Source organism: Chlorocebus sabaeus, chromosome 16 (assembly GCF_047675955.1).
Source record: "Chlorocebus sabaeus isolate Y175 chromosome 16, mChlSab1.0.hap1, whole genome shotgun sequence".
Lineage (NCBI taxonomy): Eukaryota > Metazoa > Chordata > Mammalia > Primates > Cercopithecidae > Chlorocebus > Chlorocebus sabaeus.
In genome coordinates, this window is record NC_132919.1 from 12,503,025 (window position 1) to 12,633,467 (window position 130,443).

General features: G+C 42.9%; 1 protein-coding gene and 1 long non-coding RNA gene across 3 annotated transcripts; one reads left to right on the plus strand and one right to left on the minus strand.

The window, feature by feature from the left end:
* The first annotated feature begins 20,052 nt into the window (after positions 1 to 20,052).
* Positions 20,053 to 120,986, plus strand: MYOCD (myocardin). 2 transcript variants are annotated; one of them, XM_008010416.3, is made up of 15 exons: positions 20,053 to 20,401; positions 58,862 to 58,927; positions 64,242 to 64,285; positions 69,290 to 69,345; positions 71,384 to 71,459; positions 75,028 to 75,189; positions 88,411 to 88,586; positions 91,437 to 91,562; positions 96,462 to 96,718; positions 97,859 to 98,012; positions 104,366 to 105,295; positions 108,338 to 108,481; positions 110,015 to 110,143; positions 112,606 to 112,663; positions 115,069 to 120,986. In XM_008010416.3, the coding sequence occupies exons 5-15, from the start codon at positions 71,444 to 71,446 to the stop codon at positions 115,638 to 115,640; spliced, it is 2,724 nt and encodes a 907-aa protein (XP_008008607.3). In that variant the 5' UTR covers positions 20,053 to 20,401; positions 58,862 to 58,927; positions 64,242 to 64,285; positions 69,290 to 69,345; positions 71,384 to 71,443; the 3' UTR covers positions 115,641 to 120,986. The 2 variants fall into 2 exon arrangements, with proteins under 2 accessions (XP_008008607.3, XP_008008603.3); XM_008010412.3 differs by lacking the exon at positions 64,242 to 64,285.
* LOC119620239 (uncharacterized) lies at positions 25,718 to 59,870 on the minus strand. Its single transcript, XR_005236712.2, has 3 exons — positions 59,107 to 59,870; positions 58,667 to 58,716; positions 25,718 to 26,044 (listed from the first exon to the last, which is right to left on the minus strand). It is a non-coding gene; the product is annotated as an uncharacterized lncRNA (long non-coding RNA).
* Positions 120,987 to 130,443: the final 9,457 nt, after the last annotated feature.

Consider the following 130,443-nt stretch of genomic DNA (forward strand, 5'->3'; position numbering starts at 1 on the left):
TCTTTGAGCACACTCCTTGGAGAACTGGGTGAAAGGAGAATCTCTTAGGCTGCTGTTGGTGCTCATTCCTTAAAGGGCTAATATCCAGAATCTACAAAGAACTTAAACAAATTTACGAGAAAAAAATCAAACAACCCCATCAAAAAGTGGGCAAAGGATATGAACAGACACTTCTCAAAAGAAGATATTTATGCAGCCAACAGACACATGAAAAAATGCTCATCATCACTGACCATCAGAGAAATGCAAATCAACACCACAATGAGATACCATCTCGCACCAGTTAGAATGGCGATCATTAAAAAGTCAGGAAACAACAGGTGCTGGAGAGGATGTGGAGAAATCAGAACGCTTTTACACTGTTGGTGGGACTGTAAACTAGTTCAACCATTGTGGAAGACAGTGTGGCGATTCCTCAAGGATCTAGAACTAGAAATACCATTTGACCCAGCAATCCCATTACTGGGTATATACCCGAAGGATTACAAATCATGCTGCTATAAAGACACATGCACACGTATGTTTATTGTGGTACTATTCACAATAGCAAATACTTGGAACAAACCCAAATATCCATCAGTGATAGACTGGATTAAGAAAATGTGGCATATATACACCATGGAATACTATGTAGTCATAAAAAAAGGATGAGTTTGTGTCCTTTGTAGCGACATGGATGAAGCCGGAAACCATCATTCTGAGCAAACTATCACAAGGACAGAAAACCAAACAACACATGTTCTCACTCATAGGTGGGAACTGAATAATGAGAACACTTGGACACAGAGTGGGGAACATCACACACTGGGGCCCGTCGTGGGGTTGGGGGAAGGGGGAGGGATTGCATTGGGAGATATACCTAATGTAAATGATGAGATAATGGGTGCAGCACACCAACATGGCACATATATACATATGTAACAAACCTGCACATTGTGCACATGTACCCTAGAATTTAAAGTATAATAATAATAATAATAAAAAAGAGATTTGCAGTGTGCTAGGCTCAGTGTTAAATATTGGAGTACATACAAAAAGAGGCAAACTCTTTTCAATACTCTCTTAAATTAGGATTTTTATGCTTTTAATTGTTCTATCTGGTTTTTGGTTTTCATAGTCACAACCATCTAGTGTAATAGCTAGGGGATATCTTTGTGTGTGTGTGTGTATGTGTGTGTGTATAAATATTTTTGTTTTGCCATTTTTAAAGATCACCAGAGTTTACAGATTATTTCTATGTTATACATCTTTTTAATGGACTTTTAATTGCATGCAATAGGGAAATAAATATTGCACTTGCCTCATGTCTTCCCACAATTTAAAATGAGTCTTGTGATGTGAGCCCAAAGTGTTAAAACCATCTTCCTCATAGTGCCTTGTGGACTGATTTGTAGATTGCTGGATGTGGCTAAATCGAAAACCGCCCTAATGGGTCAGGGACTGTGTTAACTATGTTACAATGTCTTTACCGTTAATCCTCACCAGAGTCAACTCTAGAGGCTGGGAAGTCCAAGATCAAGGTGCCAGCAGATTCAGGGTCTGGTGAGGGCTTGTTCCTCATAGATGGCACGTTATATGTATCCTCACACAGAGAAAGGGTAGGGTGCATCTTACTAGGCTCATTTAACAGATGATAAAAGTGAGGCCCAAAGAGATGAGGCAAATTGCCAAAATTCAAATAGGAAAACAGGTCTCTCAAACTCAGGCCTCTTAACTGCAAATCCAACACTCTTTGAAAGACAATGCCTGTGAAGAGACAGGGATATGGTGAGCTGGAGGGAATTTTAAAGTGAATCCACAGAAATTATGCATATTATTCCAGAAACATCATTCATACCTTTCATCCCAAACACAAAAATGAAAGAATCATTTCAAAGAGTACCAAAAGAATGGAGCATCAAAAGGATCACACATAAATGATATGTAGAGACTTCTGTGCAAACCCAATTAGCCAGAGAAAGTGACAGGAAAATTTTAAATGTTCCCAAAGTGTCCTATTTAATCCTCTGCCCTGGTCTATGGCTTGATCCGGACCAAAGAGCTCCAGATGGAATGGATAGAGAGTCTGGGGTCGGCATGGTGTTGTATTATGACTGGAAGTTGGCATCTCGCCAGGCTGGGCCTTCAGTCTGTCCTCCTGCATGACCTTAGCCCACTTTGGCTTGCTGAATTATTTAAATGTTGTACATTACTAGTTAATAGACACAACATATTGAAAGTTTTACAATCAAATATTTATGTGGCTAGAAAACATTTTACGTTATCTTTAAACAGCCATGTCATCTATTTATTTTCATTCTCTGATCTTTCTGTTTTGTATCAGAATCAGAGAATTTAGCCTATTTACCCAGAAGTAAATATTATGATGAAAACACAGGGCGGCTCAAAAGTAGACTTTAGTAAAATGCAGAAGTATTTTTTGCCAGTATCAATTGCACAACAGCCGCTGCATGGTAATAAATTAAGAAATGTCTATGGGATGCCTGAAGTATGGTGGTTAAATCCTTGATGGCTAGACGCTGTCTCTGCCTGCCTGATCCCTGATGGCAGGATGTACCTGGATACATCTAGCAATTCTTTCTGGCCATTCATTCTTTTCTGCAATAGAGAGAAACTCTCCTGGGGCAATGAGGCAGCATTTGCAGGTGACTCCAATCAGGGAAATATATTTAATACTGAACCTTGGGTCGCAAGTAAGAGTTGACAGCCTATGGTCTGAAGTGTCCTGTTGGTAGTTAATGGTCACTAAGTTTTCAACTTGGTCTCCTCCTTTCTTGCCAGATATTTCTGACTTCTGAGTGCTTCCCCCTAATTCTGTCCTGTATGGTTGCTGTACTAGATTTCAAGAGCTAGTCCCGTGCACTTATCTCTTCCCCGGAGAGAGTATCTCCTCTTATCACTGAGTATCTCCAACCAGTATCTCCTCTTATCACTGAGTTAGAGAGAAAGACCCTCATTCTTCCTTTTTTTTTTTTTTTTTTTTTTTTTTTGAGACGAAGTCTCACTCTGTCGCCCAGGCTGGTTGCAGTGGTACAATCTCAGCTCACTGCAACCTCCACCTCCTGGGTTCAAGTGATTCTCCTCCTCAGCTGCCCAGGTAGCTGGGACTACAGGTGCCCACCACGCCTGGCTAATTTTTTGTGTTTTTAGTAGAGACGGGGTTTCACTGTGTTAGCCAGGATTGTCTTGATCTCCTGATCTCGTGATCTGCCCGCTTCGGCCTCCCAAAGTGCTGGGATTACAGGCGTGAGCCACTGCAAGAGCCCCTCCTTCTTCTTTTACATACCACTTCCAAAGACCACAAACATAAGGAAGGGGTCAGAACTTCAGAGGGCCGGAAAGCACCATCCTCCGATGGGCCTTGGTCCCCAGCCTCTGACCTGAGGTGCTGAAGACCTAATTTCTGCCCCTTACCCTTAACCTGGTTCTTCTGGGCTATTTCTTGGGCGTTCTTGCCTTCACCCAATTTCCTAACCTTTAATTCGACTACCAGTCAGTCTTACATCTGTCTTACCCTAAGGGTGAAGGCTGATAACCTTCTGCCCCCTGGGGGTTTGTTCCTTACCAGGAGCTTCCTTAGAAGGTGGTGTCTGGATTTAGGGCCAGTAACACCTGTGTCGGAATGCATGCTCTTGTCAGTAGCCTTAGGCAAACTCCTAACCTCCCTGAGCATCAGCTTTTTCCCCTACTATAGAAGAATGAAGCGTGAATAGTAGGATTGATGTAAGGAATAAATGTGGTTTATGTGTAAAGAACCTCATACTGTGTTTGGTCCAGAGTGAAGACTCATCAGCCAAGTAGTGGTAACTATTACTCCTACTGTTTGTGGTACAAATGCCCTGATTTCCATCAAGCTTCCCCCAGGCTTGATTTCCTCAATTTCTTCCTGATACTGACATGGTTTCTCTAAGTCATTACCTAAACATTAACTCTTAATCAGTGATTCATAACTACAAGATGATGTGGAAGATAGATGGGTGAAAGAAAATAAAAGAAAGTGAGAAAGAATGAGAAAAGACTGGCGGAAAATGCAGGTTAGAAAATCCATGCTTTAGAATAAAGTATTCACATATGTATGTATTTATACACATATAAATATATATATATAAATATATATATATATATATATATATATATATATATATTTTTAGACGGAGTTTTGCTCTTTTTGCCCAGGCTGGAGTGCACTGGTGCTACCTCCGCCTCCCGGGTTCATGCAATTTTCCTGCCTGAGCCTCCTGAGTAGGTGAGATTACAGGCATGCGCCACCACGCCCGGCTAATTTTGTATTTTTAGTAGAGACAGGGTTTCACCATGTTGGTCACGCTGGTCTCGAACTTCTGACCTCAGACGATCCACCTGCCACAGCCTCCCAAAGTGCTGGGATTACAGGCGTGAGCCACCGCACCCAGCCAAGTATTCATAATTTTAGGAATACATATTCAGTAAAGCACAAATTTTTACTGAATATAAACTCAGAAAGTAAAGAATAAAGGTCCCTTTTCTACAAGAGAAATGAGACATAAATGGGATAGGAACCCAAAAACAGGGAAGAGCCCCTGGGTCACAGAAACCCTGGTTCGAGTCCCCGAGTGAGTACCTGAGCAAATGGGTCCAGGGTCCATTTGCACGGACCTCAGCTTCCTCATCTCTGAAATGAGATGATATAACCAGATTCATTGGACAAATGCCTAGCAACTACTCACTGATCGCCTACTCTGGACAAGTTCTAGGCACTGAGGTTTCCAAGGAGCACAAGAGAATTAAGCTTCCTGCCCATATTCCAGTAGTAGAGACAGAAAAAAGCAGATAACTAAATGGAATAATTTGAATAATCAGGAACTTATAGAAAATTAATTGGATTGTAATTATTTGGGAGGAGTGGACTGCTTCAGATAGAAAAGTCAGAAAACTCGTTTCTGTGAGGCTTCTGTGAATGGAGTCCAGGCATGCAAAGATCTGGGGGCTGGACGTTCCAGGCAGTGTAGACTGCAAATGGCCATGGGGTGTGTGCAGAAGGAGAGGGGGCTGGTGTGGCCAGAGACCAGCAGAGAAGGAGAGCCTGGAGTGAGGTTAGCAGGGCAGGCCGGTGCCAGGCTTGCGGGGATTCTAAGTCAGCAAGGGGCAGAGGGCATGTAAAAATCGGGCAAATGGAGGTGATTCTGACAGAAAGGGATATTCACAAAGTTGCGGGTGGGATAGGAAAATCACCAAACGTAGTAGGTAGGACAGCAGACCCCTGACCACTCTTAGCACCGAACAAATAGGAGAGAGTGGTCACTGGGACCACAGGGAGGGAGTCAAATAGAGAGAACTTCTTGATTGGAGTGCTGGCGGGGACCCTGGGAAATAAATGCCCTGACCTCACCCTTTGTCTCCCTCTAATCCCCAGTAGAACTCCCCATGAGCTGAACACACCCAGAAGCCAAAGGGCAAGGGAGTCTACTAATGCAGGTCCTATTGACCAGCCTCCCTGGGGACCCCCCAGGGTGAAGAGTGGGACTAGAGGAGAAGGAGGAAGATGCAGAGGGGCAAAGCAAAGCTGTCAGGAGATACAGCAGCCGTGATAAAGTGTTCACTTTATGCTAATGGCACTGGCAAAGCTGCGGGAGAGTTTTAAGCAAGGGAATACTTGGACATGATTTATGTTAAAAGATCTTTCTGGGCCGGGCGCGGTGGCTCAAGCCTGTAATCCCAGCACTTTGGGAGGCCGAGACGGGCGGATCACAAGGTCAGGAGATCGAGACCATCCTGGCGAACACGGTGAAACCCTGTCTCTACTAAAAAATACAAAAAACTAGCCGGGCATAGTCGTGGGCGCCTGTAGTCCCAGCTACTCGGGGGGCTGAGGCAGGAGAATGGCGTAAACCCGGGAGGCGGAGCTTGCAGTGAGCTGAGATCCGGCCACTGCACTCCAGCCTGGGCGACAGAGTGAGACTCCGTCTCAAAAAAAAAAAAAAAAAAAAAAAAATCTTTCTAACTGCTGTGTGGAGCCAGACTTAGAGAGGCTAGATCAGAAGTTGGGAGAATATTTAGGAGGCGATTACACCATCTGAGTAAGAAATGCATGCTAATATGGTTCAGCATGATGGCTGAACATAAAGAGAAAGAAATGGATTGATAACACACATTGGTATAAAAATTTAAAAAAAAAAAAAAAAAAAAAAAAAAACCCAAGTTCTACCATTGCCGTGAGCTAAAGTGAAGCTTTCGTGCAGCCCTAATGGAAAATAAGAACATATGTGCACCGTGCCTGCTGCAAACCCTGGAACTTCTGGCCAATACCAACTCATGTTGCTTTTACGGTGCAAAGAGCATTGAGATAAATTTATCAGCTCTATGCCATTTTTATTTATAATAAGGAGAAAGAAAATAAAAGAATTTTCCAAGCCCGGCATGTAGAAAAATGATTTGTTCAGTCGACCCGACAAATAACAAATAGTAAAATCTTCCAGTTTTATTGTTGGCGTTATCATAAAGAACAGGCTGTGCTTATTATCTGGTTAAAGGGGGTTCTTTCTGTGTGATGTTGAAGTGAGTTATAATCTTTAATAAACAAATAACATCTTTTTTTTTTTTCATTTCGTAGTCATGGATGTTTGTAGAATTGTCTTCTCTCTCTCTCTCTGGTGATGCTTTTGTCAGACATCAGAAATGCTTTTGCTGTGTCCCCATACGTGGGGTGTCATTTCCCACTATAGAGTCGTGAGGCTGTTTCGAAATTTCATCAATGCTTCTTCAGGACCAGGCTATACCAATGATGGCAGCTTAATGGCTCCTGTCCCAATCCCGAGACATTAATCCACTCCTGGGAAGTTCCAATGTCCCGTAATAAACCTGTGTAGACTATTAAAGTTATATTCTTAGGTGAGGTAAGCCTAGCATAGAACGAGGTCACAGAGCAAAGGGAACCGTGGAAAGGTGGTTTGGTCACTCTGCACATAAAAGATGTAATAAATATTGTTTAGAGAAACTGATCGGTTTTTGCAAAATTTACGTATAAGGATCAAAACTCCTAGTATTTTTTAAAACAAAGAACAAATACGTGAGTACTTCAGACACATCTGAGGTCAAATGTCAACCCCTATGCTCACCAAATTGCTTCACTTCTGTACGCAGGGCTACCCCTAGAAGATACAAGGGCTTTGCATATATATATGTGTCTGTGTGTGTGTGTAGTGTGTATGTGTATATATATATATAAATGTATATAGCAGGGATCCCATCTGTATAAATAATTTGAGTCACAGAAAATCAGCATATCAGCTCCATCCTCAAGGCCCAGTCTTGTGCCGATTCCACAGAAGAAATAATGCACAAGCCAAAGGAAGTTATCAGCTCACTAGGCTACCCTCCCAAAACCAGGTGTGATCATGGGGACCCAGGACAGTTCAGGAGGCTCAAGTTTCAGAGCTCGTTCGGGCATCTGGTTGATCCCATCACAAGACAGAGGGTTGGAGAGTACCCTGAGGGAAAGCAACAGGAACTAGGGAGAGGGTCCTACCTTATGTGACATGGGGTCAGAACACCTAGCCGAGATGCTGCCTCTCGCCTCCACAGTTCCCAGGTACCACAGGAAGACTTAAAAGATTTCAAGAGAGGCACTCCAAAGTACAGGAGGATCCCTGAGATGTGGCATCTGGGATGGAGGCCCTGCTCGCATTGATCTAAGGATGGTACTCTCTCTGAACCTCAGTTTCCCTATCCGTAGGATGGGAATAAAAATTGTACCTACTTGCCAAGGTTATCGTTAAGTATTAAGTGAGTTAATACCACCATTCAGATTCCTAGCACATAGTAAGCATTCACTCAATATTGGCTAATGTTGTACTCATGTGTATATATAAATACATACACGCAAATAAGGGTATGTAGCCTAATTTCAGAAAACGGATGTGTTCATCAGCATTTAACATCGGACTCTATTCCCCAGCAGGTGTGGTGATATGCCTGTCTTCAAAAACCACTGGGGAACGAGCTCAAATACAGCCAAAGGAAAGAAAGAGAGGACACAAAAATCTTTAGAACGATTAGCTTTAGTTTCACAGAGTTCTGCCCAAGCAGATATTCGTCTGCAGGGTTTATTTTTTTTCCTTTCAAATAGGGCAGAAACAACACTTCCAAAATGAAATGCCTCAAAACTGAATATAATTGTTTCCATTGTTATAATTAATTTAAGCATGAAGCATTCCTCATTTGTATTTTGAGTGAAGCCTTCAGAAAACTCAGAAGTCCGCCAACCCAGGCCAACATCTCAGGGGGTCTGATGGCAGCATCCCTGGAGATTGTCCCACCCCCCTCGCAGGGGCACCACAGCAGCCACGAGGCACTGATTTCATGCAATGCCAGCCTGGTCTGATGGAACTGGATGCCGTTTAAATGATATTGAACTTTCCCCTGGTTTGTAATTGGTCTGACTGTTTTACCACAAAAAATAGTTATTTCCCAAAGGATCACCATTACAGAGTCTGAATATGTGGCATTTGTAGAGTACTTTAGAATAGATGAGGTGTTTCTTTGCACTTTAGCTTTGCCTGTAAATGGATTGATTGGTGCGTAGGGATTCTAGCATTATCATCACCATTGCCATCACCACCACCATCATCATCACCATCGTCAACATCATCATCATGGCTCTCATTTGTAGGAAATCTATCATGTACCAGGCTCTGTCCTGAGTGTTTCCTTTATATCCGTTTACCCACTAAATTCTCTCCATAACCTATGAGCTAGATATCCTTGCTTACAGATGAAGAAACCAAGGCACAAAGAACAGAGAGGTTAAGTTAGTTGCCCAAGGTCACACAGGTAACAAAAGGTGGAGTTACGGAACTGCATTCTGGTGCCAGGCTCCAGAACCCGTATGCTTTGCCTTAACTAGCCTCTGTGCTGCTATAGCCAAAGATGAAGACATACAAAGCTACCAATGACTAGGTGTTTCCTTAATCTTCTCTCCAAACCGAAACCATCTACAGCCACATAAATTTTATCGGATCTTCTAGGATTCTTATTTGGTCATTTTGAACAAATTTTCTGTCAAACACACTGGAAGATATCCTAGACGCGTGTCTTGAAAGCCATAGACGCAGTTACTGTTCTTTAGTTTTAAATGATAATGTAACAAAATCCTGGTTTTATTAATGGAATGGGTCAGTACCAAGGTCAGTTCGTAATAAAGAATTTTCCAGAAAAAAAAAAAAAAGAAAGAAAGAATAAAAGGAATTGGCAACGTACTGTAAGAAAAGACTGCATGAGCCAGGAAGCAACTTAAGAGATGTTTAAATTTTCCCTGACATGAATGCTGGCCACCCAGGGGAGTGAAAAAAAAACACCTGTCCCAGGCAGCCAGGGATTCAGGCAGGGTATGTAGATACTCAGAGAGGGAAACCTGGGCAGGCTTCTGAGTCATCTGTCACATTAGAGGCCCCATGTGTCCATGAGTCACACAGAAGCCTTGCGACCAGGACCTGGTCTTAGGTCTGTCTCCAGCTAGAGAGGCCACTGTTGGTGAATCAGTGACTCTTTGTCCTGTGTCCATTTTTTCAATGGTACAAAAGTTTCTTAAATCTCTCAAAGGATTGTGATGAAAAATCACAAAGGAAAATACACACAAACGGGCTTTAAAAAGTTAAAATGACATATGACGTTGGAGAAAAGAAGCATAAAAACAGTGTAACTGTGAAACAGGAAGGTCCTTGTCAAGACAGGCATATGACAGCTAAGGGCTGTGAACTGCTGCTGGGATATTGGGCAGGTTAAAGTCTGAGGACCGCTTGAGTCAGTTTCTATAAAACTAGCATATCTTCTCAAATCTTAGGCGCAAAAAGGAATTTTGCTCCAAAAGCCTTCAGTGGATCTGAATGTCCCTTGGCCATTTGCTGGATTGAATGATTAAGTTTTCTTTGAGTGAACACCGGGTTCCTGAGACCGGCTTCCTGAGAGTATCGCTGGTGGACAAGCCTCCCACCGTGAATTTTCTTTACTGTTATTATAGCTGGTTTTAATAGCATCTGGAATTTTTCCTTTTCAGACATTCTCACTTGGAATGTACTAATTTTCATAGTCAGATGTTGGTTTTAGCTAATTTGTTGTAACTCTTTGAATGGGCCATGCTATTATCAGAGAGAGAAAAATATCTTTCCCAGCGTCCCCTAAAATGAAAAGCCCCCCTTCCTGATGTACAGCCCTGGAGATGCTGGGGGAGGTGAAGAGACTTAGAAAGCTCTTGAGGAGGGCTGGGCACAGTGGCTCATGCCTGTAATCCTGGCACTTTGGGAGGCCGAGATGGGTGGATCATGAGGTCAGGAGTTCAAGACCAAGCTGGCCAAGATGGTGAAACCCCGCGTCTACTAAAAATACAGAAATTAGCCAGACGTGGTGGCAGGCACCTGTAATCCCAGCTACTCGGGAGGCTGAGGCAGAGAATTGCCTGAACCTGGGAGGCGGAGGCTGCAGTGAGCCGAGATCGTGCTACTGCACTCCAGCCTGGGCGACAGAGCAAGACTCCATCTACCAAAAAAAAAAAAAAAAAAAAAAAAGACATGCCTTAGGGGAGTGGGGAGGGATAGCATTAGGAGATATACCTAATGTAAATGATGAGTTAATGGGTACAGCACACCAACATGGCACATGTATACATATGTAACAAACCTGCACGTTGTACACATGTACTATAGAGCTTAAAGTATAATTAAAAAGAAAAAAAAGGAAAGCTCTTGAAGAATTTCTGTCCACTAAATAGTACTGCCGGACTTCCTCCGCCCCCTCCTCAGTCCCGTTGCGTACAGGGTGGTGCTTCACCATTCCTTAGCCATAATAGGCATCCTGAGTTAATGAGATGAGGCATGCATGATTTGTAAGGTCACCTGAAGCAGGTCAGGGATTTATGGGCCTCCATTCTGTTTTCTGCAAAGCGGGGGAGATAGTAAGCAAACTGAGAGAAGGGAGGAGTTAGGAAACAGAATGCAACCAGTTGCAAAAAAAGAAAGAAAGAAAAGAAAAACATTTAGAAGAGAAAGTAAACTCCCAGATCACACTTTACGAACCAGAAGAGGTTGAAGTGTATAGCATTGTATTAGGCCCTGAACAGAGTGAATCAGAACAAAACGGTTGCTATACCCGAGCATCACACAACAAACCCCTGTTGGGCAGCTGCTTTTTGAAAGCCTCAATATATCATGCCTTGGTAGAATCAAAGGATATAGGACCAGCCAAAGCTCTCAAAAAGTGTGTAATCTATTCGCGGAAGAAAAGACAAAAGACAACAAACACTATTCTGTATATAATAATTCAAATACAAATTATGTCAAAGGGCAGTTTATTATGGAAAGAATAATAGAAAATTAGCAAAATAGTAATAAAAGGAAAAATAGATAATGGGTTATAAACATAAATGAAAACTATATTCCTACACTCCAGGAGGCTTCAAACTAGTGGAGGAATTTTTATGCTAAAAAATAATAGATGTCCCAGGCACGTGGCTCATGACTACAATCCCAACACTTTGGGAAGCCAAGGCACTCAGATTGCTTGAGCCCAAGAGTTTGAGACCAGCTTGGGCAACATGGCAAAATCCCTTCTCTACAAAAAATACAAAAATTAGCAGGGTATGGGGATGAGGTGGGAGGATCCCTTGAGCCTAGGAGGTGGAAGCTACAGTGAGCCAAGATCACACCATTGCACTCCAACCTGGGCAACAGAGTAAGACCCTATCTCAAATAAAATAAAATAATAAAATAAAATAAAAAGTAAAGTTAAAAATAAAAATAATTGATGATACTTTGAAAATGCAATAACAGGCTGGGCACGGTGGCTCACACCTGTAATCCCAGCACTTTGGGAGGCCAAGGCAGGTGGAGTTCAGGAGCTCACTTGAGTTCAGGAGTTCAAGACCAGCCTGGCCAACATGGTGAAAGCCCATCTCTACTAAAAATAAAAAACATTAGCTGGCATGCTGGCAGGTGCCTGTAATCCCAGCTGCTCAGGAGGCTGAGGCAGGAGAATCACTTGAACCTGGGAGATGGAGGTTCCAATGAGCCGAGATCGCACCACTGCACTGCAGCCTGGGTGACAAAAGCAAAACTTCATAGAAGGAAGGAAGGAAGGAAGGGAGGGAGGGAGGGAGGGAGGGAGGAAGGAAGGAAGGAAGGAAGGAAGGAAGGAAGGAAGGAAGGAAGGAAGGAAAGAAGGAAGGGAGGGAACAAGGTTGGGAAGAAAGGGGAGGAAATAAAGTAAGAGAAATTGACAAAGGCCATAGTACGTGGGGCTTTCTATGTCACTCTTAGGAGCATGGACATAATTCTTTGGCACAAGAGAGCCAAAAAGGAGTTTAGGCAGGAAGCAACATATCCGCCTTATGAGTTAGGATTATCCCTTTGGTGACAATGTGGAAGATGGACTGGAGCAGGGAAAGCCTAAGAGGAAGAAGACCACTCAAGAGACATATGTAATAAACCAGGGGAAAAATCAACAAGAGCTTGAAATAAGGAAGAGGCATTAGCGATAAAGGAGGTACATTCCATAGATATTTTGGGAGGAGAATGGATATGGCATGGTGATCGATTGAGGATAGAGAGAATGCAGAAACACAGATTGTGGCCATTGTCCCCAAACTAGTAATTATGTGGACACTTTTTCCGATTCATTGGAATGAGCAGGAAAGTTCAAGAAAGAAAGTGTGGGGAAAAGGATTAGGTCTGAAGGGAAGCTTGATGAGAGGAAATGGTTGAACTTGGTTTGGCACCTGTTATTGTCAAAGAGATTTTGGGAAATCAAGTGGAGAAAGTATTGGATATATGGGTCTAGAGCAAAAGAGAAGAATTTCAGAAAGATATACAGCTTTGGAAGGAGTTCTAAGAGGAAGAAAAGAAGCAGCAATGATCAATTTCAATAGAACCTGGAAAAACAAAGATGGATAAGTGTCTACTGGAAGACTGGGTGGTCATTACTCACATTGACACTGTTAAAATAGAGGGAAAAAAAAAAAAACAAGTAAAGTTGAAGAATTTGCACCCTGAAAATTGCACCTACCCAGTAATGAGTGACAACTATGAGTTCATCTCCATGCAACACACTTCTCCATTGTCCCTATTCTCTATGGCAAGCAAGTCACAACAGTGAGACAGTCCTCTCAGATATAACTTGGACCCCAGGGACACTATCATTACATGGGTCCAATGCAAACAAGCTTGGGCAATATCTCTGTGTCATATAATCTAAAGGCAAGAACGGAGCTGGAATCACGAATGGTTTGCGTTTACACACTGCCAGAACGCTCACCGTTTCTATTCTACACTCCTCTTCACCCCTCTTAAAGTGAGAGTAGCAAGGAACCAGGAAGACGAAGAAGAGGCCACACGGGGTGCATGACTTTCAGCACGGTGACCCTGCTATCTAGTAAATGTGGCCCAACCCAGTGGCTCCAAATTGGGATGAACAAATTGTATTCCCTTTTCTTGGGCAGGGACTAGGATGGAGAAGTGCAAAGAGAGAGAGGAAGGGTGAAAAGCATTGCTGACTGTCAGGCAGACTCAGAAGGGGCTGTGACCGATCCTGCAACGGAGACTGCTTTCTTTACATTGTTTAAATCTTTGTTTAAATTAGGCAAAAATCCTTTTACATTCACTTTTATGAAAGAAAGCAGGTTATGTTAATAGTGTGGCTGACACGAGTTCCGTCTGTGCTTTTGTGACATTAACTCATAGAATAATGACACCGGATTTCTAGTTTGTTGAGAGTTTGTGGATGACCCCTACCATGATATTCTTAGCCCCTAGAGGTTCCGGACCATATCTGCTTTATCTTTATATTCCTTAGAGTGCTAGAATACAGTCCGTGCTTAATAAATATTTCTGGAATGGAAAGAAATTGAAAGGCTGAGGCTGCATTTCTTAAATAGGTAATTCTTCAAGTAGGTAACTTGATGGTACATACTTCATCCTCCCTACTGCAGTCAAGCTCTTGGAAAGCAGAGGATAAATTTCAGAACAGAGTTCACCAAGAAGGTTCATAAGGGTCTGACTCAGTGTGCAGACCTGCCCTATTGGCTCCAGAGCTGGACTGACCCTTCCTCCCCACCGCTCCCCCCACACACACACACACTCTCTTGCATGGGCCTTGTGGGTGCTGGGAGTAACTGGGAGTTTTAGAGAGTTCAAGGTGGAAAGGAGAGAAAGCAGGATGCAATTAGAAAGCATCTCTACATTACCATTTCTGGTCAAATTGACTAAAGAATCTTAGAAATAAAAAAATACTAAATCTTCCATGCTACTGTTAGGCTGTGATTTCATTTCTCATTCTATGTAAAAAGTCAACCTTGCACTTAAAATCACATTTATAATTTTGCATTCACTTTTTAAAGAACCCTCAAATTTTATGAGACTCAGATCATACAATTTGGATCTGCTCCTGGCTGACCTATAGTGTTTTCATACATTTTTTAAAATTACAGATAGTTCTTTTTTTTTTTTTTTTCAGAGACAGAGTCTGGCTTTGTCATCCAGGCTGGAGTGCAGTGGCGTGATCTCGGCTCACTGCAACCTCTCCCTCCCAGGTTCAAACAATTCTGCCTCAGCCTCCCAAGTGATTTTTGTATTTTTAGTAGAGAAGGGGTTTCGCCATATTGGTCAGGCTGGTCTCGAACTCCTGACCTTGTGATCCACCCCCCTCAGCCTCCCAAAGTGCTGGAATTACAGGCGTGAGCCACCGCGCCCGGCCTAGTTGTTCGTATTTTTAAAAGCCAATACCTTTAACATTACAACCTGGATTTCCAGTGTCTTTGAACAGTAAAGGAGTATAGCAGTGACGGCCTGTGTTCCTTCCCTCATGGTTACCTAGAGCTGGATCATGGCTGCCCTCCTTGGACGAGCCATCTGCTGCCCAGTTGGTTTCAGGAAACCCCCTTCTGCCTACATTTTCTCTTACCTCTGGGTCACTCAACTCATTTGAGTTTGCAAACCTGTCTCTCTATGCATGCCTGCCAGGCACTTGCCACAGTGACTGGCTCACAACCCTAAATGCATTTCCTTTTATTTTTTCTTTTTTTGAGACAAGGTCTCACTCTGTCACCCAGGCTGGAGTGCAGTGACACAATCATGGCTCACTGCAGCCTCAACTTCCTGGGCTCGGGTGATTATGTGATTCTCCCACCTCAGCTTCCCATGTAGCTGGGACTACAGGCATGTGCCACCACGCCTGACTTGTGTGTGTGTGTGTGTGTGTGTGTGTTTAGTAGAGATGGGGTTTCGTCATGTTTCCCAGGCTGCTCTCAAACTCCTGGGCTCCAGTGATCCTCCTGCCTTGATCTCCCAAAGTGCTGGGATTACAGGTGTGAGCCACCATGCCTGGCCCCCTAAATGCATCTTAAATGAACTAATGAAAGATGAACAAATGCTTCCCTGAAGTTACTTATTCACCGATGTGTGAGAGAATAAAAGAGAAAATAGACAAGAGGTGATACTGGAGAGAGGTCCTAAGAACTGTTCATGAGATCCATTCACACAATAATGACCTTGGTGGGGGAAGGGGATTTGCTAAGAGAGGACCATAGGGAGAATTCGAGGTCCTGAGGCCAACATAGGTGAGCTGTCCCTCTGCTCACCACATTGTCCCCTGTCTGTGACCCAGCTGCTGACCTCATGGTGCTCCTAGGAAAGGAGATGTGTAAGGGGTCAAGATTTAAGCTGGTGACTCTGCACTGTACTTTGGACTCACACCAATGGACATAATCACTTCCATTGTGGCTGAAGGCTGAGGACCACAGCTTCGGAAGGCAGAATTGAAAGGTGACCTCTCAATGAGCTATCCCCTTGGATAATCTTCTCCTCTTCAATATGGGAGAGACCAGTGACTGTGATGGAGGCACTGTTATGATTAGTTACATTATTTGGCAAAGATGATGAAGTTTTTCAGACATAATTAAAGTTCCTAATTACTATGACTTTGAATTAAAAGAAAGATTATCCTGGGTGAGCCTGAACTAATCAGGTGAACCCTTTAAAAGAGGACATTCTCAACCAGGCGTGGTGGCTAACGCGTGTAATCCCAACACTCTGGGAGGCCAAGGAGGGCAGATCACCTGAGGTCGGGAGTTCGAGACCAGCCTGACCAACATGGAGAAACCCCTTCTCTACTAAAAAGGCAAAAATTAGCCAGGGGTGGTGGTGCATGCCTGTAATCTCAGCTACTCAGGAGGCTGAGGCAGGAGAATCACTTGAACTAGGATGGCGGAGGTTGCGGTGAGCCGAGATTGCTCCATTACACTCCAGCCTGGGCAACAAGAGTGAAACTCCGGCTCAGAAAAGAAAATAAAAAAAGACATTCTCCTGCTGGCCTTGGGCAAAAAGCCAGCCGTTGTGAGTTCTGACACTGCAAAGACCTGAATTCTATCAACAACCAGTAAGCTTGGAGGGGGACACGGAGCTTCTCGTGGGACTACCACCCCAGCCAGCGCCTTGAGTGCAACATTGTTAGACCCTAAGCAGAGGTCCCAGATAATCCATGCCTGGACTCCTGACCATGAAAACTGTGAGACAGTAAATATGTACATTGTTTTAAGCTGCTGAATGTCTAGCAACTTATTACATAGGTAACTAAAAGCAAAGGAGAGAAAGATAAAATGAAGGGGAAGGAGATAGAATTGCTTGGAATCTTCATGAGTGATCGGAGGTGGTTGGGGCAACGGAAGTAAAAAGAAGGGTCCAAAACACACCAGGTCTGGGCACGGTGCCTTATACCTGTAATCCCAGTGCTTTGGGAGGCCAAGGCAGGCGGATCACCTGAGCTCAGGAGTTCAAGACCAGCTTGGTTGGTCTTGATGGAGTGAAGCCCCATCTCTACTAAATATACAAAATTATCTGGGCTCAGTGGCACGCATCTGTAATCCCAGCTACTTGGGAGGCTGAGGCAGGGAGAATCTCTTGAACCCGGGAGGCAAGGTTGCAGTGAGCCCAGATCACACCACTGTACTCCAGCCTCTGTAACAGAGCAAGACTCTGTCTCAAAATAATAAAAAAATAAAATAAAACACACCAAGAAGAATTGTTCTGGGCACTCCACATGTGTTGTTTCATTTAAACATCCCAACTCTTCCCGGAAGTCAATATTTCTAACTCCATTTTATAGATAAGACGTTGAGCATCCCAGAGAACCCCAATACTTCACTCCAAAGTACAGGGTTATCCTGATTCAAAGATCTTTCTCACACTGGAGGCTCATGTCTTGCCTCTGCGTCACACCACGGGCTTACTCCAGGCCCCAGGAAAGAAGGCGTGGAGTAGCCTGGCAAGGGGAACACACTCCAAGGTGGTGACATTGCAGGACAGAGCCTGGCGGCATGCCGCTGCTGCATTAGCCCTGCTGCTTCTGAGCACAGCAGCTTAGGAGTTTCATTTTCCTTGGGAACATCTTCTCCAAATTCCATCCCTCTCCATTTTTTTTTTTTAACCAAAAGTGCTTGGCTAGAGAGGAGAAATGATGAACTTCTATATGAGCATATTTATAACCATAGATGTTCCAAGCCATAGGGGGTGTAAATTTCAGGACCTATGTCAGTAACTCCACACTGTGGTGGGAAAATTGAAGGGATTTGTGGTTACTGGCATTTCCCAAACTCACTGAAAAAAAGAAACTGTGCTTCCCTACACACGCACATACACGTGCACACACACACACACTCCACACATACACACGCACACTCCCAGGCCTGCAGAGAGAAAAAACAACCTACTCCTGGCCAACTCATCTAGGTCATGCAGACCCTACATTCAATGCTGGCTTCAGCTAATTTCACCCCAACTTGCACTGAAAAAATAATTCTCTGCCAAGTTGCCATGTATCTCTTCTCAGCCCCAAAGCCTTCGGGATAAAAATCTGTTTGGCGTTTTCTTTTTTCTTTTTTTAATGTTGCTCAAAATAGTTTTCTCTGCTCAGATAATTTTGCAATATTCCTTATCCCACCAATCTCTTCCCTGCAGACCTGCCACACACATCTCAAAGCCGGTTCGGAGCCCTTCCAGACTCCTGTGTGCACCCGTTCCCAAACCTCCCTCCACTTTTCTTCTCATTGAAGACCAGGGGTCTAGGGGTTGACTGAAGACCAGGAGAGGTAGAAGAGAAAGAAAGAGCTCAGGCGGAATCATGCCCTCTCCCCCAATGTTCATGTCCTAATCCCAGGAATCTGTGAATAGGTTTCATTATACGGCAAAGGGAATCCAGGCAGTAGATGAGATTAGGGAGGATAATAAACTGACTTTATGATAGAATTTATTTTTGCGGTAAGGTGAATGTAGAAGAGGGAAGCAGAAGGTGGGGAAGGGAGCGTTCAAGCGGTAAGATGCAGTAAGAACTTGACCCATGATTGCTGGCTTCGAAAATGGAGGAAGGGGCCACGAGCCAAGAACTCGGGCAGCCTCTAGAAGCTGGAAAAAGTGAGGAAATCGATTTTCCCCTAGAGCCTCCAGAAATGGACGCAGCCCTGCCGACACCTTGATTTTGACCCACTGAGACCCACTTTGGACTTCTGACCTCCATAACGGCAAGATAATAAATGTGTGTTGTTTTAAGCCACTAAATTCGTGGTAATTTGTTATAGCAGGAATGGGAAAATGATGTTACATAACCGCTGAGATGCTCCTGCACCCCAAATCAGCCTAGAGTCAGGCGCCCAGGCCAGGACTAGATCCCCAAAGGGAACATGGATGGATTGTTCTTCCTCGTCTCTGACACGTCAGCAAGGTGTCTATCCCTGAAGACCTTATTTACGAAAACGACCCACTCAGATCCAGAGAGTAAGCTCAAGGGTTAACCCCTCTAATGTGTTTTCAGCAACAGGGCATGGGGCAGAGGCCGGGACTCAGGACATTAGAGGTTGTCCCCATGAGCTATTGTCACCTCGGGTCTCCATCTGTCACCGACTGATTTTTTAAGGACTCACAGTAGAGACATAGGCAGGCTTGTGTGTAATAGACGACGCCCGGGGCCCACGTGCATGTGAAGTTGCAAATAAACCCTAATTATATACGTATATAGAGCGGTTTTTATGTTCTGAGCCACCAACTATTAAACCAGCTTCTTGAGAGATGGGTCTTTGTTTTATTTCATTGATCATGTGCCTATAACACCTCGGCCAGATGCACAAGTAACTCTGGGTGGGTTACGGAATTGGATGGATTTTCCCCTAAGGACAGATTCATTCGTAGGCAGAGTTTTTGAGCCTTCCTAAGCTAAGCCCAACCCGAGGTCTGACTTGCACCCTGCTCCGGAGCCCCTCCCTATTTAGAGCCCGGTAAGTTTTTCACTCCGACCCAGGTATCTTTTCCCATTCCCTCGGGGTTGTGAGGTGTGAGCGCTGTGTCGCAGCTGGATCTCCAGATGCACCGAGTCACATTTGTCTCCCAAAAAAGCATATCTTAGAAAAATGAAAGTCTTTCCATTTTCCCCATGGAAAGGCATCTAAGTCCCGTATTGGAGCTGCGAGATACAGAATCGTCTCTGCCAGTGCCCTGAGCCCCCTCCAACCCAGGGGAATGCGTGGGCTCCGGTCCGTCGGAAGCTTTTCTTCTCAGGGGTCCAGCTTATTTCCAAATTGCCCCGCGCGAGCCGTCCCGCGGGCGCGCACGCCCTTTCGCGCAGCCTTTGAAGCCGGCTGGCGGGAGATCCCGGCCGCTTCCCTGGCGCAGGCAGAAGCCCGGCCGGGGAAGCCCCGACTGCGCACGCCCATCCCCAGGCCCTCGGAGCTCCCAGCGGCCGCCGCAGCCCCGCGCGCCACCTGCAAGCCCCGCGGCGTCGCAGCCCTTCCGTCTTTCCTCTGGGCATCGCTGCTTAGCTCGCGCCCTTCTCCCAGATTCCCGACCCCCGGGCCTGCTCCCGCCCTCTGCGCCTCGCCGGCTGCTGGGCCCGCTGCAAAGAGTTAAGAGCCGGCTCCCGAGACGGTCCGGCGGCTCCAGGTCCCCAGGCCCCGCTCGCCGCTCCTGATTGGCTGAGCGCCTGTCAGTAGTAAAGAGTATCAGATGGCAAAGTTGGGACCTTCATAAAGGCGTGGTGGCGATTCTCCGCAATCGCCGGCAGCCTATGACATCAGCCAGGAACGCCTGGGATGCCGCTGCTCCTGGCCAACCTCCGAGGAGGAGGGTCCCGCCGGCTAAGAGTTAATTAGCCCCGCACTGCGAGGGGGGAGGCGCCAGTTTTCTGGGGACACTGGCTGCCACTGTACTCCTACCCAGGGGAGCTCACGGAGAGTTGGATGCATTCTGGGTTGTTAGCTGCGGTCAGCTGGGCTCCCGGGAGCCTGTTGCTGGTGGAGAACAGGGGGCGCCTGGCCAAGGGACCAGCGGCTTGCTGAGACTCAACATGACACTCCTGGGGTCTGAGCATTCCTTGCTGATTAGGAGCAAGTTCAGATCAGGTAGGGCGAAGGCATTTAGCATTCCTTCTTAAACTTTCCTCTTCTGCAATTCTCCACTCTAGAACTGCTTTCCAATAAATGTTTCAAAGTCTGCCAGGTCTCCCGCAACTTTGTTCCCCAAAAGCACATTGTGGAAGCGAAGAATTTTATTTGACTTTGGGGGCCTTTCGTGTCTTCCGTTGTAAGTGCTTTGGGTGGTTGAGTGTGGTTGTTCATCTGTGAGAAGGCCAATCCTTTTATTTCATTTTATCTTATTCTCTCTGCATCTATGAATAGAAATTTTGGAGGGGTACATTCGGAGGGAGCAACTTTGGAAATGAACAAATAAGGGATTTCAAGTTTGGAAGCTGCGTAGTATCAGTTATAATCGCTGAGAAGATGAACCTGATGTTGTGTGTTAGGTACAGGGGTCACTTAAAATGTAGCTAATCCAAACAAATGTATTTCCCAAAAAAAGTCACTTGGGGGAAGTAAAAATAGCAAATTTGGAGCACACCAAGTATTTAAAATGACATCACTGTAGAAAAAAAAAAAGAAAGCCCAGTGCCACAAATATTTTTTCCCAAACCATCTGATATTTATAAATAGAGAATTTCCCCTAAAATTTCTGTGTTAGTGGCACATGGAGAAACTTCTCAAAGGACGCTGAGTGGAGGTGAGTGGAAGGGAGAGACGGGAGCTCTGACCGCTTCTCCAGAGGGCTGGTACACGCGCCCATGGAAGGTGTCTGTGTGGGTCTCCACGTTTGGACAAAGCAACACTTGACTTCTGAAGTTATTTTTCAGTAGCTCTGTGTATGATGTTGATTTTAGAAAACTGGTTAACAACACACTCAATAATGTAGGACTTCTACTTAGATTGATTACTTTTATGAGAACTCCGATGTGAGCGTTAGACATAACAGGTGTCAGAAAGATGCTGGCATAGTTTGCTAAGCTAAGTTTTCCTCAGCCCTTCTACATTGGGGCCAACTCAATTGTTTCACTTGGGATGGATGGTTCAAAAAGGAAAAATGTAGATGCTGGGAGGTAAGGTTCATCTATGACTTTCTTAGATGCCCTTGGTTTTTAGATGCCTGTGGGGTCAGCTGGAGATTTTCTTAGGATCTTCACTGTTGATGCAAGTTGAAAACTCAAGAGCTTAGGCGGTCACAAGCCTCACTGCCCCTGAAGCTCTGGGATGAGTCTGCCAGCCACCGGGGTCGGCAGTGGATTAAGTCCTTCCTTTCCTTTTCATGGTGAGGTGAGGCAGTTGATCTGTTAATTAGCTAGAGACCTCACCGCTGCTTTGTATTTGGTCAAAACTGTAAGGCAACACTGCCACCTTTCTGAAGAAGAGAGGATGTAGATTTGTTTTGTATGAAGCTGCATTCATTTCACATGCTTACTGGCCAGTTTAAATGTGGAGGGTCTGGTGGTGCTGGTTTTTCTCTAACAGGATTTGGTGATATACTTGATAGTAGACTCGCAAAATGCTCATCAATCCCTCCTTCAGCTAAAGTGGGAAGGCAATTTTTGCAGCACTCCCAACTTCCATCTCAGTGGATTTGTGGAGTCCTGGTGTCTCCTAAGTAGACCCTGAAGACCCTGATCCTGGAGTTTCAGAGAATTCCAGCCTCACTTTTTTTAAAGTTGTGCAGGCCTTTGTGTCATAAGGAAAGGTAACTTCGGGAAAACATGATATCAAAGCAGAGGTGGGCATCCTTAATCCTCCCGTCGTTGATAAACAGGGAATCTGGAGTCTGAGATGCAAGCATTGATAGTCTCTTGACAGACAGGAGAAAAAAAAACAAGTGGAATGTAAAACTTAGAAAACGGAATGTTTGAATGGTGGTTATTCTTTCCGGAGGTAATTACTCCTACAGCTGTGCCAGCACTGAGGTGGAGGCATGCTAACGAGAGGGTCTCTCCTTAAGAGAACGCCTTTTATTTTGTCACCAACAATGAAAAAGGGCCTTGACTTTATTTTGATTTCTCTCTCTCTTTTGCTGTTTTCCCTTTTCCTTTATCATCTTCTCCTCCTCCTCCTCTTTCAAAAACAGCTCAAACTGTAAACTCATAAAACTGTTTCTATCTCACTGTGAATATTTGCTCTGATAGTAGATCGTGGTATTATGTATTCCGTTAAACATATTTCAAAAAATAAATGCAACAGAATTGTTCTGTGATTACAGCAAGAGACTCGCTGTGACAGGGTTTGTTTATAAGTGAGGAGATAACTGCTTTTACTCTCAAATCATCATCGATGTCAACCATGACCGACCAACTTTCTCTAAGCTGTATTTGAGTGACCCCGTGATTAAGGATGAAATTATGCTACAGCAGCAGTAAGCTCTGAAAGTTTACATGTATGAACATGTTTAGTGACATAAACTCATTTGAGAAGCCAAAGGGTGTCCTGGTTGAGTGGGTGGGTCTTGGGGGCCAGACTAGCTGGATTTTTAATAGTTGTCTCTACTTATTAGCTACATGATCCTGAATGTTAGGTAAATTACCTAATTCTCTGTGCCTCAACTCGCCTCACCTGAATAATGAGGATGACTATAGGGTCATTGTGAGAATTAAATGTGAAGTAGAGAACTTCAAAAATGCCCAGCCCTCAGAAGGCTCCTACAAAATATTTTTCTATTATTTAATATTGAAGTGCAGTTGGACCCCCAGTTGGTCACTTTCTCTAAGTCTCAGTTATTTAATCGGTAAATGCTAAGGTTGGATTATGCAATGTCTTAGACCCCTTTGGTAACATTTTATCATTCTCTGAAAACATGTAAAAATTGGCTGGGAACAAGTATAACTGTGACTACGCTGTGTGGCAATTGTGCATGAAGGAGAGGCAGTTTACATGAATGGAGTCATTTGTGCTGATTTTAAACTACGTTTTTACAGTTTTTAATCTTCTCATGTTGTTTATTCAATATCTAATCAGTGTCACTATCAGCAGTGATCCTCAATATCAATCCTCGTGTCCTACAAAACACACAAGGAGGTACGTATGTGTGCCACACACAGACACACACAGCCCTCGGACACAAAGGATTGAAAGTGGAGAGAGAGGTCCGTGAATGGATGTTGCTTCTAAAGAATCGTTGCGTTTCTTTTGCGTCTCTCTCTCTCTTTCCCACTTCCCCATCTTAAACCGCCCAAACAGAGGCAAAGTCTGGCAACTGCCATGACCTTGACCCCACTCCCACAAATATAAACTTGTTCAGTTTAGCAAATAAAAATACAGAATGCCCAGTTCAGTGTGAATTTCCAAGCAATAATGATTAATTTTTACTATATAGCAGTACTTGGGACATACTTTTCTCTGAAATCCAAATTTCACTGGGCCCTCTGTATTCTTTTTGGCAACCCTACCTACAGTCTGAGTGGTTTTTGATAAACACTTTCTGCTATCCCATCCAATATCCTATCAAGCTCTTGAGATTCTCTGGATTCCCAATGACTCCTCAAAATGCAAAACTTGTGTTTTAGGCATGAAAGGAGAGAACTCCAAGTGGGGAGGGGGTACCATGAGAATGAACCCTAGGTCCTCCGGAGTACAGCCAGCTTATGGGTGAGGAAGAACGTGGGAGCTTCACCTCCGGTCTCTGGTCGTCTGGGAAGGTGGAAGGTAAGCTCAGCAGGCAGGCCGGTGCACAGGCAGCAGAGTATCCAGGGGTTGTAACTGTAGTTAAAAGAAGGCAAGGAACACGCAAAGCAGGCACTCGTGAGGCTGTGGCTGAACTCAGGTAGTGCGACCCACCCCACTGTGTTCTACTCCAATAGACCCAGGAGCAGGCCTCTGGTGCCTATAACTGGTTGCTTGTCCTTTCAGAGAGGGACATCTCAGCAGGACCCTGCAGTCATCTCTCTCTGTCGTTACTCTATTCTCCATGCTTCAGACAACCTAAAATGACGACTGATTCCTACTTTAAGCTAAATCCTCAATACCTCTGGCACTGAATTTTCTCTCTCGGGACTTGAAGTTAGCCTAAGAGGTCAGCCCCCGAGATTTTTATCATTATGGACACTATTGAAGACATTTTCACCATAAGCTTGAGAGAAGCCCAGACTATCTACCTTCATTAGCAATTAGTTTTCTAGTTTAGAACAAATAATTTAACCTACAAGAGTGCCTTTCCCATGATCTGTAATATTTATGTATGTATATATAATTTAATTCACCTTTTTAGATCTCATTTTTACCTTCTACAAAATGGAGGGTTTTGACTGGTTCATATTTCAAGTTGCTTTTAGCCGTAAGATTCAATACTTTTCCAAGGGAATGGCCCTAAATATTTTTGTAAATGCTTGATCAAAGCACTACATATGAGAATACAATTTAATGCACCTTTAAAAATGAACATATTTTAATTTCTACATGGAATTTAAAAGTTAAAGGAACATTTGGGGTCTGGCTAAAGCCACCTGCTTGAGACCATTCCTGTCTCCCCAAGTTCAGCTGTGTTCAATTCACTCACAGCCCTCACGCCCTTCCCTCACCATCTTAATCACTATAGCAAGAACCGCAACCCCCACCTTCCCTGCCCTAGTTTTATTCATAGCTCTTATCACCATTGGACAGACTAAACCGTTTTACTTGCTTATTTGTTTATTACTTGTCCATAACGGCAGAAATTATTACTTGTTTGTTTGTGTTTGTTTTTTATTTTTTATTCTCTAGCACCTAACACTGCTGGGCACAGAGAAGGTACCCATTAAATATATGTTGAATAAATATGTTTTATTCTTCCTCCAAAGTCTATTCAAAAACATTCAAAGCAAACAATATAGGTTTACTGTTAGGTGTGTGTTTGTGTGTACTGAAACTAGAACAAAAAGAGAGGAGTGAATATAAATACAAAAGTCAAAGTCATAGCACAGTGGAAGATGCTAAATGAGGAGGTAGGGGTGCAGCCCAAAGGTAAGAACCAGGTTATCCCTATTGTTCTTAGGTTAGTCAGTAGTTGTGTCCATGTGTTGTTAAGCAAATTAATTAAACAAAGGCTCAATGACAATGGTGTGACAGTGTGTCATGAACCAAGGGTTGTGATTAATTCAATTCTGTGTACTCAAGGTACTTTCTAAAAAACATATAAATTATTTAAGACCAGGAAGCGTGGCATTTGTCTTTTATCTGCTACAGCGTACGACAGAAACAGTTAGCAAGATTGTGTCAACTTGACTTGAACCAGATTGAATGTGCTCTACTCTAATTGGATTAAATTGAAGAATAACAGAAGCGCAGGGCAGAAGCAAAATGCTCCACCCAGGGTTAGAATTTTACATGCTTCAAAAAAGCCAAACCTGAATAGGAGATGTTGGAACAGACTGTTTTTCGTTTCCTTTATTTTCATCTAATTAGCAAGGCTTCCAGAGCATCTAATGAATGGTGAACAGGTATCCCACATCTCTGTCCAGATCAAGGGGGAGGAGCTAGCAGGTGCATTTCACAGGTCTCTGCTTTCCTGGTTCCATTCCTTCTGTCCTGTGGGCCAAGTCACAGTGGGAGCTCATCTGGGACTCTGTGATCTTGGGAACATGTTTATATTCCCAGGGCTCTCTGGGCCTCTTTTTCCATGTTGGTAAGATGACTCATGGTCTTCACGTCCTCATACCTCTATGAGGGAAAGATCTTTGTAGAACTATTAAGAGCTTCTTTCTGAAAAGAAAGAAATGAGTGAACCTTTATTCACTATGTGGAAATGGATTACTACTGGATCTGGTGGCATGTGAGTTGCATGAGGGTTCTCGCTTGTGTGTGGAGTAGTTAAAAGTTTTCGATAAACACAAATAGGATTAATAACAACAACAACAACCATTAGCCCAATAATAGTTTTGCAGCCTTATGATTTTAGCACTTTGAATTTCTATTTTATTAGGCCAATAATGCTTATATGTTTCAGAATAGCTAGTAAGTCAAGCTTTACTGAACGAGATTTGGATCATTATTCTTAGATGAAACAGAAAGAGGTGTCCAATTTTTGTTAAAATGAAATGTATCATTTATCCCCAGAAATGTAGAATAAATAAAACTGTTTTGTGACTTTTATTTTTCCAGAGCATAGCAAAAGGTTCTCTGGAACCAATGAAGGGAGAATAATGTCCTTCTTTTCTCCTGCTGGTGAGGGAAGATAAGTTCTTTCGTTTCATTATTGGAGTACTTCTCTTATGAGTACAGTCCCTCTGACTGATTGATGTTTGCCGTATTCAGCTACCTGAGATCACTAGAGAAGAAGTTGAATTCAAAGTGAATTAAGCCACTGTAATATTGTAAAATGTATGTATTGGGTCCTCCTAGCTCTCACTTAGTTTGTGCAGCAATAATTAATGGATACACAGACCCTCAAAATACGTAGTATATGTCTTTATCAGCAATCCCTTCTGACACCTCAGTTTGAACTACTGCATTGAGTATCCTCAACTTGTATCTCCTTCCCCTTGGCCTCTTAAGTGGTATAAAAGCATCAGTCAATCAGTTGATTCTCATAAGATGTGGTCAAGTAACCCCAGGCAATATCCCCATGTCACAGATGATGTGAAATGACTGGAAAATACTCCATAAACTATTCTGCCTTTTGTATTTCCGGAGACACTCTCTTTAGGAAGCCAATCTTGTTTCCTCCTGACTGCTTGGGCTGGTTTTTCAGTCCTAGGTAAAGTTCCACAAGGAACTTTTTGTTATTTATTTGAGACTTACTGCTCTGTCTGGAGCTTCTAAAAAATGATTCCGAAAAAGTTAAATCCAGAAAATGCTGTTCAACATTAATTGAATGATAGTTCAATTGTTCTCCTCCATACATTTGTTTTTATGATTTGTGTTCTCTTACCATCCTTGTCCAGGTGCATAAAGATTTTTACAACGTGATAATCAGAATATATACATAAGTTTATACTCAGCCTTTTTATCAGTTAGTGTAATAGCATAAATATTTTTCAAGCGGCTACATAGCAGCATAGTTTTTGCTTTAAAGACTGTATAATATTCCCCCAAGTGAGTGTATAGTAATTTACTATACTATATAGTATAGTAATATAAACCTTTTCCACTTGTATTGGAAAATTAAGCCAGTTATACTCTTTATATTATAAATAACATGACTATGAAAATCTGTATGCATAATACTACTGTGAAATCCTTCATGTAAAGAAAGAAAATATTTTCCTTCCTTTGGATTGTTCTGGAAGCTACTCATTATTTAGAGTAAATGCCTAAGTGTGGGAATAATGGATTTGAATATTTATAAGCTGTAATGATGGCTAGTGTTTTTGGAGCACTTACAATGTAACAAACTTAACTTTAGGCCTATTTCTATTTGGCGATGAATGCTTGTCCCTACTGTACAACTAACTCAGAGTAACCTTGGGTACTTACCCACTGTTAGCTGGTATCTGATGAGCCTTTCGTACCTTTTCAGTAGAGATTGAACAGGAAAATGAGTAACAGTTGCCTAATGGCTTTGGAAACTTCCATGTGGTCTGCTATTTAGGGACCACCTGTTACCAAATATGACTCATGCCTCATCAAAAGGGAAGAGGACTAGGAGTTACTGAACCTATTATCTGTGGGCATGTTTATTATCTCATTTAAACCTTACAGGCCGGGCGCGGTGGCTCAAGCCTATAATCCCAGCACTTTGGGAGGCCGAGACGGGCGGATCACGAGGTCAGGAGATGGAGACCATCCTGGCTAACCCGGTGAAACCCCGTCTCTACTAAAAAATACAAAAAAAACTAGCCGGGCGAGGCTGCGGGCGCCTGTAGTCCCAGCTACTCGGGAGGCTGAGGCAGGAGAATGGCGTGAACCCGGGAGGCGGAGCTTGCAGTGAGCTGAGATCTGGCCACTGCACTCCCGCCTGGGCGACAGAGTCAGACTCCGTCTCAAAAAAAAAAAACCTTACAAAAATGTGATTATTCCTATCTTAGAGATGAAGAAGCTGAGGCTCAAAGATGTTAGATAACTTGGAAGCCAGGTATAAACATGTTTGTTCCACTGTCCCATGAAGATTATCTTTATTATAACCTACAGCTCCTTTCTTTCTTGCCCGGCCCCACCCCATAACCATACACACGTACTTGTCCCAGTAGATTTCATATGCCTCTTTCTGGGCTACAACTCCAGGCATATACCCAATTACTGCTATCGTCTTTGATTTCCTAAATAGTGATTTATCAAGCTAGTTGTTTCTAATACTTAACCTATAAATTACACATGCCATTCCTACAAAGTCCCAGGGGTTTTAATAAAACTTGACTTTTTAAACCTCAGTTTATTTGAGAAAAAACATTAAGAAATTTTTGAAAGGCAACAGCAAGAAGAGATTTGCTCTAAGACATCAAACATAGTTATAAAAGAAATAGCTAACAGTTAATACCAGAAGTAAAACAATTATCATCAGTGGATCAGAATTGTGTGTATGTGCATGCATATACATATATACCTTTATGGATATATGCATAGATTTAACCTCTGATAACAGTGACTGTTCAAATCTACAACAAAATAGGTAATGGATTTGTTGAGAAAATTGACTATCTCTTTGGAAATAAATACTTTGAGATATTTTATAACATACCTTAAAATAAACTCCATATGGATTAAAGAGCTAAGGAAACCTATAAAATATTTAAAGAAAACAGAGGAGAATAATCTTATCATCTCAGAGCAGGACAAGCCTTCCCAAACTTGTGGCCACGGCCAGGTTAGAAATAAAAATGGACATATTTGGTCACTTAAACATTTTAAAACTTCACAGTAAAATATCAAATTAAATTTTAAGTCAAACTGTAAATTGAAAAAAAAACTTGAAAATATACATGAGACAAAATTATTCAAAGGACTTATATGAACAATAAGATTTAAAGCAAACAACCTAAGGCAATGACAATTCAAGGGGAAAAATAATCAGTCAGCACATGAAATATACTCAACTCACTAGCATTCAAGAAAATGCAAAGTGAAAGATCTAGATACTATCTTTTTTTTTTTTTTTGAGACGGAGTCTCACTCTGTTGCCCAGGCAGTGGTGCAGAGGTGCGATCTGGGCTCACTGCAAGCTCCGCCTCCCGGGTTCACGCCATTCTCCTGCCTCAACCTCCCAAGTAGCTGGGACTACCGGCGCCCGCCACCATGCCCGGCTAATTTTTTGTGTTTTTAGTAGAGACGGAGTCACTATGTTAGCCAGATGGTCTCGATCTCCTGACCTCATGATCTGCTGGCCTCAGCCTCCCGAAGTGCTGGGATTACAGGCATCAGTCACCGTGCCTGGACTACTATTTTTTAGAAACTTCAAATTAACAAAATTTTAAAAGGTTTATAATATCGAGTATTGAATAAGCATGAAGACATAGATACACCTATCATGTTAGTGAGCAATCCATACTGTAAAGTCTTAACAGATACAATTTTATTACAGTTTATAATGCCTAACCTAAAAAAGATGGAAACAGCATAAACGTCATCTGTAAGGGAATGAGTCATTAAATTACAATATATTCACAGTGTAGAATACAATAAAACACAATGCAAGGCAAAAATAAATGATAAAATTCTATATGAACTGATGTGAAAAGATCTCCAAAACATATACTTAATTTTTTAAAATTCAGGTTATCAAACAATCTGGCAACATATTTTCATTTATGTTTTTTAAAAAGTATTGGCTGGGCGTGGTGGCTCACACCTGTAATCGCAGCACTTTGGGAGGCCAAGGCAGGCGGATCATGAGGTCAGGGGATTGAGACCATCCTGGCTAACACGGTGAAACCCCGTCTCTACTAAAAGTACAAAAAATTAGCCTGACATTGGTGGTGCCAGCCTGTAGTCCCAGCTACTTGGAAGGCTGAGGCAGGAGAATTAGTTGAACCCAGGAGGCGGAGGTTGCAGTGAGCCGAGATCGCACCACTGCACTCCAGCCTGGGTGACAGAGCAAGTCTCCATCTCAAAAAATAAATAAATAAATAAATAGTATTTATATATAAGTACACAGAAAAAAAGTTTCAAAGATATAAGTAGAACTGTTCATTATGATATCCACAGATACAGACAGCAAGACCTTATCTTTCCTTTGCCATTTGCATCTTTTAAAATAAAACTGTATTCGTCTCTACCTAATTTTTAAATATGCCTAAAACATAAGAAGAAATTGACATCCTAATAGCGGTGGGGGAAAAAAAAAGCATATCTGTAAGTCTTTAATAAAGTAGGCAAAGATTTAAGTGAAGATTTAGAGGATGTGAACACTAAATAATATTTGATGACATATTTTAATCCTCTTACTTGATATAGAATACAATTTTAGACTTAGCACCCTCCCCCTGCACATACACACATGCACACACAGAAAGAAGACCATAAGACAGTAAAAAAAGAAATTTCTTTTAAAAGTTAAAAAACTTTAATCCCAACAAGTTGCGAATTAAAATATACCGAAGGTGCTAAAGCACATGCATGGAAAAAAAAAGCCTGGAAAGACTCATTCTCAAAATGATTAGCTCTGGGTGGTGAGATTATGAGTAATTTTAAAATTTTCTTACGTTCTTTCTTATATTCTTGATTATGATTATCCAGTATCTCCTATACAGAGTATTATTTGTTTTTTAAGATATGGAGTGATGGGGAGCGGGTTAAGGATACCATATTTGCGTAGCAGCTCAATCAGGAGTTGGCTGAGTCCCTGAGAGGTTTAAGTTGTTCTCCAGTTCTCATTAATCCTGGATCATGCTCACAACTCAAACTGCAACAAACTACAACAAATGAAACTTGCTTCTCAACTAAGGGACTGAAAACCCACAACTCTGCTATTAATTTTTGTTGGAAAATCTTAATGTATATATGTGGTGTAGATATGCCATCTGGCTGTCGGATTTCAAATCCTGGCCTCCATCCTTCTTGGTCGTATGATATGAACTCGAGTGCATGCCTTCAAGCTGTCAATCTTCTACCTTTCTATGTGTAAATGTGGAAATAAGAATGCCTCCTTCATTGGAAATTTTGGAGGCTTTAGTGGAAAAGTATATAAAAAGTGCTTGACATAGTGCAGGGATGTGCTGATGTACTCGATAAATGGTAGCAATTTTATCCACACATGAATATTAATTATATTTTAATTCACACTATGCGGCCATAAAAAAGAACCAGATCATGTTCTTTGCAGGCACATGAATGGAGCTGGAGGCCATTATCTTTAGCAAACTAATGCAAGAACAGAAAACCAGATACCACATGTTCTCACTTAGAAGTGGGAGCTCAATGATGAGAACACACGGACCCACAGAGGGGAACGACACATACTGGGGCCTGTTGGAGGGTGGACGGTGGGAGGAGGGAGAGGATCAGAAAAAATAACTAATGGGTACTAGGCTTAATACCTCGGTGATGAAATAATCTGTACAACGAACCCCCATGACACACGTTTACCTATGTAACAAACCTGCACATCCTGCACATGTGCCCCTAAACTTAAAAGTTAAAAAAAGTGTATATTATCATATCAATGTTTATATCAATATGCTATGATATGTTAATTTACAATGTTTTAAAGTGATTTGTTATAATAAGATATCATATTGATTCTAAATTAACAATGACCAGCCTCTCATGAATTTCTCTTAAGATTCGCTGCCCGGCCGGGCACGGTGGCTCAAGCCTGTGATCCCAGCACTTTGGGAGGCCGAGACAGGCGGATCACGAGGTCAGGAGATCGAAACCATCCTGGCTAACCCGGTGAAACCCCGTCTCTACTAAAAAATACAAAAAACTAGCTGGGCGAGGTGGCGGGCGCCTGTAGTCCCAGCTACTCGGGAGGCTGAGGCAGGAGAATGGCGTGAACCTGGGAGGCGGAGCTTGCAGTGAGATCCAGCCACTGCACTCCAGCCTGGGAGACAGAGCCAGACTCCATCTCAAAAAAGAAAAAAAAAAAGAAAAAAAGATTCGCTGCCCAGTTATTATCATTTCTCTTTCTTTCTTTCTTTTTTTTTTTTTTTTTTTTTTTTTGAGATGGAGTCTCACTCTGTCCCCAGGCTGGAGTGCAGTGGCACTATCTCGGCTCACTGCAACCTCTGCCTCCCAGGTTCCAGCGATTCTCCTGCCTCAGCCTCCCGAGTAGCTGGGACTACAGGTGCGCACCACCATGTCCGGCTGATTTTTGTATTTTTAGTAGATACGGGGTTTCACCGTGTTGGCCAGGATGGTCTCGATCTCCTGACCTCGTGATTTGCCTGCCTCAGCCTCCCAAACTGCTGATATTACAGGCATGTGCCACCGTGCCCAGCCTATTATTTCTTTTTACCCCAGATTGTGCTTGATAGTTATAAAGGTAATTATTGTCGTTATATAACTTATATTGTATTTTGCAAAGTGTTTTATGTATCTATCATCACTTATTTTTTTCCTTTCAAAAAAAAAAAAATGAAAAGGCATAATAATTATACTTATTCTCCAGTGAGGTGTGGTTTTTATTCTGGATCTGGTCCTTTGATGCCTCTGAAGACAGTGCCAAGCCTTGTCTGGGTCTCAGCAAGATCACTACATGCTATGAGGACCAGCAAAGGCTCATGGCTGAGCCCAGATCCTCTTCTCTGATAATTGAGAATGCTGTTCTGTCTAAATATAAAACCAAAGAGAGAGCTGGAGAGAGCTCTAGAGAACAAAGTTTTGAGGATAGACAGCTGGGGGCAGGCTTCCAAATTATAGCACCTCATATTTCTTTGATGTATTCCAAAAAAGATCATATTCATTAATATTTTTATTTATTTATTATTATTATTGTTGTTATTATTATTATTATTTGAGACTGAGTCTCACTCTGTCGCCCAGGCTGGAGTGCACTGGCGCGATCTCGGCTCACTGCAAGCTCTGCCTCCCGAATTCACGCCATTCTCCTGCCTCAGCCTCCCGAGTAGCTGGGATTACAGGCATGCGTCGCCATGCCTAGCTAATGTTTGGTTTGTTGTTGTTGTTGTTGTTGTTGTTTGAGACGGAGTCTTGCTCTGTCGCCCAGGCTGGAGTGCAGTGGTGCGATCTCGGCTCACTGCAAGCTCCGCCTCCCGGGTTCACGCCATTCTCCTGCCTCAGCCTCCCGAGTAGCTGGGACTATAGGCGCCCGCCACCACGCCCCGCTAATTTTTTGTATTTTTTTAGTAGAGACGGGGTTTCACCGGGTTAGCCAGGATGGTTTCGATCTCCTGACCTCGTGATATTTTTCTACCAATTCTGTAAGATTACAAATTTGATTGTACACATGACGTTACTGAGTTTCCAGAGACATTAAGAAATTGGCCCAAGGTCACCCAGTAGATTCAGACCTAGAACTCTCATTTCAGGGCTTACAAAATCAAATTTACCACATGGTCCCCCAGAGAAATGGGCAGCCCAGGGGAACGCAGGTTTTTCAGATAGGCAGATACCTGGCATTTAACCCATTTCCTCTCTCAACCTAACAGTCCATCTGTTTAAAGCTTTATTTTATTTTATTTTTTATTTTTTTAAAACATGGTAGCCATCTGCACTGGCTTCAAGATTGAAAGAATGAGATGAGGAGAGATGGAAATTCAGCAAGTGTAACTCAGGGTTGGCTGGGAGAGGAGGACAGAATGAGGCATAGGGATAGCAAAGGAATCCTTGGCTTAGTAGAAATGCAGCCTTCACAAAGGATTGTGTTCTTAACACATAGATTAGAACCTGGCACTAGAGAACGTCCCAGAGACAGAAAGTATTCTCAAGCGTCATGTTTCGTTGTTTCAAAACCTTGTGTCTAACAGTAGAGCCAGGATTATTTTTCTAACATTTAAAGAATGGTTCATAGACCTATATTTAGATAGATGTATAAGCATATGTTTGTATATGATATATAACATATAGATAGTATGAGAGAGTTAAAGATTTATCTTTGAAGATGCTCTTTGCAATGATATATATGCTACAGTAAAACTGAAGGAAAACTGGAGATGCTTAACAAAAAGAAAATATTTAAATACATCAAAAATGGGATTTACCATGCGCGTTAAATATGGTGTTTTCAAAGGATCGTGAGATGCAAAGCTGTTTACAATGCAAGAAGGAGGTTTCAGAGTTGCATGTGATACAATCCCAATTCTTGAGAACTTGTAGGGTAGGTGCCTTTTTATATCCATGTTCAGGCATATGAATCAGAAGAGAAAAGGCAAAGTATTAGCAGATGCTGCTTATTGCTGCAGACTTGAATTCCTATTAATTTTGCCTTTCATCTTGAAACTTTTATACATTTTTCAAATTTTCTATAATGAACATGCACTTGTTTTATAGTCAGAAAAGGTAATATATGCTTTAAACGCTATAATAGAATAGTATATATCACAAGCTTAACTTAGGCTCTCGAGAGAACTTAAACCTATATTCAAGAACCACAGCCCCATGGAATGAAGACTCTTAATTTTAGAAGAACTGCTTTGCCTTATAAAATACACCCTTTCTTCCAAACTCTAATTCCCCTAACTCTTATTCAGCTACTTAGTGGATACCCACGGTTAACCTCGTTAATCTTCATGTGGTAATTTACTAGGGCTAAAGGGCTCTTAATTTGACCACTATAATTACCCTAGAGGTGAGTATAATGATGTCCCTCTTACAGGGATGGGAAACTAAGGTACAGAAAGGGGAATGACCTGCCCAAATTTATACATACAGTATGGTGAAGCAGCACTTGAACTCACATCTCCTGGCACTAAATCTTGTGGCCTCTCTCGATGAACAAGCGAACACCGGAAGGCGTAAATCTGAGTCCCTTTGTCTCAGGCATCTCTGCAGCAATAGCTTTCAAGGAACGCGGGTCAAATGGCAGGTCCTTTTCCCGGAGGCCCCTCCCGCCGGCCCCGGGCGTGTGTGCACGCTGTCTGCTTAATTCGCTCATGGCTGTGTGCCACAGAATACATAAACAAGTGGGGAAAGCCTCAGAGAGGAATCTTGGTGCCCAAATGGAGCAATTTGTCTTCTGCAATTATTGTTTGAAATTGTTTATGTCAGTTGCCGAGTTCCTGTTCTGTACTTCAGGGACCTGTTTGTGATGGAAGGAAAATTTCCCCGCCACGGAACAGCCATGCTAGCTGGACACTTGCAGTGACAGTGTTGTCAGCTGCTTGCCAGTCCTCCCTGACTTAGAGAGGGGTTTGATGAGGTTCCCTACACCCCAACAGAGCACCCCAGGAACTCTCTGATGCTCACATGCTTGCTGCATGTGCTAACTTATTTAATCCTCACAACAATCCTGTAAGGAGGTACTGTTGTTCCAGTCCTCCCATCCATAGAAGAAGAAACCAAGCCCCCAGCACTGAAGGAACTGTCACAAAATCCCATGCCTTGTAAATGGAAAAGCTGGGGCTTGGTCTCACGCACCTTTGGTTTGTAAGTCCATGCTTGTGACTGCTACCCTGTACTGCTTCTCACAAGCACCCGAACCAGTCAGCTGGCTTGAGCCATCTGACTTTGCCATCCCATCCTCCCGGTGAGCGTGTGAACTGTGAATTCTGCCCTCTAAGTGACATCGTAAGCCCCAAGGCATTTCCACTCGAGGTTTTTGTTCCCTATTCCTCTAGTGTCTTGAGTTATTTTAACATGAAAGCCTCAAGCTCACAAACCTGGCAGCTTTGTGAGTGAGAGAGAATTCCTTTTGAGGCATGAATTAGTCTTCTTCAAATGTTTTGACAAGCTGAGAGTGTGGTGCTTAGGGAAAGAATAGCTTCGCAGTGTTCGTGTGAACAGACACCTTGCTAAAACAACTTGAGCCCATGCATGAGGCTCAATCATTGAAATCACAAATCACTGCATGGTAATTCTGAGACCAAGCGTTTTGGCTTTCAGTGTTCTCTTGGTTTTGACTCGCCAAATGCCCAGCACTAGATGCTGGCCTGAATTCACGTCTCTTAATCTCCCTAAAGGAAGCAGAGCCAGGACATCCCTTAGGATAAAGAAAGAACAGTGTGTGCCTGGTCTCAGCCCCCCCTGCTTGAGTGCTGTCCCGTAAGGGTCACTGAGGCCAGCCCAGCACCCGCCAGAGCACACCTTGTTCCTTGAGACCATCAAGGGCTACCTCAGTGACCTGATCATCATTTTCACCTCCTCCTCTCTGGGTACTCCCTGCAGTAGATGAGCAGACAGTCGGGCCTATGTTATTCTTGGTCAGTGAATACAACAAACAACAGCACACAGGGCAACATTTGGCTAGGGAACAGTTATCGGTACCTGGAATCAGAAGGCAAGGAGCAGAGTGTACTCAGGCATTAGCACTCCACACGAAAATAATCCCTGGCTCTCAGCCTTGTTTGGGAAACATGGCCAGAATTGGGGCAAGACCGATGCGGATAACCGGGTCTCTCATTTCACCTCCCAGCATTCTGTCAGCCACCCTCTTCATTTTACCAGGAAATTTGATGCTTCTGTATGCCAAGGAGGAACATGTTGGACCCACAGGTGACACGGGCCACTGGTGAGGAAGAGTGGCTTTGTCCTAGAGTCAGATAATGCCAGGCAAAGAAAAGAATTTGGTGGTGAACCACACATAGGAAGAGAAGAGGAGAGTTGTATCTATGATACGTGCCACACAGTATCAGCTTCCAGCTCTGGAGGAGACCAGAAGCCTCTGATGGTGGTCCTGCTTGTTACTTTCCAGGAAGTCATCCATTCATCAGCCAACAGCTTTCCCAAAGACCTATGCCTGGTAGTGTCCTTGAAGGCAATAATGTCAAGGTCAAAGATTACATATAAAGATGCGTCCAACTAAACCTGGGGTAGGATTCAACAGAAAAGGGAAGGTAAAAGACTAAATTATAAACAGGTACCACTGTCCTTTTCACAGAGAGAGTTTTCAGTGGGCTCAGGCTCTGTTGTATCCAGGGTTTGTGATCTTGACCGGGTATATTATGGAGAGGATGCAACATAAATAGCCATTCAAGCTACTGTTCACCACCTGCTTAACTGAGATCCTAAGTATGATAACTGCCATGTGCATTCTGTCAGGAGTGTACATTCTGCTCACTTTTACAAACACCTGCACCCATATACCCAGAAGTCTTTGATTGGTAGAACAGGATTTATTTATTTTTTATTTTTTTTTGAGATGGAGTCTCGCTCTGTCACCCAGGCTGGAGTGCAGTGGCCGGATCTCAGCTCACTGCAAGCTCTGCCTCCTGGGTTCATGCCATTCTCCTGCCTCAGCCTCCTGAGTAGCTGGGACTACAGGCATCTGCCACCTCGCCCGGCTAGTGTTTTGTATTTTTTAGTAGAGACGGGGTTTCACCGTGTTCGCCAGGATGGTCTCGATCTCCTGACCTCGTGATCCGCCTGTCTCAGCCTCCCAAAGTGCTGGGATTACAGGCTTGAGCCCCCGCGCCCGGCCTGTAGAACAGGATTTAGAAGTAGATCTCAAAGCTTTACCTGGTTGTGCTGATAGCTTTCTGCCACCACAGGTTGCCCCTCTTCAACAGTGATCATATGGAACCTCTTTGTCTGCAAATAATGGAGAATCAAACACTAGAAACCCTGAACAAGCTTAAGCAAAAAGGAACACTTATTATAAACAAACCGGTGTGTCTCATCAAACTGAACGACAGGAATGTATTTGCGACTTGGGTGGAAATAAGCTGCAATTGGGGATTTGAACACTTTCAGGCCACTTTCTTGGCTGTCTTCTATGCTCCGTCTTCTCTCGCAATATAGGCTGGCTTTGTTTCTCAATTCACATGGGTGAAAATGGCCACCTCTGACTGCTATTGAATGTTCTCTTTCAGTCCCATTTCCAAAATTCCTAGGGAGAAGCTCAGTCTGGCTGGGGGGATGCCCATCCTCAGAACAAAAACTGGAACTAGGAAGAGAGACAAAAACTGTGTGGATGGCAGAGGAGAAAAGCATTTCCTATTAAACGCAGTGGAAAACCATTTCAGACGAGAATGAGAGAGAGGCACCGGCTTCCCCTCCTTTCTTTCTTTTGTCACTGCCACCAACAACTTTACCGTCAGTACCTGTCTCTCCTTGTCTTCCTCTGTCACTTTCTCTCTCTCTCTCCCCCTTTCTCTCCCCCACCCCGCCCTGATCCTTCTCTCTCTCTCTCTCTCTCTCATTCTTTCTCTCTTTCTTATCAGGCCTGTCAAGTCTTTCGGGAATGAAAATTACTCACACATACACAGACACACACACATACACACACAAGCTGTTGTTAGGTAGAACTGGAAGGAGGCAAATTAAATGCGATGGGCCTGACAACTCCATTTATTTATTTGTTTAAGTTTTCTGAGAGAAAAGGCCAGAAAAGCCTTCCCTAATTCCCAAACTACATGAAGCTCCTGGCGTGACACTCCCCAAATTGTAATTATTTAACATCTTTCTACCTCCCTAGGCTGTAGTCTCTCCATGGGCAAAACTTGTGACAGTGTTATTCACAGCTGGATCCCTCATGTCTAAGAGAGTGTTTGGACATACAGTACGTGATCAGTAAATATTGAATGAATGAAATAAATGAATGGAGAAATGAAGGATGTCACCATGTTCACCTTACTGGCAAATTCCCAGATGAAGACATTACTTCAAAGGCTCCTGGCAGCCCTACCAATTTGGCTACCAATAATCATAGTAATAGTGCTTTTGTTTTTTTTTTCAAAAGTCTGATCAAAGAGTGTGTCATATAAGTGAGTTTAATTCGCATCTCTCTCTTTCTCTCATCCTCTCTCTCTCTCTCTCCATTTTTCATTAATTTATTATTAAGACATAGCAATTCTTTTTTCCCACTTGTTTCTCAAAGTTGCCCTCTTTGTTTTATTCCCAAGTGGACTTTCTTGCCTTATCCGTGGATCATAATGAGAGTCTCTAAACCAACCCTGTCTCTTCCCATCATCCTCGCATCAGATGAGTCCTCCTAAAATGTCAACCTTACTGAATTACTCTGCTGCTCAAAAAAAAAAAATGCCAGTGTAGCCCACTTTCTACAGGATAAAGTACAAGGTAGCATCCATGGCTCTCTGTTTCTGAATTCCTAACTCCTGTTACGGTGTTATCTCTTAGCACTCCCGAATAGAAACATTTTCCTTCAATCAGGCAATGTCTAGAGGAACACTACATATTTTATGGAGCCCTGTGCAAAATGACAGTGCAGGATCCCTTGTTCAAAAATGATTAAGAATTTCACAATGGTGACCGGGTGCGGTGGCTCACGCCTGTAATCCCAGCACTTTGAGAGGCCAAGGTGGGTGGATCACGAGGTCAGGAATTCAAGACCAGCCTGGCCAACATAGTGAAACCCCGTCTCTACTAAAACATACAAAAATTATCCAGGCATGGTGGCACGTGCCTGTAGTCCCAGCTACTCGGGAGGCTGAGGCAGGAGAATTGCTTGAACTGGGGAGGTGGAGGTTGCAGTGAGCCTAGATGGCGCCACTGCACTCCAGCTGGGGAAACAGAGTGATAATTCGTCTCAAAAAAAAAAAAAAAAGAATTTCACAAGGGTGATAGCACCTCATGAAACCAAGCACAGGGTCCTTCTAAAAACAGGGCTGTATCACAGCACAAATTATATGCTTATGAAGCCAGCCCCGGGTAGGAAGTGCCATGTTTATTTCAGATTTAAGATTTTATTCATTTTGGGCCAGGCATAGTGTCTCGTGCCTGTAATCCCGGCACTTTGGGAGGCCGTCAGGTGGGTAACTTGAGGTCAGGAGTTCGAGACTAGCCTGGCCAACATGGTGAAACCCCATCTCTACTAAAAATAGAAAAAATATTAGCCAGACATGGTGGCACACGCCTGTAATCCCAGCTACTTGGGAGGCCAAGGCACAAGAAATGCTTAAACCGAAGAGACAGAGGTTGGCAGTGAGCCAGGATCACACTACTGCACTCCAGTCTGGGTGACAGAGTAAGACCCTGTCTCAACAAAAAAAAAAGCAAGGGGTCTGGGCGCGGTGGCTCACGCCTGTAATCCCAGCAATCTGGGAGGCCGAGGTCGGTGGATCACTTGAGGTCAGAAGTTCAAGACCAGCCTGGGCAACAGGGTGAAACCCGGTCTGTACTAAAAATACAAAAGATTAGCCAGGTGTGGTGGTGCATGTCTGTAATACCAGCTACTCGGGAGGCTGAGGCAGGAGAATCACTTGAACCCAGGAGGCGGAGGTTGCGGTGAGCCGAGGTCATGCCACTGCACTCCATCCTGGGAGACAGATTGAGACTGGCTTAAAAAAAAAAAAAAAGAAGTTGTATTTATTTTATTTTGTTGGTCAAGAATACCCTTTTTGCATCTTACCCATAAATTTCTCACTTGAAGAGTTAAAGGTTCAGTTCTTCTGCCCTTGGTAGCCTTCTACATATATGGATTATTTAAGAACATGTTGCCTAACACTTGGTTTAGTTAACTCAAGCGTGTGTATCTTTTTCTTCATCAGAGTATTTATGACTTAAATTGCTTTGTATAATTCCTGGTGCTTAGAGGTACCTCAACAGATAGCAAGGAATTGTTCAATACTATTTGAGAACTTGAATTGGAAGATACACACATGAATGTATGAGCACCAGGCTGGCCTTACCTTACCCAAAGCCTTCTGGAGTCACCATAGAAGTAATAGCTGTTCTAGCTGACATTTTCCTCTCAAGCATCACTTTGAGACCCTGCATTTCACCTTAACCTCTTAGACCCCGTGGTGAGATATGCTTTACAATCTTGCAGCCTTTTCCTGTCCTTTGAACATAACACTAAGAACTATTACAAGACATACTGTAATCTCATGGGAAAAACTTGAGATTAAGAGGAATCTCAGAGCCCTGAATTTGGAGACTTACAAAAACAGACCTTGGTCAAAAATGAAGCCAAATGTCATGAAATGTTAGCCCTCCAAGGAGCCTTTGACATCATCAACTCATCTCTCTTGCTTTACAGAGGAGGAAACTGAAGCTGCAGAGGTGTCTCAGCCAAGGTCATATGGCTATTTAGTGGGAGGATCAAGGGCTCTTCTCCCAAGTTCTTGTGTGACTTGCAAGACAGCCTGCCGATATATCAGGGCAGATAGAACTTTGGGTCAACTTCTAGTCAACGCTTGTAGGTATTTCACCTCTGTGCAAGGCAGAAATTGAATGTAGGCCCAGTTTTCTTTTTAAGACACTTTAATTTTTCACAAAATTCTGGAATTTGGCATCTAACTGTACAACACTCAAGTTATAAAGAAGGTTTCCATTTAGACACAGGGCTTATCGTATCTGCAGAACATGGACACAGTCTAGAGGCATGGGAGTACAAGCAGCATCATGGATCTGATGAAATGATAGTTCTTATAGTTGCCAAGGGCACTGGTTGCTAGGCAGGGTACAGAAGAGTCTAACAGTAGCCAAGAGTCCATTGTAAGAAAAGGTGCTTCAGAAGTGGCAAAAGCCCACCACCATCTGCTGATGGAAAAGGAAGGCTTCCCTCTCTGCTGTTGCCAAGGGAGCTGGCTCTCTCCTGGATTTGAGAGCTTTCCAGTGCTCTGGAGCCTTCAGTATCCTGCAAGGAAGCTTCGAAGGACCCAGATGGGTTGGGAGAAACAGCCATGTTGGTGTAATGGCACTGTAATCTACACCCGCTCTTTGCTCCTGAATAAAATCGTTCATCTATTCCCAAGTAATATCTCATAGGAGGTTTGAGATTTTTAGAACCAAATCGTAAAAATAACATACCGAAGTTGGAAGGCGTTTAGGGGACCATGCAAACTGATGATTTTAAAACTCTGCTTCATAGAGTTTTAACATTTTGGGAGAGGTTTTGCTTTTGTTGTTCACCTCCATGCTATTTTTTTTCTTTCCATGTAAGATTTTTAGTTAAAAAACACTACACTTTCGGTAATATGTTTTTGAAAATTTGAAACCACCTTATTCTAACTAAGTCCTTCCCTTCGTGAGTAAAGAGTCTGGAGCCCAGAGAGATGAATTTCTTGCATTATTATTATTTTGATGTGTTGCTAGAAAAAGACATGTGGGTTTACTCAGTAAATTCTGGGGGGTTATTTTCACCTTCCCACATAGTCAAGGCAGAGCCATTCCTAGAGGGACTAGAATTCGTGGAACATTTAGAAGAAATAGAGGAAGATGACTTTGTGGGTGAGGGATGTATGGCTGGAACAGTGAGTCCTCATCTTTTAATTATTTTTATTGGGCATGCTTTTGAAATAAATGTATATTTTTTCTTTCTCCAAAGGATAACTTATTAAGTATACAATAAACAGAAACCATTTTATCATTTCGTTAAAAGTTTAAATATAAATTAACTTATGTTCAAAAAAAATACCTGGTCAAACCATGTATTCTGGTGTTCTCTTAGAAACCACAACCATTCTTTGGGGCTGAAGAGGTAGCGGCAAGTAGGGGGCACAAGTAGGTCAAGCAAGGCTAGGGGGAATTTACTTAAGATAAATGGAGTAGTTGGGTAGGCAAAAACCAAATAGTCAGTGGAGAGGAGGTAGAAAGAAAATCAATCACATTTGAATAATACGATGGTGTTAAGGAAGCAGTGTATCCATGGCAACATGGGAGAAGAAACGGGTAAGGATGATGCTCTTAGCAAGGATGATTTATTTGAGTGGATGAAACAGAAGATTAACGCACAGATTCCAGTAACTTCTCTGTGATTCTTTGGATAATAAAACTTCATAGGCCCATATTGTATACTGGATGGAAAATGGACAAGAACTAACGATTCCCAAAGAGTTGAGATGCACTAAGATACCTAGTGTTATTGGTTTGGGACAACAGTGTTGCTGAAAGCATTAGAAAGTCTCCTACACCCAATGGAGGAAAAGGCAGCTGTTCTCCACCTTGAATGTCAACAGGAGGCTTCTGGGTTTCAGTTGACCCCCCAGCTTTGTCAGTACAACCTGAACTGAAGCATGGATGCGCAATTACCCTGCTTATTAGAGCAGAATAGATCACTTATAGGAATGATCCTGGGCCCCGCTTTGCTGCTTCCAAATTATCTAAACAGTTGAGCAGATAGCCAGATTCATTCTGAAACTCTTAAAGCAAATCATTTATGTAAAAAAATGTTTAGTTTCTTCCTTCCTTTCCTTCCTTCCATCTCATTCCTTCCTTCCATCTTCTTCCTTCCTTCCTTCCTTCTTCTTCTTTCCTTCCTTCCACCTCCTTCCTTCATCTCCTTCCTTCCTCCCATCTCCTTCCTTCCTCCCATCTCCTTCCTTCCTCCCATCTCCTTCCTTCCATCTCCTTCCTTCCTTCCATCTCCTTCCTTCTTTCCATCTCCTTCCTTCCTTCCTTCCCTCCTCCCTTCCTTATTTTCTTCCATCTCCTTCCTTTCTTTCTCTCCTTCAGTCCTTCGCTGCCTCCCTCCCTCCCTCTTTCTGTCTTTCCTTCTTTCCTTCCTTCCTTTTTTTCCCTCCCTCCCTCCCTCCCTCCCTCCCTTCCTTCCTTCCTTCCTTCCTTCCTTCCTTCCTTCCTTCCTTCCTTCCTTCCTTCCTTCCTTCCTTCCTTCTGGATCATTTCCATCTTGGGCCCTGGGTGGCAATCCATGATGTGGGCAAAAATATTGCCTTACAAATCAGAGTTCTGCTAGGACACTTGGCCTATTTCTTGTTTCCCTTCTGGAGCAAGGCCTAGTGTATCCCTGGTTTAACACATCTTTCATTTTCTATGAAATACATGTGAATTAATTAGTTGTCAGTGGAATAGATATTCACACCCATGTACACACACACATGCATACCTTGTTCTTAAAATTACAAAATAAACTTGGTTTTCCTATTCCCATTATCTTTTTTATTTCTTCTTCTTTCTACCCTTTCCCTTATCCTTGCTTTGTCTTCTTTTGTCTGCTCCTTTCTTCGCTAAAATCCTCAGTACATTTAGAATTGACTCACACTCAGATTTAATCAGATGAAACTTTTCCTACCTGCTGCACATGAACACTTACAGGAATACATAGCACTACTATCATAATCTCATATATTACTTCTATTGCTGGTATAGGTATAATTTTTGGTCTCTTGAAATCTTGTAACTTCTTGGAAATAATCCTGAAGCCTTGATTTTGGAACTTAGACTCCCACACCCTATAAAGTATATATTTTGTCAGATATAAACCTAGTCTGACACCAAACAAAACAAAATATTTAGGTCAGGATATAAAGAAAAAGTAGAGACAGATTTGATATTATATAAGCATATATTATATGACAAACAATATATCTAAAATCCATTGGATATAGAAATGAGTGATATTAGAACAACTAATTAACAATTTGAGGCCAGGCATAGTGGGTCACACCTGTAATCCCAGCACTTTGGGAGTTTGAGGCAGGAGGATCACTTGAGGTCAGGAGGTCAAGACCAGCCTGGCCAACATGGTGAAACCCCATCTCTACTAAAATACAAAAATTAGCTGGGCATGGTGGCAGGCAACTGTAATCCCAGCTACTCAGGGGGCTGAGGCAGGAGAATAGCTTGAACCCGGGAGGCAAATGTTGCAGTGGGCCGAGATCACACCACTGCACTCCAGCCTGAGCAAGACTCAGTCTCAAAAAAAAAAAAAAAATTTGAAAAAATAATTAGAGACTTTTGTAACACTATACACTAAAATTAATTCCAGATGCACTGGAAAGTTAAATGCAAATGTAAAAACCAAAATATAAATATATAAGAACATTTCAGTGATACATAATCTGGAGATGGAGAAGGTCTAAGTATACATCAAAGATAGAACTCATAAAAAGAATATTCTAAGGGATTGCATATAGAGATGTTAAATGCCAAAAATCATCACAAGATTGAAAGGCAAACTAAAAAAAACCAGTGGAAATTTACAACATCGATGACTGACTATGTTTAATGTACTTCAGATATAAATAGATATCCCAAGTCTATAAGGAAAAAAAAATCCCAGTGGAAAATCTGTCAAAGAATGTTATCAGACAGTTTGCAAAAGAAAAGATACTAATAGTAAAAAAAATCTAAGAAAACATGTTTGACTCATTAAAAAGCATGATGAGATACCATTGTTACTTATCAGATTAGCAAAGCTTTTGTCTTCTTCTTCAGTAGCATCAACCACTGTTAACAAGGTTGTAGTGAAGTTAAGGCACTCCCATAGTCCCGGTAAGAGTACAGAATGACTCATCTTTACTGAAGGAAAGAAAATTAAGTTTACAGTCAAAAGGGATTAACTGGATATTGAAGCATAATGAAATACTATGTGGCCATAAAAAATGAGAGTTCATGTATACATAACCACACAAAAAGTAAGAACATATTGAAAAAAATGGAAAAGCAAGGCACAAAATAGTATAAAAACATGGTCTCACTTTTGCATGTAGCGTATTTGCTTATTTCTATTTCTCGAACGTACTTTTTTCTCAGAATTTCCTGGAATGTTTGTGAAAATGTATTCCCAGTCTACCCCAGACATACTAGGCAATAGTCTCCAGGAAGAAGCCCAGGGGAATTTGTGTTTAATCAAGTCTCCCCAGGTGGTTCTTATATCAGGTAAATTGGGGAAATCCTGATCAAATCTAATGTAAACTCTTTCTTCAATTAATATTGAGACAGCGCCAGCAAGGCTCTGGGAGCTGTCAAAAGCAATAGCTATTTAGCTGCGGAATGGGATCTAGAATCACGTGTGTCCAATCCCAGATGAGCAATCCCTTTTTAAAGCCCCGAGCCTATTCACTAATATTCTTAAACTTAACTCCCAACAACTTCCTAATCCCTTTGTAGACAGGTGGCAGGAGTTCTTCGCTCTATTGTTGCACATTCAGTAATGACCTTTCTTTGTTGATAGCAAATGGAAAGTTTTCCATTTTCACCGTTCCCTAGCAATGTGACATTTTCAAACAGTAGCTCAAAACTCTTTAAATAGAAAAGATCCATTTCTACTCTATCGTGACTCAGTAACAGCCACAGGATTCTTCTCAAACTTTCCTAAAAATGTCATCTTTGGGCTGGACTCAAGAGGAACATTTCAGCCAAGGAGACACATTTTCCACTCTGTCAAGAATGAGCGAGCATGGGGTTGGAACATAAAGTGTTTTGCAATCCTCAGAAAAGCAATACTTCTCACCAAAACCATGGCAACGACTCCACGTGATGCCATCAGAGTCTGGGATCATTCAGGAGCCTCATTCTAATTGGAGACTTGGTCGGGGCCATCACCTGTGTTGGTCAGAACAGTCACCTAGCTGCCTGTTGGCTTCAGAAAGAAAACGGTACCCTACCTGACTGTTGCCATGGAGACACTATGGGCAGTGATTCTGAGCTTAGCATCCCTTATGTTGAGTTACTAGGGGGCAGCTAGCATGAAACGTGCCTCATGTTCTAATGGCTTCTGATTCTTCATTGAAAAAGATATGCCCTTCACCGTTGCACCAAATGGAAGAAATACATTAAAACACAAGGTATAACATGACTAAAGTTACTGTTTTCTCATCCAAATATTAATAGTTCCATTTGGAACTTACACTCGTGAGATAAAAGTTTAGAGTCCAAAATCATGGTTGGAAACTTGCCTGCCTAAGTTTATAACTTCCTGGCCTCGGATGAGCTTTTATATCTTAGGAGCTATGACCGGGGTTAATAATACACACTCCTCAAGGATTATTGGGAGATTTCAATAGATGATTTATGTAAAACACTTCTGTCCCCAAGACTGGCATTTTCCAATTCTGTTAGTAATGAGTCCCCTTCAACTTTCTTACTAGAAATTATCAACACGAGAGGGACAGGGAAAAGGAATAAAAGAAAGGAATAGGAAAGAACTGATCTGTAGTGAATTAATGACTCGACTTCTTCCATTCACCTCATTTTCTGCCTTTTCCATCTCACTCGATGTGATGTGTTACTCCTGTGCCATCAGTTTTCCCTTCATGTACATGGCATAACTTCTTCTAAGGGACCATCACTCCTGGGCACAGCCAATGTTTAAGGCAGTAATGACTTTTTAAAAGGCATACGCTTGCATTCCCATCGCTCCCTTTTCTTCTTTAGATTCGGTATCCAGAAAACAGGTGGACTTTCTTGTGAAGCAGCCATTATCAGTACAAAGCATAAAGGTCTTTGATAACCTTGCAGAATTTAGAAAGTGGTAAACTCATTAATGCTGTCTCAATAATCCTGAAATTGCTAACTATTATTTGTTGTTAATATTGAGATTACAGCTATATACAGATGCTATATATACAGAAGGCTAGGGCTTTTGGACATTGAGGATTATGAAGGTTGGCAGACTCAAGCTTAAATCTATGTTTTCCATTCCCAATGTCCTTGCCCCATCCTGTTGCCTCTCTTTGGCATCAAGAAAGGCCTGCCTACCACCAGCGGGCATGTGGCAGAGGTGACTGTCTAAGTTATAAGCAAAATGTCACCATGTCCTTCAATCCTATTTCCCTCCTCTTCAACCTGAAACTCTAAGGAGATCTGTGCAGCTACACCTGGTTCTCCCTCTTCTGAGTGCCTTTGCTTTCTCTCCCAGACACGGGTAAGTGAACTCTACCAAGCTTCCTAACCCTCAACGTCCAAGAGCCCTGGCCCACCTATCTGTACATAGCAATAATCTCAATATTAACAACAAATAATAGTTAACAACTTCACAGGATTATTGGGAAGGCATTAGTGAGTTTATCACTTTCTAAACTCTACACTCTCTGGTCGCAGCCCCCAGTGTTGTGCAGGATAGTTTAGCTCCCATTCTTGAGCTGGAACCCAGTCCCAGCCCCGAGCTACAAGCGTGGAATCTGGTCCCGGTTCTCCACTATACTCAACCCACAAGTTTCTATGCATTTTTAAATAATTATTAAACAGTGGGCTGCTTCTCTGACTCAATAGGCTTCACACCTATTCTATGATTATAGAATATTAAGGAAACAAATTTTCCCATCTTTGGTAAGGTACGTGCGTAGGGTGGTGGTAGAACTTGCTACTTGTTCCTGAAGTTCATTTTGGAGAAAAATCACAGGGTGGAGCTGTCATGGAGCATTTATGTTTTTTAAAAAAAATAAAAATAAAAAATAGGCCAGGCGCAGTGGCTCATACCTGTAATCCCAGCACTTTGGGAGGCCGAGGTGGGCGGATCACCTGAGGTCAGGAGTTCCAGATCAGCCTGGCCAACATGGTGAAACCCCGTCTCTACTAAAAATACAAAAATTAGCTGGGCATGATGGCGGGCGCCTGTAATCCCAGCTACTCAGGAGGCTCAGGCAGGAGATTCGCTTGAACCTGGGAGGCAGAGGTGGCGGTGAGCCAAGATTGTGCCATTGCACTCCAGTCTGGGAGTTGCAGAGAGACTCTGTCTCAAAATAAATAAATAATTAAAATAAGGTGCTCCCTACCTACCAGACATGAAAATATATATCATTACATATCATTAGTCTAGAATAAAATAAATGGTGTAGCACTGGAACAGAATATTCAAATGAGGAAATCAGAATCCAAAGCCCAGACCTCTGAGTAAAGAGGTGACTTAAACACAAACATATGACTCCCAATTCTGATGACAATGGCCAAAAGAATGCAAGAATAGAAAAAATACTGCTTTGATTCTGGAAGCCTAGAAAGACTGACACCCAAATGTCAGACTCATAAGAGAGATTTCTGCTGTTGATAAAACATATTGGGATGACGTAGAAAAGACACCAAGAACTCACTTCCGGCGACCTTCCAAAGATAAGAATGAGGTCCCTAAAAAGATGAATGAGGAGAAACCTCCATGAATACCTGTCACTTAGAGGTGGGTAGAACTGGGAGTGGAAAGAAGGCATGGGCCAAAAAGTCACCTTCTGTTCAAACAGTATTTTTAGCTATGATGGATCAGTGGAGGTTTGCCAAGAGCTCTGGGACACAAATGGGTGCAGCAAGCTGAAAACAGGGAAGGGAAGGGAGGCTCTGCTCAGCAAAGCACAAAAAGGCATCCAGGAAGGGGACAAGCAAAAACTGCAGGTGGCTGTGCTGAGAGAGCAAAGCAGCTTCACCAAGCATAAGGCCACTGGAGCAAGGTTTCTGTCTGAAGTGTCAGGACTCTCCTATCAGCCGTGGGAAGCAGCCGCAGAGAGGGATGGGTTCATTCGAGCTCAACCTCTCGTATCAAAGCTCAGCCAAACCTGGAGAAGAAGACACCCCAGGAACGAATTCCACTGCTAAGATCATCCGGGACTTGACTCTCTGCCCACTCCCTTTAGAGTTAGACCCTGACCCGGCAGCCAGGCCTCCAGCTTCAGAGGAGAGAAAGATTCCAGTAGCTTCCATGTGATGGGAGCAACAAGGCTAAGGGAAATGGGCAACCTGGTCATACTTTGTGGGAAGATCAGAACAACCTTTTAGGAGAGCTATGGTCGTATGTACTAAATGCCTTGAAATTTGACATTTCCTGTGACCAAGTCATTCTACTTCTAGGAGTATTTCTTAATGTCATATCAAAGACGTGGCCAAAAATCCACTGGAAAGAATGTCCACTGTGATTTTTAATGTTAGAACTAAAGAATCTAAACTTATTCAATAATAGCCAATGGTTCAATGACTTATGGAATAACCAAAAAAAAAAAAAAAGAAAGAAAGAAAGAAAGGAAAGAAATACTCTACAGCTACTAAAATAGCATCATTTGATGGGTATTAAATGGCATATGAATGTATCTTTGATATATTACTAATAAAAATCAGCTAATGAAGGAACCCTTATAATGTGATCCCACACAAACATATAGCAAAGGGACCTAAACTTCATGAATGAAATATTAGCAAGAAGTATCCCTAGTTTAGAGATTATCTTAGTCTGTTCAGACTGCCATAACAAAATGCCATAAACTGGGTAATTTATAAGCCACAATAATTTATTTCTCACCGTTCCAGAGGCTGGAAAGTTAAAGTTACCGGCGGGTTTGGTGTCTGATGAGGGCCCCTTTCCTAGTTCATAGAAATCCCTCTCTCACTGCCTCCTCCCATAGTGGAAGGGGCCAGACAGCTCTCTGGGGCCTCCTTTACAAGGGCACCCATCCCAAATATGAGGGCTCTGCCCCCATGACTTAGTGACCTCTCAAACTTCTTAACACCATCATCTTGAGGATTAAGATTGCAACGTATAACTTTCGGAGAGACACAAACATTAAGACCAGAGCAGATAAGGAGCAGATAAGTATGTTTTCTCCTAGAAGCTTTTCTATATTTTGCAATGTTTCTGCATTAAGTGCATATTGTTTTTGCTTCTTATCCCTTTATCCCTTTGTGCTACATTCTGAGAGGACAGTTTAGCTCAATCTTCTAGTTCACAAATTCATTTTTAGTTGAGTTTATGTTGATGAATGAATTTTTACTTTGCGATTAGTGTTAATAGGAAAGATATTATTTTTTGAATTTAAATTTTTTAAATTGTAGTACAATACACATAAAATATACCCTATTAACCATTTTAACGGTACAATTCAGTGGCATTAAGTACACTCACACTGTTGTATAATCATCACTAAGATCTTGCAAAGCTGAAATTCTGTTTCCATTAAACTGTAACTCCCCATTCTCTCTTCTCCCAGCCCCTGGAACCCCCCTTTTATTTTCTGTCTCTACGAGATTGATTACTCTAGGTACCTTATATAAGTGGATTTATACAGTGTTTCTACTTTTGTAATTAGCTTATCTCACTCAGTATAATGTCTTCAAGTTTCATCCATGTCATAGCATGTCAGAATTTCCTTCCTTTTAAGGCTGAATAATATTCCTTTTTTGTTTTGTTTTGTTTTGTTTTTATGACGGAGTCTCGCCCTGTCACCAGGCTGGAGTGCAGTGGTGCAATCTCGGCTCACCACACTGCAACCTCCACCTCCCGGGTTTAAGCGATTCTCCTGCCTCAGCCTCCACAGTAGCTGGGACTACAGGTGCATGCTACCATGCCCAGCTAATTTTTTTATTTTTATTTTTTTAGTAGAGACAGGGTTTCACCATGTTGGCCAGGATGCTCTCGATCTCTTGACCTCACGATCTGCCCGCCTCAGCCTCCCAAAGTGCTGGGATTACAAGTGTGAGCCACCGCACCCGGCTCCATTTTCTAAATATACCACGTTGTGTTTATCCTTCATCCATTGATGGATACTTGTGTCACTTCCCCTTTTGGCTATTAAGAATAATGCTGCTATGAGGGTAGACGTACAAGTATCTCTTCATGTCTCTGCCTTCGATTCTTTTGAGTATATAACCACAGGTGGAATTGACAGATCATACAGTAATACTGTGTTTAATATTTTGAGGAGCTGCCATACTCTTTTCCACAGTAGTTGCCCATTTTGCATTCCCATCAACAGCGCACAAGGGTTTTTATCTCTCCATATCCATGTCAACACTTGTTTTCTGTTTTATGGATGGTAGCCATCCCTATGGGTGTGAAGTGATTAATGTATTATTTTTCTGTTGATGAATTCTCTTGCCTGTTTCTGAGAAAGGCCTCTTCCCTTTGTTCATATTGTTCCCTTAAGGGCATGTTCTTTCCTTTGGTTAAGTTTGGAGTCTGTGTTAGCCAGGATGGTCTCGATCTCCTGACCTCGTGATCTGCCCGCCTTGGCCTCCCAAAGTGCTGGGATTACAGGTGTGAGCCACTGCGCCCAGCCTAGGTATACATTTTTAAAACTGTCATTTCTGTTATTTATAGGAATCAGGTGTTTGCTGAGTTTGCCATCTTGAAACAGAAAATATTTGGTATTTTTGCTACTAAAAAAAATAGAATAGGAAGTATAAATTACTACAAATTAGCACCTAGAACTAGATTGTGGCTTATGTTAGAATTTAAGTAAATGAAGAAGTTGACATTATACATTAGTAAGCAAAGGAAATGTTTTAATAAGTGGCAGTTATATATAGTTTCCCAACTATTTGGAATAAATTAGAGTTACAACCTAGCCTCAAACCATATACCAAATTCCATATGCAGAGATACCATAATCAAAGGCAAAGAACGTGAGCAGATAGGTTAGGCTCAGGAGAAGCAGGATGAACTGGAAAAGAGAGTTTGTGTGGGGAATAATGCGCATATAGGAAAAGATGTCAAAGGCTAGAATAAGGAGTCACCGCAAGATGCTATACCAAGTAATCTTATAAAAAAGGAGTTTGGGGAAATTGATCTGGTAATGCTGTGTAATGTGTATTGCGAGGAGAGCCCACTAATAAAAATAAGAAAAGAAAGATGTGAGATGGTCTAGTCCAGATCTGAACAGACGATTCTTAACTTTTGTAAGTCTCAGATACTTCCGCAAATGTGATAAAAGTCATAAGCCAGTCCATAGAAATACGCATTGACACACATGCAAGCAACATTTTTGCATACAGAGTCAGAGATTTAACAGGGTCCCTGAAGACCAAGTTCTTGAGGTGGGAGGGAGAGGAATTTATTTTGTATTCAGGGAAAATTGAGTTTATCTCCCCAGCTAGCATGTTAGGGTCGTGAGGATAGTAACTGTCCTATTCACCACTGTATGCCAATAGCAAGCAATGTTTTCACTTAGTAGGCAGTCTAATATGTAATGAATGATTGAATGAATGTAATGAATTAATGCCTTCAATCTTTAGCACTGAAAAATCCGCGAACAATTAAACAAAAAAAAAGAAGTATGCGAATGGGTGATGTCAAGTAGTCCGTAGTCCAGTGATTTCTCCATATCGAAGCAAAGAAATTTTGTCTCCTACCAGACCCTCTTTAGTGTCATTCTTTCACTATTTGTAATGGAATTTTTCTCTCTGTTTTCTTATCTCCCATCTCCTCTGATATTTTTTTTTTTTTTTTTTTTTTTTTGAGACAGGGTCTCGCTTGTTACCCAGGCTGGAGTGCAGTGGCTCAATCTCGGCTCACTGCAACCTCCGCCTCCCAGGTTCAAGCGATTCTCATGCCTCAGCCTCCCGAGTGGCTGGGATTACAGATGTGCGCCACCATGCCCAGCTAAGTTTTGTATTTTTAGTAGAGATGGGATTTTGCCATGTTAGCCACAGGCTACTCTCAAGCTCTGACCTCAGGTGATCCCCCCCAGCCTCTCAAAGTGCTGGGATTACAGGCATGAGTCACCATGCCTAGCCTCCTTTGATAATATATCTCTCTTCCTTTAGAAATTCTGCTAAAAGGTTTTGTGGCCACTTGCTTAAAGATGATGCCCGAAATCAGTGTTCCAGCCCTGACCTCTCAGCCGTTCTCCAGCCCTATATCTTAATTGTTTATCAGGCACCTTGTTTCTTATTTACCAGGACACCAAAAATTCAGATTGTCTGAAACTAAGCTCATCATTTTTACTAAGCTCATCATTTTTTCAGAGTTCTCTGTCAACTTTATTATAACATAACTCTAACACATGTTTTCAGAACCCTAAATCTTTAAGCTTTAAATTAAAGGAGCTTAAATTTGGAAGCCATGGCTTTCTTTGGGAATCTAATGTGTGCTATGGACCCATACCCAAGAAGAAAAAAAAATGCATATATGCAGATATAGTTGCATACATTAAGTAGCTGTATTTCTTGCAACATATCCAAAGATCCCACACTAACAACCCCTTGAAAGATAGTAATATGTATTTGTGTCTTTCTTTTTTTTTTTTTTTTTTTGGCGATGGAGTCTTGCTCTTGTCACCCGGGCTGGAGTGCAATGGCACAATCTCGGCTCACTGCAACCTCTGCCTCCCAGGTTCAAGCAATTCTCCTGCCACAGCCTCCCGACTAGCTGGGACTACAGGCACACGCCACCACACCCTGCTAATTTTTTGTATTTTTAGTAGAGACAGTCTTTCACCATGTTGGCCAGGCAGGCTGGTCTTAGACTCCTGACCTCGTGATCCACCCACCTTGGCCTCCCAAAGTGCTGGGATTACAAACGTGAGCCACCGCACCCAGCCAGTAAGCATATAATTCTATCCTTCTTCACGTCACCAAAATCTTCTAATTCTTTTGGTTCAAAGTGTTTTTAATATTTTCCCCTTTTGTTTCCATTTCCACTGGCTTTGTCCAGTTCAATCTAAGTCAGAATGACTTAATAGCTAGAGAACTGAAAGAGTCTTCTAATTGGCTAACTCTAACAATGGGAGATCTTTATAAACTTTTGTCTTCATTTGATTAAGATCTATGATATTGAAAGACAAAATAATTGAGAATTCTTATTTATAATGGTTATAATGTATACAATGTGTTGTTTAATGGAAAACTTGGAAAACAATTTGTTCCTATCACATTTGTATAAAAATTCACCAGTAAAACTGCCTGGGCCTGAATATTTGTGTGTGTGTGTGTGTGTGTGTGTGTGTGTGGGAGGGGCCATAATAACCAATAATGATTTAATAAACATATTGCTATTCAGATTTTCTGTGTTTTTTTTTTGGTATCAATTTTGGCAAGCTTTAGTTTTCAAGAAATGTATCCACTTTAAGTGTTTAACTTATTAGTACATATATGTTAATGATATTTTCTCATTATCTTTAATGTCTAGAATATATGGTTGTAACACATTTTTTAGTTTCGTTATTGATAAATTTTATTCTCTACTTTTATAATCAGATACTTTGGGAGGCCGAGGCAGGTGGGTCACTTGAAGTTAGGAGTTCTAGACCAAACTTACCAACATGGCGAAACCCATCTCTACTAAAAATACAAAGATTAGCCTGGCATGGTGGCACACGCTTGTAATCCCAGCTACTCAGGAGGCGGAGGCAGGAGAATCACTTAAACCCGGGAGACAAAGGTTGCAGTGAGCCGAGATCGTGCCATTGCACTCCAGCCTGGGTGACAGAGTGAGACTCTGTCTCAAAATAAATAAATAAAATAAAATAAAATAAAATAAAATAAAATAAAATAAAATAAAATAAATCAGTCTAGTTAGGAGTTTTTCAGTTTTGTTGATCTTTGCAAATAACCAGCTTTTGACATTGTTAATTTTTTCTACTACTTGTCTGTTTTATATTATAAAGATTTCTGCTTTAATCTTTATTATTTCTTATTTCTACTTACTATGAGCATACTTCTTTTTTATCTTCTTATGGTAGAATCTTAGGTCATTGATTTCAAACCTTTCTCTTTTTCTAATATAAGTATGTAAAACTCTAAGTTTCCCTCTAATCACTACTTTAGCTGTATCTAATAAGTTGTAATATGGGTTATGGGAAATTGTGACATGAAATAGTTATAATATGTTGTATATTTTTTATTATTCAGTTTAAAATATTTTTTATTACTCTTGTGATTCTGTTTTGACTATGAATTGTCTAGAAATGTATTACCAAACATTTTTGTTAATAGCATATTGCTTTTGAGTAATAATTAATTCCAGTGTGGACAGAAAATGTACTCTACATGATATCAATTATTTCAAATTTATTAAAACATATTCTATGGCCTAGTATATATTGGTAAATGTACCATGTACACTTGAAAAGAATGTTTATTCTGCAGTTGTTGGCTGTAGTGCTAAACAAGTATTAATTATATCAAGATGTTTGATATTATCGCTCAAATCCTCTATGTCATTAGTATTTTTTTAAATCTAATTATGTCAGATGTTGAGAGAGGAGTCTTAAAATCTCCTACTGTCATTTTGAAATTGTCTATCTAGTCCTTTAATTCTGTCCATTTTTGTTTCATGTATTTTGAGGTTCTCTTCTTAAATGCATATCCATTTATAATTGCTATGTCTTCCTGATGAATTCTCCCTCTTATAATTATAAAATTTCCATTATTTATCTCTAACAATACTCTGTGACTTGATGTCTATTTTATGTGACATTAATGTAGTTATTCCAGCTTTCTTATGCTTGCTGTCTGTATGGTATATCTTTTTTCCATCTACTTACTTTCAACCAATCTGACAGTTTATATATAAAGTGTGTCTCCTGCAGACAACATATAATTGAATATGGCTTTTATAAATTCTTTCTGATAAACTCTGTTTTATTTGAGCATTTCCACTATTAAAATTTGACGTAATTATTGACATGGTTGGATTTGGATCTACCATTATATTACTTGTTTTTTGTTTGTCCCTATGCTTTCTGTTCCTATATTCCCCCTCTCTTGCCTTCTTTGGATTACTTGATACTTTTAGCATTCCATTTCAATTTATAGGGTGTTTTTAGTTATACCCTTTGTGTTCTTATTATTGGTTACAGTATAATCATTAATTACGACTGTCTACCTATAGTTAGTATTATACCACTGCATGTGAACTATAGAAATTTGGCAGTCATAAGAAGTCCTTTACGTTATCACTGTAATCTGTATTACATCTATGTTCCTTAAGAGCATCGCAAGACAAAGTTATAATTTTTCCTTATAAAGTTATATATGTTTAAGAAGAAAAATAAATATCTTTAATATTTGTTAATAGAGTTACCATTTCTGACATTCTTTATTCATTCCTGAATATCTGTGTTATCTTCTGGTATCATTTCCCTTGAGCCTAAAGAATTTACTTCAGCATTTCTGGTAAGAAATTATATTATTTTTTCTTTACCTGAAAATGTCTTTATTTCACCTTCATTCCTAGAGGACATTTTCTATTCTGAGTTGGTAGATTGGAGGATGGGGTGTTTATTTGTTTCTCTTTTAGTTTTTTATTTTCTAGCTTTCATCGTTTCTGAAGAGAAGTCTGTGGCTATTTAAATCAACACTTTTCTTTATACAATGTATTGTTTCTCCCCTACCTGTTTTTAAGATTTTTCTCTTTATCTTTGGCTTCAGTCATTGGATTATTATGTATCCAAGTGTGGTTTTCTGTGTATACATTTGGTGTAGGGTTTATTGAGCCTTTTGAATCTGTACATTTTTTTTCACCAATTTCAGGAAGCTTTTGTGATTTGGAAATTGTCTATTTATTCTTTTAATTCTGTCCATTTTTGCTTCATGTATTTTGAGGTTCTGTTCTTAAATGCCTATCCATTTATAATTGATATGCCTTCCCTCTTATAATTATGAAATTTCCATTCTTGATCTCTGACGATACTCTGTGACTTGATGTCCATTTTATGTGACGTTAATCTGCTCTACTTCAATTAAATTAAAACTTGCTCTATGGCTCTGCTGTACTTCTGGGACCCTAATTACCTAACATTAAACTTTTAAATATTGTCACACTGGTCCCTGAGGCTAATGTTAGACTTTTAGATATTGTCACACTAGTTCCTGAAGCTCTGCTCATTTTTTTTCATCTTTTTTCTCTCTCTTCTCCAGTTTGATCTATCTTCAAGATTACTGACTCACTCCTTTGATATTCTTCTATTAAGTCCATTCAATAATTTTTTATTTCAGATACCATATTGAGTTTTAATGTTTCTACTTTGTTTCTTTATGTGTTCTGTTTTGCTGCTGAGATTTCCTATTTTTTGTCCATTTCTTTTACTTCATTGAACCTAGTTGGAAATAACTATTTGAAAGTATTTGTCTGATCATTTCAACATCTGACTCATCTCAAGGTTTGCATCTGTTCATTGTCTTTTCCATTTAGAATTGGTCACATTTTCCCAGTTTTTTGTGTTAGAGTATTTTAGATTGTGTTCTGGACATTGTGAGCCTTACGTTATACAGACTCCGAGTTCTGTTGCGGTCCTCTGGAAAACATGGTTTTTATTTTAGCTGATGATTAATCCAAGTGGATTCAAACTTTAAGATCTCTCGTCAATGTATACAGAGAAAATGGAATAGCCATGAGGAGGAGTCTGAATTTCCAAAGATAGAATGTGTTTGGAGGAGAGGGGCAATGGGAAGGAGAACACTGTAAATACTGCCCTCAGAAGTTAATAATTCAATATTCTTTCATTTTTACCATTACATGTATATGATACATATATTTGTGCTATAGATACATAATATTGGGAACATACTTATATTTATTTATAATATATAATTTTGACAATTTTACAGTGTTTTAATTTTTCCAAGAAAAGCACAACCCCAATAGGCCTTCGAATTCCCAGGAGAATTCCAGATTCTCATAATACTACCACTTATCAAAATGTCTTTACATGTGCCAGACATTCTGCTAAGCAATGTGCATACACTGTTTTATCAAACTTTATAGCAACACCATGAGGTAGGCATTGTTTTTATTTACAAATGAGGAAACTGAGCGTAAGAGACGTTAAGCAACTTGCTCAGGGATACACAGCTGTTAAGGGGGTAGAGATGAGATTTGAACCTAGGTGGGACTCTGTCTCCCCTCTTGATATCATTGGTTGCCACCCAAGTGGAATTAGATGATATTTATCTTACAAATGACAGAGTGTGGAGAGAGAGAGTGTGGCACTGCGAAAATAACATGCACTTCAAAGAGGAGACAAGTATTCTAATTCTAGTTTGGGACAGACTTACTGCAAAACCTTGTAACTTTCTCAGCTTCTCTCCTTCTTCTTCCACTGTGTCTACAACAGAAATGAAAATGTACTTCATAATAATTTTCAGAACTCTTTTAGAAATAAAATGAGATGAGCTATGAATGTATAATGAAAATATAATGATTGTAATGATATTTAGCCCAACTCACAAACTAACACTTCCTTTTCTAAGTTTTACAGTTAAGACTTCAACAAAGAAGGACTCAGGAACAGCTGGCTAACCAAGGCTTAATACCACGTGAGTACCTGCATCTCTTCATTACTGATGTACATAGGGCCACACCATTTGGGAGCTGGAAAGTGCCTCAGAGGTCATTTAGTTTAAGCCAATGCCATGGTCTCCCAAGATCTTCAAAGCATTGGTATCAGCAGAAATCCCAGACCTTGGATGCTTTGCCCCAACTGCTACCTACTCACCTGCAAGGGGCGCCTTTTAATGATACTGGTTATGCCTAAAATTCCAATGTAGTGGATTTGTTCTCAGGGTAAACACAATTCATTATGGGCACGCCTGACTCATCTACTTTTAAAATTGGATATAATTAATATTCATTCCAGAAGCATCAATTACATCGTCTTTTTCTCACCTCCTCAGTTTCAGTTCTGTTTGGGGTATTTGAGTCCACAAGTAATTGAATATTGGTCAAGTATTTCCTCTCTAGAAGGTGGAGTGGCAATACCATTTTAGCATAAATGATATAATGTTGAATTCCTGGCCACGATCTGGGTAAAAGAAGAAGGATTATTGTATATTTTAGAAGATATGTTTTAAATTTTCTACCAATTCAGCAATGAAAGCTAATTCCTGGTTATCTGTGAAAATAGAGAAAAGGGTACTCTGGATGAATAAGTCATGGGTGAAGCTGTTCCAGGCCATAGATTCTTAACTTTCTCTCCAATAAAATTTAAAAATCAAGATCTATAATGACTTGTGCAGAAATTCAGGTGTCTGTAAAATGCTATTGTGACTGTTACTTCAGAGTTCAGTACACAACAAGCAAAAGTCTGCCCTTGAAAAACTGTAGTGTAGTTAGTTATATGGAAGCCCTATGTGTAGGTCTGTATGGTGTAGTTAGTTATATTAGTTAGAAAAAATGTTGCATAGTTAGTTATGTGGAAGCACTATGACCCATGGCTGAACACTGAAAGTTTAGTCTTTGTTTCAAAGACAGAACAAAACTAAGAATTTTTCAAGCCTCTTGTTTTGTAATTCAAAAGTAATCCTTTGTTCGTGGCTGAGCTCTACAAATAGTAAACAGTATGTGACCTTAAACTGGGACAACTCTTTTAGAGGTTTGTGAAGTACAAAAGAAACAGCTCAGCCTGCTATTTTGAGGCTGTTTAAGCAACGTTGACAACTATGCTGAGAAAGCAAAGGAGCAAGTCGATGTGTGGCCTGTTCCATCTTAGCCTTTCTTTGGAGGTGCTAAAGACAGGGAGAAACCAAAGGTCTGCAGATGTCAGATCAGGTCAAGACAATTTTGCTCAAAGCTGATAATCTATCCCTTCACTGATGCTTCTTTCTCCTTAATTCTGGAAAGGCAAATGGAGTAGATGGACCCAGGACCTTTCCGTAAGCCCAAGTTGTGCACGCCTGATTTAAAGTTTGACTCATGTGCTTAAATACTCTGGGCCTGGGTCTTGCAGCTGGCATTTGGCTGAGAATAAATATTTTTTGAGGGATATGGGGTTAAATCTGAAAATTAGTAAAAACACCAAATGAAGATGGTAATTAACACTACCATACATTTTAAAATAACACCTATCATGTAAGTTATATAAGTCAAATGTTCATTTGTATAGTAGAGTCCAATGAAGATATAGTATTTTGTTCTGCAGGAATTCCAGAATCAAATAATATGCATATTAACAAAATACCGTTTAACTGAAATTTTGCATCTTTAGTCCATTGCATCATTAAGATAATTTCTAGGAAAAAAAAATCCTACAAATCATGAAATAATAAAGCATTTCAAAATCACACACTATGATGAAGGCTTTCCCCAATCTTCAGCTACCTCCTCTCAACCAGGCTTTCCAAGAGTGTAGATTCTGCTACGGAAAAGTGTCCAAGTCATGACAGGTGCACACCGCAGGCCCCGCCTGTACAGATCTTTTCTACTTAGCTCTTCTCAGGAAGCTAGAGATAGGATGCATCTCTTCACCTGCTGATGGTTAGCCTCTTCAGCCCAATCAGAGATTAAACATGCACTCTACATGCATTTCAGCAGAGCAATGTATTTCCTCTGGCACCTAAGGAAACATGTCTAAGTGCAAACGATTGGGAGAAGGAAAGAGGAACCAAGAGCCTCAGGATGTTTTCAATTCAATTTAATTCAACAAATTTTATTATAAACCAGGCTATATACAGGGGACTGTGCCAGGCACTTTAGGGATAACAATAACAAGCAAGATGGCCCCTCAGAGAGAGTCAAGATATTAGGGAGAAAGCTGATAAAAAGCACACAGAAGCAGGCCGGGCACAGTGGCTCAAGCCTGTAATCCTGGCACTTTGGGAGGCTGAGGTGGGCAGATCACGAGGTCAGGAGATCGAGACCATCCTGGCTAACGTGGTGAAACCCCATCTCTACTAAAAATACAAAAAAAAAAAAAAAAAATTAGCCAGGCCTGGTGGCGGGCGCCTGTAGTCCCAGCTACTTGGGAGGCTGAGGCAGGAGAATGGCGTGAACCCAGGAGGTGGAGCTTGCAGTGAGCCGAGATCGCACCACTGCACTCCAGCCTGGGCAACAGCACGAGACTCCGTCCAAAAACAAAACAAAACAAACAAACAAACAAACCATAATCCGGTGTGCAACTCATTACCTTACACAAGAAGACTATTTTTTCATTCTATTTACATTTTTTGAAACAGAAAGTGAAAGAAAAGGAGAAAGGAAAGGAGGAAGGAAAAAAGTTAATATTCCTTAGAGCCTACCTAATTCTGTGATTTTCTAATTTTTTATTTGTTAAATCTTATGCACTATATATATACGTGTGTGTGTGTACATATATACATATATATATGCACTGGCTGAGGCAGTGTCAAGGGTGTCTGCCCCATTTACTAGGCCCCTCCTCATCCCTTCCAGAAGCTCCCTGATAATTCTCTCTGTGGTGCTGGTTCTCCTCAGAATAGAGTTTGAAAACTCCTGACCCATCCCAATCCCTGTTTGTCTTTCTTGTTCATGAAACTGAGGTTGAAGAGGCCTAAGAGATTTTTCCGATGTCCCAAAGCCTAGATCTCATGTGGTCCCATTTTCTACAGTCTCATTTATGAGAATGTAAACCCATGCCAGATAAAATTATTCATAAAATCTCACTTTATTCATAAAATTTGAAATAGTTGCAATCTTTTTAAACATGTCGTAAATTGTCAAAACTCAAAGCTGATGGCTAAGTGAACTGTTAATTGTCCTTATAAAATAGCAATACAGTTTTTTTTTTTTTTTTTTTTGAGACAGAGTCTTGCTCTGTCACCCAGGCTGGAGTACAATAGCGTGATTTCAGCTCACTGCAACCTCCGCCTCCTGGGTTCGCACCATTCTCCTGCCTCAGCCTCCCGAGTAGCTGGGACTACAGGCGCCGGCCACCACGCCTGGCTAATTTTTTGTATTTTTAGTAGAGATGGGTTTCGCCGTGTTAGCCAGGATGGTCTCGATCTCCTGACCTCGTGATCCGCCCGCCTCAGCCTCCCAAAGTGCTGGGATTACAGGCGTGAGCCACCGCACCTGGCCAGACTTACTATTTTTAACTCATCAACAGAAGCACCTGCCGAGAATTAGTGTGAGTTTTACATTAGGTTAAATCTTCAGGGCTTATCCACTGGATAACATGCAACTCCCTCCTATTGGGGAGGAGCTGAGGCCAGAACCTGTGTCTCCTGATCCCTGCCTAGGCTCCTTTTCTCAAACGTTCAAAATGAATTGCTTGGCCTTTAAAAACACTTACTTATATTGCTATCATAAGGCATTTTATGGCCAAAAAATTCAGTTAGAACTTGGAAAATTTAAAAAGTGTATCATGTGAAAATGCCAAAGATAAACCAATGATTTAAATGCAATGGCTTCAAGTTCTACATCATAATCTATGCTTCGCCGTGATGAGCATCGAATGGAAGATTTCACTGACTTATCTGTATGGCAGGTCTCCCTTCAGTGGCATTGCAAATTGATAATTAAATTATGAGGCTCCTCCCCCATTGACTCTAATGAGGTGAATCATGTGTAATTCTAGTGAAACCAATCCAAATGGATTGAAATTTTCTTCCTTCCCTTTTCCTGGGCATCCATCCTGCAGGTTTGGAGCTTGCTGCAGAGTAATAAACAGTCATTAGCAACCAGCAACAAATTCTTTTTTATAATCCTCGTGAATCACGTCTCTTAAACATTCGCTTTGTTCTTATGTGTGGGCATTATGAGTTTAGGCTAATTTCCCTCTTTACGTGCTTTGAATGAATTTAAAGGCACCATCTCTTGATTTTTAATCAAGACGGGCAGGGTTCTGAGGCTAGGACAGAATCACCGGCACAACTTTAAATAGCGGGTAAAGGGTTCTCAGTCCAGGTGCATTTACAATGGCAGTTGTGAAATTCACATTTTCAAAATCGGCATGAAACCTTAATGAAATATCCTCTCAAAGTTAACTTAGAAATATTACTTACAGGACTTACTGTTTAGATTTCTCTCCCAAATCTCACCTCTAAATCTCAATATGGGGATTTCAAATTGCCTACTTTGCCATCATCAACCAGGATTCATAGGAAATGGTTTCACTATCCCTCCCTTTTGGGCTCAGGGTTGCAAGAGGACATCAAGGTTCTCTACGTTCTTGTGGCATTAGGACAGTGGCCACCTCCTTCCCTAGACCTATTGGGCCTGTTCATTATTTCTTATGCAAATTTTCTCTCCTGCAACTCTTCTCCCTGGGTATCACCCTCCTGGGTAAAATTTTAAATAACACCATTTTATTCCAACCACTTCAGAAGACTTGATGTGGAAAGATGACCAGCCATGTAAATCAGACTCAATAAACTGGTCATAGAGCATTTCAATACATATTTATTAATCCTTTACTGTGAGAAAGGCTCTGGGGAACACACACAGAGAAGTCGGACTCAACTTCTGTTTCAAAGTGCTTCCAGTCTAGGAGGGGTCCCAAACCACCCCCATTTAATCACCTCATTTAATAATTTTGGACAACTTCACACCACTGCATAAGAATGGGTAGCCAGAAAGATTGAAGGAAAAATCACTTCTTCCTCTCCCTCTCCCTCTGCTACTAACGTGAATCTATGGTGTTTCACCCAGGGGAGAGATGTAAGAAGGTTTAATTTATTCTCCTGGAATACAGAAGATGAGATTAGGGAGCTAAAGTGGATTTGAAAGGACACGGGGCCCACAGAGGCTGCTACGTGTTCACAGAGTCTCAGAGAAAGCCGCTGCTGGCCAGAATGAAATGTCTGGGCAGCCTAGTTCCATGATCTGATCAATGTAAATGAATTTAAAGATACAATGAGCTGTCTATGAATGGTGCTGCCTTTATTTTTTTTGCAGACTAATCCAAGCTACAGCAGCCACATACTTACTGCAAAACCTTGGTAAATCCCTGAATTTTGTGGTACTTCTGAATAGCAAGAAGAATGACCGGGGCAATTCCCGCACCCCTATCACATGCAGCTTCACGATAGTTTTGAGAAGTTGACCGGACAAAGTCTCTCTTCCTTTCCTCAGTGCATTCATTTGACTTGGCTTTTCCCTACAGCACCCTACCACACACTGTCGGCTGTTTGAGCAGTACACGGCGCAAGGGAATTAATCTGTCTGCCTCTTCCCTTCTTTCTAACATCTCAAATTCAGAGATAGAGAAAGGTGTCCTGGATTTTCACGTCAATCCCATTTGGGTCAAAAATCTTACCTTCCTTCTTTTCCCCCCGTCTCTCCTTCAATTTTCCCATTTCCCTGTTCCTTAGAAACTAGAAAACCAGTCATTACAGGCACACTTTGAATTCGTCCTTGTACCCTCCTTCTGAGAAATTCCAAAGCGTTCACAGATGTTGCATCAGATTCTCCAAGTGCGCTAGCCAGGTCTTGAACATTACAAAGCTACACTAGGAAATGCACGGTTTTCAGACCATTAAGACTATCATTGGAGTACGGAACTAGCAATTTTTTTCCAAGCGTAAAAAAAAATATAATCTCCAAAGCATTATCATTATGCATAGTATGTATCCTGTTTGAAAAAACAAAGTTCTTATGACCCGATTTGTCTTTAAAAGCAAGACGGAGAGAAGACAAGCATGAATAAACCCATTTTTATAAGTGGGAAAGTGAGAGCACAGGAAAACTCTTAGGCTTACTCCAGGTCATAACAAAAGTAGATGGCAGAGCAAGAGCAGAGCTCAAATGGATGGTTCCCAAAATTTTAGCCACCCAGGACTTCTTCAGTTCTACCCAACACCGCCATGGGTCTTACGTTTAAAATAGCGTTGTCTTGCCTGTCCCCCTAAAGAATCCTACATACGTTAATTATTAATCTACGCATTTTTAAATAGTTAATGTTATGTTTTTAAGTTAATTTTCTAATTCATGGTATATAAATTTACCAGCTAGTGCTTGTTGATGAGAACTACCGTAACTAAACCCAGTCTCTATGATTCCGGGCAGGAGCAATGAAAAGTGACAGCCTTGTGAGTCTAAGCAGCCTTTCTCCGGGCAGACATACTCTTTCTCTTCAGCTTTTTGAAATGCTGAAAATCAGTCCTGGTCATTCATTGCTCCCGTTTGGAAGTCCTAGGTTCCCAACACCCCTAGATCTAGATCCACTGGACTTATAAATCCCATCACAGCGGTTCTGAAGCTTTTGCATCAGAATCACCCAGAAGGCTTGTTAAAACACAGATTCCTGGGTCCTACTGGCAGAGTTTCTGATTCTGTGGGGTTGGGTTGGGGCCCAAGAAGTAGGATTTCTTTTTTTCTTTTTTTTCTTTTTTGAGACAGAGTCTCACGCTGTCACCCAGGTTGAAGTGCAGTGGTGCGATCTTGGCTCCCTGCAACCTCTGCCTCCTGGATTCAAGCGATTCTCCTGCCTCACCCTCCCGAATAGCTGGAATTACAGGCTCCTGTCACCGTGCCCACCTAATTTTTGTATTTTTAGTAGAGACAGGGTTTCACCATCTTGGCCAGGCTGGTCTTGGACTCCTGACCTCGTGATCCACCTGCTTTGGCCTCCCAAAGTGCTGGGATTACAGGGGTGAGTCTCCACACCCAGCCAAGAATTGGGATTTCTAACACGTTCCCAGTTGCTGAAGATGCTGGTCCGGAGGCTGCACTTTGAGAACGCTGCACTCATTGATGCCCTGAAGTCTCTGGCTCTTTAATTCTGCCTCTTGGTCCTGTTAGTAGCAATGGATCTGGGATTGCTCCAAGCCTGCGGCTGAATGGTCCCATTAAGAGAAGTCAGGGCCTGCACCAGGCACAGCCCAACACCAGGTACAGCCCTGCTTCTGCTGCCAGAGTTGCCCAACTCCAGGGCCCCTACCCTGTACTGAGGAGTGAGGCCCCTGCCTTCACTGAGTTCTCTGTGGCTCCACGGCCTGTTTTCTCCTTTTTCTGGGATCCTGCTGGAGGCATGAGGTTACAGCAGAGAGCAGAGGACTGCAGGAAGACTGTTCTTATCTCGGAATCTTTTTTCTAAGTTCTAAGTAAGCAAATGTTTATATGCTCGGCTGACCCAAATTAGCGATAGCTTTGGGGACAGAAATAGGAATAGCCTGCAACAAAACTCTGAGGCAAGAACACAAATTCCCTTGTGAGGAGCCATTAATCTTCCTCCAGGGGGAATGAGTTAGATGTGTGGCTGATTGAATTTACAACAGTATTTTAACTCAAAATCACATGGAGTTTTTTAAAAATGTAGAATCCAAATTCCTTTTCAATCTTAAATGTCAAAGTTCTTTAAATACAGAATGTTGCCATTTGATACTCCCCAGGCTGGCAGCAGAAGTGGTTTTTTATGTATTTTCCAAAAAGCCAACTGAGAGGTGGGGAGCTCCATTGCTTTTGTTGGCTTTCATGGGAGGTGGCTAAAACCCACAGTCTCTGCGGTCACTGAGAAGGCAAACCTCAACCCCAGGTCCATGGCAGGATAGTTTTCCATGGTGTGACCTCAAGCCAGTGCCCCATACAACACCCCTTAACCTCTGAGGAGAAGAGCATGTGGTAAAATACAGCATGTGAACCTCTCTGGCTTTCTTCCCAAGTCCTTGCTAAATGGAGATAGTTTCTTCCACCCTGTGGCAGAAGATTCCAGAAGACCTTTGTGCTCCTGGCATCAGAGAACTGGACCGTGTGAATCATCTCCCAGGGGAGTTATTAACACCAAGAAGTGATGAATTGTAGCTCTATGAAGCTGAGATACAGGAAATACAGTGTTTCTTAGAACAATTAATACGCTTTGCTAATAAGCATTGAACAGCCTCAGAGACATGAGAACCCGTTAAATTCCTCCTAAACCCCAAGCCCAATTAAAACCAATTGTGTTTGGAATGTCACAGATATCCCAAGATCTATTCATGCTATTCCCTTCGGGGAGTTTCTAGATGAAAAGGGTATGCTATTCTTTTTAACCACTTAATAAGACTACATGAAGATCGATTCCTTTTCTGGGTTATGTAAGTAATTAAACTACACCAATATGCAATACCTAACTAAATGATTACCAGGGGACAGGACAGAGGAAAGAGCTATTGATAGAGATTGTATAGATCCACAATGGCCCACTGGACTTCAAGCAGACTTTGTATCATAATCTGGTTGCTTAAGGGGAAAGGGAGTTGCTTTGCAGAACTCCCTTGACATAAATTCCACCTGCGATCAAACGCAGGCAAAGGCAAGCCTTGTTAAGGATGATGACCAGACCCAACTCAAAGAAAATGCATGAGCAACACAGGACAGCTGCATATAAATTTCTCAGAATCACTGAGTTGGGAGAAATGGGAGAAAAGGGTCATCTAAAAAGGGAGGTTTGGCAGAGAAGCTCATTTTAAGAGTACAAAGCAGAAAGCAAAGACAACCGTAAAACAGTTTCCAGATCAATGGTATTCAAGAAGCGTGTTCATTTTTTTTTTCTATAAGAAGGGAAGTCTCTTAATCTTTGGTCAAAGTGAGAAGGATGCCTGTCAACTATTTTTGGCACAAGGAAGCCAGATGGGGCAGTTCTGCAACATTGTTAATGTTGGGGATGAACAGGGAGATTTATAGAGAGTGTGACTTATTAACTCCCCAAGCAGCATCCTTAAAGAGGATACTATGGCCAACTACCATTATGGTAGCCACCGTGACTACAACTATGTCTGCTTGATCTCCAGCAAACCCTGCTGAAAACTATGTCCAGATTCAGCATGGTCTTAAGGGTTGAATGAGGCACGTGTGCACACACACACACCCTGATCTGGTCAGAAACCTAATTTTTGTGCTGGCCAAGATTTGGAAGAATATTGCATTGCCTGCACCGTATGGTAAACCACTGTTCAAGTAATATTGGAACTCTGGATCATGTGATTCCTCAAGTTGTCCAGACATACAATTCAGGGGGAGAAAAATCAATGCAAGTCTGTAACTGCTAATCCACCTTATCACTTATCATGAAAAGTGGTTATTTGTGGCTCCTGATTGAGATTGTTCTAGATTAGGAAAATCAAGGCAAAATGTAGAATTTTGCAAAATGATGTTCTACTTCTTTGCTCAAAGGAGTTTATTAAACCCCCAGAAGAGGTGCTGTGAAGTTGTGATGAGGAGGAGGTCATGAGAAGAGAGCGAAGGCTGGCATTCTGTCCAGGTTGTTCACAGCTGCCGTGTGTTCTGTACCACTGACCAGTGCCTGTGTCTACTGGTTGTTAATATTTTACATACCACACCTTGAAAGAGGTTAGAGTTGTCACAGGACCTATGTTCCCAGCCCTAATTGATCCTGAGCTAGTCAATCAATTTCTGTGGACCTCAGTTTCCCCATTCTGTTCACTGTTGGAGTTAACTTCCCTGTCTCCAAGGTTCCTTCCAGCCCTCAAAGTTTGATTCTCTGCTTCTCACTCAACACCCTCGGTTGCATGTTCCTGACCTACCAGCCACACACTTTATCCAGAGTACAGTCCCTTCCTCCAAAGCACCACCCCACCCCACAGACACAGACCACAGTCATCCCCTGAGCCTTTTGCACTCTAGGACAGAGCAAAGTCAAAGAGGGTGTTAGTTACCCAAGTCTACACCTCTCCCTCTAACCAGAGCATTCTTTCTGTTTTCAGCTTTCCACCACCCTTTCTATTTCCTCCAGAACTTGGAATGCCCTGCCTCCATCACTTCTCTTCTTGTTGCACATCCTGCCTCTGCTACTCCCCCTGTTTGAGGCTTCGATTCCACTTCCTCTGTCTCCTATGGCTTCAGGGCCGCTGGTGTCCTCCAGGCCTGTCATCTCTCATTGCTTGTGGCCTAATAAAGGCAATCACCTCCCTACTGTGCATAACTCAGCAAGCACACCGGCAAACTCTGCGAAACTGACCGATGCCCATAACCCAGTCTCCATTCATGGTTTTGTGTGTCTGTTTCAGCACTGAAACGTCCAGCTGAATTCCATGAGCAAAGAAAACATTTGGAGAGCGACAAGGTAATTTTTGCACATGTCTTTACCCAAGCTTAGGCTACAGGTTATGAATCTCTGAATGCTAACCCTTGGTGGATGCGTGTAGAATTCCTACAACAAACTCAGTCCATTTGCCAGTCCCCTGCCCTCATATCATATGGAATCTGATTCCTATTAACCAGTAACTATAGAAATGGGATCAACTATGTTAGCTTGGAAACTCCTATTTTTTAGCTTTTTTAAAAAAAGTCCCCCATTTTTCTAATGTTGGAAGAAATTACAGTAAGGATGCACTAGAGTCAAAAACACTTTAGAGGCTGGGCGTGGTGGCTCAAGCCTGTAATCCCAGCATTTTGGGAGGCCGAGACGGGCGGATCACGAGGTCAGGAGATCGAGACCATCCTGGCTAACACGGTGAAACCCCGTCTCTACTTAAAAAAATACAAAAAACTAGCCGGGCGAGGTGGCGGGCGCTTGTAGCCCCAGCTACTCGGGAGGCTGAGGCAGGAGAATGGCATAAACCCGGGAGGCGGAGCTTGCAGTGAGCTGAGATCCGGCCACTGCACTCCAGCCTGGGCGACAGAGCGAGACTCTGTCTCAAAAAAAAACACTTTAGAGAGGGAAGTGGAGTCAGCTTTCAAGCAGCCTTACCTTTTATTCCTGTCATTTTTTAACAACAACCAGATTTTTAAAAATCCAATTCAATGCTAAGGCATGGTCTATGCATACAGAACTTATCTGTGGCTTCTGAAAGGCAAAAGGTTATTTGCTTTTTTCCCTTCTTTTTTTGTAGCATTCGAGGGTGAGATTCGGCATATATTCTGTACCTTCATAACAAATCTCTGCAACCTGAATTTGTCAATAACATGTTAATGAATACTATTTAGCAAGTATCAACACTTTGAGTGAGAAGGAAAGGCAAAGAGAGTATCTGCCTGCCGCTGTTTCCTTGCCTGAGAGCGCTAGCTTTGCCACTTGTCTGTGGGTAGAGAGGAAGAGGAGGGATCTGCTACGCTTCAAAGTAGCTCACAGGTGGCTGTGATTCCCACTACCTGGAGAATAACAAAGAACAGCAGACTCTTATCAGAACAGGAGTGATTCCCAGACCCCTCTCAGGGGGCCACTGGGAGATCCACTACAGTGAGATTAAAAATCCAGAACTAGACATCAGAAACCTGGGGTCCAGTGTTGGCCCTCCCACAGCCTGCAACAGCCCTACCGACAGTCCCATCAAGAAGATAACGAGACTGGGTAAATAACCTATCTCTTCATGCCCGTCCAACTCCTGGTGGGCCTGAATCTGTAGGCTTTACATGTTCACATGTCCTAAAAGAGAAGTCAGGTGAATAACGGGAAAGAGGCATACGTTGTCCTGTTATTTTAGATTTAGGCAATGTTTTAGCTCTGATTTTGGTTAATTTTGTGACTGTTTTCAGAGGAAATGGAGGCTGGGTGCTGTGGCTCATGGCTGTCCCAGCACTTTGGGAGGCTGAGACGAGCAGATTGCTTGAGTCCAGGAGTTCAAAACCAGCCTAGGAAACATGGTGAAATCCTGTCTCTACCAAAAATTAAAAATTAAAAAAAAAATTAGCTGGGCTTGGTGATGCATGTCTGTAGTACCAGCTACTCATGGGACTAAGGCAGGAGGATCACTTGTGCCCAGGAGGTCGAGGCTGCAGTGAGCTATGATCGTTCCAGCCTGGATGACAGAGACCCTGTCTCGAAGAAAAAAAAAAGGCAATGGAATAAGATTGGTTATAATACAAGCAGCCTAGTATCCTGTTATAGTAACATTTCATTAACATGTACCAACCTGCCTGCCCCTGAAAGAGCTTTAGGTTTGTAGCCCTGACGTGGACCCAAGCTCTTCACCTTCTTATTTTCCCATCTAAAAATTACAGGAGGGGTCTTTGTAAATGTTCCTTCGTCAAAATGTGAGACACCAAGAATATTTTCATGTTTCATTTATTATTTTAAAAGGTTATTTTCTCCTGTGAGATAAATTGAGTTTTTTTTTTTTAAAAGGTAAAACTAGGTGATTCTCTTTGTTTGGGTTCTACAGGCTAAAAATTCCCTGAAGCGCAAAGCCAGAAACAGGTGCAACAGTGCCAACTTGGTTAATATGCACATACTCCAAGGTAAGCCTGCAAGAAATCAGACACCAAGAGATGCTATAGAATGGTGGGCCATTTTCCCAGAGTTACTTGTGTCTGTACAGTTGCTGAACCCTCTTAAAAATCTCCATTGTCATTACAAAGTGGTAGTTTCAAGCAATCATCTAAGTCTTCTAGGCCACGTAGATAACCAAGTTGGGAAGCCGTAAAATGGTTAAGCGGGTTAGAGACTCCGGCTCTGATCTCAGCTGTCCCATCTCCTAACTGTAAGGCCTCGGCAGATCATATAACTTCTAGGAGTGCAAGGAACACATCCAACATGTGCTGACAATTATTACTAATCTGGATCATCACTCGCTTTGGCAGGGGATCACGGTTCCCTTGCTGCCTTTGTATCCTCCAGGTAATTGATTGCGCTTTGCTGACGCCTTTACCTTTTGGTGTGCAGGGAATACAATCTGAGGAAATTAGTACCGATCAAAGCAGGCCTAGTTCTGCTTTAGGGTGCCGCCTCTGTGCTGGGGCATGTGAGACAAGGCAAACAAACAACTAATTGGTCCCCATATTCTGACATCCGGATGCAGGAGGAGAGGCTTCTACTCCTGCCTGGTAAGTTGCCTTAACTGAGACAGAATCCCCGAGACCATTGGTACCCACCCTAAAAGAGGTCCAACCCCTAATTTGATGGTTACCTATGAGATATTTGTTCCTTGAACACACACTATATTGGGTGTCTGCTAGGAGTTAGCTGTTCTGCCAGGCCAGTGGGTTCAATGATGAATAAGCCACAGGTTTGTGCCTTTAGATGGTCTCACAGTATAACAGAGGACATGAGAATCACATTTACAATCCAGCACGGAAAGAAAGGAAATGCCTGGTGTGGTGGGTGTATGGAAGAGGATCAGAGAAAAGAGCCATCGGAATCAGAATGGATAGGGGAGGAGGGAGGAAATGGGCTGGAATGTGAGGACTGAGCCAGGTAGAAAAAGATGGAAGGGTGTCGCAGTCTGAGGGAACAGCCTGCACAAGGCCTGAACGCTATTTCTCTAGAATGTGGATTTCCTTCCAAGACTGAACAGTAGCTTTAAAGCACACGAAAGGCTCTGAAATATCCTGGAAATTGTGAACCTTGGTTCTTTGATTGGCATCATTTGTTATTTTTTCTGGCTTTCCAAGACTGACCCTTTTTCAACCTTAGAGTAGGTGGGATATTTTAAGACGGAGAACTGTTTTCAGGGTAGGGAAGAGAAAGAGACCAACGCTGAAGGGAAGGCTGTGTGGGATGGAAAGCTTTGATCTGCATGAGGCAGCCAAAGGATGCCAGGTGTCTGGAAAACAGGGAGAAAAGTCCCTCAAAGGGAGGTGACAGAATTCTTACCTCCTTTGCAGTGGTGTCTACAAGCCTAGAGGCAGCGGCTGTGTCAGCACAAAAATCACAGCTGCCCAAAAATCCAAGCGATGTCATTTTAAATGACATACAGACTTTTCAAGCCGGGTGCGGTGGCTCACGCCTGTAATCTCAGCACTTTGGGAGGCCAGGGCGGGTGGATTGTGAGGTCAGGAGATGGAGACCATCCTGGCTAACACGGTGAAACCCCTTCTCTACTAAAAATACAAACAATTAGCTGGGCGCGGTGGTGGGCGCCTGTAGTCCCGGTTACTCAGGAGGCTGAGGCAGGAGAATGGCGTGAACCCGGGAGGCGGAGCTGGCAGTGAGCTGAGATCCGGCCACTGCACTGCAGCCTGGACGACAGAGTGAGACTCTGTCTCAAAAAAACAAAAAGTAGATGACACTAAGTGGGGATTTTCCTGAAACCTTCCATTTTTTTGCACACTTTTTTAGCATTTTTCACATTTATGACAATGAGTACACAGTAATGTTATAATCAAAAAACATACGAAATGTTATTTCTTCCATCAATACGGTCTTGAATTAAAATATCAGGGTGTGAACTGCACCAACCCCCAGTTCAATTGCATATCTCTGGTGCCTCCCATGGGGTCCTCTTTTGTCAACAGAAATTGGGAATTAGCTTCTTGGAACATAAAAGATCTGCTAGATACAAAATAACTCCTGCTGCCCAGGAGGAGTTGTTGTCCAGTTTCAGAAGCAACAAGGTAAAGGGTTTGTGCTTGTAACTGCTAGAAGCAGTCAAAGCGAAAGGGATCTGTAAGAACAGGAAGAGTGAGGAAAGCCTTATGCTGGGACCCAAAAGTACGATGTTGGTAGTGGGGAGTGGGGAAGAAGTTCAAGGTGGGGAAAGGAAATAAGCCAGGGTGCAAAGGTGAATGCAAGACATAGAAGACAGAAGGAGAAGGACCAGGCTCTCTGGAATGGTAGATTTGGGCTGGAGAGCCACAGGTCATGACAGGAGGTAGATTAAATTTGTAGCAGTCTTGAAAAACTGGATTGAGAGACGTGGATGGTAGGAAGCATCTTGTATGGAGGCACCAGAAGAAAGGAGGGCTTTCTGAACATCAGTCCTGAGTTGGTACACAGGATGAGTCAGAAAGATGGCTGAGACAGAGAGCCAGCAAGCTGCCCTTGCAAGGAACTGTAAGGGGTCCTTTGGAGAGGACGTGGGCTTTGGTATGACCATTCTTTGGTTTAGAGTATCCACATTCCCTCCATTGAATGTGAAATGCTTTGAAGGCGCTGCTTCCACAGCCAAGCCTGTGGCAACCGATGAGACATCCCTAGACCTCTTCTGTATGGAGAGTTCTAGATCAGTGCCAGACACTGGTCTAGGGTTAGCAGGTGGTTACTAATAAAATAATGGGGCTAAGGGACTTGTCTGTAAATATCTCACTTTCTAGATTTATGAAGTTGAGAGTGAAGTTGCAAACTCTTACAGAATCTTAACTTACAGTTCTCCATGAGAACAAAGCTGGATTCTCCTCTGAGTTCTTCCAGAGAAATAAGTCAGGGCCCAACCTAAAAAGGAAGTTTGGTGTCAGCTGTATCGAAGTGGATTTAAGGCTCTGTACGTGACCTTTCACACCCTCCAAATGATGAGAAACTGCCTGTGGATGAATTCAACTTTTAAAAATCCCTCTGTTTAATTAGATAACTGTTTCAATGGAATTTTTTTTCTTTCGCAACTGACCTGGACGTTTGACTCAGTCGGTCACAGCCTTGACTAGTCCAAAATCCTTTAAAAGTCATACTAGTACTACTAATAATAACAACAGATAACATTTACTGCAGGCCTAGCCTATGCCGGTCACTATGCAGACGAAATGTGTATCCAAGTGCCATAGCTTAGGGTCAGGCAAGCAATACAGAGCTTGTAGACTGCTTGCTTACAAAATCTCCTAACTGCACATTTTTTTCACAAATCCTCGCAAAGCAAGCGTCTCTAACTTTTCCATGTGCCTCTTGATTTGCCTTTATTTGGAAGTGTCTAGGCTTTGGTGATAATCCCTGTAAAGTGATGATGATTGCATCAAAAAATTATTAGGATGGTAGAGCACAATGTGACACAATCTTTTGTAACCACAAGCCAAAAAACAAAAGAGACGGAGAGAGAGAGAGAGAGAGAGAGAGAGACATCAAATTCTAGAACTGATCCTTTTCATTTCAACCCTTTAGCTTCCACTGCAGAGAGGTCCATTCCAACTGCTCAGATGAAGCTGAAAAGAGCCCGACTCGCCGATGATCTCAATGAAAAAATTGCTCTACGACCAGGGCCACTGGAGCTGGTGGAAAAAAACATTCTTCCTGTGGATTCTGCTGTGAAAGAGGCCATAAAAGGTAGTTAGAACACATGGCATGTCTCTCCTTGGTGCTCTTGAGATCTGAGGGCAGCCTGGAGCTCTGACATACTAGGACCTTTGGGGATGAGGGCCTCTCACCTGACAAGAGCCATATCATGGGTTGTTTGTCCAGTTAATTCTCCATAACCAGGGATCCTGGGCATTGGTTGCAACTCCCATTCTTGTACTCCCCAAGGCCAAGTCAACACAGGATAATTTTGCTCTAGTCAGGCAAGTTGAGAACCTGACCAGGTATAATCCTCAATACATCTCCCCTATAAGACGTCCTTTACTTAGGAGTCACAATCACGGTCCTCTTTAGCCTTCCTTGTTTAAAGAGAGGTAGACTATCTCAGCAGAAAGAGCACTGGCCCCAGACTAGAAAACCCGGACCTCAGGCCCAGTTGCCCCAGTCACTTCACCTCGAGATGGAGGTGACAGTACCCACCCTACCCAGCTCACAGGCTCCTGGGAGTGAAGTTCATGGTAAACAATGCATGTAAAAACTCTGACAGCTCTCACTTGCTCCACGAAGTCAAAGGACAAATACTCAAAAAGGAGACACAAATATTGATTCTGTTATAAACTGTATAAAATCATTTTGTAGACTTTTTGAACAACTGATACTAGGTGAACCCAAACATCCTGCCGGTACTGAATTCACTCATAGAGGCTTTGGGGTGGAAACCAGGAAAACTATGGTAACAGGGAGAAAGGGGAGCTTAATTCTCCCACAGACACACTTAACTTTCTCCAGCTATGCCCACAATCCGCTCTGAAAACTATTGGTAGATGTTCATAAGCAGCGTACATTTAAATGTTTTGACACATTGTCAAAAAGTATGTATAAGGGCATTTTATCCAAAACTAAGTTTATTATAAAACTTGTCATCCAGTTTATTCACATTCTAAAATCTTGCTCTCGCTCAGCGATTCAGAGGCCACATGAATTTTGCCTTTGGAACTGGTAAATATGAAAATATCAACTCCAGGAGAGGCAATGTACTCGTCTGTCAGTACCCACTTACATATCCCGCTGTGATTTTCTCTCTCCTCTACTCTCTCCCTCCCCACTAAATATCTGGGGCCTTTGAACTTGGCCTTGAGTATTCAGGAGTGCACTGTCACCATCTTTACTCTGATAAGCTCTCGGGCAGGTAAAAATCTCCGTCGGGCATCTATTATTGTTTCTTAAAGCATTCTGTTCTGTGCCTGTACATGTATTTATTTATTTTTCTTTTGTTGGGTGCATGTATATTTGTGACTTATTTTTACATGATAGGCAAAAGGTTTCCTTTTAATTTGCATTCTTTGGTTTCTAGTAGATTATATTTTTCCTTGTGATTATGTATCATTGGCAATACTTGGCTTTTTATCTTCTTCCGTGCTGAGCATGTCCTCGCTTTACTGCTTTGTGTATGCTATTTATATAGGGAAAAAAATGCTAATCCTCCATCTGTCACAGGTATTTCACATCCTTTTACCAGTTTGTCCTTCACTTTTGATTTTTTTTTTATAGTTAATTTTACCGATAGCTGTTCCTAATTAATGTATAGTCAAATCCCCTCATCTTTTTCATTATATTTTCTGAATTCGTGCTTATTGAAAGTATTTCCTAAGTCAAAAATATAGAGTTTATGCACCTAGATTGCCTTGTAATATCTATATACTTTTATTTTTACATTTAAATCCTTAGTGTGTCTGAAATTATTTAAGCGGTTGGTTTACGAGAGAGGTCTAATTTTTTTTGTTTATCACAATTTTATGATCTGTTTTACATTTTGTGTTAATATCTGTCTTCACAAGTTTCTTTACATTTGTTTGATTTTTCTAATGTTTCATGGCTACTCTTGCAAGTATATTTTAAGTGAAAATTAGAATCAATTTTTTGTGTCATCTTCAATTCTATTGTAATTTTGTTTAGGATTGCACTGAATTTATGTGTTAGTTTATAGTGAATTCATATGTTTAAAATACATAATTTTATAAATTCTTCCACAGTATCTATCTCCACTTATTCACGTCTTTTTTTATTTCCCTTTGCAAAGTTTGTTGTTTTTAAGTAAAGTTATGTTGATTATTGCTCATATATGGGAAACCTATTAATTTCACACATTTATTTTATAACTGGGCAGTGTCAAAGATCTTAATAGTTCCAATAGTTTCTCAGTTTATCTTAAGTTGTCCAGGTCTAAGGGAATGGAAATTTGTTTTCTGCTTCATTTTTATTTTCTGCCTTGGTTCACTGGCTGGTACTTTTTCACAACAACATGATTAGCATATTATAGAATTAATGTAATTTCTAAAAGTCTATGTAGTACTTTAATAAAATAAATTACATATAATGTTTATGTATTTTATTTATGAATATATTATTTATACATTATATACATTTTATACAAATTATATATTATGAAGTATAATATACTATATTATACAGACCAAATAATATATATCATATAAAATATCTATATCATATAGATGTTTATCTTATATATAAAACTATATGTATGAATTACAGAAAGCACATGTTTATATTATACAATCAATAATGTGGTAATATATAATTTAATAGTTATTGTTATATTACATAGCAGAATACTATTATTATTGGTACCTTGCCAGTGTCTCAAAAGTAATATTATATTATATTTATTATATTATATTAGTGCTGCCTTATGTTTTATATTATGTTATAATGTGTTATATTGATGATTACATACATTTTTGTTTTGTTTCTCTCTTAAATGGGGATTTTTCTAGTCACTCACATCTGTCTATGATGTAACCTTTGGTATACGATAGATTTTCTAAGGAAGTATTTCTCTATTCCTGTCGCAATAAGAGTAGTTTGTAAGGCAGATGTTGAGTTTTTTTTAAATGCTTTCAAAGCATTTCAAAACATGATGATGTGGCTTTTCTTCTTTGACCAAGTAATGTAGTATTGCTACCTTTCCTAATCGTCCTTGAATTTCTAGGGGAAAACAATCTCTCATAAATTTGGTTTTAGAAATTGCTAGTATTTTATTTGGGATTTTGCATCTATTTCGTTATTAGTTGGGATAATGCTGGCTGGGGAGCAAACCACAAAACTTCAACAGTTTAACAAGAAAGATGTATTTCTTGCTTGGAAAGAGTTCGGAGAAGCTTTTCCTCCATGAAAAGCCTCCTTCAGTCTTGTTGCACCACCATTCCCTACAGCGAGGGTGGCCCTTTTTCTTAAGGGAGCAGATAATAAATACTTGAGACTGTCCCTGTCACTACTCAACTCTGAAGTTGTAGCAGGAAGGTTGCCATGGGCAGTAAGTAAACAAATAGGCATGACTATGTTCCAATAAAACTTTATTTACAAAAACAGGCAGCAGGCACACAGGCCTTAGTTTGCCAGTCTCTGCCCTGGAGCTTTGTCATTCTCTGAATGTATCCAGCAAAGGGGGAAGAAAAGATGAGAAGGTTCATCCACTTATTAAAAAAATCTCAATCTGGAAATGACCACATCACCTGCACTCACATTCCACTGCGAGAACAGCACATATGGCTGAGAAAGGTATTCTCTGGCTGAATAGCCATTTCCGGCAGTGCCTTTATATTACGGAAGAGGGATCCTGGCTTTTGATAAGTAGCTAGTCCTGTCTGCCACAATATTCATAAACGATGCTGGTCTATGTTGTTGTTTTATATTTTTCAGATTTAAATTCAAACCTACACATACTTCACAAAATAGTTTATAATTACCTTTTCATATTTTTTCATGTTCTGGAAGCATTTAAATGTGATCACAATGAGTGGTTGATTTAAAACATTGCTTACTAAAATCGTAGGAAACCAAGGAAATTAAGAAACCAGTACCTTTTTCAAGAGTAGTTCTTTGAGTTTTTTTCAATGTTGTCCATAATTATTTGTGCACTCAAATTTTCTCCTTAATTTGTACAACTTACCTATTACTAAAAAGTCTCACTCCCTTCCTGAATGTTAAAGTTATTGGCCTCAAGAAGTAGACAGTATTGGCTCCCAATTGTTCTAAGTTTCTCTGAAGAACCATGAGCGCCCAGTGGAGGAAGGTAGTTGCGGGAAATGAGGATGTATAAAAAGAGAAGAGGGCTAAAATGAGGCTCCCGGGCAGTAGTATTTAAGATAGAAGCAGGGAATCTGTGACTAATAAACAGAAGGAATGGCTAGAGAAAGAGGCAGAGGATACAGTGTGACTTAATCCAAGAAAAATCCAAAAGTGGACAGCCGTCATGGGCAATTGAACACCTGTGACTCATCTACGCATCAGCCTCTTTAGCAGTCACCCTTTGAATGTGCCTAAGAGCTTTTATGGGCCAGGTGAACAGGAATATCATAAAGACAGAGGGACTTGCTTAGAGACAGCTAGAGAGAGCGGACTTAGAGACAGCTATAGAGACAGCTATAGTCCTTCCAATGGCAAAGGTGACCCAGCTCTCTCTTCTGTGTGTCACGTCTTGTGATCGTATCTTCTCCCTTGGTTGTGGTTGCACTGTGTATCATTCTTCCAGCCTCTGTGTATTTTCCCTCCCCTGTCCACGTGCCTTTCCAGATGTGTTTACATTTTCCGGCTCTTTCTGCAGCTGTGTTTCTGAGTTTCTGCCAAGCTCTGAGAGGATCATTCCGTCATTGTCTCCCTCCCTCCAAACTTCATTAAGGACCAACAAGTCTCCAACCCTGCAATAGAAACTCTAGAATCTAGAACGTCTCCCAACACAGGGAAGGACATTATTGACAGAGGACTGTCCCTACCCTGGGATTTTCCCTCTTACTCCCAGACATCATCTCTCTTGCAGTCAGCAGGATGAAAGCACCATGTCTGTTCCTCTCTCCTCTTGAGTACCAGTTTCTGATCCCACTCCCAGCCTGCAGGCTGACTTTCTGAATTCATAGAGTCTTACAGTTTCCAGGTGGAGGGAAAAAAGCAGGCTCATCACCCTAAAATGACATTCTGTGGGGGAATAGGGGACTTGGTTCTCCGTGGGACCGTATCTTGGAGCGTGCACCTCATGGCCTATTTCTACCTTGTAGAAAACCGCTGATCAGACCAGAACACTGAATACAAAAAGCACTATGTTACATGGAAGCAATGATTCATGAGAACAGATATTATATCCTGGAGTTTAGCATGGCCTTGCTCAGTTTATGAGTGGTCATTATTACTGAAATATCCCTCTGTGTTGAGACCCCTACAGGCTTACTTCTAGCTTGTTAATTCTCTCGCTGGTCATTAGAGCATTTTCTTCACTTAACATGAACATCCCTTAGCTCCCGCGAAAGTCATATATTGTCCAGACGTCTGACTCCTAGCTTGAGTAAAATAGAACCCAGGCTGACCTTCCCAGCCTTCCCAACAGTAGAAGGGCCCAGGTTTTCAGCTCCAAAAGACAAGCATCTCCTCCTAAAGTGTTCTCACCTTTTCATGGGACTGGGCCAGTCTTTTCACCTGAGTCAGGTTTTTTTGTTGTTGTTGTTGTTGTTTTCGAGACAGAGGTTCGCTCTTGTTGCCCAGGCTGGAGTGCAATGGCGTGATCTCAGCTCACCGCAACCTCCACCTCCCAGAGTCAAGTGATTCTCCTGCCTCAGCCTCCCAAGTAGCCGGGATTACAGGCATCCACCACCACGCCCAGCTAATTTTGTAATTTTAGTAGAGACAGGGTTTCTCCACGTGGGTCAGGCTTGTCTCAAACTCCCCACCTCAGATGATCTGCCCACCTCAGCCTCCCAGTGCTGGGATTACAGGTGTGAGCCACCGTGCCCAGCCAGGCTTTTTTAAAAACAGAACCCGTGATTTAGAATATATAGACCCATTGTCAAAACTAAATTTGTTCTTTTTATCACCGTGACCCTTACATGTAGAAAGCAGTAATTCTGATCCTCCAGGGCTGGTCCAGAAGCTACCCATTTCTATCACTTACATTTGTAAAAGATCCAACGCTAGTCACTGCTCACCAATGTGCCCCGCGCTTAGCCTTCATATCAAAACCTTCCTATTCACTAAGAATCTAGTCATTCTTCAGAGAAGCCAGAAGTCTGCAGCCTCTCTGATCATTCATTTTGAAGGCAGCTAGATAATAACCGTGGCCCTGAGTGAGATGGTAGGGCTGTTTGCTTTGGCATAAAAAAGGAAATTTTGCTTTGGCATAACTTTCTCATGAACAAAATCTATCACTCCATCATGAGAAATAATTTCCAAAGAGCAAACGACCCTTGGGGTATAGAAACACACTAAGGCATACATGACAAATACTTTGCTAAGGATGGTCCTGGGAAAGAGGAGGGCAAGAGAATCGGGGAGCTGGGAGCGCTGGGGAGTGTGGGAGTAGCGGGAGGAAAGGGTGAGCGCAGAGAGGGAAAAGCAGTGCCTGGAGTCCGCCTCTGCCGCCCAGTGAAGTAACGGCTTTGCCTCCTTGGAAGTCATCTCAGGCATCATTGGGAGGTGGGCAGGGCATGCCTAAGGGGGAGCTGAAGTTGAGGAGACGCCTCTAGAAATCTGAGGGCAGCTTGAGGCTCTGGGAGGGGCTGAGGAGGATCCTATAAAAGAGAAAAGGGAGACAGGATAAAGCACTTTTTTTTTTTTTTTTGAGATGGAGTTTCTCTGTTGTCGCCCAGGCTGGAGTGCAATGGCGCGGTCTTGGCTCACTGCAGCCTCCACCTCCCGGGTTCAAACGATTCTCCTGCCTCAGCCTTCCAAGTAGCTGGGATTACAGGCACGCAGCACCATACCTAGCTAATTTTTGTATTTTTAGTAGAGATGGAGTTTCACCATGTTGGCCAGGCTGGTCTTGAACTCCTGACCTCGTGATCCCCCCGCCTTGCCTGATGCTATTTTTTGTCCCTAGAGGATTCATCTCAAGAGAAATGCAGGACGAGTATTTACACAGGTTAACTGCTGTTCCTGACCTGTGTGGCCCTAGGATCAGGTGTATCAAAAGACATGAAGATCATCCTGGGCGGCATAGTGAGACCTCATCTTTACAAAAACTTTTAAAATTAGCCAGGCGTGATGGTGCATGCCTGTAGTCCTAGTTACTTGGGAGGCTGAGGCAGGAGGATCACTTGAACCCAGGAATTTGAGGCTGCAGTAAGCTATGATCAAACCACTGCACTCCAGCCTGGGTGACAGAGTGAGACCCTATCTCTCAAAAAAAGAAAAAAAAAAGGCCAGGCGTGGTGGCTCATGCCTGCAATCCCAGCACTTTGGGAGGCTGAGGGCCGGGGGTGGGGGTAATCACCTGGGGTCAGGAGTTCGAGACCAACCTGACCAACATGGAGAAACCCCGTCTCTACTAAAAATAAAAAATTAGCTGGGCGTGGTGACAGGCCTCTGTCATCCTAGCTACTCGGGAGGCTGAGGCAGGAGAATCGCTTGAACCTGGGAGGTGGAGGGTGCGGTGAGCCAAGATTGCACCATTGCACTCCAGTTTGGGCGACAAAAGCGAAACTCTATCTCAAAAAAAAAAAAAAAAAAAAGTACATAAGGCTAATTTCTAAAGTGCCAGGGATCTGAGTAAAAAAAATTATTCATTCAAACATCTACCTATTATGCCATTTCCATAATAAAGGCATCTGCTCCCCTTCAAGAGCGGTGAGTTCTGACTTTGGTTAGATAGTCCAATCAGTCTGTAGACTATGACATGCTAAATCTATGCAAATATCTTTAGGCAACAGCTAACACTGAAACAATAGCTACTTTTCTGTGTACGACTTTCTCCCTGGGGAAGCAAATTTTGCTTCAGTCTCTTCTGGGATGTTAGGAGGTAGTCTGTCCATGAGTTAAAAGAGCTCCCGTTGCAGTGGAGTGAACCAGCTCACAGGTTGATAAGGAAGGAGGTGCATTTTCACATTTCACTTCATGATTTCCTGCCCTCGGTGTGGGTCCTCACAGAAAGGTAACTAGGACTCCAATTATCTTGCTTTAATCTTGGCATTTTAAATGTTTATGCAAAGAAAGTACAACTGACTCATTCATCTGATCACTTCCAAGAGGGAGAGGGAAGGCTCCGAGTCACCGACCCAAGATCCCCAAGGGGCCAGTGCCCAGAGCCAGCCCTGCAAGCATAGCCAGAGGATGATGTCAGGGCTTCCCAAAGCAGGTCCTTGTCATCACACCCCTGACGCGTCTGCAGGGACAATAGCCAGCACACCGCTCTCCGTCAGCTCCCAGCCAGTCTCATGCTGGGGGAGATTGGAGCAGAGGCCCAGGGTCACACCACGGAGCCAGTAGACTTGGTCGTTCCAGAGGCAGTCAGATAAGGTGACCTTTGTCCCTCTCTGCATGGGCTTGGCCTGAACAGGAAGGAGAGGGAGTGGCATGCCAGCCTTTCCACCCACACTCCTCCTACTCTGAGGAAGGTCCGCCTTTGCTTTCGCAGCGTGAACCTCTGAGGATCAACCAGTTTTTCTGGTTCTGGAGTTGTGCTGACCTTTGCCAAGCTGACCAGAGGATAAACTGCCTCCCGGGTGGTCTGTTTATTTCTTGACGATGTTACACTTGAGACAAACAGATGCTCCTACCAAAAACAATAGCAACAATAACCGCAAGAAATTATTCATCACTTAGACGTCAGGAACCGGGCCCAGTGCTTTCCATATGTTGTTACCTAATCCTCGAAACCCTGAGAGCTAGCTATTATGATGATGATTTCCATTTTATAGATGGGGAAACTGAGGCTCAGAGAGGTCAAATAACTTGCCAACAGTCACGCTATCCCTGAAATGGTAGAACCAAAAAGCAAACTCAAATGCGTCTGACTCCAGAACCCAGGGCCTTGTGGACCACACCGAACACCGTAGGTGGCGTTCATGCCAAAAGGAAGCCACTGCTATGTACTTACAGGAACCCCTCCACTGTTACGGTTTTTCCCATTGACAGCGACTGAGTCAAGTCTATAGCTGTGCGTGGGCTCCCTGCCCTTGCCCTCGTCTTCTGCCCTGGCAGCGGCGAATCGAAACCAGCCACTAGTAACGCTGAAGGAGTGGTGATTGACAGGGGCCCCCATGGTGGGGTCTTGTGGCCTGGACAGCGACCAGTGGTCCTCAGTGCAGCTGTCAGAGGGTTCTAACCTGGCACATCGTGCTTTTTAGATACCGGAGAGGAGTCATATTTGGGGCCGTGGCACTCATCCTGGTGGTTTACGCAGGTGTAAACCTGTCCTTGGGATGTAGTTTCATGCGCTCATGGTTTCCTCATTTCATTGACTTAAGCATGGAAATGTCCCTCCTGTGCTGCCCCTGCCCTACGTACCCCCAACTGTCCCCTACAAGCAATATCTCTCCAAGGGTCGGCTCCTGAAATAGCCCTCTCCCCCAGCTGAAAGCACTTCTTTGTCATCCTCCCCAACCCAACCCTGCTAATGGCCACTCTATCATTTCTCATCCACGCGCCCCATCCTTTCATTGTCAGACGCGCCCCTCTCCCTTTCTGCTGTCCTGTCCACCGCTGACAGTCACTTCAGGCTCCATTCAATCCCACCTCCTCCGGGAGGCTTCTTGGACAACTTCGCATCGCTCTCTCCTCCCTGTAACCACCACTAGCACTCACCAGGCAGTCTGGCCCGTGACAGATTCTCTGATTGTGTCCCATCGAGATACAAGGATCTCCTTTCTCATGGTTTTCTGTCTCTTCTCTTAGCCATATCTTATCTGATCACACCTCAGCTTGTCTCTACTCCTCTTAAAATGGGAAGGCTGGAGTTAAACGCAATAGCTTAGGAATGCTCTGTTCAGCCCTGGGGAAGGGGGGATTGATCACCTGCACCTTTATTCCAGATACTCGACTTCTAGACTTTTGCACATCATTCTAGTGCTTCGACCTGAGGTCACCAAATGCCAGGTGTCAGAGTGGAAAGGCCTGATTCACTGGCAGTAACTTCAGGGCTCCAACAGTCTTTCCACCCCTTTACTAAGGCAAGTCCAAATAAAATTCATCGGGACTCTCCCTTCCCAGAATCCCTTGCTTTTCATTCCTGAAAAGCAAGATGTCACAGTCAGTCCCTCAGATCTCAAAAATTCAGCTATTTTGTGACATTCCGGAGACACCTTTAGTATATGCCCTATGTATACAGAGTAGGCCGGGCACGGTGGCTCAACCTGTAATCCCAGCACTTTGGGAGGCTGCAGCAGGTGGATCACAAGGTCAGGAGATCAAAACCATCCTGGCTAACATGGTGAAACGCTGTCTCTACTAAAAATACAAAAAATTAGCTGGATATGGTGGCACGTGCCTGTAGTCCCAGCTACTTGAGAGGTTGAGACAGGAGAATCGCTTGAACCCAGGAGGAGGAGGTTGCAGTGAGTCGAGATTGTGCCACTGCACTCCAGCCTGGGCAACAGAGCGAGACTGCATCTCAGAAAAAAAAAAAAAAGTAGAGATGTTGGTCATTTTCTATGCTACCCCTGCCCCACCTACCCCCCAATCAACCGGGCAGGCTGATGATGTTCCGTAAGCCACACGATGGCGTCACCTGCTGACTTCCAGGAAGGATGACTAATTCTGCCACCCCCTCTGCCAGGCGAGTCTGAGATTCCAAAGGCTAGCACTGCTGTCCTAGTTCAGTCCCGAAATAACTGGGTGGACCAGACCTTACAATGTGTTCATTTATTAAAAAAGAAACGAGAAGGCTGGGTGCAGTGGCTCACACTTGTAATCCCAGCACTTTAGGAGGCCGAGGTGGGTGGGTCACTTGAGGTCAGGAGTTCAAGACCAGCCTGGCCAACATGGTGAAACCCTGTCTCCACTAAAAATACACAAATAAGCTGGGTGTGGTGGCACATGCCCGTAATCTCAGCTACTCTGAGATTGAGGCAGGAGAAGCGCTTGAACCTGGGAGGTGGAGGTTTCAGTGAGTCGAGATCACGCCACTGCACTCCAGCCTGGGTGACAGAGCAAGACTCTGTCTCAAAAAAAAAAAAAAAAGAAAGAAAAAGAAATGAGAAAATGTGCCCCTTTCCTGAACTATTAGGAAGTCTAACAAAGTTGGCTGTTTTTGCTATTGCTGCCACTGCTAGGTGAACTGCTCATCCAGCTGCTATTGTTATTATTTGCTCTCTCTCCACTCAAAACAATGGAAGTTGGGTTTTGGGAGGATAAGAGGAGAAACCCCTCTCTCTTCCTTCTCTTAACGTTTCTACCCACATGTTAGAATATGTAGAAAATGTTGCAATTTGGTTAATTTCCTCTGATTTGTACACACCTGGGATATGATACCCTGTGTGGGGACAGGAGGGGTCTTTGTCATGAGAAGTATCAGATCAGAGAAGGTTCGCATGGATTTAGACTGAAGGAAGTGGGCAGGGGAGGTAAGATGACGAAGCTCTCAGACAGAGGGTCCTGCTGGACAGAGAAGACTGGCTGCCCTGAGAGTCTAATGAAGTCACATGCAGGGTCTCTGACAATGTGAATGGCACTGGCCCAGGGCACGTGCCATGTGGATCCTAAGAAAATACAGTGACTTCTGGAATGTGGAACAGTTAACCCCCTAACCCCCACCCACCCACCTACCTACTGCCTGCCTACCTGGCACTCAGTAATACACATCATCCCCCGCTTTTTTTTTTTTTTTGAGACAGGGTCTTGCTCTGTCACCCAGGCTGGAGTGCAGTGGTGTGATCTCGGCTCACTGCAAACTCTGCCTCCCGGGTTCAAGCGATTCTCCTGCCTCAGCCTCCCGAGTAGCTGGGATGACAGGCGCCTGTCACCGTGCCCGGCTAATTTTTTTATTTTTAGTAGAGACGGGGTTTCACCACGTTAGCCAGGCTGGTCTCAAATTCCTGACCTCAGGATCCACCTGCCTTGGCCTCCCAAAGTGCTGGGATTACGGGCATGAGCCACTGTGTGCAGCCACATTAGGCATTTTTCTAAGGTGTGAATTTCTATGATGAACATGTATGACTTTTATATTCATGGAAAAGCAATAATGACTTTTATAAATAACCCATGGAGCAGAAATGCTCAGCCCCAAACCCTTCCCAGTTAGTGGGCCGCCCCGGGCCTGTGACTGGAGTTTCCCCCTGCCCTGTCCTTGCACGGCCTCCTTCCTGATGTGACACTTGAATGCCTGTGAGAGGGCCTGTGACAGATGCCAGCAGTGGTGGCGATGACAAGCCCAAAGCCACATTTGTTCCATTACTTCCAGCTCCTCGTTGCCTTTCCAATCCCTGCAGTGAGAGCTCCTTTCTCTTATCTGCACAAGACAAGAGTCAAAAGTTCTTGTCGGTGTGATTGCAGAATATCGGGCTGGAAAACTTCCTGATAATACCTAAATTCCTTTAGCAGAGCAGTCCCTGGAATCGGATCAGGAGAGCTATGTGGCTTCAGCACATTGTGTACCGTGCAGCTGGATAATAAACCAGATGAAATGTGGCAAATAAAAATGTAAGGGACATATAAGGATGTCATTCTAGTCCCATCTGGTGCGATAACCCCTCTCCCACACCAATTTTTCTGTTCCCTTAGCAAAATCGTGCAGGCTGCTGAGGAAGAGTCCCTGCTTGCGTGAGCCATTGAGGAGTTCCAAAATAGACACAAAGATAGGAGGAATACAAAGAAATTCCAAATAATGAAAAATAAGGATCAAGCTGAAGTTTCTGAGACACATTAATGGCTTTTGTCAACAGTCATGCACTCGTTGAATGGCTCTTCGGGACACGGTGGTGACATTAGCTAATTCTGACATTTGGGAATTTAAACTCAGTAGCTGTCCTCGCTTATCCTTATGAACAAAGTTTGCTAAACATTGAGTGCTGTGTGCCCCGCTTTATGTTTGAAGATGATGCAAATGGCAGGCTGTCATCTCGATTCCATTTCTCATGGTAAAACCCAAGGGACACGGGCGCATGCTCCCACCACATTTTCCTCTGGCCTCATTCTGCACCCAGCATTCCCTGTTCTTTCCTTCTGCTTCCCCGGTTTAGTTTCAAAAACGTATGGGTTCCCATAGAAAACGGGAAGAAATGCAGAAACCTGAGAATAAAGTTTAACGAATGATGACAGACCTTTGATAGAGCACTCTTTCCTACATGCCAAACAAACCACTTTTTTATAAACACAATAATTTAAAGTATAGCTTCACTCTTACCTAAACTTAAAACAAACTGGAGAGAGAGAGAGGGGTGTATTTTTAATAAAAGTGACACATCGAAGCATTTCTAAAAAAGCTCTTTGACTCTCCTAAGCCACTCACTGAGTTCCTGGATTTCACCCCCTCAGGTAACCAGGTGAGTTTCTCCAAATCCACGGATGCTTTTGCTTTTGAAGAGGACAGCAGTAGTGATGGGCTTTCTCCGGATCAGACTCGAAGTGAAGACCCCCAAAACTCAGCGGGATCCCCGCCAGACGATAAAGCCTCAGAGACCCCTTCGACAGGTTCTCTGGGGACAAACCAGGTAAGAAAAAAAAAAAACAGCATCTCAATGTATTATCGTTTCACAGTCTTAAAATCTGTTACAGCTGGTTTTGCTTAGAGAACCCGGAGATGTCCCTGGCTGCCACAGCATTTCGATACCTCTTCTCACTCTGTTCAGCACAGGCCTCTGTGTGGGGTGACAAAAAAAAGCTCCAGAAAACGCTGAAAGAGAACCTCCAGAACTACATCCTTTAACTTATCCATGAAAGCATCTGCTCTGCCAAGCGGATACTTTTTATCTCCATTTTTATGGACAAAGTAGCTAAGGCTCAGTGATATTGGATGACTCGCCAACAATCTCCCAGCTAGAAAGTGCCAGAGCAGGACTGATTCAAAGTTCACCATCTCTCTGTGCACTGAGGACTCGCTACAGGGCTCTGGGGAGTGCAGAGAAGGAAACGCTGGCTCTCTCCAAGGCAGGGAGGCCCACGTTGCTTCTACTCTTAGCAGGTTTCTACCTAGCAAGCTGCTGCAAAATTCAGCCCCAACCCAACTGTAGCATTCACCTCTTTCTGGACAAATCTACAAACCCTTGAGCATGAGGAATGTGTATTGAGAATACTCTTAAAGCACATTTATAAAGAATAATGATGATTTTGGGCCGGGCGTGGTGGCTCATGCCTGTAATCTCAGCACTTTGGGAGGCCGAGGTGAGCGGATGACCTGAGGTCAGGAGATCGAGACCAGCCTGGCCAACATGGTGAAACCCCATCTCTACTAAAAATACAAAAATTAGCCAGGCGTGGGGGTGCACGCCTGTAATCCCAGCTACTCAGGAGGCTGAGGCAGGAGAATCATTTGAACCTGGGAGACGGAGGCTGCAGTGAGCCAAGATCATGCTACGGCACTCCAGCCTGGGCCACGAGAGAGAAACTCCGTCTCAAAGGAAAACAAAAAAGAATAATGATGATTATGAACGACAGCTCCGGCCACATATTAAGTGCTCATTCTGGGCCAGGGGCAGTGCCAAGTGCTTCGCAAAATTTCCTCATTTGAAATCAGAGACCTCTCCCAAGTAGGTATCATCGAGGTTGATTCTGACAGAGGAGGAACTAAAACTTTGTGAGGCCGAGCAAATGGGTGGGCTCTAGAAATATGGCAGAGTGCCAGTCACGCTGGGGAAATCCAGCCAGAGGGTATTCATGGAGCCCCTAAGAGAAATGCCTGCAGGTGTCCACATATGAGGGGAAGGAGATGCGTAAGTGTGGAAGCCAGATGTGAGCTCTTCCAATTCTGCCTCTATCCGGAGAGTCCTTAGACCCTCAGTCCCTTCTCTTTAGGAAGGATTTACCCCTCCTGGCCTCATGTAAATTGTGCAATGAACTGAAATTAGATATATTTGAAAGCTGGGTTTTTTTTTTCCCTCCCCACTGAAAAGTACCATACAGATATTAGGGACAGTTAAAATAATTATCATTCAGTGCCTCGTTTCCCGAAACCATGCCAGTTACTGTTTATCGTCATGCGTATCTTCACCCCATCAGAGCAAACCTAACGCTGCCAAGGAGAAAAAGTGAAATGGGAGGAAAAAAGGGAGGCATGGAAAGCTGAGCTGAGTTATTCGTGTGTTTATTGTGCAAGAGTTTATAATCAAAGCATTTTTCCTTCCCCTGCAAGCCACAGTTGGTCTTTGCAGCCAAATTTCTTTGATAACATCAAACGGTATATCAGATCATTTGTACACATTATTCTGACAGTAAATTCCTCAGCTTCTGATTTAAGAATGGTTTGAGGAAAAGGCAAGTTCTTTTCTGCTTCACCTTAGGAGAAGGAAAGAAGAGAACAAGCACCGAACAATGCCGGGCATGATGTGAAAGTCGTTGTATGTCATTTCTCCCGGCATTCATGTTTGACAGATGAGGACCCTGAGGCTCCAAGAGAAAAGGATCCTTCAGGCCTTTGACAGGTGTCAGGCAGGGCTCAGGGAAGAACTGCAAAGCTCATTCCTAACCCCCGCATGCAGAGATCATGGGCAGCCCTGGCTCCATCTTGTCAGAGTTGAAACACAAGAATGTAGGAGAGAAAGAGAAAATAATTTTTCCCTTTACAGACTCTGCGTCTGATAAAGGTTTCTTATGTCTATATACACATGCATACATACACACAGACTCACATATGTATACACACAAAACCACATGTACTATACATGCCTGTGTGCACGCATGTATTCACATATGTGCATACCCATACACGAGACACACATGTGCACATATATACACACCTATATACCTAACATAGGCACACATATATGCACACACATGCACATATACACACTCAGACACACACTTGGACATACACACACACACACACTTGCACACACTTGCACACACCCACTTTCCCTTTCTCTGCTAACCTTCTTTTCCTCTACCTTGTTCGTTGTCCTACTTTCCCCCCACATTCCTACGCCCACTCTTCCCTGCTGCTTTCTTTTTCAATTGCATTATCAAGACAGGTGGACCTTATCACAGACAGGTGGAATGCTCACACAGCGAGACCAGATGTCCCAGTTTGCCTAGAACAGACCAGTTTTATACCTGTCTTTGGAATCATTACTTAGAATGATTCCCTTTCTCTCTCAAAAGTGTTCTCAGCTGGATGACAAGCATATATATATATACACACACACACACATACATACAGACACACACACGTATACATATATACACACATATATGTATGTGACTCCTCCCCCTGGGAAGGTAGGCTGATGTTTACTTGGGTAAGAAGCTAGGATGAAAGCAGCAGAGGTGTATGTTCACGGACTCTGACATTTCTGTGTCACACAACTTATTCCTGTAGCTTCCTAATATCCGTAACATTTGGATTTCAGGATCTTGCTTCTGGCTCAGAAAACGACAGAAATGACTCAGCCTCCCAGCCCAGCCACCAGTCAGATGCGGGGAAGCAGGGGCTTGGCCCCCCCAGCACCCCCATAGCCGTGCATGCTGCTGTAAAGGTACGGTCGCACCAGCCTCGGAGCCCCGCCTGAGCGCTCGGCTCACGGAGCCAACTTGAAGCAGAGCTTTCTGAGTTAGGTCTGACAACGCGAGGGGAGTTACACGGAGGACCCGTGCAGAGGTTCGGCTCACTGGGAGGGTCACAAAACAGGAGATGGGAAATGGGTCACCAGTGTATATGGACCAAGATTTCATTATCCGTGCAGCACAGCAGAGGCCACCTCTGCCGTGGAGAAAGCTGTGGATTTGCATTTCTTTGGGATCACAGCTCAGCCAGCATGTTGCCGACGTAAAAGATTTCATAAGCTCACCCTTGAGGTAGACACAACTGATTGTAAAGCAGGATTTGCAAGTTTCATAAAATAGGTATACAGCAGTTGAATTTTATGCAAGGGAAGTATCCCTGAAAAGCTTGCATAAAGTAACATTTACATCATTCAGGCCGGTCTTCCGATGGAAATAAACACGGAGTTTCATTCACAGTAGGCAGGTAGCTAGACTCATTATAGCAAATGTTTCATTTTCTCAGCATTATCTTTTTGTTAATTTTTATTTTTATTTCAATAGTTTTGGGGGTGCAGGTGATTTTTGGTTACATGGATAAGTTCTTTAGTAGTGATTTCTCTTTTTTTTCTTTTCTTTTCCTTTTTTTTTTTTTTTTTTTTTTGAGATAGAGTTTCTCTCTGTCACCCAGGCTGGAATACAGTGGCGTGATCTTAGCTCACTGCAACCTCCACCTCCCAGGTTCAAGTGATTCTCCTGCCTCAGTCTCCCGAGTATCTGGGACTACAGGCGCCAGCCACCACGTCCAGCTAATTTTTTGTATTTTTAGTGGAGACGGGGTTTCACCATGTTAGCCAGGATGATCTCCAACTCCTGACCTCGTGATCCGCCCGCCTCAGCCTCCCAAAGTGCGGGGATTACAGGCGTGAGCCACCACGCCCGGCCCTTTAGTGGTGATTTCTGAGATTTTAGTGCACTCATCACCTGAGTAGTGTACACTGTAGGCAATATGTAATCTTTTATCCCTCACCCCACTTCCAATCTTCTCCCAATCCCCAGATTCCATTACATAATCTTATGCCTCTGCATCCTCATAGTTTAGCTCCCACTTATAAGTGAGAACACGTGATATTTAGTTTTCCATTCCTGAGTTACTTCACTTAGAATAATGACCTGCAGCTCCATCCAAATTGCTGCAAAAGACATTATTTCGTTCCTTCTTATGGCTGAGTAGCATTCCATGTTGTAGATGTACTACATTTTCTTTATCCACTTGTTGATTGATGGGCACTTAAGTTGGGTCCATATCTTTGTACTTGCGAATTGTGCTTCTATAAACACCAGCGTCATATCTCACAGTACACAGGCTGCTCTCTCTTCAGTTAACTGGATGCCTGGTAATCATGTGGCCTTCTTCATAATGTTTTATCCCAAATCACTTTTTTTTTTTTTTCTTTTGAGACGGAGTTTCACTCTTGTTGCCCAGGCTGGAGTGCAATGGTGCGATCTCAGCTCATCGCAACCTCTACCTCCCGGGTTCAAGTGATTCTCCTGCCTCAGCCTCCCCAGTAGCTGGGATTACAGGTGCACACCACCATGCCTGGCTAATTTTGTATTTTTAGTAAAGACAGGGTTTCTCCATGTTGGTCAGGCTGGTCTTGAGCTCCTGGCCTTAGGTGATCGACCTGCCTTGGCCTCCCAAAGTGCTGGGATTACAGGGGTAAGCCACCGTGCCTGGCCTCTCCCAAATAACTTCTAACTGATTTGGGAACACGTTTTCTCAGCTCAAGTGCCACCACTTAATGAATGTTAAAATGACTCTTATGGGATTTTAAAAAGATGGTAAATTGAAGTAAAAATCAATGATATAGTAATACTTTTATGGTCTAATGGATGATAGACACTTCAGTTTCTCAGTAAGGCTCCCCCACCGAACCACAAGAGCTTAAACCCATCTGAAAATTCACTCAGCTCAACAGGTTTGAAATTATGTGACTGTCAATGCATTTTGTTCATTGGGAATGCAGGGGAAGAAGGAGGAGATGAGTCCCATTATTTCTAAAACTGAGTATAAAGAGAAATGTTATTCATATTTCTATCACAGTATTTACATTTTGCATAATTCAAATTAGCAGCGGAGCGCCGTGGCTCACACCTGTAATCCCAGCACTTTGGGAGGCCGAGGTGGGCAGATCACCTGAGGTCATGAGTTCGAGACCAGCCTGGCCAACATGGTGAAACCTCGTCTCTACCAAAAAATGCAAAAATTAGCCAGACGTGGTGGTGCGTGCCTGTAGTCCCAGCTATTCGGGAGGCTGAGGCAGGAGAATCGAATGGCTTGAACCTGGGAGGCGGTAGTGGCAGTGACCCGAGATCGCAATCACTGTGCTCTAGCCTGGTCGGCAGAGCGAGACTCTGTCTCAAAACAAAACAATCAGCAAAGCCTTCAGCCTCACTGTAGTAGAAAGTATGATAGAAGCCCAGGAGATGAACAGATCACTTTCAATGAAAAGGGCGATTCTTACAGACACCCAGCTGGTCCCAGCAGGCTGGCTGTTTGTAGAAAAGCCATCATTTTTTTCTGCTTGGTCAACAAACACACACAACCTTAGTATGCCCTGGGCTCGAAAAGAGAGTAGTAGTAGTAGCCTTTACCCCACACTATGCAGAGTAAATGATCCGATTTCAGTACCTTCTGGAATGTGCTAAGGCAACACAGAGAAAAAAAGCTCCTGGACCCCCGACTTAGCTGCGGGACCCTGCCAGGGCTGCAGCTCCCATCCTCCCCAGACAAGGCAAGCCCCAGAATGAGGCGACAACAGCAGGTGATCTGGAGCAAGCCAGGGCAGAGCTGGTTTCGGGAGCCCTGCAGAAACTCTCCAAGGACAGAAGACTGATTAATTAACTAGAATGCTAATCGATTAGTAAGCAGGGAGAAACGGAGCCACCAAACACACAGAAATACTTGTGCTCATTATTCATTAGTCGCCAGGAGGAAGTCTCTCTGGAAAACAAAAGAGCCTTTGGGGGTGCACTGCGCTGAGTCCAAGCGAGTTGTGAGCTCCTTTGGAGAAGGTCACATTCAGATGTGTAGTTTGTGGTTGAAGTGGAGAAGCTGCCAAGTCAGAATATGCCTGCCAGCTGTTCAGGAGCCCCCTCTTCTGGACACCGGTGGTAACACACTTTTCTTCCAATGTTCCCTCAAAGCCTTGATCACCTGAGGTCATGACATCCATGTTCTTCATTTCAACCTTCTGTAATAAAGTCAGGGTTTGAAAATTACTTTTTTTTTTTTTTTTTTTTTTTTTTGAGGGAGAGTCTTACTCTGTCACCCAGACTGGAGCGTAGTGGCGCAATCTCAGCTTACTGCAACCTCCGCCTCCTGGGTTCAAACTATTCTCCTGCCTCAGCCTCCCGAGTAGCTGAGACTACAGGCATCCACCACCACGCCCTGCTAATTTTTTCTATTTTTACCAGAGATAGGGTTTCACCATGTTGACCAGGCTGGCCTTGAACTCATGACCTCAAGTGATCCACTCACCTCCACCTCCCAAAGTGCTGGGATTACAGGCATGAGCCACCACACCCAGCCTGAAAATTACTTTTTTTAAACCTGATAACAGGATGGACCCATTCCTTCCTAAATACAAAAGTCCTTTATTTCAGGAGCAGGGTATAGACACAATTACCTGCTCATTGACTACCTGTTATTATTTCAGTATTATCTTTTATAGTCTTTATACCGATTAGTGAGAGAAAAAGTAAAGAATATTTTCTCCAACTTGCAGATGAGGAAGCTGAGATGTATTAAAGTTTAGTGATTGTACCACTTTCAAACATCTGTCTCATCTTCCAAGACTATACCCTTAACTTCCTGATTCAGTGTGTCTGAAGTATGCAATACATGCTTTGGGTTCCAACTCTGGGAAGTGTTCCAGTAGGTGGATAACCCTTCCCATAATAAGTAAGGTATCCTTATTTCAAAAGGTGTTACTTCCTGATCTTTCATCGGTATTTGGCAGGCAGGCGAGAGGGTGTTAAGCAGGCAGATAGGCAGGGTTTATCTTACTTTCAGTCCAAAGCAACAAATAACCACATTCTAGACTTTCAAAGAAAAATCTTAGTTTCATCTAAGTTTATGTCATTAATAAGTCAACTTATTAAGTGTTTAACTAAAGGTGACTGCTCATATGCATATGAACGTTCTTTTGTTGTTGTTGTTTTGTTTTATTTTGAGATGGAGTTTCGCTCTTGTTGCCCAGGCTGGGGTGTAGTGGTGCGATGTCATCTCACTGCAACGTCTGCCTCCCGGGTTCAAGCAATTCTCCTGCCTCAGTTTCCCGAGTAGTTGGGATTACAGGCACCCGCCACCACGCCCGGCTAATTTTTGTATTTTTAGTAGAGATGGGGTTTCACCATGTTGGTCGGGCTGGTCTTTAACTCATGACCTCAAGTGATCCACCCACCTCGTCCTCCCAAAGTGTTGGTATTACCGGTGTGAGCCATCGCACACAGCCATGAAAGAAGTTTCTACAAATAGTCTCAAGATCAGAAGGCAGCCTTTGTTAGGCCATCAGTTGGTTTTAGGTTAGGAGAATGCACTCATGGAAACACAGGATTACGTTTTGCTGTACTCCAGAAAGGAAAAATTCTGGAGCTGCTTCTAAGATTCAACTTTCCCTGTCTAAGAAGTGTCCTTCCAGTGTGATACGTTTGCAGTGAATTTGTTCATTAGCAATGTTAGTGTTCTAGGAGCTCTTTGTACATCATGCTATATTGTATTTCTGAGATTCAAGAATGGCCATCAGACAAAACTGCCTCACGATGTGTCCATGATGCAAAGTCATTCTCAGTCATGGCCTAAAGCACATGCCATTTCCTCATCCTCTTTGCAGTCCAAATCCTTGGGTGACAGTAAGAACCGCCACAAAAAGCCCAAGGACCCCAAGCCGAAGGTGAAGAAGCTTAAATATCACCAGTACATTCCCCCAGACCAGAAGGCAGAGAAGTCCCCTCCACCTATGGACTCAGCCTATGCTCGGCTGCTACAGCAACAGCAGCTGTTCCTGCAGCTCCAGATCCTCAGCCAGCAGCAGCAGCAGCAGCAGCAGCACCGATTCAGCTACCCAGGGATGCACCAAGCTCAGCTTAAGTAAGTCCGGCAAGCCTGGGAGGGTGGCTGTGGGCAGAGGTTGAGAAGGGTGTCTGTTAATATCTACCTGAGGTACATGGGACCAGCACTGTGGGGCCTAGCAAGTCCTGTATTGCACCATTTCCTCATCCAGTATGTTTGGAAGGTGATTCAATTTAGAAACTATGCACACCTTTTCAGAGCCATAAGACTGGGAGGAAGCGAATACAGGGCCCTCTTTATCTGCAGATGTATTCCAAACCCTCAGTGGATACCTAAAACTTCAGATAGTACTGAACTCTACGTTTACTCTATTTTTCTTAGGCGTACATATTTATGATAAGGTTTCATTTATAAATTAGGTACAGTGAGAGATTAACAATAATTGCTAGCAACAATATAGAACAATTATAGCAAGATACTACAATAAAAAGTATGTGGGTGTGGTGGTTTCTCTCTCAGAATAACTTATTGTACTGTCCACATCTATTTTTGAACCACAGTTGACCTCAGGTAACTGAAATCTTGTAAAGTGAAACCGCCAATAAGGGGTGGACGACTATAAATCAGTGCCCTTGGTAAGAGGCCCCTTTGGGAAAAAGGAAAGGATTAACACTTTCAAATTGGACTGTGGAATGTCTAAGAATGTGATATTGGAATTATGAGCAATTCCGATGCACTTCTGCTTTTGGAAAGAACATTGCTGAGCAGCGGAGAGACACCCTCAAAGATTGACTCTTGAGCCCAGGTTGTGTGACCACATTGCTACGTCACCTTTTAAATCGTCACTATCCCCACATGTAAAGTTGAGGTATGGATTCCTCCTGTCATCCTCAGACTATGCTAGCAATTGCGCCAAGCGCTAAACACAACCAAGCTTCACCAGGTGGGTTTGGCCTCCCCAGGACAGAGCAGCAGCTGAATCACAGGTGGATGTGTGCCACAGTCCCCACTACTCCCTCTTATCTCCCTAAACAAAGTTCAGATGTCACACACCACTTGCCATCTAGCCGGCCCTGTTGTTTTTCCTCACCCTGCTCCCTTCTGCTGGTTTATTACATGCCTGACCCTTGCAGGCAATCACTTTGGGATCCAATCTAAACGCAAGTTGTACCACCAATATTTGATTGTACCTGAAGTGCCTCTTTGTTTGTCTTTTAGAGAACCAAATGAACAGATGGTCAGAAATCCAAACTCTTCTTCAACGCCACTGAGCAATACCCCCTTGTCTCCTGTCAAGAACAGTTTTTCTGGACAAACTGGTGTCTCTTCTTTCAAACCCGGCCCACTCCCGCCTAACCTGGATGATCTGAAGGTATAGGATTTAGCATGAGTTTCTTTCTTTTTTTAAACAAACACAACAGTATGTTGTTAACAGCACCACGACCAACTGGTATCTGGAGTAAGAGAGTGGGAGGGGAAGAAGACCATAGGAAACGCTGAAGGAGGTGACAGAATTTATCCTGCTGTGGTTGAACACCCCAGTTGACTAGCCCATTTTACGCAGCCGTAACAGGATACCGGAAACCGGGAAATTTGTGAAGAAAAGGAATTTGTTTCTCACAGTTCTAGAGCTGAGAAGTCCAAGGACATGGCACCAGTATCTGGCGAATGCCACCCCATGGTAAAAGGGCAGATGGTGGAAGGGCAAGAGCATTTGAGATAGAGGGAAAAGACAAACGTTATGTTTATTTCACCATAGTAAAAAAAATAATTTTTAAGTAGGCTATTTCTAGATAAGAGTAAGACAGGAGACCAGTAAGACAGGAGATGCCTTAGTCACAGAGAAACATGATCCAGATACGAGAGTGCTATCTGTCAGACCCCTCAAAACCCACTTTTGGGAGGCTGAGGCAGGTGGATCCCTCTAGATGCACATGCTCAGAATCATTGGCTGGTGAGAGTTATGATAATTAGTATAGGTATAAAGAGATGATCATGATGATGACGATGGTGCCTATCAATTTTTTTTTTTCTTTTTTTGAGATGGAGTCTTGCTCTGTCATCCAAGCTGGAGTGCAGTGGCACAGTCTCGGCTCACTGCAAGCTCTGCCTCTCGGGTTCAAGCCATTCTTCTGCCTCGGCTTCCCTAGTAGCTGGGACTACAGGCACCTACCACCACACCTGGCTAATTTTTGTGTTTTTAGTAGAGACGGGATTTCACCAAGTTGGCCAGGCTGGTCTTGAACTCCTGACCTCAGGTGATTCACCGGCCTTGGCCTCCCACAGTGCTGGGATTACAGGCATGAGCCACCCTGCCCAGCCCCTACCAATGTGTATTTTTTCATATGAGCCATCCATCATTTATTCTGTGTAGATTTGCTTTAATTTTCACCCCACAAGATAAGTTTTGTCTCCCCAATTTAAAAAGTGAAAATAGAATCATAGAGCTGGGCGCAGTGGCTCACGCCTGTAATCCCAGCACTTTGGGAGGCTGAGGCAGGCGGATCACGAGGTCAGGAGATCGAGACCATCCTGGCTAACAAGGTGAAACCCCATCTCTACTAAAAATACAAAAAAAAATTAGCCGAGCATGGTGGCGGGCGCCTGTAGTTCCAGCTACTCAGGAGGCTGAGGCAGGAGAATGGCGTGAACCCAGGAGGTGGAGCTTGCAGTGAGCCGAGATTGTGCCACTGCACTCCAGCCTGGGTGAGAGTGAGACTCCATCTCAAAAAAAAAAAAACAAAACAAAAAAACACCAGAATCATAAAGAGGTCAAATGATAGGCAGTTTAACCAGCTTATGAATGACAGAACTGAAGCTCAAAGCTAAGTAACTTATTTCAAGGGCTTTGCTATTGTATGAGAGACGAGTGAAAAGAGAGGGATGAGCAGGAGAGAACGTGGCTGGACTTGACCACTCACTGTGTGTATGGGGAGAGGCGCCATCTGAGTCCTGGGAGAGTGACATCAATGACAGAAAGAGGGAGAGTAGAATGAGGAGTTGATATGAAGGGACAGTGGCAAGTTCATTCATTTTGGGAAAGTCAAGTCTCAGGGACCAGCAGGACAACCGAGAGAAAAGACATCCATTTCCATCAGTAAGAATTAGCCAGGCTGTGTTGTCAGGGGTGGGAAAAGAAATTTCAGAATCATGTGTAATGTGTGGAGCATTGAACCTAGAAGGGTGAATGTGACTGACAAAGAACAAAATGGAAAGAGTGAGAAGGAAGGGGAGAAGAGGAATGAAGGAGACATATGATGCAACCACAATTGGGGAAAGGAAGAAATAAGAGGAATGGATGAAGGTGACCCCTCCCAAATAGAAATCAGAAAAGTCATATAATGAGGTGACATTTGCAAGCAATTTTCACATTTTGCTACAAAAAGGAAAAGAACACTGAGAGAAAAGTCTTTGACTTCTTTTTGAAAAGTTCATGGTTATATATGACAGTATGTGGATAATTTTTTGCATCCTATTAAAAAAAAAAAAATTGGCCAGGCGCGGTGACTCACGCCTATAAACCCAGCACTTTGGGAGGCCAAGGTAGGCAGATCATGAAGTCAAGAGGTCAAGACCAGCCTGACCAACATGGTGAAACCCCATCTCTAATAAAAATACAAAAATTAGCAGGGTGTGGTGGCGGGCACCTGTAGTCCCAGCTACTTGGGAGGCTGAGGCAGGAGAACGGCATGAACCCAGGAGGCGGAGGTTGCAGTGAGCCAAGATCGCGCCACTGCACTCCAGCCTGGCGACAGAGCAAGATTCCGTCTCAAAAAAAAAAAAAAAAAAAAACTGGAGAGAGAGAGAGCATACCAGAGAGACAGAGAGAGACAGAGAGAGAGAGATTGAAAGTTTAAAAAACTGGGAGAATATCTTATTGATATTAAGAAATAATGATTCATATTTTAAGGTGTGATAATGTTATTGTATCTATGGTTTTTCAAGAGTACTTATCTTTTTCAAGAGTACTTATCTTTTAGAGCTAGAGACCAAATTATTTGGATGAAATTATATGATTTGCTTCAAAATAATTCAGGAAAGGTAGGAGAAGTGGGTGGGAGTATAAAATAAACAAGATTGGACATGAGTGATAATTGTTGAAGTTTGTTGATGAGTAGATAGGGTTCGTTAGACTTTTCTGTTTACCTTTGTGTATGTTTCAATTTTTCCATAATAATTTTAAAAGTTATTAATGATTAAAACACCAGTGAATGTAGGAAAAAGGTGTATACAAGCCTTTGCCCTGAACAAGCCCATACAGTGTAATATTCTGAAGTTTAAGGTAAATGAAACTCAACTCTATTCATTTTATTTTAGAATATGAGCCGCATTATTTAATAATGGAGTTAAATTATTCAGTGCCAAGACAGATTCTAAAAATGAATGTAGAACTCATCAATTTTAAGTAATTCAAAATTAAAACAATAATGAGATGCCATTTTGTGCTTTTTCAAACCAGCAAATCTAAAAGATAATGATAAAACAATTCCAGCAAGACTGTAGGGTGAATAACAAAATAATTGCTAATGTAAGTTAATTCAATCCTTTCTGATAACTTTTAGCTGATTATAAAGTAACATATTGACTGTCGAAATATGATAGTATGTAGAAAAGTCAACAGTATTTTAGAAAATAATTAAGACTCACAGAAAGTAGATTATATTTCCTTCTAGGAAATATAAGGAGGTCCTTCTAGGTTTAAAATGCATATAAACATTTTGTTTTAAAATAATTGTCTTGAAAAAATGACGTGTACATAAATTACTAGCATACTTCTTTTCTTAACACATCGCGAACATTTTTCATAACTGTTAATATTCAATAAATTTTTTATTTTTAACAGCAGCATATCACTTCACCACCTAGTTAACATTCCACTGCTGGACACTTAACTAGCTACCAGATTTTTGCTATTCAAAATGTGATTTCAGGCTGGGCGCAGTGTCTCACGCCTGTAATCCTAGCAGTTTGGGAGGCCAAGGTGGGCAGATCACTTCAGGTCAGGTGTTCAAAACCAGCTTGGCCAACATGGTGAAACCCCATCTCTACTAAAAATACAAACAATTAGCTGGGTGTGGTAGTGCACACCTGTAATCCCAGCTACTTAGGAGGCTGAGGCAGGGGAATTGCTTGAACCTGGGAGGTGGAGGTTGCAGTGAGCTGAGACTGCACCACTGCACTCCAGCCTGGGTGACAGAGCGAGACTCTGTCTCAAAACCTATATATATATATACACACACGTGAATTAACATAATAATATTAGTAAAACTTTATATTGCACGAACACTTGCCAGGCACTATTCCAAGTGCTATATATATATGTGTGTGTGTATATATATATGATTTCAGTGACCTTTGTGCCTACATTTATTAGTTCCTCTGATTATTTCCTCAGGCTAGAATAAAATTCCTGAATTAAATATATTAATATTGTCTAAAGTTTTTGATATATATTGTAAAATTTCTGCCCTGAACATTTGTGTCAGTCTGTTCCCAGAAGCAGCCCTTCTCAAGCAATCATGTGTGAACTGAATCACCCGGGTTCTTGGTAGCATGCAGATTCTGATTCAGGTTTGGGGAGGGGCCCAAGATTCTGCATTTCCAACTAGCTCCCAGGCGATGCTGATGCTGTTTGTCTAAGGGCCATACTTTGAACAGCAATGTAGTAAAGAGCTTTTCAAAAATGTTGTAATTTGGGGTGGGGCGCTGTGGCTTACGCCTGTAATCCCAGCACTTTGGGAGGCTGAGGTGAGTGGATCATCTAAGGTCAGGAGTTCCAGATCAGCCTGGCCAACATGGTGAAACCCCGTCTCTACTTAAAATACAAAAATTAGCCCGGTGTGGTGGTGCGCGCCTGTAATCCCAGCTACTTGGGAGGCTGAGACGGGAGAATTGCTTGAACCCAGGAGGTGGAGGTTGCAGTGAGCCAAGATCACGCCACTGCACTCCAGCCTGACCAACAGAGCAAGAGTCCGCCTGAAAAAAAAATTAATTTTAATTTTTGCTGCTACTTAACTAACACAAATTCTTCTTATTCATTTGCCAATTTAATAAATACATATATATATTCATTTGATTTGCATTTCTTGGATTACTAATGATGATATACATACATTACAGTCCATATTTTAAATTTTATTTTTGTTTCTGAAAAGCTGGATCATATATCCCTTGCCCCATTTTTTTTTTACTGGGTATCAATCTTCTTTTTAATCAATTAGTACATTTGATACATTGAGCTTTTTAACACTTTATTATTTGTGTTGCGATTAGTTTTTCACAAGGTAGCTATTCGTATTTGCGCTTTGTAGTTTCTTGACTTACAGAAGTTTTAAATTTTGTTTTCAATATTTTTCTCAAGCAATCTTTTCCTACAGATATCAGAATTTCCTGTAATATCAGAATATTTGCCGGTAGTCTTCTGTTTTATGAAATTATTGAAATTTAGGTATTTAATATGTTTCCTGTTTTAATTACAAAAGTAATACATTTATGTGAAATATTTGGAACTTACAGATAAGGAGAACCATTGTTAACATTTTAGCATATTTTTATCTGGATAATTTCATGTGCAAACATAGCTTTAAATATATATATGTATATATGTCCATACCTTGTTTATATAATTTTTAGAAAAATACTATCAATTCAAACTTTATTCACTTATTACTATACCACAAGCAATTAATCATCCAATGTCAGCAAATATTTATAGCATCAGCTTTACTGGATCTGTAGTGTCCCATCATTTGCATATACCATCATTGACCTAGCCAGTTCTCATATTTGTAGATATTTAGAGTTTCCAGTTTAAGAACATTATAAAAAATACAGGGATAAGATAATTACATGTGAATTAACATAATAATATGAGTAAAACTTTATTTTTGCACAACTATTTGCCAGGCACCATTCCAAGTGCTTTATGCATTTTAAGCCATTTTAACCCTCACAAAAATGCATAAAGTATTATTCCTTCCATTTCCCAGAAGGGAAACTGAGGCACGGAGTGATTGATCACTGAGTTAGTAACAGGCAGGGTCAGGATTTGAACCCATGGCCTTATCACCGCCTACTCTCTCTCTCTCAGTAGATGACTATTATCCAGCTGGTCTTTAAAATTAGGGTATAAATGTTCATAAGGAGCCGTGGTTCTCAAAGTCAGGTCTGGGCACCACCTGGGGACTTGTTAGAAATACATACCAACTGAGCCAGAAACCCCACAGTGGGGCCCTGCCGTCTGCTTTGTAACACACTCTCCAGTGGTTCTGGTGCGTGCTCGGGTTTGAGGAAGAGAACGTGGTAGGAAGATCCCTCACCAAGGAAGCCGGAAAAGCTGCCGACTTCGCTGTACTTCAAGACTATTGTTGGAGGGTTTGTGTCTAAACCCAGGCGGATATGTTTTCTCATCTAGAAAATGGGGACACGGATCGCCATGAGGGATGACGGGCAGTAGATTAGATGACTTCTACCATTCATTCAAGCTGTACATTTGTATGACTCTAAGGCCATGGAAACATCATATATGATAAAGTTAAAAGTAATTGTTAAAATTGTGCAAAACTGGTTTATATCAGGGGTAGGAGAGGAAATTGGAAAGAAATATAAAAAAGAATGGGTATTGTAGAATTCCATTTGTGATGTTTTGAAGCTAATTTTATAATGAATACACTTTTTAAAATATTGTCGTTAAACAGCACACTAACCACATTCTGATTTCTTTAGGTCTCTGAATTAAGACAACAGCTTCGAATTCGGGGCCTGCCTGTGTCAGGCACCAAAACGGCCCTCATGGACCGGCTTCGACCCTTCCAGGACTGCTCTGGCAACCCAGGGCCGAACTTTGGGGATATAACGACTGTCACTTTTCCTGTCACACCCAACACGCTGCCCAATTACCAGACTTCTTCTACCAGCGCCCTCTCCAATGGTTTCTACCACTTTGGCAGCACCAGCTCCAGCCCCCCGATCTCCCCAGCCTCCTCCGACCTGTCGGTCGCCGGGTCCCTGCCGGACACCTTCAATGATGCCTCCCCCTCCTTCGGCCTGCACCCGTCCCCGGTCCACGTGTGCACGGAGGAAAGTCTCATGAGCAGCCTGAATGGGGGCTCTGTTCCTTCGGAGCTGGATGGGCTGGACTCCGAGAAGGACAAGATGCTGGTGGAGAAGCAGAAGGTGATCAATGAACTCACCTGGAAACTCCAGCAAGAGCAGAGGCAGGTGGAGGAGCTGAGGATGCAGCTTCAGAAGCAGAAAAGGAATAACTGTTCAGAGAAGAAGCCGCTACCTTTGCTGGCTGCCTCCGTCAAGCAGGAAGAGGCCGTCTCCAGCTGTCCTTTTGCATCCCAAGTACCTGTGAAAAGACAAAGCGGCAGCTCCGAGTGTCACCCGCCGGCTTGTGAAGCGGCTCAACTCCAGCCTCTTGGAAATGCTCATTGTATGGAGTCCTCAGATCAAACCAATGTACTTTCTTCCACATTTCTCAGCCCCCAGTGTTCCCCTCAGCATTCACCGCTTGGGGTTGTGAAAAGCCCACAGCACATCAGTTTGCCCCCATCACCCAACAACCCTCACTTTCTGCCCTCATCCTCCGGGGCCCAGGGAGAAGGACACAGGGTCTCCTCGCCCATCAGCAGCCAGGTGTGCACTGCACAGGTAAGAGCACCTTGCACCATGCCTGGTGCACACCTCTTTCTGGAAGTGGGTTACAAATTTTCAACTGCTAAAGAGCTGATGTCAGAACTTTCAATGTGAAGGGTTTGCCAAAAGCATAGCAGCATCTCCCAGATACTACAATCCATGAATCTCCATGGTAGACCAAACTCACTCATCCTCTAAGGCAGGGGTTGGCAAACTTGCTCTGTAAAGGGCCAGATGATAAATATTTTTTGCTTTGCAGGTCACACTGTCTGTGTCATCCCTACCCAATTTTGCCTTTGTATCACAAAAACAGCCACAGACATCATGTAAGCAAATGCACATGGCTATGTCCCAATAAAACTTTATTTAAAAAAATAGTCAGTGAGCAAGACTTGGCTTGTGGGCTGCAGTTTGCTGACCACTGCTCTCAGGATTCCCAGGATTCCTTGGTATCCATCCTTATCACAGGCCAAGCCAATGCCTCAAACGTTTAAAGGGGAAATCATCAGATCTTACTCTTCATGTAATGGTCTGCATAGTGCAAACATTTACTGAGCACCTACTATGTGCCAGGCCCTGTTCTCATCTCTGGGAATTAGTGCCGAGCTAGTCAAACAAAAATTTCTATTCTCATGGGAACAGAGACAGTTTAAAAGCAAATGAAACAATTTCAAAGTAAATTATGTACTATATTAGAAGATGATACATCTTTTTGGAGAAAAAGCAAAAGGGAGTGTGTGTGTGTAATTTGGAAGTTTGCTACTTTTTTCTTGAGATGGAGTCTCACTCTATCACCCAGGCTGGAGTGCAGTGGCACAGTCTTGGCTCACTGCAACCTCCGCCTCCCGGGTTCAAGCGATTCTTCTGCCTCAGCCTCCTAAGTAGTTGGGACTACAGGCGCACACCACCACGCCTGGCTTATTTTTGTATTTTTAGTAGAGACAGAGTCTCACCATACTGGCCAGGCTGGTCTCGAACTCCTGACCTCGTGATCTGCCTGCCTTGGCCTCCCAAAGTGCTGGGATTACAGGCGTGAGCCACCACTCCCAGCTGGAAATTTGCAACTTTAATTAGAAGGACCAGGGACATTTAGCAAAACCTTGAAAGCAGTAAAAAGAAAATGTTGTGGATATTCGGGGTGAAGGCATTGAAGGCAAAGGAGAAATAGCACATGCAGAGGCCCTGAAGTTGGAGCTTGTAGGGACTGTTCAAGGATCAGAAAGAGGGCCAGTGGCTGGACTAGAATGGGAGTGGTCATAGGAGATGGCTTAGGAGACTCACTAATTCAAAGACTAGGCAAAAGTGACTGACAAAGACTTTTATGCTCATGAGCTGAGGAATTACTAGGAAAGCCTATATAAGTCAAGTTGAGAAAGGTTACATTATCAGAAGGTTCTGAAATCAACATTATTAGAAAAGGAATCGGAAGAAAATTCACATTAATTGAATACCTGCTAAGTGTCAAGCATTAAGAGTAATCTCAGTTATTGTCACAAGAAACCTATGAGCTCCAATGTATTCTTCTTTATTTGTCATTGAAGAAAATGAGGCTCAGAGAGCTTAAATTAGTTACCCAGGATCACAGGAACCCAAGATCTGTTCATTCTAAGTGCATGCCTTATTCCAGTGGAATACCTCCACCCCAAGAGTGTGAAGGGTAGCAACAGGTAATGGGAATTAATTTTTACAAACCTACAGGAACCATGCATTCCAATGAATGATGTCTACCCCTGAGGGGCACTCTGGGAGAAATTAGGACCTAAATAAATTATTGTCATAATTAACAAACATTTATTGAGTGTGTAGTGTCCTGGGAAACAAAGGTAAAAATAGCTCTTGAGACATAGCTCTGGACCAAACTTTTTAGTACTGATAATATTGCTGCTAACATTGTACAGTGATTTATGGTTCACAAAGACTCTTTGAAGACATTAAAAATTTCATGATAAAACAATAAAGAACAGGCCGGGTGCGGTGGCTCACACCTGTAACCCTAGCACTTTGGGAGGCCGAGGTGGGCGGATCACAAGGTCAAGAGTTCAAGACCAGCCTGGCCAACACAGTGACACCCCATCTCTACTAAAAATACAAAAATTAGGCCAGGCGCAGTGGCCCATGCCTGTAATCCCAGCACTTTGGGAGGCCGAGCAGGTGGATCACAAGGTCAGGAGTTCAAGACCAGCCTGGCCAATATGGTGAAACCTCATCTCTACTAAAAATACAAAAATTAGGTCAGGCGCGGTGGTTCATGCCTGCAATCCCAGCACTTTGGAAGGCTGAGGCGGGTGGATCATGAGGTCAGGAGATAGAGACCAGCCTGGCCAATATGACCGATATGGTGAAACCCCATCTCTACTAAAAGTACAAAAATTAGCCGAGCATGGTGGCACGCGCCTGTAGTCCCAGCTACTTAGGAGGCTGAGGCAGGAGAATATCTTGAACCCGGGAGGCAGAGGTTGCAGTGAGCTGAGATCGCACCACTGCACTTCAGCCCAGGCGACAGAGCGAGACTCCATCTAAAAAAAAAAGAATAAAATAAAAAAATAAAGAACCATATAGGTTAACAATGACTGATCTATGCTTACAACATTAAATGCTTGTGGGAGGGAGGGACAGATTGATTATAAAGGGCTGGAAAGGTCCAGGAAGCTTTTGTGAAGGGCTCAGACTTGACAGGAAGTGACATGTTAAAAAGTAGAGGGCCAGGAAAGGGACAAGGTAAGGAGATGGAATGTACGGGCCATGCTGCTCGAGGTCCGTGGTGGGAATAGTAGAACTTAAGCTTGCAGAAGTAAATAGCACCAAACTGTAGAGTCTTGAACACCCATCTGGGTTGAAAGTGGAAATCCTACGATGTGGATATCTGGAGCCACTGAGTTTTTGAGCAGTAGGTGATGTCTAAAAAGCCAGATTTTAGGCAAGTTCATCTGGTAATGGAATTTAGGAAGGTTTGTAAAAATGACACCAGGGGACACGGCAGGAACCAGAATTGTCAGCCAAGGTGACACTCAAGTAAGCTGCTGCTGGCCATGTAACTTGTCACTTCTTCCTTTACAGAACTCAGGAGCTCACGATGGCCATCCTCCAAGCTTCTCTCCCCGTTCTTCCAGCCTCCACCCACCCTTCTCTGGAGCCCAAGCAGACAGCAGTCACAGTGCTGGGGGCAACCCTTGTCCCAAAAGCCCATGTGTACAGCAAAAGGTAGGCATCTGAAAAAAGGCTTCAACATGGGATTCACTTTGCCTCTTCTCTCTTCTGTAACCCGGGAGGCAGAGGTTGCAATGAGCCGAGATCGCACCACTGCACTCCAGCCCGGGTGACAGAGCGAGACTCCGTCTCAAAAAATAAATAAAATAAATAAATAAATAAATAAATAAAGAACAATGTAGGTTAATAATGACTGATCTATGCTTACAACATTACATGCTGGTGGGAGGGAGGGACAGATTGATTATAAAGGGCTGGAAAGGTCCTCCAACGTGAGCAATAATGAAGTTCCCTTTAAAGGCAGAAGTAAATTTCATTTTAGAGAGAAACAAGTCCACTCCAAGTGCGTGTAAAAGGATGTACAAATATGAGTTAGAAGTTTTCCCAGGGAGTCATTTCCTGGGGTCATCCCAGAAATCGTGATGACTAAAATGGTCATAATCTGTTTGCAAAACAACGTGAACAATTAACCCATTTCTGTGAAGTTAAAGATTGGGATCAGGGTGTGTGGGAAACAATGTTAGAGGAAGAGAGGGGGACACAGATCCCTGGACAGGACTGGAGAGATGTGCAAAGCCAGGGTCACAGTGCAGTATCTTTATGGAAAAGGAAGAGACATGTCACCTTTCAGCTGGTAGAAGTCAGGAGTATGTAGGATTCCGGGTATGGGGAGTCTCAAGGGGCAAAGACAAGGTGGCAGAAAGGAGACAAACAACATAAGCATGACATAAAAGTGCCACATACCACAAGTCAGGGAAGGAACAGAGACCCTGACGTGGGCCAGGCACTCCACAGGAGAACACACTCACAATAAACAAAGCTGGTTCATAAAGAGGCCTCAGCAATGCCTCCAGCTCTCTGCAAAATAACCCGTTTGGAATAAATGACCTGTGGGATAGATGACTCTGGAAATTCCTGGGTTGATTTTTTTTTTATTTTTTTTTTAATTTTTTTTTTGAGACATGGTCTCACTCTGTCACCCAGACTGGAGTGCAGTGGTGCGATCTCGGCTCACTGCAACCTCCACCTCCCAGGTTCAAGCGATTCTCCTGCCTCAGCATCCCGAGTAGCTGGGATTACAGGCGTGCCACCACGCCTGGCTGATTTTATTTATTTTTAGTGAGACGGAGTTTCACCATGTTGGCCAGGCTGGTCTCGAACTCCTGACCTCAGGTGATCTGCCCACCTCGGCCTCCCAAAGTGCTAGGATTACAGCCATGAGCCACCACACCCGGCCTGATCTTTTTCGTATTGAACTGGACTCTTACTTATTTTCCCCTAAAAGAAGAGGGTGCACCTTAAGGAGTAAAATAGATCTGCAAGATTCCCATTCTAAGATGCCACCACCAATAAACCCACAGTAGCATTCACTATTGTTAATATCTGGGAGTTGTTTTCTAAGCCCTGGACCTTTTCTTTTCCTCTTAGATCAATTTTTCCAAAATTTAGCCTGTTGTTTCTAGAACGGAAACCGTGTCATGTCAGACCCATGAATTCAATGCCTTTCTCCGTATTTTACCCATGCAGATGGCTGGTTTACACTCTTCTGATAAGGTGGGGCCAAAGTTTTCAATTCCATCCCCAACTTTTTCTAAGTCAAGTTCAGCAATTTCAGAGGTAACACAGCCTCCGTCCTATGAAGATGCCGTAAAGCAGGTAACCATGTGATTTGTTCTTTATGGAAGAATGAATAGACTGACTCAATGAACAGACGTTGTTTTATACGATTAAACTTCATGTAGTTTGTAAATTCTGATACTGAGTGTGTCATGTGCCACGCCACCAGAATGAGCAAATTATGTAGACAGTAATTGGAAAACAGTATTGTGTGTGTAGCTGTGTGAGGCAGGGAGAGAAGAGAGGATCACCTGTCTGGCTTTGGTACCAGCTCTGCCATCTGCCAGCTGCCACTGTCACTCAGGTGAACACTTCACCTCTCTTACACAAAATAGGGATATTTACTTGGTAAGGATTCTAGATAACCTAACACTTACCACTTTGTTCAGGTACATAATAGCTTCTCAAATAGATGACGGTGATTGTCAGGGTAATAATACTTCCTAAGGTCCTCCCTGGCTTTAAAATTCAATGACCCTGCCAAAACATTGATGGGTGTTGAAGCTGGATAATAAACGCAAGGAGGTTCACTGTATTCTCTGCTTTCGTTTGTATTTGGAAAGCCTCAAAATTTAAAAAGTAGGAAACAGAAAAAACAAGGCTGGGTCTGGTGGCTCACACCTGTAATCCCAGCACTTTGGGAGGCCAAGGCGGGTGGATCACCTGAGGCCAGGAGTTTGAGACCAGCCTGACCAACATGGTGAGACCCCGTCTCTACTAAAAATACAAAAATTAGCTGGGTGTGGTGGTGCGTGCCTGTAATCCCAGCTACTCGGGAGGCTGAGGCAGGAGAATTGCTTGAACCGGGGAGGCGGAGGTTGCAGTGAGCTGAGTTCACAGCACTGTACTCCAGCCCGGGTGACAAGAGCAAAACCCTGTCTCAAAAAAAAAAAAAAGAAAAGAAAAGAAAAGTAAAGAAAAACAGAAAACAATTAATGATCTCCTATTTCAAATAGTCTGAGCTTGGATAAGGTATTTGATAGCCCTTCATATGTGTTTAACCCAGAGAAGAGCATTTACATCAGTTGCTGTAGACAGATATCCCACAGATCAAAGTCAGCCTGTGGTTAAGTTTTATTTGGCTTAAATAATATTTTAAATAACAGGAGATGTTATACAAAGTGGGCTTTCTCATTTCTAAAAAGTTAGAGGATCTGGCAACCCAGGAGCCACATTGCTGCGAGACAATTGCCGAAAGCAAGGTTCTCCTGCTACTTTGAGCCACAGCTGTGCTCTGCTCTCTGCCTCTTTTTCTTATTCTATATTCAGTTCGTTTCAATTACCTGCCAGACACTTAGGCTTCTGGTACCTTCTGAACTGGTAAATGACTCATTTGTTGGTCAGTGCTCCCATCCATATTGATTACTGATACCTGCGTTTATTGAGTCTGGGCTCTCAGAGTAGTGAGATGGATATATGCCTTTGTTCTCCCCATTCCTCTCCCCTGGTTTCCGTAAACATCAGCTGATTCTTCAGTTTCAAAAGAAGAGAGCCAGGCAAAGTGGACGTCCAGAAATAAGACTCTACTGAGATGAGCCAGAGAGGAGGGGACATACCCTACAAGTGTCTACAGCTTCCTCAAGCTACTGCAATGAGGAACCAACAAAATCTGAGCCAAGTTCTTGGACCACATTGCAGAAACCAAGCAAGAGGTAGATTCAGGTCACTTCAAAGTAAGAGCCTAAAAAGACATTTTCTATATACTAAGATGTCCTGCTCCTGGGATGAAAACCTCTCAAACAATAGAACTGACTCTAAAGTACTCTGTGCTGGGAAGCATTCTGCCTTCTTTTTCCTTTCTCCTGTTGTAGTAGACTGTTTCATTCAGCAGTTTCTCTGCCTAAAATTAATACTGAAGCTTAATCAAACGTGGTTAAAAAACCATTAAGCAATAGACCCATGTTCATAGCAGCATGACTCATCGTAGCCCAAAGGTAGACACAACCCAAATGTCCATTGACAAATGAATGGATAAACAACACGCGTTATACCTATACAATGGAATTTTATTCAGTCTTTAAAAAAAAGAAATTCTGACGCATGTGACAACATAGATCAACCTTGAGGACATTACGCTTAGAGAAATAAGCTAGTTGCAAAAGAACAAATGCTGTCTGGTTCCCTCATATGAGGGACTTAGAATAGTCAAATTCATAAAGGCAGAAAGGAAAATGGTGGTCGCCAGGGGCTAAAGGATGGGGCGTGGGAAATTCTGGTTTAATGGGTACACAGTTTTAATCTTGCAGGATGAAAAGAATTCTGAAGACAGATGGTGGCGATGGTCACACAACAGTGTGAATGTACCTAATGCCCCTTAACTGTACACTTAAAAATGGTTGATAGTAAATTTAAAGTTATGTGTATTTTACCACAATTAGAAAAAAAAAAAAAAAAACCTTAACCAAACCTAGTTCAAAATCCTGCAGTGCTGCTTCTAATGATTTCCTACGGAGATAACTACCTTCTAAATTGTCTGTCCTCCTTTGGTTAATCTGTAATAGCAAATGACCCGGAGTCAGCAGATGGATGAACTCCTGGACGTGCTTATTGAAAGTGGAGGTAAGACTGCCTGTGTCCTGTCCATTAGGACATTCTGAGCCCACGTGAACTCTTAAGGAATGAACTCTCGGTAGCAAGATCAGACGCACACTGTGAGTCGGATGTACCAGGCAGTCCTCAGGGAGAGTCATTTCCTTTGAGCTTCTCGCACATTTTTAGAGCTGATAAAAGAAAGCATAGTGGATGATTCCTCACTGCCTTCGTCCTAGGAGCATTTTTCGGAATCATTTTAATAGTTTTCGTGTTTCAGCCTAATCCTTGTTTCCTTAAGTGTTTTCTCTTGCTGCACTACTTCTTTCTATGTTCTAATCTCAAAGTGCCTGCCTTCTCAATTATGAGAAAAGAAAAAAGCAGATAATGAACGTTTCGTGCCACCTACTCAAAGTGAAATTCAATTAGTAACCTTCCACTGGATGGTTCATTCAGGCTTACATGTTATTCATGCTAGCAATAAAACATAATCAACATGTGCTTTTTGTCATCTTTTAATTTGTTCATTTATTTACTTAAAAAATTACAGAGTGTGTACCTAGAATTTCAAACCACACAAATGAATAAGATGACCTGAGGAGGATGTGTAGAAAAAAAGAAAAGAACTTGGAGGAACCCTTGTGCCAAAAACATTTAAAATTTCAGAGACGGAGGTAGCAAAGGACTCAGAGAAGGGGTAGCCAGGCGTTGTGCTAGTTTCAGTCTGCATCAGACGAAGTCCTGATTTCTATGGAATTTACAGTCTGGTAAGGGAGACAGACAACAAGCAAGTGAACAGACCTTTCCTCCACTGTAACAAGAGGGAAGAAGAAAGAGATGGGTACAAACATATGTGTGCATATGAGTTCTGTGATGGACAAATGAGAAGAGTTCATATCAGATGCCTGTATTTATATACACACACACACACACATATACATGTGCATACACGCATACACACACACACATATATATATAGATATATATATATTTTTTTTTTTTTTGAGACGGAGTCTCACTCTGTCACCAGGCTGAAGTGCAGTGGTGCAATCTCGGCTCACTGCAACCTCTGCCTCCCAGGATCAAGCAATTCTCCTGCCTCAGCCTCCCGAGTACCTGGGACTACAGGCGTGTGCCACCATGCCCAGCTAATTTTTTGTATGTTTATTAGAGACGGGGTTTCACCATGTTGGCCAGGATGGTCTCGATCTCCTGACCTCATGATCCGCCCACCTTGGCCTCCCAAAGTGCTGGGATTACAAGCGTGAGCCACCGCACCTGGCCTGCCCTTGTATATCTTTAATGAAATATGTGGCAAGGCCAGAAACACATGAGGATGCAGAAGGGGAGTATGGAAGATTCAGAGGAAGAAGAGCAGTTATGACTTAATCATGAATGAATTGAGTTTTCTGGAGAAACCCAGCAGGGTTGTTTTGCAGTCTTAAATGCCAGCAGTAGGTCTGACATCAGAAATCTAAAGTGAAACCAAGTCAGCTTAGTTGTTTAATTTTTCTCTTGCAACGTTCTGCTGATCCAGAGCATGCTCAGCGAAGGCAGATGATCAGGTTCTTCCAGGGGTGGGGTTCTGCCAAAACTACAGGCTGGACAAGGAAAGAAGTGAAGACCAGAGGGACTGGTGGACAGTGATAACGTAGTAGAGTCTACGGATTGGCGTGACTGTAAATGGTTGGGAAATTATTATTACGAGGTACTTAATAAGTGGCTTGGAGGGTTGGGAGAGGATGGACAGAGAGTAGAAAATATAGCTTGAAAGTGAGCTTTCAAAGGGATGCAGTATTTGGAGATGATACAATCCAAGGTGTGTCTGACAGGGTGGGAAAGAGGGAATCACTGGAGTTGAGGAGCAAGTCGGGAGCTGAGAGGCCACCATGAATGCTGTGATTTCCAAGGATGCTCAGGTTACAGAATGAGAAGGGCCGAAGTGGGGAACAGACAATGGAGTAGGAAGTAGAGTTTTCAGTGAATGAGGAGGAGTGACCAGGAGGCTAGGGGTGAGGCATTGGTGTCACCCTCAAAACCCAAAACTGCTGAGTTGTCATCAGAAGGAGGGGGAGTAGCAATCAGAAAGTGGCAATGGCATGGCACCTGGTCCCTTATCTTCAGGCCCTCACTGAGGGTGTCGGGATGGACTCAGTGTCCTCAAGGGACTACCAGGGGTCAGAGGAGTAGGCACAGGAACCTTCAGGGAAGAGAGTTTCAGAATCACAGAGTGGAATTCCCAAGAGGAAAGGGTTTGGGAAAAACCAGAGGGACGATGAATTGGAGATTGACAGAGCAGCTTAGAGATGAGATTGGGTGGTGAGTGGTGACCAGGGAAGCATGGCCAACTTCTGTATCTAAGTGTAACTCACTCATATTGTGTGGCATGCTCAATTTGAAGTGATTTAACAAGTCACATCGTGTATTGCCCACAGAAATGCCAGCAGACGCTAGAGAGGATCACTCATGTCTTCAAAAAGTCCCAAAGATACCCAGATCTTCCCGAAGTCCAACTGCTGTCCTCCCCAAGCCCTCGGCTTCCTTTGAACAAGCCTCTTCAGGCAGCCAGATCCCCTTTGATCCCTATGCTACCGACAGTGATGAGCATCTTGAAGTCTTATTAAATTCCCAGAGCCCCCTAGGAAAGGTGAGTGATGTCACTCTTCTAAAAATTGGGAGCGAAGAACCTCATTTTGATGGGATAATGGATGGATTCTCTGGGAAGGCTGCAGAAGACCTCTTCAATGCACATGAGATCTTGCCAGGCCCCCTCTCTCCGATGCAGACACAGTTTTCACCCTCTTCCGTGGACAGCAGTGGGCTGCAGTTAAGCTTCACTGAATCTCCTTGGGAAACCATGGAGTGGCTGGACCTCACTCCGCCAAGTTCCACACCAGGCTTTAGTGCCCTCACCACCAGCAGTCCCAGCATCTTCAACATCGATTTCCTGGATGTCACTGATCTCAATTTGAGTTCTTCCATGGACCTTCACTTACAGCAGTGGTAGAATGCTCGATGCACCAGCGCTACAGAAGACCAATAGGAGTTCCATGGGGGAAAGCACACAGCCATACGTACTTTACTGTCCAAAAATAGAAGAAGAAGAAGAAGAGAATCAAAGAGAAGCAATGGAGACGTCTGTGCCAATCAACAAGAACAAATAGAAGACATTTTTAGAAATACATATACTGTAATATTTACCAACATTCAGTACCTGTTAATGATTTCAACAGTGCATTCAAAAATGTGCTTTCTCAGATTAAGGATGCCAAAAAAGAGATTTCACTGCCTTTTCAAAGACCAGTATATTTTCTAGCCCGTTATTTTTCTCAGGCATTTTTGGGGCATAAGCTCACACTGTAAGCTTTTCTCATTAATTCACTAGAGATAACGTGGAAAGGAAACACAGTCTTTTGGGAGCACAGGGAAGCCAGCCCTCCAAGGTTAGGGAAGACATACCTGCGATGGAAGCTGTTGCCCAATGTCTCCATTGCTATCTTTCAAAAGAGAAGCCAGACCCAGCTTCGAATCAAAAGTCCTTGAGACAGAGGGACAAAACCAATCTTTTTCGAGGAAAGCTAAATCAACTCAATGTCCCTCTACCACAAAACTGCCCCACTGGAGTGGTTCTGAACCCGTACCCAGGACTCTGTGTGGTCACTAATAACAGTTAACGTGAACTGAGTCCACAGAACTCCACCCAGAACTTACTTCTTTTTTAACCAGTGGCCCAATCATTCCCACCATATCTCTGCTGATAAGTACGTGTCCTAGATGGGATCCCTGAAGGATGCAGACCTTCTTCCCCCAAAGGAGATGCCACAAGCTTCCCCAACACCGCCAGCCCCCTTTAGTTCCAAAGACTAGAGATGATCACATTGGTAGACACATATCTCGAGGCACAGGAAGGAAGCCGTACCAGGGACAATTCAGACAGGACTAGAGAATGACATCATTTCACATACCCTGGAATAAACACCCGGGGTTCCTATAACAGGACTATTACTTATGGGAGTCCAACTTCTCCTTTTGTTTTGCTATTATCAGTTTATCTTTCTCTCACTCCACTTTTCCCTCAAGGTACCAATCCTTTCCTGTTCCTCATTTGGCCATCTTTCTTTTTCTGCCCCAACATTGGGAGGGGAGGACTTCTCAGCTCTGACAAGCTGCCATACTCCTAAGAAAGCCATTTTTGACAAATGTAATAATCCAGGTTCTTCTGGAGAACTCATTCTCCACATGCACAGTTTGCTGCAAAAGGAAGTCGCAAGAATTTCTTGAGGAAGAAACTGGTGACTTGGTCCATCAGTCACAACGTTCCTTCTATTCTCATTTAGTTTTCAAGAAATTATTGGTTTGTGTTGCTCTGGGGAAATTGGAAATCGTTACATTGTAGAGACAAATACGGATGATATTTACAGGAGAGAATTTCAGATCTGGGTTTTTGAAAGAAAACAGAATTGCACATTGAAAACAATGGAAGGAAAAAGACAATGGTCGAATGTGCATTCCTCATTACCTCTCGTGGCTTTGGCTGGGAGTTGGAAAAAACTAAAATTTCAGGACAGTCTCTGTAAGGCTCACTGTGGCTCCAGTTCACCATTTTATATTGTTGCATGCTGTAGAAAGGAGCTATTGCTGTTGTTTTGTTTTTTTATTTAAATCACTAAGGCACTGTTTTTATCTTTTGTAAAAAAAAAAAAAAAATGTTGTTCACTGTGCACTTATAGAAAAAATAATCAAAAATGTTGTGATTTTAGAAGCTCTCTTTTTGATAAACCAAAGATTTAGAAGTCATTCCATTGTTAACTTGTAAAAAATGTGTGAACACGGAGAGGTTTTGGTGATTGCTACTCTGAAAGCTGCCAGATCTTATTCTGGGGGTGGGATGTGGGCGAATACACATACACACACAAATACACATGTATGTATGATAGATATATACATATGTGTATATTATATCTGTGTGTGCGTGTATCTTCAAAAGCAGCACTACTGAGTTCTACACCAAAAGCCTTTAACCCTTAATCTGATGTGAATGATACCTGGCCTTTCTCACTACGAATTTCTGATTAATCAACCAGACTACACGTTGCCTCTCTGTGTATGACTAACGGCTCCAACCCGATGACTCACAGCTACTTGCTTATCGTGAACAAGCTCATCTTGGCAGTGAATATGGATGTGAAAAGACAGAACGGCTTCACCATTAGTAGCTGGAAATGGTATCACAGTCTCTTATAGAGGAATATGAAAGGAACATGAAAATCATTTTACATTCCTTTATCTGCATTGTGTTTTAAAAGATCCACATGGTAAATTTTTTATTTTGCTTTTATGTCAGTCATCAGAACCAACACAATCCAGAAGAAAAAATTGCCAGTGTTTCCTTCGAAGATGAAGCTACTTGGGAAGAAAACCTTATTAATACACTCCACACATTTGTTCATTCCTCAGCTGCTGATGTTTTCTTGGGGTCTTGACAAAGCTTGCTGGTCAGTGCACTTTTCAGGTGTCACGTTTTGCTGTTTGTACGTTCTTTTTCTTCCCCTTACTTCCTTTGGAAAACAAATTCACACAGTGCCCCTATTCTGAGACCTGGGACTGAGTGTTAATTATATTTTTCCTTTGGGTATTTCTATCTGAGAGACTAGACCTAGTTAGGAGGCCTCTGTACTTCTCCAGATTGTGCTTTTTTATGGGGATCTTTTGGGCTATGACCCAGGACTGATAGATACGCCTGACAGTAGACAAAAGATAAAATGGTTCCTATATCCCAATGCAAACCAACACAGTTAAAAGAGCAGATCTCTGGATAACTGCTCTCAACCTCCTTCCACAGTCTCCACAAACCACATTCACCCTCTCTCTGCATAGCTCGACATGAAATTTGAGGGAGAAAACTGGAGATAATTGGGAGAAAATTGATGAAGTTGGCTGCTGCCAGTACATCAGATAATCCATGAATTTGTCTCCCATTGAGAATTTTATTTTAAATTCTTTTAAACTCTTAGTTGTGTCTTTTGTGATGACAATTCAGGCACGACTAAAAGATATACAGAGACTTACGAAGATGGTCACATTCAAGTTCCCTAATGCTCTTAGAACCTGAAGATGACCATGTGCAGTTTTCTTAGGACCTCTGAACCCCCGTGGTGATGAAGACTTGAAGACATTTGCAGCTATCTGCTGCAGTCTAGTAGATTCATACTTACCTAAAGAAGTCAAAAAATTTATTCGTGCAAGTGCTTGCGGCAAGCCAGTGCTTATTAGTCATGACCCTGCTTCTAACAACGTTAATGAGACAACACATATTCTATTGTAAGGGAGAAAGAGGGAGGAAGAGAGGGACGGAGGGAGAAAGGAGAGGGAGGGAGAAAGGAAGGGAAGACAGGGGATGGGAAGGGAGGCAGAGAGAGAAGGAAGGAGAAGGGAAGGAAGGAAAGAAGAGAGGAAAGAAGGAAGGGAAGGAAAAAAGGGCCAAACTTTCTGATCTATGAACTTCTCAGTTCAGCTAAGATGTAACACTATGAGAAGTAAATCAGAATTTTTTTAAGGAGAAGTCATTCTTAGCACTACAATAATTGTACCAGTAATTGAGGAAACCAAGACAACATTCACCTGAATAATCAAGGATCTGAGAACTGTCAGCCTTTTGCCATTCAAAAACATTTACATCCAAACTGAAAAAAAAAAAAAAAAAAGAATCAGCAAAACCTATCTGAAGCATTCAAAATAGTTCTTTCCAAATATTATTTATTTTAAAGTCAATCGGCTCTTCTAGAAACAGATTCTGGTCTGGCTGAAAACTCCCACATCAGATTTACTCATCCAGTGGCTAATATTTGATACCCACCATGGGCAAAGCAGACAAATCTTCAGATAAACAATACTGAATTGATTCAGCACAAATTGTTCAGATTTGAATGACCAGGGAGTTGTATTTGCTACATATACGAACACTGAGAATCTCCCAGTTCTCAAACTAGAAACCTTTTAGCTATGATTAAAAAAAAGGGGGGGGGGTCTTCATTTTTCCAAAAGGGAGGGTAGAGGTAGGGATCACTTTTTAGCTAAAAGCTATCTCTCACTCCAAAATTCTTGCACTTTTCTTGGTGGACAAACACCAGTAATCTATCACTTGGAGATCTTTTAATATTTCCCATCATTTAAAACATCCACGAGAGTTTGAAGATTTGTTTTGATTGCCAGATACAGAAGCCCCTTGAAAGTAAGGAAAGGGTGGAGGAAGCTTTTTTTGTGTCCTATCCCTATTTATCATAGCAGCTTTATAGACAAAAGGGACACTTACTGGTGAGCCTCTTGCCCTTAAAAGAAAATCATCTAAGAATACGAAGGCAATTTGATTTCCCCCTACAGCCCTCAGCTGCCTTCCTCACAGAAAGAAGTTCCTAATTGCTGGTACACAGTTTGCTATCAAATATCAGATATGAGAAAACTTGTAGTGAAAAGAGTCTGAGTTCTTGGTTTTCTCATAAATCCAATATAAAGTGGTAGGTTGGTTCAGGCAGGGTCGAAATTGCCAATGGTTTATTAGACAGATGATACTGACAGACACACAAAGCCCAGGTCCTGGAACAAGACGATCCTATAGTGCCACGAACTGGTCAGTTGCGTTAAGGAGCTGAGTTTGATTCTAGAGTCCAGGTTTATAGAGAAACCATGGTGAGATTGAGATTACCCATGGGGAGATGATTGCAAAACAGGATGAGATATGGGAAGAATTTTGTTGTCATCTGCCAGGGAAATTGTCATAGGACTCATTGAATGCAATAACATGTGCGTAAGTTCCCTTTTGATTCTGGGACTCAGTGATTTTCCCTGTGGATTAAGACAAACCAACCCCTGAAGGTCTCCTGTGCTTATGTTAACCAACTGCTCCCGTCATGAACACTGGAGCGTGCATTTCCTAGAAGTGGTTTCATAGCTCCTGTGTGTTAGTGGAAAAGGGGAGTATAACGATGGGGATCCTGGAAGTTATTTTAATGTTTTCCAAAGGAAGGGAACCCACACTGCTCCCCAGAGTTCCTCTCCAATGGCCCTGCAGTGGGAACGGAGGACAATGTATTGCTGGGTGCTTAAAATCCTCCCTCAGCGAAGCATAAAGAGACACTTTGTAAAGAAAAAAACAGCAAGCATAGGTTCTCTGTGGGACCTTGGGGAGTGGTGTTTCCATGTTGGTCTCTTTGGCTCCATTACGCATAATCAGAAAGAAATGTGGGTTACTGGGAAGAGACAAAAAGCAGTGGCTAAAATACCAAAGTTGGCATGTGTTCTTTTTTTAAAAGAAAATGCATATATTTTTAAATAAAATGTTTATTTTAAAAAGAAATGTAAAGCTTTTTTTTTTTTTTCTCGTGGCTGTGTGATGTACCCAGGCCTTGTGCTATGTGCTATTTATTTTTATTTATTTATTTATTATTATTATACTTTAGTTCTAGGGTACATGTGCATAACGTGCAGGTTTGTCACATATGTATACTTGTGCCATGTTGGTGTGCTGCACCCATCAACTCGTCATTTACATCAGGTATACTTCCCAATGCAATCCCTCCCCCCTCCCCCCTCCCCATGATAGGCCCCGGTGTGTGATGTTCCCCTTCCCGAGTCCAAGTGATCTCATTGTTCAGTTCCCACCTATGAGTGAGAACATGCGGTGTTTGGTTTTCTGTTCTATTTATATGCGTTGTTTCCTTTTATTCCCACAATGACCCCATGAAGTAGTATCATTATCATCCTCGTTTTTGCAGATAAAGACACCAGGCTCAGAGGATACATAAATTGCTTAAAGTTACACGACTGAGAAATGGCAGAGCCAAGAGTCAGACTGCAGTTCGCCCACCTCCAAAGCCCGGATCTCAAGCACTACACACACTGCCTGAGCTGATACTTACTATGGATCATACTAATACAATCAGAACCTTTACAAAACAGATTCTCAAGCTATGCATATGCCCATTAAGATACACACATACATATACAACTTAGCCAATTCAATGTTTTCATCAGTTTAGTAACTGAGCAAGTTGAATAATAACACAGGATAAATTGGGTATCAAGAGGCCTGTATATATAGACACCCTGAATAGGACCTAGTTTTTAATCTACCTTTTCCTCTTAAGTTTATTCCTGCGTATTATTTTGTCATTGGTGAACATATGAACCACATAGGAGGAAATGTCAGACTGTGAAAAGAACCCTGGAGTGGACAAACATCCCAAGCCCTGGTTTAGCTAAGAACTGATCTTTCTCCCTACCACAGCTCTCTCTGTCCCTACTTTCTGGTGGGCTCTCCCATGTAGAATCAACAAGGTCATGGGTTACCAGCAGCCCCACGTGTAGCAATTCCAGCAACAAGAGAGTTTCTCAGTCCTGGGAGTCCTGGCAGAAATCTCAGAGCTTACTCTCAGTGGTCCCAGCAGGTAATGGTCATCCCTGAATCCATCTCTATGGCCATGAGAAGCGGATATAAATACATGCACAGGGTCTGGATTCCCTGCTCAGCCCTGAACTATGGAGTGGGATCATTTGAATCTTATGGACCGGCAGTAGGGAAGGTGAGTTCTTCTAAGAGAAAACTGGGGTGCTAGTACCAAAGGGTGCTGAAAAGGCAGAAATAGTAGATTTCTACGACATAATTCCTACTTTCAGGAAGTTTGCCATCTAGCGAGGAGACAAGAAAATAGGGAATAATGCGTAGTCTGATTAATTGCATGCTATGTGCTACCCAGAAGGGCATTTAATAAAGTCTTGTGGGTGGAGATGGAAGAAGGATGGATGGCCAGGAAGAAGTCTCCAGAGGAGGAAGCCACTAAGCCAAGGCATTAAATGACACAGGAGTTAGGCAGGCAAACTACTAAGGAAAGCAGAATTCAGGCTGAGGAAATAGCCCGTGCAAAGGCCTGAAGATTTAAGAGAATTGACCATCTTCGGGGGATGTAGAGAGTAGAACAAGGGGGCAGGGGTACTGCTGGTAGAAGCGTAGGAAAGAAAAGAGGGCCAGGGCTGTCAGAAGAAAGTACCACAGTGGCCGGGCGTGGCGGCTCCCACCTGTAATCCCAGTACTTTGGGAGGCCGAGGTAGGTGGATCGTGAGGTCAGGAGTTTGAGACCAGCCTGACCAACATGGTGAAACCCTGTCTCTACTAAAAATACAAAAATTAGCCCGGCGTGATGGTGGGCTCGGAAGGTTGAGGCAGGAGAGTCACTTGAACCCGGGAGGCAGAGGTTGCAGTGAACCAAGATCGCGCCACTGCACTCCAGCGAAACTCCATTTCAAAGAAAAACAAAAAGAACAACAAACAGGGTGGCTGAAGCAACAGAAATGTGATGCCTCACAATTCTGGAGGCCAGATGCTTGGAATCAAGGTGTCAGCGGGGTTGGTTCCCTCTGAGGCTGTGAGGAAAGGAGCTGCTCCTGTCCTCTCTCCTTGGCTTACAGATGGCTATGTTCATGTCCACATGGCATTCTCCCTGTATCTCCGCATCATTTTCCTTCTGTATGTGCCTGTCTCTGTGTCCAAATTTCTCATTTTTATAAGGACTCCAGCTGTCTAGGATTAGAGCCCATCCTAATGACTTCATTTTATTTTATTTATTTATTTATTTGAGACGGAGTTTCGCTCTTGTTGCCCAGGCTGGAGTGCAATGGCACAATCTCAGATCACTCCAACCTCTGCCTCCCAGGTTCAAGCAATTCCCCTGCCTCAGCCTCCGAAGTAGCTGGGATTACAGGCGCCTGCCACCATATTTCCAGCTAATTTTGTATTTTTAGTAGAGATGGGGTTTCTCCATATTGGTCAGGCTGGTCTTGAACTCCCGACCTCAGGTGATCCACCTGCCTCGGCCTCCCAAAGTGTTGGGATTACAGGCGTGAGCCACCGTGCCCTGCCTAATGACCTCACTTTAACTTGATTACCTCTGTAAAGGCCCTAGCTCCAAGTAAGCTCACATTCTGAGGTGCTGAGGGTTAGGACTTCAATGTAGGAATTTTAAGGGAACGCAATTCAATCCATAACGGGGGGCAAGATGGGGGCCAGACCATGAAGGGATTCATAAGACACATTGAGGAGTCTAGACTTGTTTTGAAGACAGCGGGGCATCACTGAAGAGTTTTAAGCAAGACAGTGCTGCTATAACCCTTTCACCTTAGAAAGATGATTCCAGCTATAGGGTGGATTGGAGTGTCAAGGACATGGGAAGGGTAGCACAGTACATCTGTGTGAATTCGTCTGATAAATTGCTGTGCCCTCCTTATTCTACAGACATGAGAAATGATGAGTAACCCAACACATCGAATTTAGGACACAAAGAATGATGGGGTGGCCAAGTGCGGTGGCTCATGCCTGTAATCCCAACACTTTGGGAGGTCGAGGTGGGTGGATCACCTAGGTCAGGAGTTCAAGACCAGCCTGGCTAACATGGCAAACTCCCATCTCTACTAAAAATACAAAAATTAGCCAGGCGTGGTGGCACGTACCTGTAGTCCCAGATACTTGGGAGGCTGAAGCAGAAGAATCTCTTGAACCCGGGAATCGGAGGTTGCCGTGAGTCGAGATCATGCCACTGCACTCCAGCCTGGGTGACAGAGTGAGACCCTGTCTCAAAAAAAAAAAAAAAAAAAAAAAAGGAATGATGGGGTTTGGGAGGCAGGGAAAAGAAAAGGTAACAACTTAGCTCATGGCATTAACCCAGCCAAAGGGCAGATGGTGGTGGAAATGGAGAGATGAAGGTAGGTTTGAAACATGTTAATAGAATGCAAAATACAGAACTTGATTATTGGATGTGGATGGGCAAGGAGAGAGAGGTTCTGGATTTGGAGGAGGAAGAGCTCAATTTGGAGCGTATGTTAGTGCCATTCACAGAAGTAAAGACCAGGATGAGGAAGAGTTACTTGATAGGAAAAATAATGAATTTGATTTTTGATCATCTGGTGTCTGAAGGACACTCAAGCCAAAAGTCTTCACTAGAGAGGTCTGGAGCTCAGAGTGCCTTCAGTGGAGATATGGATATGAAAGGGGTCAGCATTCAGATGTTACCTGAGATCATGAGACTAGCTATGACCTATACAGTATGTGGAGTGAGAATAAAAGAGGATCCTGAGGAATGGCAACATTTAAGGTATTGGCAAAGGAGAATGAGAGGGAGTGGCTAGAAAAACAGGAGGGGATGGTATTCCTATCACTAAGGCTGGAGAAAATTTCAGGAATGAGGGGGGTCTTTAATTCCTTCTAATGCTACTGTGTTCCACTAAGATAAGGAATGAAAAGTGTTCATTTGATTTAATAATAAGAACGTGTTTTATAATCAAGGTGAGAGCAATTTGGATGTGGTGGTGAGGCCAGGTGGGTACAAACTGAGGAATTAGAAGGAGGTCAGTAAGTGGAGACAGTGAATCCAGGTGTTTCTCTCAAGAAGTGTGGCAATGTAAGAGGAAGACACACAAGACCGTAGCAGACAGTCAGACATTTAAAGGACTGATTTTCAAGAGGAGAGAGATATGAGCTGATTTCAAAGCTAATGAGAATTAGGTAGTATAAGATAGAGAAAAGGAGGCAGAGAATGAGATCCAGGTTAGGTTGCCTTTGGGATGTTGAGGCAGGAGAGAGAGAGGAGGGTGGGTGGAGACGCAGGTCTGTGTGCGGGTCATACAGGTGTGGTGGGAGGGCACTGAGGAAATTTCCAGAGAGTGGCTTCCATTTGATACTCGAAACAAGATGGAGAGGTAACACTCACCTATGCGGCAGAAGATGAATGAAGTGGGAGTTTTATTAACAGTGGATAATGTCTGAATTAAGAGCTGTGGAGAATGGGAGAGAGAACTGATTGGGAGACACAGAAGGATGCCTGGGAAGAGTTGGAAAACTTGACTGGAGATCATGCCCTCTGCACAATGGTAGGACTGTTCATCAACAGCATCAACAGCCCAAAAGTGGAAGCGGAGAAGGCAGAGAGGAAAGTTGAGCCAGGTTGATGGTGCTTTAGAAATGGGTGTGAAAACAAGAAAACAGAACTGGGGGCTCAGGATAGGACTATAGAGGAAGTAAAATAGCGAACCATGGAATATGCAAAGTATTATGCTAAAAGTGAATATAGGAGTCAGAAAGTGGTAGGATAAAAAATTTAGAAGTGGACTAAGTATTGATGCAATACTACTAATCATGTAATTATATTGCCATCATCGTGATCGTAATGTAAATGGGTACCCATGTTCACAGTTTAGTAGGAAAGATAAGGACTGAAAAGTGTTCATTTGATTTAATAAGAAGATTGCAGGCAACCAAGGTGAGAGTAACTTGGGCACAGTCATGAGGCTAGGTGGGTGGAGACTTGGGAATGGCTCAAAATGGAAGCCTTGATACCCACATGCCTAGACTGACAAGAAGTCCATGTTATCACACCAAAACCCATATCACACCCAAATGTTAAGGCATGTCCTTGTGTCCAGTAATGGGAAGAGGGATCCACTGCTCCTATCTTTTGTAGTGGAACTGGAACAGAAACACATATTCTTCAAGACTAGAGAATCCTACAATAATCAACTAAGATGGGTTGTTTTGAGATGGGCCTGGGTGCCTCCTGGCCTCTAGGTGAAGGATTTGGTATCACAGCTGCCAAGAGGGAAGTCCAGGGATTTTCCATTTGCTCCTACTACCAGTCTAGGAGGCTCATCAAAAGGTGTGGTGTTACTCCCTTGGTGTCATGCTTAGGCAAGACATTCCCCTGCCCAAGTAAGCGTGGACTTCCACCAGGGGCTGGCAGAGAACTCTGAGTGACATGACCCTCTAGAACAGGGTGTTAAATCCTGTGCTCTTGTTACGCTTTTCCCAGGGCAAGATTTGAGCCCTGTGTGCCTCTGCAGTGTATCAAATTGGTAAAGCTTCACACAGTTACTTTCCCAGGGTCTGGCAAGGACAAGACCCCGTGAGAGTGACCATATAATTTATCATCTAGAGCACAACACTTCTGTTCAGGACAAATGTGAAATCCTAAAGGAGGCCAAGACAATAGGCATATTCTGGACTATCTCAGGCAAAATAAGGGCCATGGTCACCCTAAATACAAGCCACTTGAAGGACCTAGAACCCTCATACACTTTCATACACTGTAGTTGTTCAGCTGACACGGTGCGGGGGCCAGGCTACTTGGTCTTATCTCTTTCTACCTTCAAGATAATTTGAGTGGCAACCTTGCCCCTTGTCTTACACTAGGTTTTCCTTCCTTCCTTCCTTCCTTCCTTCCTTCCTTCCTTCCTTCCTTCCTTCCTTCCTTCCTTCCTTCCTTCCTTCCTTCCTTCTTTCCTCCCTCCCTCCCTTCCTTCTTTCCTCCCTCCCTCCCTCCCTCCCTCCCCCTCCCTCCCTCCCTCTCTCTCTCTCTTTCTTTCTTTCTTTCCTTTCTTTCTTTCTTCTTTCTTTCTCTCCTTCTCCTTCTCCTTCTCCTCCTCCTTCTTTTGAGACGGAGTTCTTGTCGCCCAGGCTGGAGTGCAATGGCACGATCTCAGCTCACTGCAACCTCCACCTGCCAGGTTCTAGTGAGTCTCCTGCCTCAGCCACCCGAGTAGCTGGGATTACAGGCACCCACCACCACACCCAGCTAATTTTTAAATATATTTTTAGTAGAGATGGGGTTTCATCATGTTGGCCAGCCCCGTCTCAAACTCCTGACCTCAGGTGATCCACTCGCCTCAGCTTCCCAAAGTGCTGGAATTACAGACGTGAGCTACTGCACCCAGCCCAGGTTTTCTTTAGAAGTGGGTTTCCAACCCACTTCTCCCTGCAAGGTCTCTCTAACTTTAAATCTTAAGCTAAAACCTTCACCCCTTGGTCTCTGCCCTCCTCAAAACCTCTGGGATTGACATAAAAACCAATCCAACCTTCTTCAGCACTACCTGTGACAAGAGGCATCTGGAGAAACAGCCTATATTGATCTGAAGGGCTGGGATATCTGTCCCCAGAACAATAAGGACCTACCTACCTTACCTCTACACCATCAAGAGAGGTCACTAAACTGAGAACTCCCCATAATAAAAACAATCTCCTCCAAAACAGAACACTCCAGCCCAGAAGGCGTGCCATGAGGCACCCTCTTGCATTAGCCAACATTAATTTAATGTGTCCTGTGTCACTTGCCTGGTATAAAATAAGTCAATTCTACATACACTTTCTCATTTAACTCTCTAAATTTTGAGAGTTGGATTCTGCTATCATCTCCATTTTTAAGACAGGGAAAAGTAAATGATTTGCCCAAGAGCACACAGTAGACGGTAGAGTCAGGATTTGAACCCCAGTGTGGTTGATTCTGGCAGAGGTGCTATATTGTCTCCCCCAAGTTCTCGTGGTGCAATGTGAGGTGAGCAGGAATATTTTCAGACCAGGAGGCTGTCTCAGAGAAGTATGTCTGAATTGACGATTCTGCAAAAGAGGAGCTCCTCATGAAGACCACAGGATGCCTTGGGGATATGTAACTGAAATGAAGCAGATGTGAAAGTTATTGGGATGGACAAGGTAAAAGGGCTGGAAATCCGCAGCCGTGTAGACATCAGTGTAATCCAAAATGACAGCAGGACGTGGAGTGTAGGAGTAGGTCAATCCAAGCTTAAATGTTGTCAGTGAGGCCAGGCATGGTGGCTCACAGCCTGTAATCCCAGCACTTTGGGAGGCTGAGGTGGGCGGATCAGTTGAGGCCAGGAGTTCAAGACCAGCCTGACCAACATGGTGAAACTCCATCTCTACTAAAAATACAAAAAAAAAAAAAAAAAAAAATAGCCAAGTGTGGTGGTACACACCTGTAATCCCAGCTTTTTGGGAGGCTGAGGCAGGAGAATCGCTTGAACCCAGGAGGCGGAGGTTTCAGTGAGCTGAGATAGCGCCACTGCACTTCAGCCTGGGTGACAGAGCACGACTCTGTCTTAAAAAAAAAAATTATCAATGAGTGAGGAGAAATAACTGAGAAGTATGAAGATGACAACAGGAAGGAAGGAGGGGGAGTGGTAGAGCCCCAGAACCTCACAGCATATGCTTCTAATAAGCAGGAGCTCTTGCATGAAGGTGGATTAATAAGAGTGTAGAAGCAGGGGTGAGGATGTGGAGGATTTCAACCTCGCTGCCAAATCCCAAGGTATGTGGGAATGGGGAGATAGAGAAGCCCCCACCTCAGAGTGTTGAGAAGTGATGAGATCCAGCCACAGATGTTGTAGATGCGGGGTCACTGACTTACCACAGGACAGAGAGGAAGTTTGGAGGAAAAGAAGCAGTTTGAGTGTGGACCAGTGGCTAGGGCAGTATGGAGATGAAAGTACAGGGCCAGGCTCGGTGGCTTAGGCTGTAATCTCAGCACTTTGGGAGGCTGAGGTGGGCAGATCACAAGGTCAGGAGTTCGAGACGGGCCTGGCCAACATGGTGAAAACCCACCTCTACTAAAGACACAAAAAATCAGCTGGGTGTGGTGGTGTGCGCCTGTAACCCCAGCTACTTGGAAGGCTGAGGCAGGAGAATCACTTGAACCCGGGAGGTGGAGGTTGCAGTGAGCAGAGATGGCGCCATTGCACTCCAACCTGGGCGATAGGGCGAGACTCTGTCTCAAAAAAAAAAAAAAAAAAAGTACAGGAGATTATGTGTGATCTGTTGGAGCTTACATCATAGGCAGGGATGAAGAATATCAGAGATGGGAGCCATGGTGTGGTTACCTAGCCACAGGGCTGCTGAAAGAATTCATTCAGCAATCTCTCAGACAGAGAGGTCTGGAGTTCAGAGTGCCTTCAACAGAGATACAGATATGGAACGGATCAGCATTCAGATGTTAACTGAGATCAAGAGAATAGCTATGACCTATACAATATGTGGAGTGAGAATAAAAGAGGATCTTGAGGAATGCCAACATTTAAGGTATTGGCAAAGGAGAATGAAAGGCAGTGAGTAGAAAACCAAGAAAGGATGGTATGCCATCAGCAAGGCTGGAGAAAATTTCAGGAATGAAGGGGGTCTTTAATTCCTTCTAATGCTACTGTGTTCTATTATCTCCCAGATAGATTGCTGACAGAGGAGGTGACTTCTCAGAGGGAATTAACCACAGCCTGGATTTACTGTGTGTTTGAGGAAGTCCTAGTCACGTGAGCAGTCCATGAATGAGGGAGAGAGCAGGTAAGAGCTTGGGGATGAGTAAGACCTGGGTTTGAATCCTATTACTACCACTTGTACAATTCAAAACAAATTTTAAACATTGTTCTGAACCTCAATTTCCCCACTGGAGAAATGGAGTAAATCATAGTACCTATCTCTCAAGGCTGTGTGATGCAGATTAAACGGATAATATTTTCAAAGGACTTTGCCCAGTTCCTGGCAAACAGTAAACACTGGATAATGTTACCTCTTATTATACGTATTGTCAATGAAACGGGATAAGGGTTATGGTAGAAGAAACGTTAGGTGATATTAGAGTATATAGTTGGGTCAATAACATAGTTGGGGAAGCGGGGTAGGTAGGGAAAGTTTTATAGACATCAAGTTTGGGTCATCAAAGAGAAGGAGTTCACATTGAGATACCATCTCACACCAGTCAGAACGGCTATTACTAAAAGGTCCGGCAAGGTGCGGTGGCTCACGCCTGTAATCCCAGCACTTTCAGAGGCTGAGGTGGGCAGATCATGAGGTCAAGAAATCGAGACCATCCTGGCCAACATGGTGAAACCCCATCTCTACTAAAAATACAAAAAATTAGCTGGGTGCAGTGGTACACGCCTGTAGTCCCAGCTACTCAGGAGGCTGAGGCACAAGAATCGCTTGAACCCGGGAG

Excerpts from the sequence above, each read along its gene's own strand:
- MYOCD (XM_008010412.3), top strand. The coding sequence starts at position 20,347 with ATGACACTCCTGGGGTCTGAGCATTCCTTGCTGATTAGGAGCAAGTTC. Across the intron at positions 20,402-58,861 it reads TAGGAGCAAGTTCAGATCAG|TTTTACAGTTAAGACTTCAA; the intron begins GTAGGGCGAAGG and ends TCCTTTTCTAAG. Across the intron at positions 112,664-115,068 it reads CGTGCTTATTGAAAGTGGAG|AAATGCCAGCAGACGCTAGA; the intron begins GTAAGACTGCCT and ends TATTGCCCACAG.